Raw genomic sequence first — 136,969 nt, 5'->3', positions numbered from 1 at the left:
TACTAGTGATGTAGATGCTCTAATGAAATATTAGTCCTTAGATACAGTTGAAAACTGAAGTTGAGTTTGTTTGTATGAACTTCGGTAACAAGTATTTAACAAAGAACAGAGAACAAGTATCTCTTGTTACTTGCGAAAACAGACTGTCCAGAATTTTATTTGAGAATGAGAAATGATAACTAAGAGGTGCATAGTCAAATTATTAATATGGGAAAAAGTTTTTGAAAAATAATAATATAATCTTAAGTGAAGTCACATGCAACTGACATAAACCAGAGTTTGTTGTTCTCAAAGCATAAGCTCGATCGATCACAAGAAGCAGATTAAGGCCCTGTTCGGCATGTTACTGTTCACGTGGGAAAAAAAATTCAGTATGAAGAGCGCAAAATTTTCAATTCCTGTTCCTATTCCTATTCCCAACAAGGACGCCGAACAGACCCTAATTGCTATCTTGCTGAGGAGCGCAAAGTATTAAAACACCGCCGAGCTGCAATGTCCGAATCCCCTGAAGTAACACAAATATTGAGTTTGCATCTGCCCCATCGATTAAAAATTTGGGTCAATTCAGCTCGTAGAATGCACAGAGCCCCTTTAATATTTGTGCCAAAGCAGATCAAACTGTCCGGATTCAAACTTAAATTTTGGGTTATTTTAGGGCATTTGAATTCAAGTTGTAATAGGATCGGAATCAGAGCGGTTTGATGGACATCAGATCAAATTCAGATTGATTTATGCAGATTGAATGGCTCCAACCAGATATCGGACCAATTTAACCTGATATCCATCAACCTGCCCTCCTTGTTGGATCAAAGAATCTAACATTGAGCTAATATGTATTATAATAATAAATTATATATTGTCATATAATTGACCAATTTAAGTGATCAATTTAGAATTTTAGATTAAGAACTATTTGAAATTACATGTATTTATTAGGATATGGTCTGTAAACATGTAGATTAAAAATATGCAACCTCTAATATTGATGGACTAATCATGGAAGCTGCAATTATAAAAAATATGACAATTTTCAGCAATTCAATATTGGTTCAGCTAATAATGTCATATCCAATATTAGATCGACTGTCACATCTTATTTAAAGACAGATTGGTTCCCAAGACCTGTGTTTCAATCAAAATCGGATTCAATTTTTTTTGTCTTCTTTCTTATTTCTCCATCTAAGAGAGAGAGAGTGTGTGTGTTTTTGAGAAAACACTCTCAAATTCTCAATTGGCAACTCTAGAGTTTTGGAAGACGTACTCCCGCGCACATCAAGGAAGAAATCGTGCCATTAAAGTCATATCCCAAGCTCACGGGGATGTTGGAGGTTTTCTTAGAATTAAAAATATTTTATCATAGTAACATCCATAAATTAAGGTATATTTCGCAATGAAAGATTTATGTTTTGAATTTAATGAGTCAGTTTTAGTCAACCAAATCAGAGCAGCTAAAATTAAGACGGACAATTTTCAAGTGTTGTGAAAAATACGATTTGCAAAGTTGATTTGATGTGCATTAGCATGATGAGAATTTCTTAATTATTTTTTATTTTTTAACTTTGACAAAGACTGTCAAGCAAGATAGTTAAATAATTAGAGTGAGTCTATGGTACTATGCATATTACGATTTGGCACCGTGCTACGACTCTATATTCGAGTTTTCAAATCCTAACGGTCGATCCGAACCGTTCATCTTGTTCTCCATATTAATATGTGTTTGGAGACCAAATTTTACATTTTTAAAAAAAAATTTACTATTTTTTTAGATATTTAGAAAATCACTTGATCTGAAAATTCTGGACCATCCAAAAACAGTGATTTTCAATAAATTTAAAAAAATAGTAAAAAAATTTCAAAAAATGTAAAATTTGGTCTCCAAACACATATTATTATGGAGAACAAGATGAACGGTTCGGATCGACCGTTAGGAATTGAAAACTCGAATATAGAGCCGTAGCACGGTGCCAAATCGTAATATGCATAGTACCATAGACTCACTCAAATAATTATATTTTGAGGGAACTTTCTTGGTCCTTTCACACACACACACACACACAAAACTAAGAACATGTCAATGAAATTTGAAAGACTCAAAGACTGCATTGTGTCCTTTATGAATTCTTAAAAACCAGCAAATTTTATCTAATAAATTTGTCGCCTTAATGAAATAATTAGACATTATTATGTAAATAAGACCTAACATAAAAGCTTGCAAATTTTGTTGAGATGAAGCAGGTTTTACAATATATGTTTTTCATTCGACAGGTTATATATATAGAACATCTCCTAGTTCAAAGACATTGAACTAAATATAATGAAATCTTTTTCACTAATAAATCGTTGACATAATATTATAATTTTAGGCTTGATTTTTATAGTGGTAGCTATCATTGATTTTTTTTTTTTTTTTTTTTTAAAGATCAGAAAATAAACTTCTAAAGCCATTCTGTCAGATGGGCTTAGATGCCATATTTTACAACAATAAAAGCCCAAATCGTAATACTCTTTTTTTTAAATCTAATAAAAAAAGCCCACCAAAACTAAATACCTTTTAAAACAAGCACCACTAAACACATTTCGTAGTTTGGAATTGGGACCTCCTAACAACCAGAATTCACATCCTCTGAGATATCTCATATGTTGCGTGACTTTTTGGAAAATCTCAACCGTTAAATACGCTATGCACGAATCGCAATACATAAAAATACTGCTCCTACGCTATCCCCGAATAGGAACCGGACACGTCGGTCACGCAAAATATGAGATATCTCAGAGGATACGCACTAACAACCAGGAGTCCTTCTATTTGATCGCTATTAAAAGTTACACCTCTTAATGAATTCATTTCATCTGCGGTAACAGAAATTTTGAGTTTGCATTAGGACCATCCAAATCTGAACCGGATTGGTCAAAATTATGATCGAACGGTCCAGATCAAAACTCAAATATTCTGTTACCTCAGAGAATGCAGACTCCCTCTTGATTGCATAACTAAATTAGTTATACCAAGATCTCTTTTCAGAGCAAATAAATGAACTAATCATTAAATTATTTTCTTTTACTTTACCGAGTTTAATTTTATTATTTAGGGGTTTTTTTCACTGGAATCTGAAAACAAACTTCTTTATTTATTTATATTATTTTATGTTAAGCATAGGCCAGACAAACTAACACGGAACCTTCCCCTTCCATTGCAAAGCATCTCCAATCAAAACCTCAACTAGAACTTACTTCTTCTCTAACATAGCCGTTGAGATTCGAGTCGATCTTCAAATCGTGCTACCCACGCGCATCTTCTTTCGATCCGATGGGATTTCTCCGCAAGCTAACCGGGCTTTTGGGCATAGGTCGTGACGACGCTGCCGCCGCTACGCACGGCGACGATCTCGCCGGAGATGGTGTCTCAGATGGCGGTTCCACGGCGGAGAAGTTAGCTTCGGCGACGCCACCTCTAGGGACTAGGAGAGGGTTCAGTGTGCAAGTGCCTGTACCTGTACCTGTGGATCGGGCCGTGGTGGGACCTGTGCTTGCGCCTTGTAGCATCGACGAAGGAACTGTTCAGGTAATTGCAAAATTGTTCTAATTAATTTGATTAAAGGTTTTCGATGTGGAGATGTCACCTCAAACGGAGCATAATTTTGGTGGAATTGGTTGATTTTTGGGTTATGCAGTAGAAGATTTGTCGCAAACTATTGGTAATTTTGCTAGAACGTCTACCAAAGTATCATGTCCTTTTGTAACTATCTACTAGTGCTTCCTATTAACTCATTTTTTTTTCTTTTGAGGGGGGTTTATTGAGAGTTTCTCTTAGTACTTTGTAGAGTTGGTTTTTTTAAAAGATAATAAAATTACCGCAATTTGTTTCACAATAGGATAGTACATTGTAGTGTTGGTTGGGATGTATACGTTTCTGTTTTTATAAATAGAAACTGGTGACTTAAAGTTGCTCCTCGCATCTTAGATTGTACTGAATTGAGGCGGGGATTCGTCCATGCACAAAAAAAACAAGATCATGTTTTTTAAATTATTGGCAATATTTGTAAATTTGTTTCTCTTATTGGTTGACTGCAGTTTTGTCTTGTGGGTATTGGTTTAAAAATTGGGTACTGAAGCTTTTCTCTTTTAGAATCTTAAAATTAGGTCTAGCTTTATTTTAAGGTTTTGAACCCTGAGATATTTTTAGATACTTTTGGAAAACTATAATTTGACTGCTGTTCATTAAGCAACAAATTGGTGATTCATATCGATCTAAGGGATAACCTGAAAAGTTGTCCTTCAATGTTTCCCAAATATTTATGGATAAGAATAACTGGTAAAGCAAAAGGACATTTTGTACAAGATATTAGTGTGTTATGCAAAATACACCTTTTGCTTATTGGTTAACAAATCCGTAAATATAATGGTGTTTTAATTCGATCAAACAGTGACAATTTTATCTAACATTTCATCTATTTGAACCACACTTTGCTTATAATAAGTTCATATTATAGAAGTTCACCATCTTAGTTTTCTTGGCGGGGATCTCTTTCAATTTGGCCTTACAGAATGAACCAATATTAGATTTATTATTGGTATTTAATTGAAAATGGTCGTTCACTTGATATTACCCTAGTAGCTGAAATAGATTTTCCATTATACTGTATGTCATGTGAGCCTTTTTACTTCTAAAAGTCAACCTGTTGTTCTCGACTTGGTTGACAATTCTTAATTTGCTTGGGCCTATCCTATGACCCAACACGTCACCATTCCTTCTGGGCTGGCTTGGGTTTCAATTACAACTTGACTTGGGATGCATGAAGATTATAATTACTACTATAATTTATATCTGTGTTCGATCAAATTTAGTTCAGAGTGTGTGTGTTTACATAACCTATTTAACCTGAATGATCTAAATCAGCAAAAAAAAATCCAGGCAAATCTAAAATCAATTTTACCTGAATCAGTCCACATCATTAATTCCTGATTCTTAGTCAACATCATTAATTCCTTCTATTTTGTGAGTTTTATATTTCAAGTCATGCATAATTGTACTTGGAAGATATCAATAAGCTATATAAAGTTGGTAGTTCTTGATGACAATGATATATCTAGAAGGTTATGAAATTTTGTAAACCAAATTCAACAAATAATATTTGGGTAATTGTTTCAGGAAGTCTGTCTCAGACCTATTAGTACTCTATGTGGGTGCATATAGTTATATTGTGTTCCTAAATAAACAACACTGGAATTCAGATCAATTCGATCTAATTCCCTGTGTTTGGCTCAATTGCTATTTTTCAAGTTCTTAGGGTATAATAGAAAAGTGTAAAAGAGAGTCAGAAAGACAGAACAGATGATTTTCTTTGTATATTCGATAGTTTGTACATTGTCTTCGTAGCTAATTATAGCCTTTGCAAAGAGTTCACAGTGAATCAAGAATTACTAACTATACAATGAATGAAAATTAATCTGTTCAGAATCTGTTCTTCACTGTTATGTCTTTTCCCCATTTCACTCCTCTCCATTACTTTTCTTCTTTTTCTATTCGGTTGGGCTGTGTCTTGTTACTGGAGAGCGTCCCCGATCTGTTAAATTTGCTGGTCCTCTTCTTGCCTTCTTTACTTTACCGGCCCAACATCAGCCTGTAATTGCCTTCTCTCTCGGTCTCTCCCTCCTCGCTTGTTGTCTTTTCAAACTTCGCTTCAATGTCTCCTCCCAAATCCGTGCACGCCATCACTGACATGTTCCCTCTCTTTTCGTTCATTGCTATAAACCTTTATGATTAGGTCAAGGAGTTAATCTTATCTACCAAAAGAATTGCTAGCTACTTATTATCCAGCCTGTATCATCTCATTCAATTAATTAGATGATTTTTCATTTTATGAGACTATCTGGATTAATTTAGTCTTTGGTCTTGTGTGCTTTTGGTATGTGTGATATCAGTATACATGAAATATGGTGCATGCTATATATAAAAAAAAACCGGTGAAAGAATAAAATAGCAGCATATGCTGTCAATTATGCTATGGTTTTCACTGTTTGGGTCTAATTTTGGTACAAAAGGCAAACCATGCAACTTGTCATTCTTTTATTTTTTTTGCCCTTTATTTTAAATCTGACATATTTCTTACTGCGTGTCTGTTGCTCTCAAAATAGGGTTTCCGCTGGTACACTAGGCGTCTACGAATTGATGAAGATGGTGATGTGGCTGATGAGTTCCTAGAAGAGGTGACAGTGGCTAATGAACAATTTGCCAATCCACCCCAATTTCAGACAAAATACAACACAAGACCTACTGCTCTTTCCATGAGAAGACAGACTGTTATAAGAGATGGTAACATTTTACAAAGCCTTGATTATGGAAATGAGCTTAAGTGGGTATGACATGTGGGGCCTAGGTGTAGAATTGTTTATTTTTTGTGATGGGCATGACATGATCGGATTTTGGGACAATGTTTGGGATTGATATTAGCCTAATCTTGCCTGTATAGCAGAAACATGTTATTTCATGGCAGGCTGTGATCTTCATGCCCCTTTTTTTTGTGATGATGCTACCTTGTAACTACTTAATTATCCAGATTTAGTAGATATATTTTGTTTTGTTAAAAATATATATTTGTGTTGTATTGTTAATCCCTTGTACATTGTTATCCTACGTAAGAATTCCACTTGAAAGCATGTCTGTTTGACCATTTATGATGTAATGTAATATTTTGGGCAGTTCTGTTTAGTTCTATCATTCGGTCGATTTTGGTATAAATTTATGTCCTCTCATTCTAAGAAGAGGGTTCAAATGCCTTTTTGTGCCTCCATCTTTCTCCATTATTTTCAAAGTTCAAACAATCGATCCGAACCGCTCAACCTAACCTCCATACTAAAATATGTTTGGAGACCAAATTTTATATTTTTAGGAATTTTTTTACTATTTTTTTAAATAGGTACAAAAATATTGTTTTTAAATGGTTCAGATTTACTGATTTTGTACCTATCTAAAAAAATAGTAAAAAAATTTCTAAAAATATAAAATTTGGTCTCCAAACATATTTTAGTATAGAGGTTAGGTTGAGCGGTTCGGATCGACTGTTTGAACTTTGAAAATAATGGAGAGAGATGGAGGCATGATGGAGGCACAAAAACATGACGGCATTTGAACCCTCCTCAAGAAGAAACAGTAAAATGCATTTATGGGCTTCTAATTAGGGTTTGGCTGTAAGTTTGGATATAGTTTTGGTTGGTAAAAGTATGTTGTTACTGCCCTCTAATTTCATTACAGGCTAAAATGAATACATGAGCAATTAGAGTGGGGAAAATGGCACAGTAAAGCCGGCTCTGTCACGGAACGGCACGACACGTGTGTCAATTACATGTTGTGACTCGTGTGTTCCGTGCCGTAACCATCTTTTGAAACTTTGGCATGTGAAAAATCTAGTCACAGCATGTATAAGCTTAGACTGAGTTAAACAGTTATAGATGAAGTATAATTTCAAGTTTTTAAGAGGAGCAAAACTAGTATAAGCTTAGACTTATCAAAAGATTGTGAGTTTAACTTACAAAAGTAAGATCGGTTTGAAATGATAAAGTTTAACAGTTGATTTTGATCCACTTAAACGAGGCAAATGTTTACATTCCAATTTTTTAATTTTACGAATTTGTCTTGTATAAAATCAAGCGGTTGAAAATAATTGAACAATGAAATGCTCCACAATATATACTTCTTTATTTAACTTCTTGAACATAAATCTAACTTAAAAACAAATGAAATATTCTTTGCTCATCAAATGAATCAAGATCAACCTTAGAATTTATTTTTGAAACCGATTAAACTCACAAATTCTTGACGAGCTTTGACATTAGTTTTTCCTCTTTTAAAAGAATATAAATAGAGACAGAAACCTGAAAATTGTACAGCACATGCAGTTTACGTAGGTATTACATAGACAGTAAGACAGACAACTGAGACAAGCATGAGACACTTCTCCTTTTGCCATTCGCTTTAGCACTCAGCCACTCACGCGTGAATTCAATAGCAGCTTTTACTTTTCACACATTATGGGCAAATGTCTAAAGAAAGAAAAAATTAGGGATGGTTCAATTTTAGTAATTCTCAGCATAACAAGGAACAATTACCATGATGCAACTAAACAAAACGGATAAAGATATTGACAGAGCTAGTTGGACTTCAAGCAGCACACAACTAATTCAGACAGTCTATAAATAATGCGCTGCATAAAGCCAAAATAGCTCTGTCAATATTTTTACCCAAGCAAAACACAATGCAAAACCCCCTTGCATCTAGTATATATAGGCTCTTGACTCTTGCAATTGCTACCAGAAAAGATACATAAAAAATAGTACATTACTATCATGATGACCTCTCCTCTAATTTTTACCCTTCTCTTCGTTGCCACTTCCTCATTTTTCGTATCAGCCACGACATCACCACCGGCCTCACTTGCCATGTTAGAACCAACAAAACTATTCTTCCTCCCTCCACCAGGGAACATTGTTCCGAAAATTGAGAAATGTTGGCCGTCAATCGTGAAGGTGGAAGGATGTGCGGCCGATCTCCTCTCGTCTTTTGCAAATTTTCATGTCAACATTACCAGTGACTGTTGTGATGCTGTTGTTTCCTTTGGAGATGAGTGCTTTATTGCTGTCTTTACAAACTTTCCATTTAATCCTTTGTTTCCACCTCTCCTAAAGGCTTTTTGTAATGCAATATTTGCTGGTGGAAGGAACTGTAATAAGATCAGTCCCCCTCCTCCTGTTGCTTAAAATTAACTAGATCCAGTGAGCTTGTAGGTTAGTTTATTTTGTCTGATTCTGATCATATGTTTCTTCAATTTGTTGTGTGCATCTAGTGGTAGTTTTGGTAAGTGTAAGTGGATTGAGTGTTTTAATTTTTTAAGATGATTAAGAAATAAGCATAGTTATGACAATCTTGGCATGATAAAGTAAATATTTGCAATTTAGAATGGAAAATTTTAATAAAATGACCTACTTGTTAAAACTTAAAACACAGAAAAAGATACCCTCTTTAATATTTATTAACAAACAAGATGTTCTTGTGAGATCCAAATTTCCCCCTCCATTATCCTCCCTCTCATTTAATCCCAATCAAAGAAATGTTTTGTACTTGTATCAACAATTTTTATATCAGAATACCAACGAGGCATTATAAGAGAATTCCATTTCATGGGTCACTTAGTTGAAGTGATAACATGTAATGATTAAAACGTATGTATATATTCTGAGAGGCGAATCCAAGATTTTTGTCAGAGAGGGACAACAAAATAACGAATCGTATTTGAATAGTTAATCGGATTTAAATCCACTAGCTAATTGGATACTAGATAAAAGAAATGATGTTCTAATTTCTAATTACCAACGATCTGATTTTTAATTTCCAATACTCTACTTCTAATCCTAATTACCAATTAGAATTCAAAAAATTTATTATAATTTTAATCCCTAAATTTAACATTAATTACAAACCAAAATCTAGAGGGGACAAAGTCGATCCAAACTTATAAATTTATATAAAATTTCAAAATCCTGGGAGGGGAAGTTGACCCCTTGCATTTTAACAAAATTGGATTTCAATCAGCATGTTTCCTTTGAGAGTGTGTTAAGAAACAGTCCAAAGCGTTCATGTTTGACAGTGTGTTACAGAAAGCAGATTAAACCCTGTATTCAATAACTGCAGATAATCAATAACAAGTAGAAACATAAACCAAGCAGTTTCAGATGAAAAAAAAAAAAAAAAATCCATGCCTTCTCCCCCTCTATAAAAGCAAGACATTCCTGCCATCTCCTTTTCACCCTCAGTGAAATCAACATCAAAACAGTAAAAAAAAAAAAAAAACCCCATTAATTCCCCAAAAGAAAAGAAAACAAAAGCTACAAATGGCAATCTCAAACTCAATTCAATCTCTTTCCACTATGTTCTTCCTTCTTGTCGCCACAGCGACAATCATCACGGTCTCAGCATCTGCACCAGCGCAATCACCGACCCCTTCAGACAATGTTCAAACGAATGACGAGAATTTCTCCAACAGGATTCTTCCATTCATAATGGATCCAAATTTGATCAAGGATTGCCTACATGCAATAACAAAGGCCGAAGGTTGCGCGACCGAGCTTCTTTTTTCCTTTGCCACATTGGATTTCCACATTAGCAAAGATTGCTGTGACAGTATCAGTGCCAGTGGAGAGAAGTGCTTCGCCGCAATCTTCCCGAAATTTCCGTATGGCCGGCCTCAGTTCCCTCCGGTCCTGAAGGCCTACTGCAGATTATCTGTTGGCCCTGCCCTGACACGTGCTGCTTAAGATGTCAGAGGATCCGTGTTTGCTGATGTGTACAGGCTGATTGAATAACAATAAAGCTATAAACCAAATTTTGTCTAAGTGTCATACTGTCATGGACTGGAATATGGAAAGTAATTAGTAATCAATACAATGGAGTTTGATTAATTTATGCGGATTTGTGTTTGCAGATATAATTTTGCTTATTGAAGACATGTAGGCCCACTTGTCAGCGCAACGAACTCGACATTATTGTGGTTCAGATTCGTAAGGTCAAAGAGACATTTCTTAATTAATTAAGGGGCCGTTGGATTTATTAAAATTGATATAAGTGTTTTTTTTTATATATGAGGTAATGAAATCATAATATTAAATATATATTGGATTTTACATTTGCAACCTTCTATACAATAAATAATATTTTAGTCAACTATACCATTTTTTGCAATCAATTTTTCAATTAATTGACGGATCACCTTATTTTGTAGAGAACTTTAATAGCAAACAAAGTTAGTGAAGAACAATCGATTTTTAGTTTTAGTCTAGTGATAAAAGGTAACACTTTCTGTGTGAGAAATCGTGAGTTGAAAATTTAGATGAACTGTTCTTAATGGATATTGAACTTTAGAATGCTAGAATTCTATTTTTCTTTCTCTATAAAATGAAGTCTGTAAAAACATTTAATAATAGTCGGCCAAAAAGTAATACTCTATTTAAAGCAATGGAAAACATATTTTTCTTATAGATTAATTATGTATCAATTTGATAAAAATTTCAATATCATTAAATGTCAGATAAAAAAAACCATTAAATATAGAACGTTACAAGTTTCATGTCATTTTTTATGTATACGATATGTATAAAGTATAAAAATATTTTATTCGGCAAATTTAAATTTTTAATTATTTTGGATGATTGTCAACAATGTCAAGGTGGAAAAATTATGTCAGATCTGAGAGACACGTAGATGTAAATAGATAATTTTGTGGTTGTAATAAAAGTAGCAAAAAATATATAATTAAATTATAAAACAAAAGTGCTGCAGAAATTGGAAATTAAATAATTTGACCTTGAGCAAAAAAAGTTGCCAAAACAAGAACCAAAATAAGAAATAAAAATAAAAGGGAAGAAATTGCAAGACATTATAATACCTTAATTTTCAATGCAGAGTGACATCAGCGATGAACAGTGCTACACCTCTGTTTTGCCGTCTGATCATTGAAGAGTGGCCCTGATTGATTCAATCCTACCTCATCCAACGTCATTTACTATACACTGGATATCTCCAGTTGTCCGCCTCGCTTTCTATTCAATTCTAGCATTTAATCGGTTCGCATATTGGGTGGAATTTTCGGCCCAAAACCGACCTATTAGCCTGCCCTGCCGATTTCTGGAATAAAATATGAATGGCTGAGACTAATTCTTACATAATTTAATTGGTTTGATCTGGACCCTTCATATTTTACGTTCGGGGATTTCTGTCCCGACTCTAGTACCCGATTTTTCTCCAAAAAAGAAAAAAATTCCCAAATCGCTGCCTTCGCATCTCTCCATTTCGCAATTGGCCTCCATCTGTTCGCTTTTGATATCTCGCGCGTGCCACGTTGTTAGGTCTCTGCAACGTGGTGCCTCACCGCTCTCACTGCCTTTGCCTCTTCTGTGTTCGTCGGTGTTGCTTCTCGTCAGATTCCCGACCTCAAACTTTCATTCCATTTTCTGCTTCGGACCTGCTTGCTGCTGCCTGGCGCTCAGTCTTGTACTCCACTACTCTTGACGGAGGCCAGGCTTCTGACTGCCATCGATCCTTCCGCCCTCCTAATCAATTTCAGGTGTGTTCATTTCATTCTTTTCCTCAAAGATTTTGCTCTAAAGGTCTCCAATTTAGAATTTTCCTAGGTTTTCATTAATTTTAAGATTCATTTCCAAAAGTACACTCACTAACCTCACATCCAATTAAGGTCGGGACAAGAAAATTCAAAGGCAGGCTCATAAACATTTTGTAGAGTACAATCAGCCGCCAGGCCAGTATCATTACAATTTTCTGCTATACCACTTATACAACTAGCATAAAGAGTTGGACTCACCCAACTGTTCTTCAGTGCTGTCTATTTCCCCAGAATTGCATTTTATACACTAATTTCACTCTCTGGAAAAATTTCCACTACATGAAGTGTGCAAGATGCATAATGGCCGACACAGGAAACATCACCTAAGCATCCAATAGTAAATCTCTAGGCAAGGTGAAATTTTTACTAAATTGCATTTCCACTGTTTTTACTATTTCACTTGTACATTAATTATGTTTGCACATTTCCAAATATTAACAATGGAAGGATATACTAATATGATACCCAGGTGAAACAGACAATACTTGGAATATTTACCATCCATCTTTACTGGTACATGTTAATTGTTTAGACTTTTAGAGGGAATCTTTTACTAGTACATGTTAATTGTTCATACTTTTTTTTTTTCAATTGGGACAATGATCTTGAGGATCACATGGTAGTATGTATAATTAATCTATAAAATATCATTATTGCATCATCTTATGCTTTATGCTTTCCATCACTCTTACTTTCTTTTTATCTCTTTTTATTCCCTTCTCTTTACCCTTGATGATAACAACATGGTTCTCTGTATTTATTAGAATTGAGATGGTCATTTTTTTCAGGAAGCAGTTGCTCTAGAGGTTAAATTCGGTGTCACTGTTATTGACTATGTAATTTTTCCTTCATCACTCTCTCTCTCTCTCTCTCGATACATGTATACAATATACAATATATTGGTTAGGTATAATAAATTTTTTGGTAAACTTGCAATTTTTATATTGTAACACCAAAATATGAAGTGCAAAGTTACAGATTTCAAATCTACAAAATTGGTCTGATTTTCGGTGTGCTCGGTACAAGTCATCAGGTAGATAATTGTGTCGAAACTGTCATTTGATTAACTTAATCTCTCATAGCAATGCATATGACCTTTGCTGAAAGTTTATAGTAAGTTTTTTTGTAAACTTGAAATTTCTATATTGTAGCACCAAAATAGTAAGTGCAAAATTAACCTAATCTCTCATAGCAATGCATACAACTTTTGTTGATAGCTATTTCAAAATCTATATGGTATAATCATGCATGAAAAAATAACAGATAACAAAAAAGAAAAAGGAAAACGTCAGTTCATTGTACTATGCATAGTGCAGTTTGGTTTGTCATATATATCATTTTTTTCCCTCTTTTTGAAGTTCAAATGTTTGATGTGAACTATTAAACAAAAATTCATATGGCAATGCATCTGCAATCTAAAATCTACCTTTCATATAATAATTTTTTTCCCATACCTCTTTCCTTTTTATTTCTTCCCTGATAACAATATGGATTTATGTGTTTTACAGGGTATAGATGGCCATCTTCTTACAGAATCAGCTGCTGTAAAGGGTATATTCGGTGCAATTGCTATTGACAGTGTAATTTTTTTCCTCTTCTTCATCTTTCTCCCTTTATTTACATGTATATAATATATAGGTCAGGTATAATACCTTTTTTTTCAACCGTGCAATATTTATATTTCTTGCTAAAAATGCTAAGTCCGAAATGGAAGCTTTAAATACTTAAAAATTGGCCTGTTTTCGGGGTTGCCAGGTGTCAGTGATGAAGTGTCCAATTGTGTTGCAACTATCACTTGATTAAACTGACTTCTCATAGCAATGCATATAACCTATGCGGACCGCCTCCAATACCTAGAAAATATGAATGCCCTCCTTTGTACTACCCATCTCCATCTGTTACAGCTGCCTAAGCCCAATGAGACTTCTTCATCAGCAAACAGTGTGCAACCCGCAGCCCATGCAGCCGAAGAAAGAACTGGTCCCCCCTGCCAACTCGAGCCAATCTTACTGAGCTTTGAAATGTGAATGGTGTGCCTATCCTCCTATATAAATACTCACTGAAACTAACCAGCCCTAGCACTGTACTTACCCACTACTTTTGTTCCACTCTTTTGTAATCACAACTGCTATCCAGTGGGAAATCAATAAAAAAACCAGTTTCTACTACCTTACTGCCTTATCTTTCCATCTCATCCCTTTCTTTTTCATGTTTTCATTAGATTAAGTAGCTGACATAACTCTCTGATTCAAGAACAAAAATGAAATTTAATTGCAACTCAATTATTAAATAATTTAATTCATTCTGTAATTTAAATTATACAGCCATAACAAATCAGATGCCAAAAAAAGGATTTGATTATTCGATCTTTTAATACTTTCTTTCAACCTTTGATAATTTACATCATAGAAAACCCTTTTTAATTGAATAAAATAAAGGTTAGGGTACACAGAAAAAAACAATTTCATAATAATATAGAATTGTAAAATCGAAAATGGTGACTGTTATTAGTTTGGATTTGTAAAATTTTACTGGCAAATGTTTCAAAGATTGTGCTAACACCATGAATTTCAACCTTAATAAGTTGACAGGGGAAACGTATTAGAACACAACCAAATCAGGGTTGCGGCAACGCCGCAACAGATGCACCCAGTGCATCTCTAAACAAAAATAAAAGGGCCGAAGCCCAATTAAGAAAATAAATTAATAGAAGATAAAATGGAATTAGGTCCAAGCCCAACTAACAAAATATATCAATGGAAGATAAAATGGAAAAGGCCCAAGCAAACACCACCCGCACCACCACCTCTAGGTATAAGCCATACCTCTATATCTCTCTCTCACTCACACACACTCGCTTTTTAATTGGATGATAGATTGGGACGTTCACTAGTGTGTTCTTGGATTTTAATTTCAACTTCCAATTCCTCGCGTTAAAGCCCCAATTAATATGTACCTGTAGCATACTGACATGGTATCAACATTCTATACTGTGTTTCCCAATTGAACTATCAAAAGAATCATGTGGTTCCTTTATTGGTTCCTGTTGTTCAATTGACCTATACATTCTGGTTCACACTGGACCACGACTGGTACACATGCATCTTGTGGTACCGAGATGCACTGGTTGGTTAATCCTGGTACCTATAATTTTTTATATTTTTTTAATATGAGGCTACTAAGCCTGTTTCATTGAAGAAACATAGTTAAATTACATGTTTCTCTCAAGCAAATGTATGTTGCTTGAATAAGATCGTTCTCCTGGTAACCTTGTTACCTAAGGTAAGCAAATTAAAGATCCACCACCAACTATTGCATCCAAAACATAGAAACAAGTTCAACATAGTATGCCAAAAGCAATTAGACTACTGAATCCTATTCTCCTGGTACCAATATTCTATGGATATGTCTATTATGCCCATTCTTACCAGTTGGTATTGTGCAGTATCAGGCTATCAGCAATTGAGGTTGAGTATCTCTGGCACTGAGTATTGCAGCTTACTTTGGTACGGGTCAGTACTGATTCCTGCCAACTCTAATATAGTCATATTTAATGTAAACATTTATTTAGTTTTTCCTACTTTTTGTGTTTTCGTTTAACTGGTTGTTAGGTATGAAGCAACCTCTGGAGATGGAACTCACAAGTCCCTCTGATAAAACGAAGAAACTGCAAAAGAAATCTGTAAGCTGAATATTTGCATCAGTGCTCTTCTTTTTAGAATTTTGCAGATATATCGCTTTGGGAAGATGAAAATAATTTGTCTGTGAACCCAAAGATGTAATCTCCGTCTAAATCTTATATGTGATCTTTTTATGTATAAGAATATGATGCCATATTTTTCTTTGTTTTCTTTATTTTTATCAATTTATCTTTTTTGTTTTCAGGTTTCAACTGAATGTGTACCCAAAATTGCAAAAATCCAGCTCGTAAGCAGTCATCCAGAAGTGTATGGACCATGTGACGATTCATTTCTCCTAGTTGATGCACTCTTGGCCGACCGGTTAAATCTCATTAACCAAAACCCTAAATTTTGTCTAGAGATTGGCTGTGGCTCGGGGTATGTGATAACGTCCCTAGCCTTAATTCTTAGCCAATATAACTCCTCGACTCAATTCTTTGCAACTGACATAAACCTGCATGCAGCTCAAACCACACTCCAGACCTCAGCCAACCATGGTATACATTGTGAAGTTGTGGTGACTGATATTGCCTCGTGCCTCCAAAAACGTCTTCGGAAAAGCATTGATGTGCTGCTGGTCAATCCGCCTTACGTACCAACACCTGAGGATGAAGTTGGTGCAGTTGGTATTGTCTCGTCTTGGGCTGGTGGATTTAATGGCCGAAAGGTCATAGATAGAATCTTAGATGTTGTAGATGAGTTACTATCGACTAATGGGCTAATTTACATGGTCGCGTTGAGTGAAAATGACCCATCTGAGATTTGCCAGGTCATGAGAGAGAAAGGATTTGGGTCAAGGATTGCTTTGCAAAGATCAACCGAGGAAGAGAGGTTATGTGTGATCAAGTTTTGGAGAGAGAAAGAGACTAATGAGGTGGACGGGGAGATAACTGATAATGGGTCGAATTTGAACGGTTGGTTAGGTAGAGTCCCTTTTGTTAATTCGTTGTGGAAGAAGGGTAATGAAGCTAGTAATAGTTAGCATTTTTATTGGTTTTACATAGAGCTGAAGGTCTAGGTTTCATTTATAAAATTCATGAAACATTGCAATTTACTTTTGTACCGTCCAAAATGGTGAACTAAACAAATATTTTTGCAGGGCCTTAAAAACACGTTTCTAATTATTTTCATTTCTTTAAACCCAACTCGGTCGAGTGAGCCACATGCATGTTAGCCAGAGATTTACACAAGCAGTCAGGCAGAAACCTACCTGTGCTAGACACTCTACTGAGAGTCACCGCTATGTGAAGTGAAGTCTCTGTACAGGTAAGGCATAGTGTAGTAAAATTTAATATCCTCGCATAAAAAAAAAATGTAATGTTGCATGAGGGGGTGGCGTGGGGCTGAAATGGCTAATGTCGGAACAGCTAGAACCTACTGAGTACAAGCCTTAGCCACTCAATTTCCCAAGCGTACCAAACAATCGGTAGCCGCAAAAAAAATTCATATGGTATATTTGATACCCTTCAGTTCAGGACCCCCCAATTTGAGCCTTATTGTGCACCACTTATCATTCCTGACCTGCTCTCTACAGCGTGTGCTTCACTTCTGCTGGTACTAGATGCAAATAGGATTGAGGAACACATGCTCTGAAACAATAGTTGAACTTGAACATGCTTTCTGACATCATTATAGGAAATTCAGCTAGTTGTAGTTGCAACAACCTTGTACTTCAATAGGTATGATTAAAGACTGTATTCTCTTTTACAATGCCTTGTGATTGGTACCTTCTTTATAGGTGCTTTGCTTTTTTTGTTACGGGTGTTATAAAAGCAACGGCAACCTCTATAAGTTCGGCATAATGGGCTTAAAAAGTTTGTCTTGCTTCGATCAAAATTTAGGAAAGCAAAAGTGCAAACCTTGTGGATTTTACACATAGGTTTGCAAATTATTTTTTTTAGCATGTCAGTTTTCTAACAAAATTGTCAGGTTATTTCAACAAATGTCGTTCGTTAATTGTGGCAGAACCTTTATATATATATATAAAGAATTCATTGCAGGACCCCTCTGTGTAGAGAGTTTGTATCCTCTACAGTATTGCTTTCGGTCCAATAAGCTGAGAGCATGAGATTAACTTCTAGCCGAGCGATTGGAATTCGGTGCCTATTTAGACACGGTTTGTTTTTCAGATTTGTGTCACAAATTAAAGAACTATATGGTTTTATAATTGTACGTGTGGTATCGAGAGTGATCGAAATTTCTATGTAGAAGGTCACATGTCCGAAACTCAGATAGGAAATTATTTATGGATATTAAATTTGTTGGTGGTTTGACTCCCAACTTAAAATAAAAAAATTGAGATCTCAAATTATGTTATTGTATAGATATTTAGATTAGGGAAAATTTCCGGTATACCCATTCAAATTTTCAAAATAGCCAATATCTCCATTAATACATCATAATATCCAATATACCCATACAAACTTAATTTCCTTGCTCCTATCCCCTTTCATTTATTTTATTTTTTATTTCATTATTTTAAAAATTAAATTGACAATTATATCCCTTTCATTTCAATCCCCCTCTTCTATTTAGCTATTGTACATTCTTCGTTCAGGATGTCAAGCTTCTTCAAGAATCGATTTCCAAGCACCAAAATTTAACAAAAGGAATTTTAAAAAAAAACTAAAACTGATAAGCATACATACCACTTACCTTACAGAAGAATGACATATGGTGTCTCAGATGTTGCTAGAAGATATATAGGTCTTTTTGAATGCAAGAATAAGTTACTTGATCAAGGAATTTCATCAAACAAGTTGTGGGCAATGCAATTATTACTAAAATATATTTGTCCAATGGATCAGAGAAGGTTTGAGTAACAGGGAGAGGATCTTGTTTGGTTGGAGATTAAAGAATGGAGCAGTTACAGTTAGCGGCAGTGGTAAAAATTGCATACATGTTACACAATTTTATTTCAAAAGTGGGAGAAAGACAAGCAGTAATTAAAGCCCGGTGAATAGAAGAACAAAGACTCTTAAAATTAAAGAAGAGCACCAAATTGAATCAAATCGAACACCTTCTGTAAGGTAAGTGGTATATATGCTTATTAGTTTTAGTTTTGTTTAACGAAGAAATAGAAGAGGGGAGGATTGAAATAGAAGGGGCATAATTGTCAATTTATTTTTTAAAATAATGAAATAAAAAATAAAATAAATGAAAGGGGATAGAAGTAAGGAAATTAAGTTTGTATGGATATATTGGATATTATGATGTATTAATGGGGATATTGGCTATTTTAAAATTGTGAATGGGTACAATGGAAATTTTCCGGAAGATCTAATATTGTTCTTTGAAATTCCTCTTAGTTATGGTCGTGGTTTCTGTCTCAAAGCAAGTGATTTTGCTGGATTTAATATCTAAATTTTTGAATACGGATCGAATACGAATCGAATATTATCCATATCGATTTCACCCCTTGAAACACGTGAAGAAAAAATAAAATAAAAGGTGGAATCCCACATTCCCTTAATAAATGTCTGAAAATCAGGTTTGGTGCACCAATGTTATCACAATCGAATCTGACAGCGATCCCGTCAAGATTCGAGTTTGGTTCAATGATTAAATCGTTGAATCAATCGGTATAATTTTAATAGGATAAATATATAGTGAATATACTTTGGATGTATATAATATATATGAATTATAAGCATGTTTAAGTTTTTTTTTTTAAATTACATTGAAAATGAAGAGGAATTTACAAAAATACGGCAACGTGCTATATTATTAATTGCCTATCAGTTTATTAGCATATATAAAAAATTACAAGCAAATATTTTCTTTTATTTTGTTTTCACTTATAGCGGTTATGATTTCCTTTTCAATATTTGTCTATATTGACACTTTATTTATATAATCTGAAACTACACAAGGAAACAAGAAAGATCAATCCAGTATAAAATTATAGTTTATATAACAATAAAAAGCAGTGGGTTTTTATAGATAATTAAATAAAAGTTGGTAGGTTAGACTTTCATTTTTTTATATAAAAAAACATAACAACAAAAAACGGATGTTTATGTTAAACCAATCTGCCAGTTTATTTAAAAACTGGCTGGGACTGCTGGTCCGATATTTTTCCGGTCCAACCACTGATCCAGTCCAGTTCGAATTTAATAACACTCGTCAGTACTCATTTGTTAATTTTGAGTTTCACCAAGAAGGTGCTTGTATATTTATTTTTAGCAATTAATTATTTTATTTTATTGAGGAAAAATAAGGATCAAACCTTCATTTGATTGAATTGATACAATTACATGAGATTTGTATCTCGATTTTAAATAAAATACAAATAGCTCGGTACAGCTGAGCCTATGAAAGAAAATAAAATCTAAGTAGGAAAGAGAAGAGGTAAAGAAATAAGGAAAATGCTAATGCGTAGCATAGAGGTCCTCCGTGCAATGGCTCAATATTTGAGTTTTCAAAATTATAACGGTCGATCTGAACGGTTCAACATCATCTTAAATTTTACATTTTTTTAGATTTTTTTTTTTACTATTTTTTTAGATAGGTAGAAAATCACTTGATTTGAAAATTTTGTACCATTCAGATCAAGTGATTTTCTACCTATCTAAAAAAGTACTAAAAAAATTCTAAAAAATGTAAAATTTGGTTTGCACTTAATTATATTGAACGGTTCGGATCGATCATTAAAATTTTGAAAACTTAAATATTGAGTCATTGCACGGAGGCCCTCTATGCTACACGTAGCATATTAGCATTTTCCAAGAAATAAACAGAACAAGTAGAAAATGATACAAAAGGTGCATCAGTAAATTATTCTAAATAGATAGGATTTTTAACAATGTTTACTGTAAAGACAGATTGACTGTGAGTAGTTTACCTGGTTTCATTTTTTCCCCAATCTACTTTGACTAATCTTTACTTCCATTTTGAAAATTTAATCCTACTAATTTACAATTATAACATTTCTGTTATACTTGGGTACTTCTAGAAGACCAAAACCTTGATCGGTTATCCTTAAAAGCCCATTATTCATTATTCTCTTTTCATTTTTAAAACATAGTCGGCCCAAAAAAGCCCTCAAATGATTTACACAATGAGACTAATCTATAAGCGGGCAATTAAGTTTGCTAAATTAATTTGCAATACAGCTTGAAATAGTAACCAAGTAAATTAAATTATTTCCCAATAGATAAAGATCAAAGGGCTCCTCCTATGTCATCCATGGTTTAGAGGGAGCCAATCGATTGGTTCGGAGTCTCGAGATCTTGTTTTCGGACCATAAAAGATATGGCGATATAGTGTACTATAGCCAGGGGCGGACTCAGGATTTTCATTAGGGGGGGCAAAAAAAATATCGAATTGGGTTTAAATAGCTTATCGGATTTAAACCCATTAACTAATTGGGTACTCGATAAAAAAACAATGTTTTGACTTATATTTTCCAATATCCTGACTTATAATTTATGATCCTATAACTTATAATTAATATTACCAAGGGAAAATTAGTTCTATGCCACCCCAAAATGCTTAAATTAGAAAAATGCCACCTCAAACTTTCTCTTTTGCTAAATGCCACCCCAAATCACATTTATTAAGAAAAATGCCACAAATACTATATTAATCTATAATTTTAACTTAACAATTTACAGTATACATGAACAGACGGAAATAGCCTTGATCTTCATCTCTTCTAACGCGAGGTATTTGCTGAATTTCCTCTGTTTTTTTTTCTAAACACTAATGAAACCTGGTTCATTATTCTCCATCTTCCCGTCTCCCACTTTTCTTTCTCGCACCAAAAACAAAGGAGAAACTCACCTTCGCATGGTCACGGTCCACTGGCGGTGCTCTCCTCTTCACTTTATCCCTGCTCGATCCCACCAGTGGTTCTCTCCTCGTGCCTACTCCGAGACACCCCTTCAAATCTCCTCTCTTAGCATTGCCTTCTCCACCGACACCCACTCCTCTCCTTCTCCAGCGACAATCGCCAAGACTAGTGATTCGGTAAGCCCTTAGAAGTTGTTCTCTCTAATTTTCTTAGAATTCGTACCAAAAACTTCTAATTTTGGAGTGGTTTGGTAAATTTTTTTTTAAATTGGTTTGATATTTAATCTTACGTTTCTGGTGGTTGGTGGTTGGTGGTGCTCAATTTAGACTAGTGTTCAATTTTTACTGATGTTGAATATTTCTTCTTTTCATATTGCTGATTAGACCATATTATTTAGCTAACTTTTTTGTTGATTCAAATTAAAATTGTCATTAATTTAACCTAATGATGTATTAACTATTCTCAAGAACAAGTTTTGTAACTAACAAGCAACTCTCCATTCTTCCGTTTTCTCAATTTTCACCAAATTCCAGATTCTTTGATCTCCAATCAACTCAATTTGAGTTCGATTGGCTGCTGGAATCTAAGATCATAGCATATACACAGACTCAAAGATTATTGGACAGATTCAAAGTTTATTCAAGAGGGAAGATATATGAGTGAAAGTCAGTGGGATTCAAAGTTTATTCAAATATAAGAGGGCAGATATAATGGCCAAATGGATCATTCAGGAAGCCAAGCTATGGAACAAGTACTGTAGGGGTAATGGTACCGGCCGAGTTGTCACTGCTACAGCGACTGGTACCAACGGAGTTGTCACTGGTACAGTGACTGGTACATGAATAACATGTGCTATCTTGTTGGAAGTTTTATTTCCTGTTTTTTGAGGGGTCTAAGGTGATATGAGGTGTTTCTTGTAAACGGTTGTAATTAGACCCGTTAAGCTTTTGACATAGTCCTGGCAGTGAAGACGAAGAGAGGAGACAGTATGGCGGAGACGAAGAGAGGAGACGAACAGAATTCCCCAAATGTATATAATCGGATCCACTAAGGTTTAGGTTGAGGGTATTTTTGGAATATACGAAAATACTACTCAAAATACAACATATTTTGTTTATTTTTTATTACAAATGTATAATAATTTGTGTATTGTAGCATTTTTCTTAATAAATGTGATTTGGGTGGCATTTAGCAAAAAATAAAATTTGGGGTGGCATTTTTCTAATTTAAGCATTTTGGGGTGGCATGGAACCAATTTCCCCTATTACCAATCATAATTCAAGAAATTTATTTTGATTTTAATACTAAATTTAATCCGAATTACAAATCAAACATCCAGGTGGGGCAAAAAAATTTCCAGAGAGGGGCAAAGTCGATCGGTACCAATAGATCACCACTAAAACTCGAAATCCAGGGGGGCGGCTGCCCCCCTGTGCTACAATAGATCTGCCCCTGACTATAGCGGTACAATATGAAAATAGTGTCAATTTTTTAGTCGTTCCGCAATAACGTGATAAACACTATTTAAACATTTGATATTAACTGTTCTGTTTTTAGAGCTTTTAAAAAAAAATTGATTTGTGTTCAAAATTTATTTGATCGTAATATTTTTTATATTTTTTTGTAAAACTTTAATTTATTTTAAAATAATTTTTTATTTTTTTCGGAGCGTACTCAGAGTGACAATTCTAGTATAAAGTAGAGGGCGTTGTCAATTCCCCTACTCAAGAAAAATATATTAATATGCTTATTGTGCCAGTATTCGGCAAAATTACAAAGATATATTTATAATTAAATAACTATAAAATCATGTTTCCTATAATTTTTTTCTCTATATAATAATTTTCCGGTTGAAAATGCTTTTTTTTTTTTTTAAAACGAACAGAGCCTTTTTTTTTTCAAGTATTTAATCTTCACTGTTTATAAGAACCTTGTCCTGGCGGTTGGATTTAGTTTGCACGGTTCAGATATTGAATAGCACGGCCCAGTAACTGTAGAACGAAATAGATGGGTAAAGATATTGACAAAGTAGATATTACTCTATGCAGTGCAACAGTCATTTGCAGCTCTGATTTGGCTCTACTTATTGCGCTTCTTAAAGTAAAAACTACGCTGTCAATAGATTTACCCAAATAGAGACGAAAGAGATGATATTTTTTTTCTCCCAGTTTTCACCGAGTCCGGATCTCCTAAAGTAACAGTTTAGATCTGGACCGTCAGACTCGAATCGTGCCGTCACATTAAAGAGGCCCTGTGTGCTCCACCTCAGATCGGATTGGGCCGGATTCGAATCGGACGGTCTGGATCTAAACTCAAAAACTGTGTTACTTTAGGGGATCCGGACCCGTTTTCACTTCTAGTGGGTTTACTGCTGACCACACCAAAACCTAGATCTCTTAAAAGTTAAAACAAACATCAGAAAAGAAGAGAGATCAAAACCCTTGTTAAACCTCGTATTTCTGTTTTAGATGGCATCAATGGTGTTTTCTCCTTCCGTAAAGTCTCCTAATCTCTCTCGTCCAGGATTCTCTAGCTTGCGACGCCTCAGTACAATCTCTCGTGCTCCTCTCGATGTGGTAAGAGGATTGATTCATTTGATAATTTTTTTTTTTACCTGGAATGAGGTCTCTAGTTGGTTCCATTCAACATTTTCAATTCTTGTTAAAATAAATTTCTTACTGCTTTTAGAATTGCAGTATTTAACTTGGACCTGTTGCCAACTAGTCGAACCACTAAGGTGTGATAATCGATCTCCACAAAAGAAATTTCATCAATAGTACAAATATATATTAGATTTTCTTCATTTTGGAAAGTTACACGACTTACAATAATATGAATTTGCAGAGGTGCCGATTGGTTGAGCCTCTTAGGTCTGACAATGGAGCCCTGCCTAATGCACCAATCCTTTTGAATGGAGCATTGTCTGGTGCATTTTCTCTGCCAAGCGCGCAAGATTTGCCTGCTCGGTCTGACATGAGGCTCCGTATTTTCTCTGGCACGGCCAATCGTGATCTCTCCCAGGTAAATTTACAATATGAACTGAAGTTCTTTGTAATGAGAGGACAAGATTGGAGTTGCTTTATTATCAATATGGAAGTTAAAAAACCTTTTATATTGAGAAATATTTTAAGTTTTGATTCTTTCATTTTCCTGATAAATAACATCTTAATTCTTATATGGAAATGTGTGCCACTTAATATAAGTCAAAACAATGAATTATATGTTGATTAGGATAAGAGCCCTCTGTTGCCTCTTGCTTTAAAAAGAACCAAACTAGCCCTGAACATATATCTAAGGAAAATTTGGGCAACTCCTGAGGAAACTGGTGTACCAAAGTGTATAATTTGAATGTTTTGTACTTTTGTCAGGATACTTATATGTTTTATATTGTGTAGTTGCATGCATGGTGATTTCTATTGTTACATATGTATACGTTACAATTTTAATGTTTTGGTGGAGTAAACACAAAATCTTTAAACAGTAATGTGTATAAACTCTTATCTCGCCATAGGAAATAGCAAGCTACCTGGGGCTGGAACTGGGGAAGATAAAGATAAAGAGATTTGCCGATGGGGAAATATATGTGCAGTTACAAGAGAGTGTTAGAGGTTGTGATGTGTTTTTGGTGCAGCCGACCTGTCCACCGGCAAACGAGAATTTAATGGAGCTTCTGATCATGATTGATGCGTGCCGTAGGGCCTCGGCAAAGAATATCACAGCTGTTATTCCCTATTTTGGGTATGCTAGAGCTGATAGAAAAGTATGTTTTTCTCTTGTTATGTCGAATAGTGGTTATCTACATTCAGATAAAAATATGCTTCCGTAACATCCACATACATGCTACCCCACCTTCCATAACAAACGGTTTCAAATTTACTTATAATGCACATACATCCTGGTTTTAAAGAAGCTACAATTTTTAATTAGTAACGCTATCATGTATGGGCCGATGAGGCATTTTTTAATCATTTGTCCTTTTTTGTTTGGAAGTTCTTTTGTGGAGTCATTCTCCGAACATGTTTCAACAAACAAACTGCTAAGATGTAAAAGTTGTATATCAAAGGCATCTTTTATGGATGTGAGACCATAAAAGTTGCGGTTTCTTTTGTATTATATTTTAATTTCTTGTTCAGACTCAAGGGCGTGAATCCATAGCGGCCAAGCTTGTAGCGAACATGATCACAGAAGCTGGTGCAAATCGTGTTCTTGCATGTGATCTTCATTCGGGCCAGTCTATGGGCTATTTTGACATCCCAGTTGACCATGTCTATGGTCAGGTATTTTTATTAGCCATGCATCTATCTTGAATATACTAAATCATGACACGGGTATTGATACGTTGCCTGTCACAACTTGTACTTACATTACTAATATCGACTTGGCAATACTGTACCCAATCTGGTTGGTAGAAAAACTGGATCTAGTGTTTTACTTCTCACATATTGACACGTAAGCGTCAATTTCAAGTGGAAAATTGAATATCAAGCCTAATTCCATTTAAGCAATTATGCCTGAACAACCTTCCCTCTAAATGAAAATTATAATAATATAAAACAAAAATAAACTAATAATAATAGTCGTAATATAAGCAGTAGTAATTATAATAGTAAGTAATAATATTATCATTATTGTTAACGGTAATAAAGGAAAAAGTTGGAAAAAATGTTAGAAATTGCATATAATAATGAAAAATGGGACTTCAACTTCTGATAACTATATTTAAATAGTGAGTTGAGATGTTTTCTTCATACATTACTTTACTCAGAAAGGAACCTGACAATATTAAATCTGACTAATAAGTCTGTAAATTTTTTGTTGGGCTTGATAAAGCCTGTGATACTTGATTACTTGGCAAGCAAGACAATATGCTCCAATGACTTAGTAGTGGTATCTCCTGATGTGGGAGGTGTTGCTCGAGCACGTGCCTTTGCTAAAAAGCTATCTGATGCACCTCTTGCAATTGTCGATAAGAGACGTCATGGCCACAATGTTGCTGAGGTGTGCCCTATTCTTTAAAATTTCATTTAAGGGTGAGGCTCTAGTACACCCAAAATATATGGACGGCCATTATTGATTTGATTGGGTGATTGTTATTTGATGAAAAATGTGGTGTACTGGAGCAAATCTCTTATTTTAATTCATGAACTCAATATAATTTTTTTTTATTAGGTGATGAACTTAATAGGTGATGTTAAGGGAAAAGTGGCGGTGATGGTAGATGACATGATTGATACAGCTGGTGAGTAACATTAGTTGAACCTGTCTTGTTTCTTCTTTCTTTCCTTTTATGTATTCAGTACTTTTGTTGATTAGGTTTTCTTTTTTTGTGTTCCCTTTTTACCCTTTACTTAGGGACTATTGTAAAAGGTGCAGAGCTGTTGCATCAGGAAGGTGCAAGGGAGGTGTATGCTTGCGCCACTCATGCCGTTTTCAGGTATTTATATTCATACTAATTTGCCGAACTTTTTATTCTACCCATATTCTAATCAAATGTTATTGTATCACTCAGAATATACTGATAGCATTGTACATATAGATCAACTCACAATCAGTTATGCCATGAGGCATCTAAAAGATGAGATTTAGTAACAAAAATGAAGGATATATTGTGTTCAAGTGACATGCATTTGATTCGTGCTGCGCTTACCAGAGAGTTGCAATGTAACCAGTGCATAATGTTGCTGGATATAATTAAAATAATATATATTGGCCATATTACCTGTTTCCTCTTAGTTATTTTTTTTGATGTTATGCGGCTAGAGTTTGCTAACATAGTTTAATTAAGTTTAAGCTGAAGTTTTGTTGTAGTCTTTTGCAAGTATGCCTAGATAATATAATCTTGTTACCAAAAATTCAAGAACCAACATTATAATATTTTTTAGTTTATCCAAAACAATACTCAGTTCTTTGAGTCGTCTGATAGGAAAAAATAATTCTAGTGAATATGACAACTGTAGCTTATTGAAATTGAAGTTTGTGTGAATTTGAATAGAAGACAGGCAACTGTATCCATTTCATGCTTGGTTTGACCCTAACTTTGTTACAAGTTGAATGTCATTGGTGTGTGAATCAGTTTAAATCAAATTTCTGGTATCTAATGCCAAAAAAAAAAAATTCTTAGTGTTATTCAGATGTACATGCACATATAGCCTGAATTCAGCTATACCATTTGAGTTATGAGTTGGAAAAAATCAAACATCATCCCCGTCTGATAATGCAAGTATTAGATGAGGTGGTTGGGATAGGGGACATAAGTTATTTAAATTTTAGAAAAGTTAAAATGAAGACTGGATAGATTTTTGGCAGACAATATAAAACAAGAGAAGAGTTCAAATGCCTTCATTTTTTGTGCCTCCATCATGCCTCTATTTTCTAATAACAATAATAATAAAAACTATATGTCAAAATAAAACTGTTAGGTGTGATCTGTGTTATTCTCTATATGCACATAAAAAAATTTCACTTTTCGGTTTTGTTTTTATATGAATCAATAAGTTGAAAAATCGATGTCTGGAAATTATCAACATTAGTGTATTTTGCAAGCTCTTAATAACAATCAAAACAAAGTTGAATGTAATAATCTTTTACATGTGCATAGAGAAGATGGCGTAGATCATTTCTAACAGTTTTATTTTGACATTTATTTAAGTTTTAAATTTTGAGTTATTAAAATTTTAAAAATGGAGGCATTTGAACCCTCATAAAACATCATAAAACAACTTGGAAATAGAAATCAGTCCAAGGAAATCTGACTTTATATTTCTCTTTTTCTCTGATCAACAGCCCACCAGCAATTGAGAGGCTGTCAAGCGGGCTGTTTCAGGAGGTGATAATAACAAATACTCTACCAGTACTGGATAAGAAGAGCTTCCCACAGTTAACTGTTCTCTCTGTTGCTAATCTCCTTGGCGAGACCATCTGGCGTGTTTATGACGACTGCTCTGTATGCTCCTTCCACTTTTCCTTCTTGATAAGTTTACTTATTATTAGCAGAGTGAGGCTATTACTATGCATAGCCCGGATTGGCCCGTACTATGGATTAATATATTTGCTTTCAAAGTTCAAATAGTTGATCCGAACCATTCAACGTGATCTCCGATATGAAATTGTATTTGCAGACTAAATTTTTTTACATTTTTTTAGATAGATAGAAAATCACTAGTTTTGAATGGTCTAGAATTTTTAGATCAAGTGATTTTCTACCTATCTAAAAAAAAGTTAAAAATGTATATTTTGATCTACAAGTATATTTTCATATGGAGATCATGTTGAATGGTGTAGATCGATTGTTTGGACTTTATAAATGGAGATATTGATCCAATAGTACGGACCAATCCACGCTATGCATAGTACCATAGCCTCACTCTTATTAATGCACCAATTGCAGCCTGTACCAGCATATACTGTAGCAACTGTACTTGACAGTACAGCCTCTGTGGCTTAGGTTCGTAAACTTTGACTAAATATTTTCACATCTTTTGAACTTTTGAGCACTTTGAAATTTGTTGTTATTTTTATATTTGCAAAGGGAAAAAGTAATTTAGGGGGTCTAACTAACTCTTGGAAAATTTATACATCCAAGTAGGATTGCTAATTCTGAATTCTCTTTGTTTAAATAAAAATTCAAACAGAAAGTTTGAACTTTTGGTGTACTGTTTTTACTTAAATACCTGTTTCGACACAGAATGCCTAATTTTTTATCTCGTAGTTGTAATCTCTCAAACAACATAAGTTAACGGATGGACCTTTTTTTAAATTCTTTTTGTAATGAGAATAAACCCTGATTCCCTGTATGATAAATTACAATCAAACAGTAAATGTTTCAGTAGATATTTGCCCATCAACGAGTTACCTTTTTAAGTCCAATGGTAATTCAATGCGACAATGGCATCTTTTCCATCCAATAAATTTAGAGAGGAAGTACATCTTTTGTAAAAAGGTGCAGTCAGATATGTATTATTTTATAGATTGAAGACTTCTTTAAAAGAAAACTTCAAATTCAGGTCTTATACCAAGTTACCAACTAGAATCACAATCGTGTAAAATTAAACCATAATTCTGAAATATATGCTGTTGCTATCTAACATTTCTTTTTCCCAACTTACAGGTTGGCCATGAGCCATATTCTACCTTGGATATCGACTGATACTTGAAGAGTATATATATTGTTGATTCAAAGTTGGTTATATGCATAAGCTTAAATATAATAAGCTAAGCATGTAAGCTTTTGGGTTCAAACTGAAAGTGGGCTTGCATATCTTATGCTTGTACAGTGATTTTTTAGTACCTTGGGAGATGTCAAATGTTGGTGCGATATGCTGAGAAATGGTGGAGCTTATGTAGAAAAAAAATTGAGCTTCTCTCTGTATTGGTTGGCAGCATAAATTTTTGTTAAAGACCTATCTTTGAATTAGTTATTGTCTTAGTTACATATCTTTTGCTTGATTGCAGCTTCTTGTCAAATATTGCACTGTGATTGTAGTTTGCTGCAGTTGCATCCTCAAGTTATCGAAGAATAGCACCAGATGTGGCAGTAACTAAAATTTGAATAGAACTAGGGTGTTCTCAAGCTCATCAAGCCCTTGGTGAGCTCAAGTTCAAAACCTAAGTAATAAATCCATCCCATTCAAATCGATATTTTTATAAAATTTTGGACTATTTTAGTATGAAGTCAGCAATAATAAAAAATAATGAAAAATTAACACATTAAAATTAATTTATATGTTTTTTCTTTTTTTACATTTTGACTTTATACTAAATTAAATAAAAAGATCATAAAAATTATGCATCACTCATAAAATAAATTGGTTTTAATGATTTGAATTCGTCATTTGAAATCAATCTAATAAATTTTGAAGTTATGCTCATCCAGCTCTTGATGAGCTCAAGAGCACCCTAATACTACTAAAATTTATAAAATATTCTGATACATTACTGCATTATGCAACTTTAATTGAGCTAACATATCTTCGACCTAGAATATATGACCTAACATGACGTAATACGTTTCAGATAATTCTCTGATTGATTTTGAAGGACATTAACAGGCCAACTCGGCAAAATATTTATCCTCTTGTGTGTAGTCATCAAATAATCACTACTGTAATTAATGGTTTCTTTCTATGAATAAATCTACAACCATATAATTAGTAAGCAGTACACAACAACAAAACAAAGCTTAAAACTAATTAATGTAACGGCAATTATGCCTAACTTCTCCTTCCACTGTAAGCACTCCAATGTTTCCCATCTTTATCATCGAATTCACGAAGTGCTCGAAGAACAGTCTCTGATCAAATGCATACTGCCACACCAAGTTCGACACGATGTACTCGACAGTATCTTCAGTTACCAACTGGCTGTCACTAGTCAACAATGAGTGTCCTCGAAGGAGGTTAACATAATACAGATTATCGAACCTTCTCGGAGTTTTAATGTCGAGCGGCACTAGATCATTGTCATGTCCCTCTTCGGGGCATATAGACCGCAATAGTTGGAAGTATTCGTGTTGCCGCACATCCCATACTTCTTCAAATGGTTGAGGATTGTACAAGCGTTGCTTGAAGCTTGTGCACCTTGATCTACCTATAGTGTGTGCCCCTGATTGAAATGATATATTGCAATAGTGAGAACCAAATATTATACTAAAGGTTTGGTTGGCACGAGAAAATGAGGGTAAAGATTTTAACAGAGCAATTTTGATTTTATGCAGCGCACGAATCATATGCAATGTTGTTTTAATTTTATGGTCTGTACACTGTATGAAGCCAAAACTGCCATGTTAAAATCTGTACACTGGTTTGGATACGACGATTAATTAGATGTTCAATTTTAATATACACCATAATTTAAATTACAAATACGACTTTGATCTTTCAAAACTAATATAAAACTAAGTCAAAAATAAGAAGAAGAAAACACCTAAGAAGTACGACATGAACTGTAACATATAATAAGGTTCGTTTTCTAATTTTGCTATCAGAAATTCCTAACCAACTTTTACTTTGCTACATGATAAAAGAATACCACTTGTATATATATATATCACTTTATTATCTACATGCATGATGTTATAATTTGAGAATTTTTCTCTCTATTATTTTTTATCTTTTGGCGTACCTGTTTTTTTTTTTTGAAAAACTGATAGAAGCAATCATCTTTTGGCGTACCTGAAAGGCTAACCAAGTCAACAATTTCAAGGCCATGGTCCTCAAAATTGGCAATGAGAATCTCAAGTGTAGAATTTGGGGCAGGGATCCTTTTGTTGGCTTCATAAAAACTTGCTTTCAGAGAATCTTTTCTTCCTAGGAATACTTCCCAACTGGGGCCTCCTCTCTTTTACAAAGACAATATTATTTGAACAAAAAGAAATGAGTTTAGGGTTTAGGGTACAAAAAGAAATATTATCATTTGCAAAACTTATGTAATAAAATATTTCACAATACTTGTTCTACTACACTGCATAAGTTGAAGCTATCTTGAATTAAATCACTTACCGAGACAACAGCATCTCTGGCAGCAATGGCAATAATATCGGCACAAGAAACAATACCGGGGCATGCTATCTCTAACGCATACTTCATCCGATCTATCACCTCGAAGCCTCTCAGTGAATTCAAATTTGGGCCAGCATTTTTCTCGCTTTCTATCCCCTCGAAATCATCTAAGAGAATCGAAGCATCACACCCCTACAAAAAAAAAATGTAAACAATTAATGGCATTTGAAATTTCTGAATCAGCCATTTCATTCAAGTGCTGTAAGCTGGATTTAACTATATACAAAAAACAACTGTATGTAGGTACCATCACAAAGCAATCATGGAAATGCAAACGAAGCAGTTGTGCTGCTACGTTCGGGTCCTGGTACACTTCCGTCTCGACATGTTGCCTGATGATCTCCTCAGCAATAGGGCATAATTCCTGGTAATAGTATGTAGAAAGAATCCCATCTGCTTTTGCTTTCTGTACACATGCTGAAGTGAAAAGCAGGAGGAAGAACAATACAGAAAACCTTTCCATTAATTAAGAGATGATTGCTTTAGTGTAGTTACTAGCCAATTAATTAAAAGGATTGGTTACTCTGACAAGTAGAGAAGTAGAGGTGTTTAGAGAATGATGCTTCCACTATTTATAGTTAAGGAACTTAATTCGTAATTGGGTCCACAAAAATTCCATGTTGTGTCTCTACTCTCCAGGGAATAATGCTAAGGGTACATGGGATATTTACCCAGTTGAAATATTATTTTGAACTTAATTGTGTCATTAGGGCTTTGGACTTATTACATATTGGTTTTGATCTTAATTTCTTACCGGTTCCCACATTGACAATATATTATATTATTACTTTCTATTATTTTTATGGTTTTCTAAGCATCACACATATTGTGCTTTACAGTTTTACAAATAAAATTGGTTATGCGGTAACTACTAAAGAAATGTCATATTACATTGTATTTGAGAAGGCAATTTCTATTGCTTGTGTTTGACTAAGAATAATAGAAAAATAATATCTCATAATAACTTATTGTGCATATGTTACCAATAATTTGATGGCAAAAATACTACATAAGTTGGCCCAAAAAATAGGGAGAATTTCATGTATATCCTTCAAAAATAAGTTTTTCCCCTCTAAAATTCATAAGATCATATTTACCCTTTTAACTTCCAAAAACTCACAATTTACTCAATTTATTGACTTTTTATGTTAAAACTCATTTTTAATTTATAAAGTACTAACTTTATAATTTATTGAAAAAATATGTAGTATGTGTAAGAAAAATATTTTGTCTTTTAATTGGTCAGTTTCTGAGGACAAATTGTTTATTTCTACTTGTGACACATATATACACAGTGACGCTTGTATGTATGTCACAAGTAGAGAAATTAATCATTTATCCTCGAAAATCAACATGTTAGAACACGAAACATTTTTCTTACGCAAACAACATATTTTATTTGTTAGCAACGGATTCTATAAATTTTAAATGAGTTTTAATGAGAAAGTCAATAAATTTGTTCATTTTGTGAGTTCTTGAAATTTCGATGGATAGATATGATTTTATGAATTTAAAGGAAAAATACATAATTTCAAGATTTTTTAGGGGTACATGAAATCCTCCCCCCTCCCAACAAAAAAATAAAATAAAATAAAATAAAATAATAATAATAATAATAATAATAATAATAATAATAATAATAATAATAATAATAATAATAATAATAATAATAATAATAATAATAAATAAGCATTTTGAGTGTCCTTAATATAATAGAAGAATGATTAAACTTCAAAGTAAATTTTCAAAATACGCTACCTTAAACTAAATTCTTATTGGCAATTGCATACTAATAATTGTAATGTGTGTCAATTAAACGGGTACTCGAAGAAAAATTCTTTCCATAACAACTCTTACCACCTATGGTTTGGTTAAAGAGGATAAACCAACTTCAACCTATCATACCCTTTTTCAGCCCATTGTTCTTTGTTTGCTAGTATATACATTTTATTCTTTTATGGTCAACGAAATTCATTATCTATTTAATTTTGAGACCGGGATATGTCTTGTCTGCTAACACAGCTTTCTTTTTCTTATTAAGAAAAACCCACAAATTTTTTTTTCAAAATTCAAAATAGTCGATCTAAATTATTCAACATAACCTCCATATACAAATACACTTGTAGATCAATTTAATAATTTTTAGAATTATTTTATTATGTTTTAGATAAGTAGTAGATCACTACTTTTGAATGGTAGTGATTATCTGTCTATCTAAAAAAAAAGTAAAAACAATTCTAAAAATGTTAAATTTGATCTACTAGTACATTTTTATATGAAAATTTATAGACCGTAGGCCTCATACATGAATCACTTAATTGTTAATAAAATATTAATTTATAGTACGGATCAATATATACTATATATGTATATGTATAGTATTACATAGTATCATAGACTAACTCAATATATAAATTAAAATATAAAAACAAAAAAACTACAACTTGAAGCACCTTTATTTTTATTTTTATTTTTATTTTTATTGCTATGGTCAAAACTAACTGTAAAGTATATATGTCCGTGCCCAACTGTAGACAACTAAAAATTCTCTTTTTGACTGGGATTTGTTTGGTTGCCTCCTTTAAGATCCGGGGCATGAAAGCAGCAGTGCTGCTAGGTGAGAAAAACTGGTTAAGGTGCAAAGGTGTGAGAAGCGATTTTTAAACGAGAATTCGGCAAAAACAAGGAGAAATGTTTAAACGAGTGGTTTTAGTTACAAACAGAGGTTTTTGCCTTCTTCCTCTTTCATCTTTCGCTCTTTGTTTTTTTTCTTTACCGCTACATGCACCTCTAATTTTAATTAAAAATAAGGGTTTTTACCGAGTATGGCTAATATAACGTCAGTGTCATTTCAGTCTATATAACACCAACTCCAAAATTTATCAAATCGAGTTCAAATGGTGAATTCAAACTGTTCAAACCAATTTACTTTATGAGTGATGCATTTATATGCAAAATTTTTATATTTTCAATTTATTTTAATATCAAATCAAGCAGTAAAAAAATTGAAAAATGAATGTATTAAAATTAACTTAAAAACTCAAACATTTGACCACTTAACTTGATATCAAATAAACTCAAAAACTTATAAATTTTACATGTAAACGCACAACTAATGAAGTAGATCGGTTTGAACGGTTTGGATTCACCATTTGAACTCGATTTGATAGGTTTTGAAGTTTGTGTTATATAGACTGAAATGACACTGATGTTATATTAGCCATACTCGTTTTTACCTTACCAACCGAGAGCTTATTGTAAAATCGTACGTATAACTTTATTTTTTAACTGTGTATACTCAATGTTTTTGTAGTAATGAATATAATACAATTTTCATGATTACTATGATATATATATATATAGGAGGAATCGGATGACACCGTGCATTTTCAAAGTCCAAATAGTCGATCCAAACCGTTCAACTTAATGGATATGTTAAAATGTGCTTGCTGATCAAATTTTACATTTTTCTGATTTTTTTTACTATTTATTAAGATGGGTACAAAATTTCAACGGTCTGAATATAGCGATTTTGTTAAATACTTAATAAATAGTAAAAGAAATTCAAAAAATGTAAAATTTGATCTACAAGCACATTTTAACATATCTATCATGTTGAACGGTTTGGATCGACTGTTTGAACTTTGAAAACTTTGAAAATGCACGATGTTATCCGATGTCATCAAAAAATAGTGTCATCCGATCCCTCCTCATATATATAATACTTGATTTAATTTATATTAATGCTAAGATTCGGTTTCAAAATACGAACTACGTCAACGCATCGGATGTTCTCATTATTGTGGAATATTATTTGAATTTTCCCTTTTGTAGTAAATGATAGATTTGAAAAAAAAAATCCAAAAATTATTTTGCATTGAAAGAGATTAGAACCCATGATATTTAGAATATGATAAAAATATACAATACTAGGTTAAACAATTCTTATAATATAAGTTAATTTTATTTATCTATATTCCTTTAATATTGCATAGTAAAATCTCATGTATATTTCCGCATATTATGTAGTGGCTTTCTACATGTATGAACAAAACCGTAATTTAAAAGACTGGATCAAGCAGGCATTAACTTAAAGTTTATCAAAAAAGTTGGTCTAATTTAATTTTTTTAAAAAATACATTGAGAAGTAATGTATGAATTGACTAATTGAATACATTTTTTGTTGTTATAAGCTCCTAAATGATGATTCTTATATTATTTTTCTAGAAGATGCATCCAAAGTCCCAACAATAATTTGCATGTAAAATTTTCAATCTTAATTTCCTATTTATCCTCTTTTTTTATAAATGTATATATTTACTTCAATTCCGCCAAAATTTCGATTCTTAACTAAAATTTCCTCAAGTTAAAAAAAAAAAAAAAAAAAGGATAGCATTGTGTTATTCCGGAAAAACCCCACAATTCTACATCTCAATAATTTTTTCCTTTTCACAACCTGAGTACATAAGCTCAAATAACAAACTACAGTAGTATTCCCTGATGATGAAAAATGATATCCAAAATGAAGGGAGAATTTCATATATACCCTTCAAAACCATCGAAATTACGTTTTCCCTTTCTAAAATTCATAATGCCATGCTTACCTTTTTAAATTTTAAAAACTTACAATATTACCCAACTCATTTTAAATTTATAGAATTCTCATTTTACCCTTTATTGAAAAAATAAAAAAGATGTAGCTACGTAAGAAATGTTCAATCTTTTATTATTAATTGTCTGATTTGTGAGAATAAATAATTCATTTTTCTACCTTGTAACACACAGACAAGCATATACATGATGTCAATGCGTCAGAAATAGAAAAATAAATTATTTGTTTCCACAAAATGACTAATTAATTGTTTTACACATACTACACATATTTTTTTTTAATGAAGAGTAAAATGAGAACTTTATAACGAGTTTTATTAAAAAAGCAATAAATTGAATAAATTTGGTGAGTTTTTAAAATTTAAAAGAATAAATACGATATTATTAATTTTGGAAGAGAAAATAAGTAATTTTAAGATTTTTGAAAGGTGTACAAATGCATGAAACTCCCCCCAAAATTGAAATGCACCTCATACATAATTTAATGATGATCATGATGATGGCCTCTAGCCTGATGCAATCGGAGCATTGACCCTTTGGTTCTATCGGTAGTTTCCTCGGCCTCTGACATATGGGTCACCTCCGCCTCTTTGAGAAGAACCCCGTAAGATAGGCTGCACGGGTTCGCTTCTTTTGCCACACCGTTACACCCGCCGATTCGCTTGTCACGACGCCTACTATCGAGCTCAAGCAATGCAAGAAAGCTACCCACATCAGATGAGATCTTCTCCAGCCTGTCAAGAGAACCCGTCAACCTGTCCACGTCATAGTCATGCCAGAACAGATCGGTGGCGGCCCGCACAGCCTTTTGAAATGCCTCCCAGAGAGAAGAGAGGAAGAAACCACGGTGACCGACTGTTTGCAGAGGGTCTTCTTGGTACCGCAATTTGAAGATGAGAAGCAAATCGTCTCCCTCTCTAGCTGCATCTTGTAACTCAATCAGCCATCGGCAGAGAGAGAGGTTGCCGATTGGCATGACAGCCTCTGCCGCCTCGATCACACTGTGGATCTTGAACAGGAGCAACCTTACCCTCTTAACTTTGTCGGTTACAGTTGACTGCCGGTCTAGGTAGAAGCTCGTTACAAAGGTTGTTGTCCGGTTGACGAATTCACCCACCAGAGCAGGTCCCAGGTGGCGACTTAATGTGTTCCTGACAACCGTCGTCACCTCGACATTGCTCATGGTAGAGAAGGGAGAACTAGAGATTGTTGTAAGGATGTGGTGATAGAGGAGAGAAGATGGATTTCACAAAGTCAATTAGAGGATCAGATCATGAGCTAGGGTTTTCTGTGGGGAAGAGCCCCCTTGGATTTTGCCTGATGCCATGATTTGTTAAAATATGTGCTTTTATAGTGGTGCACTGGAGCTGAGGGGTAAATATATTAACAGAGCAGTTTTTACTTCATGCAGCGCAATAACCATATCCAGTGCTGTTTTGATTCTATAGTCCGTGCGCTGTCTTAAGCTAAAACTACTCTGTTAAAATATTTACCCGGGCTGAGGTGGCATCAAAGACGACAATTGGTTAGAGATATTCATCTGAATATGAAATCTGTTACTCCACCAAAGATCAGCTGCGTTGAGATTCGGTGAGTTAACTGATGGACGGTTATTGATGTATTGTTAGTTATCAGGTGTGATTGTGGCGTTTGCAGAGGAATTTTGCCAAGTACAGCTTTGGAAGGCCCACCAAGCAATGTTCCTTTTGTCGATCAATGTCAGACGTTGGATCGAAAACTTTGACCTTTGACTTAGTCAACACATTGGATGCGCCTGGAGCAGGTACTATAACCATAGGTCAGATACACTGCACATTGGGACCCAAAAGTTGACCCAATCAAGCTCAAATTGCCTACGAGCTTCAACAATAATGATAATTAAAAAAAAATCAAACTCAAATTACTAGCCATAATTCCGCAATTTGGTATATAATTTATAAACTAGCCTATGGGCTCAATGTCGAATAAATAAATAAATAAATAAAAACAATAAAATAAAATGAAAATCCGCCTTTTCTGTTTCTTCTATTGCCTTTAGAAAATAACTAGCCTATGAGTCTATGACACTGTTCATGGAAACTGTAAAGTTACAATTAAGTCCATGATGCATTTAAAAAATACATCTCTGGGTTAATTTGCATTTGTTAGGTTGTAATTTATTTAGTTTTAACATTAATAGATCGACAAAAGAATAAAATCTTGATTAAAAATCTTCTTTTTTTTAAAGTTGTAGTCAAGCCATCTATTTAATATTCACAAGAATTTTCTGTTTAGATTTCAAACCGTCGCTACTTTTTTCACAGAGGACATTATTTTTTTGGTGCTCATTTAAAAGTCATTTTGATAAAAAAAAAAAATTAACAAATTTAAATTCAAGAATCCAAAATTTTTAATGACTATTTATCTTCAGAAATCAAACCATACCTTTTTGCACTTTTAATGTATTAAAAGAAATAATTAAATTACAGGATTTTTTTTTCCTAAAAGTTGATACTTTCTGGATTGCATTTTTGAATGTATTAAAATAAATAATTGCAGGTGATCTTTTTGCAAAAGTTACTTTATTTTAAAGGTTGTCGAGATTAATCTATCAAAGTCAGAAACTGCTTGAGAAAGGCAAATTGAACAGCATTAAAAAATAGAAAATTAGGAAGGGGCTTGATTTTTTTCCTTTTTTTTATTGGGTTCTTTTCCGTTTTTATTTTAATTGTAGTTTGCTATTCCACAAAGGAATGGACATATCTATGAGTATTATGGATAACTATTGAAAGAAAAAAAATATCTTAGATTATAAAAATCTACAATCAATTTTCAGAAATTTTTTTTTTTAACAAGTCCGTTTGATAACACTTCCAATTGTAATCATAATACCTTTGGCTAGGTCATTTTTTTTTTTTTTAGTTTCTTTTGTGATACAAAATAGGTAAAAAAAAAAAAAAAACTTTCTTTGATTTGCTTCCAGAAAAATTCATTTGATTTATTCTCTTTTTCCATTTTATATTTTATCTCTGTATAATTAAATCAATAATTCAACTGGATATTGTGAAGTTATCACAAGTCATTTTTAGAATTATCTTAGTTGTGGTTTCAAATCTTGCATAATAGACACTGACGGGACTTAAATAGAACTAATTAGGTGATTATAATATAAACCGTGTTTCCAAATCCACAAAAAAAAATATATATATAACAAAAGGGTAATTTCTTTGATAGTCATGCTATTGAAACTTAAATTCGAAAAATTTAAGAAACAATATTCTTCTTGTGGAAGGTATTTCTTTTCTCAAGACTCAAAAAGAGTATTTAAAAAATGAGAACTTTGAAATAGCTACAAAGTTCTTCTTGGATTATATATATTTGTTCTATTTTTTTTTTTCTAATCGGAAGTATCCTTCAAGGCCTATTGGATTAGTTATAATAAGTATCTGAATATCTGATTTCCTTAGATTCCGTTTAAAATAATTTAAATAAATTAACCGTTAGAAAAGGACTACAAGTATCTATCTTTCATTCTTAATTACGTTGTTGTTATTCTAATTAAATAAAACAGTCATTAAATATTATATGTTACAGATGTTACTTTAAAAAATTAATAATAAATGTTTTGAAATAATAATGGAGAATTTACTGATAGAAATTTCAATAAAAAAATAAATAAACAATGTTTTAAAAAAAATTAAGCAAAAGGTCTTATTAGGCCAGTCATTACTCATCTTAATTTATTACCGTTGAGGGGAACTTCTTGTTGAAGATTTTACAATGAACATTATTTTCATTTTTAATGATAATATGGCCGGAACTATTTTAATTTATATCGGATTTTTAAAGTTAACACTAATATTTTTGTTTCAAAATTTACAACACTGTGTCCAATTCTTGAATGCATGAAATTATACATGAAAATATTCCGATTTTCTTATAGTTAGCATTTTTTTAAAAATTGAAATTCAAAGGTAGTATGTCTTTTTTAAAATCTCAAATGCTAGCAGACATGCTAAAACATAACACGCAAACTAGATGCGTGCTTCAAAAGAGATGCGTAGGCATAATCTGCATGTCTGCTTTGATGACACACATTTTTTTTTTTTTTTTGAAAAAATGGATAACCATCTGTTCCATTAGAAACATATATAGTTATTCATACAAAGAGAGAGATACAAATCCATAGAGATTATAAAAAAAAAAAAAGCTAAAACATAATAGAAAGTAAGGGGCATAACTAATACAAAATATGTCTAACTACAAAAACTAAGAAAGATAGTAAGCAATAGACTAAATAGGAGCAACAGAACTATCAATAGAGGAAAAAATAGTGGCAATAGTAGGTGACTCAGTAGTATAGTGACAAGATATTCGAATTATACCCGTTTAATTCTTTTTTGGGGTGATGCCGAACAGAACACCGAATTATTCGGTTGACCAAACTTTGACCGAATTAAACCCGAATAATTCCCGAATTTTACGAACTTTTCCCGAATTTTACGAATTATTCGCGAATTATTCACGAATTTTTCCTGAATTTTTCCAAGAACAATTATTTTTTTGCTCCCTTGCAGGACTGAGATTTCTGATTCGGATAATTCCGAATCATTCCCGAATTATACCCGAATCACGAATTTTTGATCTCGCCGAACCGAACCCGGATAATTCATTTGTCACTATATGCTCAGTAGAAAAAGAGAGAGGAACAAGAACATTCTGATTGCCTATAGTTAGAAAAAAAAACATCAATATTATCAATTTTAGCTCGGACATAGATATTTTGACAAATCATACCATTCTAAATCATGACCAGGATTTGTCTCATCTGAATTCAACAGGTTGCTCGGAGTTTCTAAATCTGAGCTGATTATCAAGGGGTCTACCTGATGCAAAGAGGAAACATCCATAAGTAAAATTAATGTAAATTTTTTTTTTTTTTAAAAGTATCATCTAATTTAACCTTGCATAAAAAAGAAGTTATAGCAATAATACGAAGATCTAAAGAAGAACTAGAAGGAATAGCAGTATTCTAAAAACAAGCTTTGCTTCTTGCTAACCAAATAATCCAAATAGTAGCTGCTCTAATCATTTCAATAAGTACCTTATCCTTTAATGAAATTGAAGCATCTAATTGCCATAGGTTAGAAATGGAGGTACAATTAAAAGTAAAAGAATTATATTGAGCAATTTAAGACCATATTGAACTAGCTAATGGACAAGTCACAAATAGATAATCACTGTTATTTTAATTTATCTAACTCAACACTTGTATTTTACCAATAGTTATATATTCTAGTAGAAAATAATAACTAGTGTAGTGGTTATTGACAAAGTTGAGAACTATAGTTCTTGAATTTGAGTCTCATTTGTAGCAATAATTAATTTAGGACATTTGTATTGAAGATCTTATTTGAAAAAAATAATAATAATAAAATAGTTATACTCAAGTTCAAACCAGGGACCTCTTCTTATGAGGCGAAGGTTCCATAATTACTTGTTCTGTTTGAAGATTTATAAAATAAAAATATAATGTAAATTATCCTGGAACATCAGAATTCTCGGCAGTTTGGGAATTTTTAAAAATTTCAAAAAACATAAGCATTTGTATAATTTTCTATTTAATGTTAGATATTAATAAAAAATCGGCTAATTTGTGCATCTTATAATTTAAAGTTCGCATATTTAGTTTGCATGTACTCTCGAGAGACAGATTAGATTATACGTATATGCTATTATTCAAGATTTTAGAAAACAACAAACTACCTTCAAATTTTGTATTATTTTAAGTGGAAGGTTCAAGTGATTTTATTTTTTGTACTTCTATTATGTCTTTATTTTTAAAACTTTAATAACTCAAATTTTTAAATTTAGACATTAAAATAAAACTATTACATTTGATTAATTTTATTTTCTCTATAACACAAAAAAAATATTACTTTTTAATTTTATTTTTATGTGAATCAATAAGTTAAAAAATCAATGTTTAAAAATTATTCATATTAGTGTATTTTTACACATTCTTGATAACAAAAAAAGTAAAGTTGAAATGTAATCTTTTACATATACATAGATAAAATGATGTATATCATATCTTACAGTTTATTTTGACATTTTCATTTTTAAATTTTAAGTTCTTTTAGTTTTAGAAAATAGAGATATGACTGGTCTCTATCGCCATTTCGAATAGAAAACTGTTTTTGAGATAATATGAAGCTGTAAAGTAGTGGATTCCACCGTTCAGTAATTAAGAGGATACTTGTATGATTGGTTGAATGTGGATATCATGAATCCAGTGGGCTAGAAAAATATCGGTTTTCTTTTTTTATGAGAAAAAAAGAAAAATTAAAAGAAAAATATCATTTTAATGGATAAAAAAAGAATAAATTTCGTTGGAGGTCACTCAACTTTGCTCTTTGTCACGAATTGGTCATTCAACTTTGATTTGTCCCTTAAAAGTTATTGAATTTTGTTTTTGTTCCAATTAGATCATTCCGTCACTTTTTCTATCCAAAAACTTAACGGATCTGACGTGGACATCCAACTCATCATTTTTAAAATTATTAAATCATTTTGACTTATTTGAGTACAATTTGGAGATACCATTCTATTACCATACTTTTCCTCTTTTTCTTTCTCTCCCAGACTCTTCATATTCAATTTCTCCTTCGTACTCTTCTTTCGTAGCTCTATTAGAATTGATAATTTCTTTCCTCTTCTTTTACTTTTTTTTCTTACCTTATTTCCTCTGTGCTCTTCTCCATTTGAACTTTTTAATTAATTTAATGTAATGTAAATTCATGGTGTTCCTACTTACTGGTTTGTGTACCAGTACATAATGGATAGGGCACACTAATGAACAAGGACTAAATTGTAAAAAAAAAATTATATCTAGTACCATGTCAGAACTGAGATTAGAGAGTGGAGGGCACACAGTTGATATAGAGAAGAGTAGCTTCGACACTGTTTGGAGCAAAACGAAAGAGTTACAGTGATGTTTGCGTTTAATTTTTTCTATAAAGTATATGTAATTATTCTATTTAGGTATACAATGAGATGGCGGGTGAAACATTGATAAAAGTAATTTCTCTATTTTATTGATATGTATTTTTATATTACAATGTACATAACCTAGCTATTTTTACACATTAGGCTTGTAGTTGTTGGAACAAAAAAGGGAAAAGAATCATAATTAATTAAGAGAATTAATGGCCATACAACTATTTGTCATTTGTTGGAACAAATCCTGAGATACAGAGAAGGAAGACAATATCGCTGAGATCAAGAAAGTTTATTGTGTAAATTTTCTTCCTGCCTTTGATACGTGTCTCCAAAACAAGTATCTCCCAGATGTATATTTTCAAAAGTGGGTAAGACTTGTACAACGTGTAGAGCATAAGCAAAACTAGAGAGGAGAAAGGAAGGTAAATGTTAAAAAATTGGGTGAAAAATAGTTCACGTCCTCAAAATAACTTACACAATTGATTATAAATGGCAAGTTGGATGTCCATGTCAGATCCGTTAATTTTTTGGATGGAAAAAGTGATGGAGTGACTTAATCGGAACAAATATAAAATTTAGTGGCTACCGAGAAACAAATCAAACTTGAGTGACTAATTCGTGACAAAGGATAAAGTTGAGTGATCTCGGACGAAATTTACCCATAAAAAAATATAATGAAACGAATAAAACAAGAAGCAGTGATCTCTACTTGGTTTATATTTTTGGACTAATTAGCCTGAAGGACCAACAATTAAAGACCAGAATATATTTGAAGAACCATTTTGGAAACGACCATATATACCATACCTTAAATTTTTATTTTTTCCGAAACACATGTGGTTATCTTGCAGTATCTAATCCTTTCATTTCGTAGATGAACATATTATATTTTAATCTATAAATCATGACCCATTTAAACACAAGAAAAATAATACGAGCATGTTATTTCAAAATTGAAAAGATGATCTATTTTTCATTTTTTTTACCACAGTAATTTTAGCGATTATACTTGAGTATTGGTAATTGTTTTATTATTTAATTTATTACAAATTAAGGGCGTGTTCGGATGTCACGGGATTACGGAATGGGAATGAGAATGGGAATAGAAATTCACTTTTGAAAAAGTGAAAACCCACGGGTACGGAATGCACGGGATTAATTATGGAAATATGAGAAAATGAGTGTTCGTTTGTATTATGAGATTAATCGTGGTAAATCTTTATTTATTTTAAAATATGTATATTTATTTAATTGTTTTTGTTTAGTTTAGTTATAAATGATTTTTTTTATTTAATTATTGTTTTTAAATAATATAGCATTCTGTCATGTATTAATAAAATCATATAGTACAATTAAATGAAATAGATTAATAATAACATTAAATAGATGAAACATTACCTCAAAATAATATTATTAAAATAGATACAATACAATAACAATTTTTTTTATGAATAAATATAAAACAATATGAAAACAACAATTAAAAATATTTACAAAAAAATGATCATATACCAAAAAAAAAATATATATATGAAATGCATGCATTCAACTTTTCTAATACAAAATATTTTTGTAATTTTTCAAGTCCGTGAATAATTGTACATATTTTTTCGTATGCATTCAATTATTTCTATATAGCCAAGGCCAAGGCCAACTAGTACACATTACCTATTTATAAAAAAAAAATAAAGGTCCAGATCTAAACTTTTGATTAGTCCCACATTAGAAATTATTCGTATTAATAAAATTATGATAATGTAATTAAATAAAATATATTAAATAATAACATTATATGTAGATGAAACATTTCTAAAAAGATATTACTGAAATGTTTATATTTTGTAGATGAAACATTTTTAAAATTTTTGAAATGTATGCATTTAAATTTTTTTATACAAATGTTTATATTTTGTAATTCTTAAATCCGATGGATGAATATATATATTTATTTAACATTTTGAAAGCGTGCATCTAAATTTTCAACATAATTTTATTATTGTTTGAATTCAATTGAGAAATTTCTTATAAAAATTAGAAGGTTTGATTTTCATTTTTATTTAGAAAAATTAAAAGTTAGCATGAAAAATAGTAGATGGGTATATCTACGGACATAACAAAAGAAAAATAAAATAATTGGATTATTTACATCTAGATGTCAAGGCCCACCAACAGCCACAAGTTATAATTATTAAAATAAGTGAAAAACGAAGTCCGGATATGAACAATTTCATTAGTCCCACGTTTGAAAAGAATAAGTATTTTGATTCTTTATATATAGGAGGAGGAATAAATGCTTGATTAGAAAAAAAAAAGTTAGAGATAGTGCACAGTTGGAGGCCACGTGTAAAAGAGATAGAAGTTGCACAGTTTTCGAAATGGACCAAAAGGAGGAGAGAGGTGATTGGGAACTGAAAAATTCAGTCTGAGCTTACTGTTGATTGGAAATAACTCATCCGGTTTTTGATCCCGCAAAATTACACTGAAATACTGTTGATTGGGAATAACTCATCCGGTTTTTGATCCCGCAAAATTACACTGAAATACTGTTAATTGGGAATAACTCATGAGATGTAGGAGGAGAAAATACTGGACTGCCGAACGGGTGCACGGGATTGTAAGTGGGTTTTGCCCAATCCCATCAAATTCCCACTGGAATTTTGCATGCCGAACAGGCCCTAAATGGCCATTATTAACCATCAGATCCTATGGACAGACTCATATTTCTTCTAATTAAGGGAAAATTCATATTTGGTCCTCAATTTTTTTCCAAAATAATCAAGTTGGTCCTTAAACTTTTAATGAAGAACTAAATTTGTCATGTTTAGTCACTCACTTGACTAAGTTAGTCCTTTCATCAATTATTTTGATGATTTTGATTAATTTATTTGGCGTGTGGATTTTAATTTGCCACTTGGATTTGAAACAAGTGCACATAACTATTAGATCAAATTACTTTTTTCAAGCAACCTAAATTATGTCATAAGTATTAATATGCTTATTTATTATTACATTTTTAGCTCTCTTCATTTTTTAAGTATAAAACATATTGCAATAACATTGAATAATTTCTTTTTGCAACTTTATAGAGGAATATGTTATATGTTGCTTACTATTTGTTCTCAAATATCAACCCATGTCAGCAAAACGAGACAGATAAAAGACTAGTTTAAATATTTTAAAATAAAAGGACTAATTTGAGCACAAAGTTAATGCAAATGAAAGTTCAAAACACAAACTTTAATTATTTTGTAAAAGATTGAGGACTAAAACTGAATTTTCCCTTAATTAATTATAAAGGAAACATTATTGGCAATCTCTCGTCTCTTCCGATCATTAATCAAATCCACCTTCTATTCTTCCACCTTACCTTTGAGAAACCAATCAATCAGTAAGGTTCAAAATCTGAATGAAGATTCAATCAACCAATTAGAAGGAAGAATCAGCGTAACTCGTCGGACGGCGAATCGGTGGGTGGTTCACCTCCGCACGAATTCAAGCGGTTTGGCCACTCCATCCTCAGTGATTTGGTACCAATTAGGTTAGTGTACAGATTTTTACATGTATTTGGAATTTGAAAGATTTCCCTTTGATTGGATTGTATCTTCGGTTGCCAATAGAATTTCCAAATTATGGTAGCAACAAAGACAATTGCTTGCTATGATAGCTGGTTCTAATTTTAAGTATTGTACTTAACAAATGAAAATATTAAGGGGCAATTTAAGAGCTACAAGTTAATAGTAATCAGAGCATTTTTCAGTAGGTTTTTAATGCTTATAAAAACTTCACTGATTGAAGAGCCACAGATAAAATTTTTTTAGAGTCAACAAATTGGGTTTTGAATTAAATTATGCTTTATAATAACCAGCTTGTTTTTTTCTTTAAATTTTGTTCCTCTAATTAATTTGGGAAATTTTATGAGATTTGGGGCTTGGGATAAAATGTAGTGTATGTTTGTTGTTCTTTTGGGCTTTGGCTATTTTGAAGGTTCATTATTTAATCTGTAATTGTGTTCCAGGGTCAATAAAGTACCAAATAAAACTAATCCATTGAGGTTGGTTTACAAACTTTGGTGCTTGGTTTGTGCCTAGAGAAAGGGCCTTGAACAAATCAGGGCATAAATGAGTATTTAAACAGCACAAAAAATAAAAATTTAGTTTTCTTCGAGGTTTAGTATGGTTTATCAGAAAGTTTTTTCGCTTGTAATATGTGTTTATAATAAGATCTTTTTTGCACTGCAGTTTGACTACATATCATTCATTGAATTAAGAGGGAAATTAAAAAAAAAAAAAATGGCACAGTTATCGAGGAGCATGGTAGCATGCATGCATAGTGCACAGCTCGCTCTTCTTGCAATTTTAGTATCAGGCGGGATTGTACTTCAAATCTTGGTTAGTGTATTTACCAAAATAAGTTGTTTATTATGTTAAAGCCCTCAGAAATTTTCGTATTAAAGTTTCATCCATCTGAAAGAACAGGGCAGATCACATTGTACCAGGGGGGCAGCTGCCCCCACCCCCCGCTCCCAACCAACTTTGCCCCCACCCCCCAAAAAAAAAAAATATATATATATATTTTGACAGAGGATGTTTGATTTGTAATTCGGGTTAAATTTTAAAATTAAAATATATTTCTTGAATTATGATTGGTAATTAGAATTATAAGCTAGAGCATTAGAAATTACAAGTCAGAGTATTGAAAAGTATAAGTTAAAGCATTGTTTTTTTATCGAGTACCCAATTAGATATTTAAACCAGATTCGATCGATATTTTTTCGATCCGCCCCCTGTGAAAGGACCATTGTTCTGTCTTTTGGTATAGTTGACCATTTTTTTTATGGTTTTCTTCGTTACTTATTTGAATACCTGAGGGGTCAATTGAGGTGGCCTTAGTGAAGCACAAGGTTTAAGGAGACATAATTGCTTTTATAGGTTGGTTACTTTAATGGTAATAGAGTGTACCAATGACAATCCTAATAAAGCAGTAAAATGTGAACTAATGCCCTACTATATGAGAGTAATTTATACTAATCTAACTATGTGAACTTCGCATTGACTAATATGAGTAATGCCATAGATATACTTACTACCTCCTTTAACCTTTAACCTCTTAAGTAACAAATGACTGATTTAACCCCTTTTTTTGTTTACTTCCTAATCATAAAGGTTTCCATTAGTTTTCCTACCTTTGTTTAATTTTATCCAAAGAAAAACCCCAAATGAGGAAGAAAAAATAACCATTTTCTTAATAAACTACAAAGAATTAAGGGGTTATTTTCAATAAGTTATTTTGTGAGGTGGTTCTGCTATTACTTCTTTTGTGAACCCTCGCATGTAAACTAGTGCTCTTTTTTATTGATTAATATTGTCTATTTTCCAGGCTTGTGCACTTTATGGTAATTGGTGGCCTATGCTAACAGGTGAGAGAGAAATGTTATTATTGTCATTTAGGTAAAAATATTTTGTCACCTGTGGTCACGGGTGGTGTTAAACTAGATGTAAATTTGAATTGTTTACTGTTTTTTTTTTTTTTGCAGTTGTGATGTATGTGCTTCTTCCCATGCCTTTATTGTTCTTTGCTGGTAATGATAGCTCCTCTGTCATGTCTGACGGCACCAATGCGTGAGCATTTATTCTTATTTCTTTTCTTTTTGGAACTTTTACTTCAATTATTCACTATAAAAATGAGTAACAAAACAAGAATTTACATATCCCAATAACAATTCTAATAAAGCAGGAAAATGGAAACATAATGCCCTACTATAAGAGAGGAGTGAGGCTATGGTACTATGCATAGTGCACATTGGTCCGTGTACTATGGATCAATATCCATATGAAAATGTACTTGTAGATCAAATTTTACATTTTCTATAATTTTTTACTATTTTGTTAGATTGGTAGAAAATCACTTGATCTCTAGACCTTTCAAAAGTAGTGATTTTCTACCTATCTAAAAAATAGTAAAAAAATTCAAAAATGTAAAATACACTCTGCATGTACATTTTCATACGGAGATTATGTTGAATGTTGAATGGTTCAGATCGATTGTTTGAACTTTATAAACCATAGTATGGACCAATATGTGCTATGCATAGTAATTTATACTCAACTACCTAAACTCAATTTTTTTATCTGGGTTAACTAATAATTACAACTGCCACAGATGGGCGAATTTTACAAAGTTTCTTACGGGTGCGTCAATCGTGGGGAGCATAGCAATTCCATCAATTTTGAAGCATGCGGGAATAATTGGATGGGGTGCCCTTGCCATGGAGTTATCTTCCTTTGCCATCTTTGCTGTGGCTATTTTGTGGTGTCTCCAAATGAGCAATGAACATGAATACTCTGCATTCTAATTTTGTTGCTAAATTCCTTTTGCAAGGTTTGAAATTATTTGGTTGTATCAGTGGCTGGCGTTTTATATGTGCTCTTGTATATATACAATTTTATTCTGATTGTGCAACGTTGATATAAAAATTTAATGTGTTTTTTGTATATCATGGGTAACTAGGATTGTACCTAACGTTTAGTTGCAGGGATAAGGTTAGTGCAGTAATTGGTTTTGTGGCTTTGTTTGTGTGATGGTCGTTAGACCAAATTCAGCCTATGTCCGGTTGAAGTCGTTCTATTCACATCAAGATTTGTGTGGATAGCATCAAGATTTGTGCGGATCAAGTGTGTATGAATCTTGACGTGGATCGAACGGCTTCAATCGGACATCAGACCACCCCTCACTCCCTAAATAAGTTACTGGGTAACAAATTGTGATTAATACCTCGAATCAACAATACACCAGTTATTTGTTTACAATATTTATATTAATATTTTGATTTCATGCAATTTGATGAGCGAAATGAATAAGAACCTATCATGTATTCAATTTGCATTATATTTATCATTCTGTAAGATAATTACATTATGTATTAAGAATTGAAGAGTTCTAACAGTACTTCTGATTTAAATTTTACTGTATATTATTATCAAAATTTCATATTTCAATATAAATCGTTATATGGGATGGCTTTCGCTGTAACCGCTGCATCTGTTATAGGCTTCTTCTTTTTTTATGATCTCACCTTGACAAATCATAAATCGCTATTTAAAATCTTAATTGGTTTCCGACATGCTCTTTTTGTATAAAATTTCTAGGATGATAAACTTTTTTACACCTTGTCTTGAATGGATTATTTCCTATTTTATCATGGTTTTATAGAATAACAACAATATCTTTCTTTTGGAATAGTAAAGTGGAGTTTGTTTGAAATTCGAACGCAAAATTTTGAATGTCTATCCAATGCTCTGAATGCATGAATTCAGATCAAAAGCATACCCATGTATGAACACAGTAAGAACACCTTCATCCTTGAACTAAAATCTATTCTCTTTAAACTTCTCAAGTAACCATTACCTTAATTCTTTAACCTCCAAACAGAAAGAAAAATAAAACTTGCGCATGGAAATTGATATGAGCTGGCAATGCTATATTTAGTCTCAACAAAAGCTATAAAACTATTTATAATACGCAAAAAATCAAAACCAAAACCTGATCGTTCATTATATATCATATCAAAAAAGAAAAAGAAAAATAAAAAACCAAGAAGGGAAAATGGCTAACACCAATGTAATAACCATTGCTGTCTTTCTCATTGCCATTCTTGCTGTGTCAAAAGATATTGTGACCGTTAGTGGCTACGGTTGCTACGACGACTGCTTCAACACCTGCACAAATGGCAACAGCAATTCCCAAATTGCTCCTACTTGTAAGCTCATGTGCGCTGAGACTTGTACCAGGAAGGGTGCCGATGATTGATCAGTTGCTTCGGCAGATCATATCGCCTCGTAATTTGGGTCAGAGTCAGAAAATAGTATAGGGTGAGGTAAAATTTCCAGAGTATGACATAATTGTATAATTATTTTAAACATTAATATATTCTTGTTTATTTTTCTTAAAAAAATGACAATATTTTGGAAAAATAAATTGGACCTGAGATGGCAAGTGCCTCTCTCGGACCCTACTGGCTCCGCCTCTGCTTGTAAGCTATGCACAGGCTGTTGTTGTGAAACGATTCCAGATTTACGACATGCGGAAGGAAGGTTAAATTGATGTATCAATGTAAATTTAATTAGCTGAAAGATAATTCTCATGCAATGATTCTGCTATTTGCTGCTACTGCTGCTCTGTATGCTATGAAAATTCCTCAAGGTTTCAAATATTTTTATAAAAGAAAACAAAGGAACAATCAAGTGAAACACATATGTTGCCAGCTTGGAAAGTTAAGACAACATTAGTGTTTAAAAATCAAATTAAAAGACTATCTTTCTGAAATATCTTCTGACTGAAAACAATACTGTCTACATAATACATAAATAAATTTATATTACAGCATTCGCTTACATCCAATCAGAAGAAAGATATCACATTGCTAAACTAAGTGAAATTAAGAGGGAACGAAACCTAACGAGTTAGAAACTACAAATCCCCCCCCCCCCTCTTCCATCTCAGCATATGAGCTAGAAATTTGTTTGAACAAAGCGAAGCTTGCGCACCGTACAATGTGTTCCGTCAATTATTACTTGCACAACAACTTGTTAATTCAATATTTTTAGAATTTACTGCAGCTAAATCCAGCTTCACTTTAAAATTTAATAATGTCCTAAAAACAAAACTCAGTTATTCCCAAATGCTTATCAAAATTACAAGAGATCAAAAGGACCAGCCATGTCTATATATTGCAGTGTTGCAAACTTGCAATCTCCTTGCAAGTGGCCAGTTTTCTTGCTATTTAAATAAAATAATAATAATAAAGATACAGCATGACAAATAAAAATCACAGTTGGTGCTCTCATTATTGCGGCCATGCTCACTCTAGCTGTTCTTCCTGCTGTCATGGCAGATGGCTGCTATGGACCTATGGTGACTGTTACAATACCAGCAACAATGGAAAACATGATGAATTTACCGTATATCAAGCATTATGTTCACAGGCCTGTGCAATTGAGATCCCTCTCCTTCATAATGGGAACAAGGATTCTAATTCCTTCTCGCGTGACAAACCTGGCACAGATAAAGACTCTTTCTCCTTCTCTAGTAACAAACCTGCTAATGGCAAGAATTGAATATCATTCATCTCTGCTCCTGTTCCAGCATAACTATATATATAGAGAGAGAGATAAGATATTAATCCATATCCCCTCAGGTAACGGACTATATTACTCCTAGCCGGCCAAATGTAATACGATGTCTATTTAGATATAGGAAATCTGTTTTGAGATTCGTGTCAGATTAAAACTGACGACTCATATTTATTGTACTCGGTCAGGTATTGCGCTGGATCTAAATTCACATAATGATGGATGTTGCTGTTCATTTGCATTTCAAGGAATGGATTTTGAACTAACGAAATATCGTCATATATTACTGCTTGATTTGTTATAATTGATGCAGTTGTGTGTTACTTAATATACTGGAATTTTGAATATGGTTTGTGTCCCAATGGATTTTCCTTGTCAGCCCATGAAGTTGATTTTCTCTACTAAAAATTGTTTACTTTTCTATTAGGACTTTCAAGGTATGGAAATCAATTATATAAATTTTTCATACTGTGTATGAGATTGAACTTTACATTATACATAGTATTTACTCTAAATTATATATAAAAAAGAAAAAAATTATCTACAATTTATTTAAAAATGAATGGGGTCAAATTGACCGCAGAGATTTAATGTGCATCCTCCTCAGCTTGCCTAATGTTATAGGGGAATATATTACTATAAAACCAGTTTGCTATTTGCCTAAATTTTAACATTCTTTTTCTATAATTTTCCTTCTCACCTTTCTTTCTTTCTGGGATATTCTGTTGTGATATAAGAAATTGTACATTACCTAGTTAACGCAGGAAATGCATTTGGAAAAAAAATATATCCAGAAATACACTCACGAAGAGCATTTACCAAATACAACTGATAATATTTTTTTTATATTAATTACTTTGTCCTCTCTTCCAGCAGTAAAGTTCACTTCTCGCTTAATTCATGGGTAATTCCAACCTAGAGAAATCAATCTTCGAATCCAATTTTGAGAATGAAAACATCATGGCGAAGTAAAAGCACTTCGATAGAAAAAAAAAAAAAAAAAAAATTCAAAACTTTGCACATCAACCATGTTCAAAGAGTTCAGCATTTGGAACTACAACTTACAATGTACAAAATTTGCATCTTTTTATCCAACAGAGTTCTCTCGAGTCTTGAATTACACAAAAAGGTTAAGGCTTACCCTGTAATTGACCTAATTTTCTTAAAACATGAGATAACAAAAAACAAAATATATAATTCATTTATTCAGGATGAAGAATGGTAAAAGGGTAAAATCCTTGATAAAAAGTAGTGCCTCTTCAGTTGTCTAATCTTCTCAAAAACCAAAAGACAAATGAAAAAAAAAAAAAAAAAAAGAATGGCCAAATTTCTAAAACTAATTAGTGGGCCCCTTGGTGGGGCTCTGCAGAGAGAAACCACTTCCATGTGATACATCGGTTCCCTCAGATATATATGATTCTGGAATAGCATCTAAAGGTGTCTCCTCTGTAATTTCTTTTTGGTGGGTTTTGCGGTTGTGGCGGGGCCCGCCCTGGTTGGAAACACTTAGTTGCTTGTATATTGCTAAGGCCTGAGCAATCATGGCTGATGGGTTTCCAGCAGCACTAGGGAGTAACATTGTAGTTCCCTGAAATTAGGAAGAAAAAAAAAAAAAATTTCGTTATTAGAAAACTAAGAAAAGCCCAAAATGAGAAACAACATGTACAATTTGGGAAGATAATTTTTAGCCAATAAGTTGATCTTTATGTTTCTTTTTAAAAGCTGAAACAGAGATAAATTGAGGTTGTAGCAGTACTTTCAGGGAAAACCAAGTAGAATTTATGTTTCTTTTATGAGGTTTATAACAAAGTTCATTACCTCCTTGGCTATTGAACCGAATGCATGGATGTATTGCTCTGCAATTCTCAGGCTTGCAGCCTGAAAAATATGAATCAAGTTAATTACTCCACATTAAAGAGAGACTAAATTAAGAAACAAAAAAAGAAAGTTTCATTTGGACCTGTGTAGCCCAAAAAAAAAAAGTAAAAGGAAATTCAAAAGATAGCTCTCAAACATTCATGGAAAAGAGTTTGGATAACTTCTACTTCTAGTTTTTTAAAATGAAGAAGAGGATCTATGGGGCTCATTTTTTCTGGGGTATGAATGATGAGGGTTCAAATGCCCTCCATTAGCCTTCATTTTTAGAACTAAAAAAATTTAAAACTTAAATGTCAAAATAAAACCGTTAGATATGATCTATATCATTTCTCTATGCACACGTAAAAGATCATGACATTTCGATTTTATTTTGATTAGTATCAAGAGCTTGCAAAAATACACCGATTTGGATCAATTATGAATGTTAATTTTTCAACTTATTGATTCATATAAAATCAAAATAAAAAAGCAATAATTTTTAATGTGCATGTAGAGAAAATAATATAAATCACATCTAACTGTTTTGTTTTGACATATAAATTTTAGAATTTTTGATAGTGGAAAACTAAAAAGTGGAGGCATGATGGAGGCACAACAAATGGAGGCATTTGAACCCTCCTCATTTAAGATATTTCCCTGAATCTGACATGCAAATATTAAAAAAAAAAAAAAAAAATTGACCAGCATGCTTTCCCCTTCATATGAACTTTTTATAACCAGGTGAAAGGAAAAGTAATGAACTAAAAATGCTATGTCCTCCGATGAAAGCAATATACCTCACTGCCACCCTCTGCTTTCATGGACTCTGATAGAAGCCTAAGACCATCTGCTGTGGCCCTTGATCTTGCAAGTATTGCTTCAGCTTCTCCTGTTAGAGTTTTTTTTTTTTTTACCACACAAAAAATGCTGAGTGTATTTGTCTTGCAAAATATGGCATGGCCATTGAATTTTACCACACATTCATATTCAGATTGAATAAACTAAAGGTTGAGCATCTCATAATGTCATTCATAGCAATAAAAAGGGGAATCTTTCTGGATTTATCTTATGTTGCAAATGAGCATTTAGAGTCTTAGACATTGAATTTTATAACGATAGCTCCAGTGTATACAGTACATATAGGCAAAAGTAGCGTGTACCTTTCGCTCTATTGACCTGGTCCATCATAGCAGCCTCAGATGCTAATATTACGGAACTCTTTTTACCATCGGCAATGTTGATGTGTGCTTGCCTCTCTCCTGCTCACACCAAAATAATCAAGCACTCATCCATGACAGAACTAACACAACATGAACGCAGATCATTCTATTCTAAAATGTTAAAGGAGGCCTAAGTTGGTTATTCCCATTTAGGCTGGCCTAAATTATTCATGCTCGGTTGAGATCTAAATTTATGTCACAGTTTAAGCTATTTCTTGTTTGGTTAAATTTGTGTGGCTTAATACATATATGCATTTGTATTTATCTTCAAAATTAATTGTTTAATATACCAAATGTATCAAATACCTTCAAATTAAAATTATGTGTAATACAATATCAGACCAGCAAACACCCACACTAACAATTGATTTCTAACCAAGACAAGAATTGGTATTTGTACGGTTGTACCAATTAAGTACACTAAGAAAAAAAACCTAAAGCCCCTTTGACAAGAGATAATATGATAATTACATAATAGACCCTCTAATGTGAAAAGTCTTGCAATGAAATCCATAGTTTAGGCCCAACAAAACTAGACACCTTGGGAGGTGGTTTAGTTTAGGCCAGCCTATTAAACGCTCATTTGGTGGAATAACTGAGGCTTAAAACCCTCATTTTAGGCCTCAACCAAACACGATGTTAACAAAAAGATAGATAATACCTTCGGATTCAAGAATTTGGGCACGTTTTCTTCTCTCAGCTTCAGCTTGCATCTCCATAGCCGCCTTCACCCCAGGTGGGGGCGATATATCCCCTTCAGAGCAGTAAAAAAGAATAGTCAGGTATAAGTTTACAGAAAATAAAACTATAAAAGACTAAAGAAACAAATAAAAGATAACTTTTAAGCTTACTTATTTCATAACGCAAGCACTTGAGGCCCCAGTCTGTGGCTGCCTCATTTATTGACCTCTGTTCAACAATCAATCAAAGTTTTATCAACCTTCACATAGAAAAAGCAAGTATCGCAAAGTGCTGGTGTCAGTATGATATCACTAATGACTGACAGGTACAAACAAACAACTGTAGTTCCAGGGTAATCTGAAACATCATCAATTTGGTACTTCATATCATTTTCCAATGAAAAACCAAAATTCAAGTCAGCCTGATATACGATCAAGTTATTTCAATAAATTAAGATAAAAAATGCACTGTACCATTGAATGACTAGAATTTCCCACCTTTGATAAAAGGTATGAGCGAAACTAGTAAAGTTGGAACATCTAGAAATGAGTAGTACTCATCTGTTGAGTACTCTTTTGAACTAGTGAGCTTTTAAAATATTTTTATATGACAAACAGGAAATGAGTAGTACTCATCAGAACCATTTGTATAATTGGATACTGCATTGCTCCTGACCAGTTAAAAATAAAAATGGGTATCTCATATCTGCAAGCAAGTAAAACCTCAACAGAACCTGTAACTGTTGGGTACAGTATTATTTTTCGTATGGATCCAGCAGGCATGTAAATCATATAATAAAGTACAAGTGTTGATGCAGAGATGGATACAAACCACAATTTTTTCATTGAGCATGTCTCTCTCCTCAAAGGTTTTATCAAGCGTGATTTTACCAAGTTCACTTCTCATCGTTGTTTGCGCAAGCTGTATTACTGCAAATATCGGATTCTCTACTCCATATGATGCAAGGATTGGATCAACTATCTGAAATTATGAATTCTTGTCAGAGGGAATTTGATTTTGGGGTAGGGACCATAGAGGAAATGTTCAGGGCAGATTTCAAAATAGCACTCGGTATGAAATTAGAGCCAAAATATAAATGATACCTTCTCCTTCACTAAATGGTCTACATAACCAACATTTCAAATTTCATGGTAGGCCTAACTAAATGTCCTAACCAAATATCAAAAGACTCCAGGTACACAATTTAAGTAATAAAGAAATTCATTTGCAACTTAACCTAATTCAGGGAACCAATTCTGTCGTCGTCAAAATTCTATACACCAGCAGTAAGTCTTTCAAACTTATTTTAGGACAGACATTGTGTGTGTGTGTGTGTGTGTGTGTGTGTGTGTGTGTGAGAGAGAGAGAGAGAGAGAGAGACCTTGACATAGAGCACGCCATCTATCAAAATGCTGACATTATCTTTTGTAATAGCGGATTGATCAGGTATAGGTATTGCCTCCTCTTTCAGGGAGTGTACATATGCAATCCGGTCAACAAGCGGTACCAGAAGGTGTATACCGGAGTCCAGGGTTTTTAGGTACTTGCCAAACCGCTCTATCACAAATGCCTTCTTTTCTGGTACAATTCTAACTCCCCAGTTTGTGGGATTTGATGTCTGCTCAAACCTGTTACAGAGAGAAATCATACCAGTCGTGATTGGTACCACACAATTCAGTCTACTAGTGATAGAAAAACTAATACATTGCTGGTATTGGTACAATTAACTTCATTACACACTGGTACTGTCAGGTGACCTTGAATGTCTAAGCTTGAAAAAGAACAAACTAATATAACAAAAGAATATAGAAGTTAGAATTAGAAGGCAAGGAGCAAACCGAGGTGAGGGGAAATCGTCACGGGAGCGGGGGACGCGGTAATGGCGGAGGGGAAGGAGAGAGGAGGAGAGAACAGCGGCGCGGAGAGTGTCCGAAGATTTGAGAAAGAGTCTGGATCGAGACAGCGCCATTAGTTGCAAATCTCAATCCTTTTTGCCAAGGAGGAGTCTAAAAAGGAGAGAAGGATTCAAGGAACAAACTTGAGACCGTAAACCCTTGCCTTGGTGAAGGGGACGAAGCCAGAGTCCGGATCCTCTGCATTACCTCACCGTTTGAGTTTAAATCTGGGCCGTCTGATTATAATTCGGACCAATTGGGTATGGGTGTTCATTGGATCAAGTTTATCCTTTTAAATTTTAAACTTTTAGAAAAAGTAAACAAAAATTACAAGACGTGTTTTACTGTTGTATATCAGTTTATTCATCAAACAGTAGCGCTGATCGAGCAGTATAAACACTGGATCTTTCATATCTCGCTTGAATAAAAGGCACAAACATTTATTGATCATTTAAGTTCGTATACTCACTAGTCACGAATCAATAGGTTACAATAGATTCCGGATCAGCTCCAAAGAAACGATTTGATCCGCTGACTGATCCGGTATGGGGAATTCACATCCTCTCCATTACCTGATAAGAGAATCTTTTACAATTACTAGATTTGGACCGTTCTTTTTAACTTGGCACGAATCTCAAAGCCCAATTACTAGTAGGGGAAGCATAGTTGATTCAGCAAATTTTTCATGTGTTGTTATGCTAAGTGTCACCATTGATGCATCTCCCACTGTGCTTTATGTATCTTCAAGAGATGCAATCATACATTTGTTTTGTCCAATTAAACAAATCCATTGACTCATTATTATGCTTTGTTGGAAGAAGATTTCTTCTTTGTATATATATTTTTTTCCCTTGAACAGACTTAATTTGAATAAGAAGAATAGTCAAACAGAGAAAAGGAAGAAAAGAGTTATAAAACAAAATGTCTCTCAACATTATTTAACAAATTATGATGAAATCGAATCGTATGGTACATAAATGCTTTGAAGAGAAATTCAATCCAAAGTCATTCAGACGTGTTCCCATTCCCCAGTTTAATTTGAGCGGGCTGGGCTTGTCCATAGACTATTGGGCCCAAATACATTCAAGGGAATTGTAGGATTGATGACTCTGCCTAAATTCACACAAATCTTGATGTGAATATTGAATTGAATTCAATCTGATACTAATTTGACAACAACTGAATTCTAACGTCTGCTTTGAAAGAAACATGAACCTAAACTAAAATCTTCTCAAAAAGAAAAAGAAAAAAGGAAAGCAAAATCCAGACACGCACGCACTCAGGTTGTCATAAAAAGAGCAATATGTTAAGCCTCTCGTAAGATTTTCGGCATCAGAACCACCGAAAATACATTTGCATTTTTCGATCATTTGTCTGCAATTATGCTTGAGGAATTCCAAAATGTAATTGTGAAGTTGAATTCTCTGTAAATATTGTTATTAAATCTTAAAAACTAAATAATTACATCTTATTTAAAGATCAAATAATTACATCTCATTTTAGGAATCAAACACTTGCATTCTGAAAAAAGAGAAACAGTTACTCATCTTAACCTATGAACCGTTATATGTCAAAGTCTAACACATAAAACATAATTTTAAGTGTGGAATACAATACCTAATTCCACAATGTTGGCCATGGAATCCTCAATTACGAAGAGCAGTTACCGTGTATACGAGACAAGTCTTTAATGACAAGAAGTCTCTTTTCGCCAGTACGTCGTGTAGTCACGGATTAGGCCTACCAAGACATCAAGATATGGCTTTCAAGAAATTCTTTCCAATTTTCTTATGGATCTCTCATTTCTTTTCTTTGATGGTGGAACTTAGATTCTGACAAAATAACTGTTGTTCATAAAAATGAGTTGTGTGTTGTATCTTGTGCCTTGGGGACTCATCCTTATATAAGGTAACACATCTGGCACCACGCGTGCGGCCACATCAAAATCCGTGTGGTCGCACAAACGGACAGACATGTCTATAAAATTGCCTTTCTTGAATTAATAGTGTTTTGTGCAGCCCGCACAAAACTTTGGTTATCATCCAACTCAGTCTGTATTTCACATATTTACTCAGGTTATTTTGTGCGGCCCGCACAAACCTCTGGATAGTGGTTATTTTTATTTGCAAATCTCATAATCAGTCCATCAATAATTTAATCTTTGCTTAAATTTTCTACACATTTATAGATCGCACTCTATTGAATACATAGATTGTCAAATACCTCAATTCTATATTAGATCACTTAATTTAAGACAATCCTATATGATAGTATACAATTCATAATTATATTATCGTTTGATTATAATCTAACAGAAAAAAAAATGAAAGTGAGATGACAAGGATAGATAAAGAAGTCATCTCACTTACTAGCGGATCTAAAGAGGCTCAGGAGTAGATAAGTTTCTAATTCTAAATTTTGAAAAAAAAAAAAAAAAAAGAAGTAGGTCCAATAGTATTTTATACTTGTGATACTAAGATCTACCATTTAATTTATGGTGCAGTAGAAGAAAATCGTACGAAAAAGAACACCAGCTCAGACTAATTCACAAAAAAAAAAAAAAAAGATGTGGTCCGGTCCGCTATTTGTTTCGAAAAAATCATTAATTCATCAGAAAAAAAAATTATACTCTTCTACATTTTGAACCTATCTCTGATCGAAATCCTGAATCTACCTCTACCTCTACTGCACTCCAATACTCAAATTATACAGCGATTGCACTTTCGCTGTGTCCCCCTTCGTCCACTTCTCTTTCAATTTTATTTTTGTGGAGCGAATAACTGAGTGCAATCAGATCCATCTCCCCTCCACTTCCTTTTCTTTACCTCGTGTCCCCCCATTCAAGAGCAGATTCTATCTATTCTAAAAGACAAGTGGTCATACACGTCTCTGAGTTGAAACCACTAGCTGTATATGTGCAGCTTTATTTAAAAGATGGACAAGAGGCTGCCTAAATTATCTAATTATTTTATAGTCCACACCAATTTTGAATTAATCGGTCGATTAGTTATTATTGGTGATCAAACCGTTATATATTTTTCCGACTAATCGGCCAATTATTTCCGATTATAGCTGATTATTTCTGATTATTCCCGATTAATTATTTGATAATACTTTGTTCGTCTGACGAGCGCATACTGACACTGGTCCAGACTATAAGACATGATGTGTTAATTTTATTTGGCGTAAATAAATTTATTGACGATGAACTTATGAACTATTATGGGAATTGACAATGGTTATTAAGATAAACAAAAAATTGTTAGATTTTTTTATTGTTATATAGATTGTGTACAAATTTTGACGTTAATTATTCACTCCTCAAATAATTAAAAAAAACAATTGTTAAGTTTTATTAATACTCGATTGGTTATATATATTTTCAAATTTTATCAAATTTAATTAAATGCCCAACTTTAAACTATAAAGAACACGCCTAAATTGTATAAAATTTTATATACACATCTAATTAATCCTCTTTTTGCAGTATAGGCAGCCGGCCAGGTGTTAATATACAAAAATGTTCACCTCAAAAAAAATATATATAAAAAAATGTCGATTCTTAATATGAGGCGGTATTCCTCCCAAACAAACAGAAAAGAAAAAGAGTGAGTCTATGGTAATATGCATAGCACGATTTGATTAATAATTCGGATTAATATTTTCATTTTAAAAATTCTAACGGTTGAATCAAACCGTTTAATATGATGTTTATATGAATATGTACTTGCAGATCGAAATTTATATTTTTTTTAGAATTTTTTATTGTTTTTAAAGATAGGTAGAAAATCACTGTTTTGGATGGTTCAGAATGTTTAGATCAAGTGATTTTCTACTTATCTTAAAAAATAGTAAAAAAATTCTAAAAAAATATAAAATTCGATCTACAAATACATATTCATATGAGGATCATACTGAACGGTTCGAATCAACCGTTAGAATTTTAAAAATGAAAATATTGATTCGTATTACGGACCAATCCGTGATGTACATAGTACTATAGACTCGCTCACAAAAAAAAATAAGAAGAAGAAAAACGGGATGTAAAAATTAGATATGCAAATCATGTTGGATATGTCTACAAACTTACAAAGTGTTTCGATATAATGAAAAGAAAGAGACGTGTGCCTAAAATTGCCTTTGTTATTGGTGGAGTGGTGTATGATTGATGATTCTTTTTGAGTGAGTTTATGGTACTATGCATATCACGGGTTCTTACCGTGCTACGGCTTTAAATTTTTTTACTATTTTTTTAGATATTTAGAAAATCACTTGATCTGAAAATTCTAGACCATCCAAAAACAGTGATTTTCAATAAATCTAAAAAAATAGTAAAAAAATTTCAAAAAATGCAAAATTTGGTCTCGAAACACATATTAATATGGAGAACAAGATGAATGGTTCGGATCGACCGTTAAGATTTAAAAACTCGAATATAGAGCCGTAGCACGGTAACAAATCGTAATATGCATAGTATCATAGACTCATTCTTTTTTCTTATTGATTCAGTGCCTAAAATGAAATCGGAGAACAGACTATTGAAATTAGAATAAAATTAATTTAAGTTAATTTAAATTTAATGCAATTAATTTGATTGCTTTTAGTATTAAGAAATTAATTTCTGAAATGTATCAGTAAATATCAATTAATATTTTTGCCACGTGTCGGTTTGAAAGCAATTTTATATAATTTTTTTTTTATAAAATTATCATATATCTCTGAAATTACAATGAAATTGTGACGTAAATTTTAAAATTGAAATGCAATTACCAATGTTAGTATCATATTAGTGTGTTAGTAGGGGTGAAAATAGTGTGAAAAATTAAATATGGATATCTTATATTTAAATATTTGTGTGGATATGTATACTGATATGATTCGACGTTTCAATTATTTGTATCCGAATAGTAGATATATTTAGCGTAATTCGGATCAGCAATGGACCCTACTATAGACTGTTTTGTTTTCTGAACAGATTGATACACTTTCGTATTTTGAGCATAACATTCAAAGTAACGTGAAAATATGTAGCGCAACTTTCATGTTTTACCCGCGATCATTTTACTGATAAATGACAAGAAACATAACAGTCAGCTTTTGGGTATTCTTCGTTTCTTTGGCGCAACTTTATTCGCAAACGCCCGACTTTGGCACCTTGAACTGGATTTACTATAACCTTCAATCCAATTTATTATTATAATTATATTCGATCAAGTATGACTATTTTTAATGTGATTGAATCTTGGCGGTGTTATCAAGCATTTCCAGAAGAAAGAAAAAAGAACAGGATCACAACTACATAAAACACTATTAAATTACCTACTATAGCACACAAAATTACATGCTAGCAGAGTGGTTCTTTCTACAGAAACCAACCTTAAAAACACACTAAATCTACTACATCCCCGACTACACCTAATTTCTCTTGACTCCTACACTGGTTCAACATGTCTCATTAGTCATTACATTAATACTATGTACAGACATTAAACCAAATGAGATATTATACTATTTACCAGTTTATGCTTCCTGCGGATTTACTCCATATGCCAAAACAGACGGATACAAGGATTATGCACAGAGCAAATCGGGTACTGTACCAGATCGTACCAGTCCATACGCCTCCTTTGGGTTGAGGATCTCCTTTCTGGTACAACTTATCCCGTGACATCACCTCAGCTTTAGTTTTATCTGTTGGTGCACCATCTGGCCCTTGAATATTAAAGAGCACGCACATTAAACGCTTACTTTAATTAGTATCGAGCTATGTAAACCAAAACCTGACTGGTAAATTACCAAACATAGTTTTTAGTGAAAGTTTCATTCATGTTATAAGAGACATGTACTAGCCCATCTGGTACTAGCTTTATAACAGTTAGTATTATATCTTCAAGAAGAGTTTGCATTTAATATCAGCACCTCACGGGATTTGAAAACATAGTCAAGAAAAAATTGGAATAACTCGGGTTTCTTATATAAGGTTCCAAATCCATTACCGCTAATTGGAAGATCCTCGTGCTCATTTGCAAGAGAAGCATCACCACCGGTGGGTTGTAGTACCTGCATAGCACATACCATGAATTAATTCATCCAACTACAATACAAAAATAAATTTCAACCCCCAGTAGTTTCCACTATTTGCAAAATAAGATAATTCATAGTTTAAACTTCCAAGTATTGCATCATGTTGTCTCGAGAGTACAGGGCATGACTACTAAAAGATAATACATGATATAAATGACTTTGTTTGAAATTGTCTTCCTTTGGTCAGGGAAAAAAGTGATGCATACAAAAATAAACTATGAACCAGATTTTGCATTAACACGAGGGAGGCCCTAGATGAAAGGGTGTATAGAAATTGAAATTAAAAAAAAAAAAATGGTGCAAACTAGATGAAGTACTGACCTTGTCTTTTTTTCCATCAGTTATTGTGCAACTACCGCCCCACCATTCATTTATTAGAAGATAAAGTCTCCTCTTAGCAGTGCCTTGTAGTGTTTGCGGCAGGAATTGAAGGTTTTCATCTGTTGGCCGCTTCACACCACGGCCCAAAATAGTAATTCCAGTATCTTCTGTTAGAGCTCTGCTCTTTGTTATGTCATTAATTTCATCATTGGTATAGTCAACATCTTCACTTCCTAGCTGTTCATAAGGCCAATACATATCCTCGTTGACAGCACTATCCTGTAGGAAATTTAAAACAACAAATTTAGATTGTTAATATATTAATATGCAATAAAAAGAGTAAAGAATGAGGCAATGGTACTATGCATAGCGTGGATTAGTCCGTACTATGGATCAATATCTGTATATTTACAGTCCAAATAGTCGATCTGAACAGTTCAACATGATTTCCATATGAAAATGTACTTGTAGATTAAAACTTTACATTTTTTTTTTACTATTATTTTAGATAGGTAGAAAATCAATTGAATATCTAAAAATTCTAGACCATTCAAAATTAATGATATTCTACCTATCTAAAAAAAAATAGTACAAAAATTCTAAAAAATGTAAAATTTAGCCGGAAAGTACACTTTTATATGGAGATTATGTTGAATGGTTCAGATCAATTATTTGAACTTTGAAAACAATGATATTGGTCTATAGTACAGACCAATCCGCGCTATGCATAGTTCCATAGCCTCACTCAAATAAAAAAGTCATTGTAAGTTTCTTTACAACCATATGCTAATATGAAAAATGTAACAAAACCAAAAACTTGGATCTAAACATAATAATACACAAAATGTACCATGGGCAATCCTGGATCAACAAAAACACACAAACTCTGACCTGTTGATTTGTAGTTGAGTAGTTGGGTGGATTAGGAAGCTCTGAGTCCAACAAATTATCCACCAATTCAGGATTTGAGCAACTATCAAAATTAAGGAGCTTCATATAATCTTCTTGGTTTAGGTTGTTAGGAAATGGATGATCCGTGTATGGCCGCAATGGAGATGTCATACTGGGAAAACCATCCACCTCATCTAGCGGTATGTTTTGTAATTGCATAATCGCATCTTCTCGTGTGTCCTGGAAAGAAAATGCTTCTATTGGTTACAATAACATAAGGGGGAATTTCATGTGTGCTCTTCGAAGACCTGGAAATTACATATTTCCCTCTCTAAAATTCAATAATATCATATTTACCCCTCTAAATTCCAAAAACTCACAAATTTACTCAATTTATTGTCTTTTCTATTAAACTTAATTTAAAATTTATAAAGTACCATTTACCATTTATTAAAAAAATTTAAAATATGTAAGCATGTTTAAGAGAAATGATCAGTCTTCTAATTGGCTGGTTGTGAGGGCAAATGGTTCATTTTTTATATAAAGAAGAATATTTAAAAAATAAAAATTATCGCTTCACCTTTGATCCTTGATCAACAGCGCTAGGAGTTACCGTAGAAGATGTAACTGAATTGTTCGCCAAATCAGCGAGACATTCATCTGGGTGAGAAGGTTGTAATGTACTGCTAGTAAATTCAGACAAAGTTGGAGGTCCTTCTTGCAAATTTGGGACTGGTTGTACCTCATTTTGCCTCTCACTAACTGGAGAAGATATGATTTCATCGGTTTCATTTTCATCTTTCACGGGCGTTCTCTCTTCTTCTTTGTTGAATAGGCGGTAAAGGACATACCCACCCTGTATTAAAAAAAAAATTACATGTTTTGGAAAGTAACAAAATTTAGCAAACTACAGCTAAATTTTCTAAAATTTTCGATTAATTAAGCATCTCACATGTTATTCCACTAGTTACCTTCCAAACTGCTTCAGAGTGGTACCGACTATACCCTGTGATCATTGTCTGGTACATGGGAAAAGTAAAAATAGAAATTATAGGTAAAGATAGTACCTGATTGCCAGATTCATACTCAGGTTCAGTGGTACGGTACTCATGCATAATCCAACCGGTACGAATGCCACGGGGAGCCCGGCCCCTGTGAAAAACCAGAGTTTTCTTGATGCCTATAATGGTGGGTCTATTTTTCTCCCTGGACCTGGAGTGGATGATCCGGTCCTTGCCAGTTGCCTTCCAGTACCCTGCCCCAGTAGCCCGGTTTGACCGATGCCCATTTGGATACTTTCGGTCTCTGGCGCCAAAGAAGAACCATTCCTGATCGTCGGATTTTATTAGGGATTTACCTGTTTATAAAATATAAATTCAAAATGTGTTTAGAATGCACCAAAATAAGAAAATAATTTCCAACACAGTCAACTCTGCATCCAACAATTACCACTTTCACATAATTTCAATAAGCACCAACTATTGGATTATTGGTGAGTGTATGGATATATTTCATTGAACAATGATGTATATAATATTCCCACGGCTTTAATAAAATTTGGACGTATCTTTTCTGTTCTTCTTCCCAAGGTCGTATCAAACAAAACCGAGAAAAACAAATTTTAATTTCAAGTCCACATCAACTTGTTTTGGACACAATTAATTAAGTTTATCTTCCCAAGTTTAAGGACAGTTTAGTCATAATCATTTCTTAAAATAACCTTGTTCCAATGCTTGTCAATTGTTTGCAATACTGAGAAAGTGGTGGGCCAAACATAAAATGATTAGGAGTAACCATTTGGAATCAGAATCTGGGCATTCCAATTTCAATTCTTCTTTTGGACTAAATAAGGTGACAAAAAACAATTTACTAGCGTCTGGCGTCACCTCACACCATAGAGGATTTAGATTTGAAAATTGATTATTCTGATTCTATCAAGCAGGGCAACTGCAACTTTGATATGATTCCCACTGAAAAGAATCATTTTTGTCATAGCTGAAATGGAGACAGAATCAGTCTTTTAAACTTGTAAAAGAATATGTACAAAACTTTTGTAGTCAACATAAGCTTACTAAAAAATTGAACTAGAGTACAACCGTGATTTGATTCCAACTCCCACACCTTTTCAACAATAACAAAAAGGATGAACCTGATTTATTTTTTTCATTTCATTGAAAACTATGGCAAGCTGTTCAACTCCAACCCCCATATAATTATCAAACAGTATAACAAAAAACTGGTTCCAAGAAAAAATAAACTAATAAATAACAGCACGACAGCAGTGGTCAACACAATTGGACGGCTAGACCAGTCCAAAAATTGAAACAACTACCTTAGTCTATAGTACAGAAAAAAAAATAATAATACTCGTATGAAAGAACAAAGGAAATACTTGCCGGAATTATTAGAGATAGAAATTAGAAATTTTAACTAGATTCTGAGTGAACAAGTGGCAGGGAGCTAAAGTGGGTAGAATCAGAATCAGATCCGGTATCATATCAATCTTTCTGATTCGAAAATTTTGACATCAGAAAATAAAAATGAAGTGAAATGAGGGGAAGTTGGTACCTGGGAGATCCCAGGGCTCACATTTGGACAAGTCGACCTCGGGGATGACGTGGACATCAGGAGAACCGTTGCCGGTGATCTTGCTCTTCAGGTAGTGATTAACAAGCTCCTCATCTGTGGGTCTGAATCGGAACCCTAGCGGCAACGATTCCATCTCAACCACAGTCATCGTCTCTGTCGGAGAAAAGGGAGTGAAGTGGGGAAATAGAGAATAATAATTGAATAAAAAAGTTAAGGGGTTTGATTGCAAGCAAGAGGTTTAATCGATCGTCCTTCTCGTTCCATTGGTAAAGTAAAAACTAAAAAAGGTATTTTGGTCTACTCAACTGACCAGACTAAAAAGGTGTATTTATATATAAAGAGTTTGCTTTAAGATTCGTACCTGATTAAAATGGACAGTTCAGATTTCATTTGACACTGTCAGGTATTGCACTGGTAGCCAAGTGCCAACAGAAGTACATGTCAATTCAATTCATATTCGTATAATCGTATACTCTGCACTCAAAAGGGAATCTTTTGAGTTATGCATCTCTACCATCCGATCTGTTTCATGATTCGTATAAACTAGATCTGCACTAATTTTAAAAAATTAGTTCTATTTAAAATCAGACGGTTGAGATTATTAACTTAAAAGATTCCCTTTTGAGTTAATGCAGAGGATATCCGATTGCTTTGTGGATTTGATGTATCCTACAAGGCAAAGGAAGCGTGACCGTCCCATGATGTTAGATGTTAGATGTTAGATCCTCAGCAGCCCAGCCCAGCAGAGTTGAATTAGTTTTCTTATGAACTGTGTCACCTCATGTCGTGTCCATAGAAAGCGTATTATCTGTGGAGTCATTTTGTACGGAGCTTTTAATCTGGTCCGTTCATTTTGGATTGGGCGGACCTGATTAAAAGCTCCGCAAATTTTAAGAATTTTTTTTTTTCAATTCGGGCAAGATCTGATATGTTTCGTCTGATCCGAAACGAACGAATTAGATTAAAAGCTCCGCACAGAACAACTCCGCAGAAGATACTATTTTGTGCTCGTGCTCGTGCTCGTGCCCGCATGATGTATTTGGTACACGTGACGTGCCAACACAATAAAGAGTCCAGTTACGTCAAAACGTGTGGAATTTGGATTTTTTTTTTTATTAAAGGACTCCGACTCCGATACATCTTTAATATTTTTAAATGTTATTCTCAAGAATTGAATCTATATGAGATGAAATTTGTGTCAATGTACTGAGAAATTAATTTTCACTTAGATCATTAAATATGAAATAGTTAGACTGATCTAAATTATAGATAAATTAACTTTAGGTCAGTCTGGGTTAACTTAACTCAGACATTCTTAATTTTAAATATCCACCAAACAAAAATTATTCAAATCAATGTAATTTCAGATAACCAACTTACCTCTCTTTTTAATTTAAAGCTTCACCTAAAAATCTCCTTAATTGCATTTTAAAAAAAATAAGCACTGCGCTTTCAAAAAAAGTTGGGTTATCTCCGTATGACCCAACTTTTGTTGAATTCGTATCCTCTGTGATATCTCAAACTTTGCGTGACTTTATGGAAAATCTCAATCGTTTAAATACGTTCTTCACGAATCTCAAAGCACACATAATACTGATCCCTACATCACCCCGAATAGGCACTGGACACGTCGGTCACGCAAAAGTTGAGATATCTCAGAGGATTCGCACTCACTTTTGTTTCCGTCCAACATGAACAGTCAGTAGCTTGTGATATGTTTTTTTTTTTTTTTAAAGTCATTTGATTGGCAAAAGTAGTGATGGAAGGGGAGTCAGTTACGTAACTAGTTGTCTTTTTAAGACCGAGATTTTTATTAATACCTCAAAAAATAAAATAAAATTATCAAATATGTCCTCACATTGAAATTATTTTTAAAAATGCCATGACCATCCAAACATGAGGCGGTCAACTTAAACCGTCCCACATTTGAGCAGTCAGCCTTTTTTATTTTGACCAAACTTCCCAGTGACACGGTCAACTACAGTAACTTTTTTTATAGATATTTTCATATGTTTACCAAAGATTATAAGACAAAGTTAACATGAGTTTCCATTATGCTCAAAGTCCAAACAGTCAAAATTTTATAGTGATTGTATGAATTATTATTTTTCAATTTTATTATTATATAAATTAATAAGCTAAAAATCAATGTTCAAAATTTATTTATTCAATATATTTTTGAAAATTCTTGATACCGATCAAAATAAAATCGAAATGTTGTAATTTTTTAAAGTGAATGCTGATGCGCTTAGGATATAAGTTATGAACAATATATCATCGATGATCACATGTTCTGTTGTTTTTATCACAAAGCTAACCAGAGGACAGAAATTAGAACTGTCACTGGTAAAGGCAAATTAAAAAATCACACTTAATTGAATACAGCTCATGAGCAGTACAAATTTCTAAAAGTAATTATAACATAATTTTGCACAATTAACGGGGGTCCAATAGCATTAATTACACAAGATTTTTTATAATTAAGGTCCTCTCCGAAAGCGTCGGATACTCGGATTACATGGAAATATATTTGTGGCTTTTTTATCCAGTGAATAAAGTTTCTCAAACACTGTTCAGAAATATTTTTATTCTAGCGCTGTTGATTTGTATTCTTCCATCAAACCTCATCTTACACAAAATTAGTTCTGTTCCCATTAATTGGTTCGTCTCTCCCTTTATTTTAAAAAAATTGAGCAAAATGAAAACTCATGTTAACTCTGTCTTATAATCTTGATAAACATATGAAAATATTAAGATCTGTAAAAAGATAATAATAGTAATGTAGCTGACCGTCTTCCCGCTGGGCAATTTGATAAAAAAAAATAAAAAAAAATAAAAAAAATAAGAAGAAGCTGACCGCCCAAACGCGGTCAGGGCATTTTTAAAAATAATTTCAATGCGAGGGCATATTTGATGATTTTGTTATTTTTTAGGGTATTAATAAAAATCTCGGCTTTAAAGACTTGCTTCGCAACATTTTTATTAAAGAAAAAACAAGAAGAAGAGAGAGAAGGGAGAGCCTGACTGCACCTGGCTAATGCCAGTTGCTTCAAAATCAATTTTTTTTAGAGAGAATGTAGGAGAGCGGAAGTAAGTTGCATGTGTAAATTTATGAGACCGAATCGTCTGCTCCCAGAGTCACTGCGGATGAGCTCAAATTTAAAAATAGTAACAATAATTAAATCCTTTAACAGTAATCGGTCCTACTCCGCAGTGACACTGGGGGCAGAAATTTCCTGCACCTCGCGGCAGGATGTTCGGTCTCTAAACTTAGAGATATCCGACATTTTTATTTTTACCCAAATTTTAAAACATTTTAATAAAAATAACCAGCTTTTTGAAAAAATTTTAAAAATACCCAAAGTGCGGAAAAATTCCGCACCCCAGAATAAAAATTCGGGAGTGCGGAAAAATTCCGCACCCGGGAATAAAAATTCGGGAGTGCGGAAAAATTCCGCACCCCGGAATAAAAATTCGGGAGTGCGGAAAAATTCCGCACCCGGGAATAAAAAATCGGGAGTGCGGAAAAATTCCGCACCCCGGAATAAAAATTCGGGAGTGCGGAAAAATTCCGCAACCCGGAATAAAAATTCGGGAGTGCGGAAAAATTCCGCACCCCGGAATAAAAATTCGGGAGTGCGGAAAAATTTCGCACCCCGGAATAAAATTGTTTAGACCTTTGGATTAAATTCAGCACGGATCTTAAAGCACCCAATTATTCCCCTGAATAAATCCAGCATGGATCTGGAGTGCAGCAAAATTTGAATGGTGGAGATTTTCCAAAGAATCAAGTGATTCATTGATTGATATATATATGGTGCGAATTGCACCTGACGGGAAGCAAACAGTAAATTTTTTTAATTAACATTGTTATAAATTTTTCTTCTATATATGAGTTTCAAAGTTTAATATTTCATATCATGTAATTATTCACAAATCATTCTTCAATTCAGAACTCGAATCGAGGCTTCGTAAAATTTCCATAATGTTGTATGAATATTTTCAAGTATTTATAATTTGATTTTAGAATCCGAAAAATTCGATATCAATTAGTATGTATGTATATACATACATACATATATATATATATATATATATATATAGAGTACGGCTAACGCGCTTCCTCTAGCATATGGGCCGAAATGCTTACGGTAGAAATTTGAAATTTCAAAATCCAAAAAGTCGATCTGAACCGTTCATCTCCTTCTCCGTATTAATATCTGCTTGGAGACCAAATTTTACATTTTTCTGAAATTTTTTACTATTTATTAAGCCACTTTGAAAATCGCTGATCCAATGGTTTTACTGTTTTGTTAAGCCACCGTTGGATCAGCGATTTTCAAAGTGGCTTAATAAATAGTAAAAAATTTCAGAAAAATGTAAAATTTGGTCTCCAAGCAGATATTAATATGGAGAAGGAGATGAACGGTTCAGATCGACTTTTTGGATTTTGAAATTTCAAATTTCCACCGGAAGCATTTCGGCCCATATGCTAGAGAAAGCGCGTTAGCCATACTCTATATATATATATATATATATATATAGAGTTAGGCTGGGGTGCTATGGATAGCATAGTGGCCTCTATGCTACGGCTCAATATTCGAGTTTTCAAAATCCAAACGGTCGATCCGAACCGTTCATCTTATTCTCCATATTAATATCTGCTTGGAGACCAAATTTTATAATTTTCTGAATTTTTTTACTATTTATTAAGCCACTTTGAAAATCGCTAATCCAACGGTTTTACTGTTTTGTGCAGCCACCGTTGGATCAACAATTTTGTAAAATACTTAATAAATAGTAAAAAAATTCAGAAAAATGTAAAATTTGGTCTACAAGCAGATATTAATATGGAGAATAAGATGAACGGTTCGGATCGACCGTTTGGATTTTGAAAACTCGAATATTGAGCCGTAGCATAGAGGCCACTATGCTATCCATAGCACCCCAGCCTAACTCTATATATATATATATATAAAGTCAAATATCTATAATTCATAAATGAACGAAATTTGTAACTTTTATATAATCTTATTCGTATGAGAATTTTGTATATTTATTCTCCTAATTAGAACTCTTATTTATTTATTTCTCTACACGAATTATTTAATTTTCTATTCTAAATTTTACGAACTTGTAACGAATTTTCGATTTATGAATCTCATGGATAATTATAAATTATTATAGGTACTATACTTTATTTTTTTTTAAATCTCAAATTTTAATATACATAATTTCATAATTTATTGATATTTCGAAATTTTTAGATTCATTTAAATTGATAATAAAATTTCTAAACGATCATTTGGTTTAATTAGTAAAATTTTAAATTAGCACGATTAATATTTATTTAAAATTTTGGGATATAACAATAACTCAAAATTTTCACGGAAAAATCACGGACAGGGAGGGAGAGGAGAGAAAGAGAGAAGGGAGAGAGGATTAATTGGGTGCTTCAAGATCCGTGCTGGATTTAATCCGAAGGTCTAAACAATTTTATTCCGGGGTGCGAAATTTTTGCGCACTCCCGAATTTTTATTCCGGGGTGCGGAATTTTTGCGCACTCCCGAATTTTTATTCCGGGGTGCGGAATTTTTCCGCACTCCCGAATTTTTATTCCCGGGTGCGGAATTTTTCCGCACTCCCGAATTTTTATTCCGGAGTGCGGAATTTTTCCGCACTTTGGGTATTTTTAATTTTTTTTTAAAAAGCTGGTTATTTTTATTAAAATGTTTTAAAATTTGGGTAAAAATAAAAATGTCGGTAGAGATATCGCGGCTGTTCACCTTCAGTTTTGAATATAAAGGATGTGAACTTTTTTCTCTCTCCTCTCTTGTCTTCACGTTCCTTTTTGTCGCTTAGCTGTCTGTGAAGCGCAGTCTATGAAAGATTTAGTTCGATACTTTCATTATAAGTAGGAAACAGTGCAATAAAAAGGTAATGACTAAATTTTTTTTTGATTGATTGTTCATTTTATTCCATTGCATAAGATTAAGCGCAACAAGTAATTATATTGTTAAGATTTTTGTACAAAAGAATTATTACTATAATAGTTAGCTTAAGTGCTAAGGCAAGAGAGGCAAAGGTGCATCAAGGGCAGCCTAGGTTTGGCGTAGACTGTGACTTGAGCTTCCTTTACTTGTGTCGAGTTCTCTAAACCTACTATGTAATAATGCTGCATTTTCTTCGCCTCTTGTAAACGAATTACAAAGTTGATATGAGTTAATTTTTAGAGTGAGTCTATGGTACTATGCATATCACGGGTTGCTACCGTGCTACGGCTCTATATTTGAGTTTTTAAATTCTAACGGTCGATCCGAACCGTTCATCTTGTTCTCCATATTAATGTGTTTGGAGACCAAATTTTACATTTTTTTAATTTTTTTTACTATTTTTTTAGATATTTAGAAAATCACTTGATCTGAAAATTCTGAACCATCCAAAAACAGTGATTTCCAGTAAATCTAAAAAAATAGTAAAAAAAATTTTAAAAATGTAAAATTTGGTCTCCAAACACATATTAATATGGAGAACAAGATGAACGGTTCGGATCGACCGTTAGAATTTGAAAACTCGAATATAAAGCCGTAGCACGGTGCCAAATCGTAATATGCATAGTACCATAGACTCACTCTAATTTTTATGTGTGCGGAGAAAATAATATATATCATATTTAGCCATTTTATTATTTACTTATTAATTTTTTATTTTAAATAATTGAAAGATATTTAAATTATGAAAATCTTTCTATAGTACATTTCGCTATTGGTAAGCTCCTAGGCTCCCAACCAAATTGTTTGTGAGAAATTATTGTTTTTAAATTATAATCAGGGATTTTACTTCTTGTAATTTCTACTTGTAGAGGGCAATTATTTGAGTTCACTATTGATGCTTTTCAACTAATTGCGTAGTTTATGGAAAAAAAGAGAGGGAAAAACTAGTTTAAAGGCAAGGTGATATACGCTATGGACTAGTTTTAAAAAAGTACAAGGTCAATAAGAAACTGTAACATTATCTTCATTTTTCTTCTTCTTCAAAAAAAAAAAAATACCAGTCTGTAGACATAGTCACATACACATCTCACTCACACACTTTCAAATTTATGTTCCAATTCACTGAGACTAAAATTTTATCAAGTAAAAAAATATTGAATAGCCTCTCAAATAAGAAAAGAAACACATAACATTCACATAATAACAAGATGGCATCAAAATGCATAAGCACCTTTAGTTACTTATCCAACTTGTTATCAAAGGTAACAAATATCCAAACACATTGTGATGTGACATGATCTTACCATATTACAAGATGGTTATATTATTATTCTTTGAATCAAACCACAAAAAAAGAGTTAAAGCAAAAATCAGGCAAAAAACGAAGCAGTGAAGGCCTGTAAATGTACAAACACCAAAAGGAAATCTAATATCCCTGATTTTTCATGGCCTAAACTAATCCCAAAAAGAAATTAATTATCCATTACATTGTTCACATTTTATTGCACCCCCCTCCTAAAAAACCTTATGGTTGCATCATCCATTGGGCTATATCTTTACGGAAAACGCCCTCAGTAAGCCCTTTCCTCTCCGCACCCAACCTAGAGACACTAGCATGCGGTGACACAGAGAGGTGCCTAAACGGGTTACAATTTGTACCACTTAATCTCCCTTGCCTCATGATATGAGTAATGGGCACACTAGACAAAAAATTTGACCTAATATTCAAAGGTGCAAACAGAACCTTCCCATTGGACGATGAGTCGGGCGGAACTTTGGAAATCGTGCTGGGTTTTTGCACCTTGAGATGAGATGAGACGGGTTTAGAGGATGGTGGGAGTTGATGATGTGGCCTTATCTGAGCCGACGGTTTCATCCGGTCAAGCCATCGAAGGATGATGCTGCCCAGGTTGCGACCGGCCTCAAGATCTCTCTCTTGTATTTTTTTGTGCACTGATACTGCCACATTAAACACATCCCGTGTGCGCCTGCAGGGTACAAGTAGCATTTTCTAAATATAAGTAATATGATATAAGCATATAATTCTTCTTTAGATAACTTAGAAATAACTTGCTAGTTACTACAGATTAATAAGCTGGAAAGAATTATATGCAAACTGGTTTTGTACAATTAATATTATTATGGCCCTTGCGCCTGCTATTGCTGCAGCAAAATATTTAGATACCACTATATTTGATACGACATAGATGCCAGATATGCTTGGGTAGGACATAGAACATTCAATTCTTGTCCCGACATATCATCTCCAAGATTGAAGTTAATTGAAAGGAAATAAAGAATGAGGCTATGGTAATATGCATATTACACAACTGCCGCACTATGGACTTGTATCTCCGTTTTTAAAGTCCAAACAGTCGATTTGAACCATTCAACATGATCTTCATATGAAAATGTACTTGTAGACCAAATTATACATTGTTTAGAACTTTTTTACTATTTTTTTAGATAGGTAGAAAATTACTTCATTTGAAAATTCTGGACCATCCAAAAGCAGTAATATTCTACCTATCTAAAAAAATAGTAAAAAAATTCTAAAAAAATGTAAAATTTGGTCTGCAGGTACATTTTCTTATGGAGATCATGTTTAAAGGTTCGGATAGACTGTTTGAACTTTGAAAATAGAAACATGGATCCATAGCACGGGTTGATCCCTAATATGCATATTATCATAGCCTCCCTCATAAAACATTTTTCCAGAAATAACCTTGACAAGGAAGAAATATTAACACCACAGAAAATGAACAACATCCCTGTAATACTTCTAATTTGTCATAATTTATGCTCTCCTTACGAAAAAGTATGTACAGATATCAATTATTTTCTACAGTACAGATATATATGCATCCAACTGCCTTACTGCCTGGCCTCCAACAAACCCAAGAGAAACTACCAGTTTTTGATAAAATATAAAAAAAAAAAAAAAAAAAAAAAACTAGTAAACCTTAAACGAGCCTCAAATGACATTGTTCACTAAATGGTGACTCACTACTGGTACACAGCCAGTGCTGATATTGATGAGGCAGTACAGCAATCCCTTGCTTCTGAAATTAGTTTTTTAACTTATTCACCCATCCGAGCTCTCAAATTAATTTATTAACTTACTCAATGTACCAGAATCAACTCTCTGGTGAGTTAGTCCAGTAGTTTCCATACATTAAACTTGAGTATACTAATCTAATGGAAACCAACTAAATCAAGAAAATATTATAGTAGAGATTAACATAGAACATGACCAGAGATAAACCTCTCTTGAATAAGCTCTTGTAGAAACCAATACACAAATCCATGTCTTGAACAGTAGGGAGACTTGTTAGTAGGGATTATGGTGACAATTGAAGTTTTCTGGTTTTTACAAAAGTAATCCCTAAAAAATAAGAAGGGCCTAATTACAAAAAAAACAAAGAAACCTTGCACTAAATAACACAATTTATAGCTAAATCCTCCAAGTTGACAAGCACAGATCCAAATTACACGGATCTTTTACATTAAATCACAAATGAAAGAACAATTAACAAATACAGCAATTTAATTATTGACCATTACAATCTATTTTTCAATAAATTGACAATGAAGGATACATACAATGTCAATTCCACAAAACAAAAAACTGAAATCTCTTACAATTCAACAATAAGCGACAGATTATCATACCTATATACAAAATCGCGAATCCTGGGATGGTTGGGTCCGATAAGGCGGCGCTGGATCCTAAGCGCTAGCTTATATGTACGCTTCAGCCCCAGGAAATACGCTGTTATCGCTGTCATTTCCCATAGCACCATCTCTATCTCTAGTAGCCTCTCCCTCTCGGTTTCTCTCTCTCTCTCTCTCTGGTAAAAGGAAAAAAAAATTGAGGAGCTCGAGGAAGAGAGAGGGTTTAAACGAGGAATTCATATCACCTAAGGTACCTCAATTTTTAAAATTGAATCCAGTCCGTTCGTTATTTACCAACATGAATATTGAAGGTGGTCCATGCATTATAGGTTTGGTCGGATTGGCCCAGATTCTGATCGGACGGTTCGTATTGAAACTTTAATGGTACATTACCCCAGGGGATCGGGAGTGTTAAAACGAGAGAATACTTGTAGTATCGACTAAAAAGATGCGATGCTTGGAGAAGGGTTCCGGATCTTATTTTCTGGTAGACGAATAAAACTTGGATCCGAATACATTTATCGGGCTTTGACTTTTAAAGGCTAGTGGACTTGTCGTAGAAGAAAGTAAACTTCTGTGCACCAATTTCAAAGGCGAGATTAGAATATCTTAGGCCTACGGGCTTCTCTTCAAAAAAAAAAGAGAGGGAGAGAGATAGAATATCTTTATAGAGCAATGCTTTTGTACACCATAGTTACTAACGAATAGTTTGATTTTAATATTCAATTTATTGGAGTAAAAAATTCGTAACTCGTGACCGGAGGATCTTACTTTCGCGTCTTACGGCCTGAAATGGGAGTTTAAAGCATGGGCCCTAGGTATAAAATGGGGTTGGACTTGTCACTAGTATAATTCGGATATAATTCGAAAATAATTCGGTGCAATAAAAAAAAAAACAAAAAATCTCAAAAAAAAATTTATAAAAAAAAAAAGAAAATTTGCATTTTTTCTGGATTTTTCTTGCGAATAATTTATAAAATATATTATACGTTTTTTTTTTTTGCGTTTTATTCAGAGTTTGGTTCAAAAATATCAAAAAAACAAATAAAACGCGAATTATTCGTGTATATAGTTACTATGTTGTACACCACGTTTTACAATAAATTTTTTTTTATATAACAATGAAATTAAAGTATCTTTAATAGAGCAATGCTTCTATACTCCACATTTTATGAGATAAATCAATAATTAAATATTATCCAATCAGCAAATTAACAAATTATTAAGAATATTTTTTTTCTAAATATAAAAAGGAAACGTTGTCATCTTACGCATTTAAATTTTAGCATTAAATCTACACCCAAGTAGAATATATATATATATTTTTTTAAATTGGATGTACGTTAAAACCACCTCGTTTATAAATAGAAAAAGGTAGCGATTCAATTTACAATTACCATCAATTTGAGATATGTTGTAGCTGTACTCCGCTAATTTTTAAGACCAGAGTTTGAACTAAGAATTCAAATTTGATCCGTTTGTAATATTTGACTTCACTCAAAAATCTAAACTCGTATTAGCCTCGCCTACTATTAGGCGAGCTAGCGTCAGTGCGTACGTAACCTATTGAAATAAAAAAAAAATTAAAATTTAAAAAAAAAAACATGATTTGCAATAATTGCCTAATGACATTTTCTAAAAAACTTTTTCTACGTACCTTTATTCCAAGAAGTATAGTTTTCTTTTCAGGGGTGCAAACGAATTGGATATTATACGTCTGTATTTAGATCCGATTCGATAATTAGATATGGATATTTGATATTCGAATATTCATACAGATATGAATATAGTTTTGAATTTCATTTATATATTTACAGATATTTGATCCGTATCCATATTTGTACGTATCCGTCTAATATCTGATCAGTATCTATATCCGAAAAATAAAAAAAGCAGATACGAATATAATTTTACCACTATCCGATCCATTTGCACCCTTATTTCTTTGTGTCATTTCAAACTATTTGTATATTTTAACTAGGTTATTCGTATTTGGTAAACCAAAACCTAAAATAAAACAATTGGATTGGATAATAGCGTTTAGTATAGTAATTAAGAAATTTCTTTTTAATATGGAATATGGCATGTTTAAAATTTACGTACACATTTTTTTTTTTGCCAAGAACAAATTAAGTAAAAATGGTTAAAATTTAAAAGGCTTCATATTTACTTGCTCTCTAGGTGTCATTAGAGACAACAAATTAGTCTTTAGTCTAATGATAAAGAGTTAAAGACAATGTACTCTGTATAGAAAGTCGTATGTTCGAAATTCAGAAGAAACAATTATTTATGAATATTAAATAATTTGATTGCTTAACCTCCAACTTTAACTTAAAAAATACATAGTGATTACATAATGCACATATAATATTTGCATCATGAATATTTGATACACGGTTGTCTATTTAATTATTTTTTTTAGAAATTTGTTTAGAGATGAAGATTTGAGATGCAAGTGTACTCCTAATAAATATTACAGGGCAACAAATTTCTTGTCCAAATAATTTTAGAATTACTTTTGGGACATAAAAGAAAATTACATCTTTTTGGACTAACATTAGTTCTCGAGAAATTTAGATATATGTCCATAATAACTTCTTAATTTACATATTTGCCCATCAAAACTTCAAAATTAATTATTTTTCCATCTAAATTCACTTATATTATTAGTTCTTAAGATAATCACTTAAAAATAAAGATTAATGTTAATAAAAAATTAAAAGACAGTTTTACCCTTACTACATTAACTCTCCTGTGAATATTGAAAGAGGAGTAGAACTAGGGTGCTCTTAAGCTCACCAAAGTTTTGGTGAGCTTAACTCTAAAACTCATCAAATCGATTTCAAATGACGAATCCGAACCGTTGAAATCCGCCTACCCCTAAAGTTTGTAAGCTGATGAGTGTAGTGCCCACTGCTGCGTTGATTGGATGAAGAAATTTTGGTCTCAATATATAAAACAAAGGTGTTATGAACTTTGAAAATTAAAATATAAAGACATTGGAACCCTCTTATGTTAATATATGCAAGTTCAAATAATAATTTCTTCAGTAAATTTGAATGGCCCGTGAAAGACAAAGAACTGCATGGAGATGAAACTATGTGAAATTGGAACATAAATTCTATCTTCTTCTTTTTATTTTAAATACAAAGAAAATTTACCTCTGCTTGGATCTGAGATAGATCATTCGTGTGTATTCAAGGAAAGCTTTGCCAGAGAAGTTTCATTTCTTCTTTTATCATAGTTATGAGAATAAGAAAAGTGAGATGGGTAAAAAGAGAAAGGAAAAATATTTTGTACCTATGAATTATGATGCCATGGTCATGTAACTAACTTGTCCCCATTATTTTTCAATGGATTTTTGAACTGAATTCTCCCTCTTTTTCAACTACAGTTCCTGTTTCTCAAGTCAACGAATGATTCCAAGTAGCACAGCATCAAGCACGAGGGACCTCAGTAAAAATGTCAGATGGTTCAAGTCCATTATATACAGGTAATCAGTAATAATTTCACCTCGATTTGTCTTTACAAAATGACAAAAATATCAAAATGGTGAGGAATCACCTCACAGTTTCTCCTACATCTAAGTCTTTACAAAATAAAAAAATATCAAAATGGTGAGGAATCACCTCACAGTTTCTCCTACATCTAATTTTAGCACCTTCTCTGAGCAATTTGTACCGCGTACCTACCAAAATTACCACACAAAAACACTGCACTTTCCACCCATCCATCCAAAACAATGTTCCGCATTTTTCATCCAAATATTTTTCCAACCAGCAATAAACTCAACAGTTCATGTCAAAGTGAAACTTAATTTAAGTTTGGATGGCTAAGTGAAAAACATCAGCTTTTAGACAATTCTTTGGGTACAATTTGCCCAATATCTAATTTTTTTTTTTAGAAAAAAGGCAAAATCACAAATTGCCCAATTTGCTCATATTGATCATATCATACTCTTAACTCATCATAAACCTGCCAGTTCAAGACAAGATAAAAGTATGATATGAAATAATACTCTCTGTTTGCACTCTTAAATTATCTTTCCCCTATTAATGAGAACAATCTACTAGAAAAAACACGTGCCAGGTCAGCAATCTCCAATTCAATATGGGTGTTGTTTGTGCGGGGACTACCTCTGCCCATTCGAGGAATCCTATTGGCTATGTCGATTATCAGACTTGCACATGATTTCCTGGTTAGCACTTCAAGTGTAGTCTTAGAATAATTTGACGCAAATCGATTCAACAGAATCAATGCTTCCCTCATCACCAAGTTCCTAGAGAGGGAGAGAAACAGTTAAGTTAGGTCGTAATGTCATATTGAACATTATTTCATAGTTTTACTTCCACCCACCTGTACCTCCTACCCTTCAATTTAAATTATCATCATTAACATTTGGGTGGTAAATCACCAAAATTTTACCCTCAAACTTATATAATTTATTATTGACTATTTTATTTTTCCTAAATTTGAAAGCAAAAAAATTTCAAAATTGAAGGCAAATTATAGATTATTTTCAAATAAAAAAAATAAGTGACAAATGTACAATATAGATATTAAAAAAAATTTAGAGTTTCTAACTGATAAAATAACTACAATAAATACTGCATTGCAGGAATATTTTCGTTATTTATCAACACAACTTAATCATGTTAATTGAATTTAACAGTCCTGGGGTGGGGGCTAGTTGTCATAAATTGAAGGCTTGGGAGATAATTGCCAAAATTAAAAGATTAGAGGGGTGATTGTCAGAACTAGAACGTTTGGGATGATGTGGTAGCACTACCCTTTAGGAAAATAACTGAGGCTCAATTGGGAAAATTTTTGTTAATAAGAAAATTCGGTAGCCATTACTGTACCGTACCAGCACCATATAAGTCAGTAGATGATCGATACCAAGTACGAGGTAAACTTTTTCAGTTGAATTAAGGCTCCCATTATTTTTTTGACCAAAATTCAGTAGTAAAATAAACTAAAATAATAAAACGAGAAGAGTGAGGCTATTGTACTATGCATTGTGCGGATTGGTCAGTACTATGGATCATATCTCCGTTTTTGAAGTCCAAATAGTCGATGTGAACCGTTCAACGTGATCTCCATATGAAAATGTACTTGGTTATCAAATTTTGCAATTTTTTACTATTTTTTTAGATAGGTAGAAAATCAATTAATCTAAAAATTCTAGACCATTCAAATGTAGTGATTTTCTACCTTTTTACCTACCTAAAAAATGTAAAATTTAGTAAGCAAATACATTCTCATATATAGATCATGTCGATAGGTTTATAAATGAAGATATTGATCCAAAGTACCGACCAATCGTGCTATGCATAGTACCATAATCTTACTCAAAAGAGAAAATTAACAACAAGTGTTTCCCTAATGTCCCTATGGACTAGCAGTTGCAAAAATCAAAGCAATTCTTTTGGTACCACTACAGATCAATAGATACAACAGAAACAGAAACCCCTATATCATATGTTACCTTTCTTTGCTATTTTCTAAATCCATCTGAGCAGAAAGAACTTGCACTATCAGCTCCAATAAGTTGAGTTCAGTGGGCCCAACTGGGCCCAATAGAAATTTGAATCCTGATAGCCCATATGATGCAATATATGCCAAAAGAATGATCACTTGTCTGACAAGCTTCAAGTCCTAAACAAAATAATTGCAAAAAAAAATACTGAAAGAATAAAAAACAAAGAACAATAGAACTAGAGAACTAGAGTAATAACAAGGACACTGATTAGAACCTGATCTAAATGTCATTTCCATAATGCACAAAATGATTTACCCCATTGCAAATAAAGAATACGGACATGCTTAATATGAAGCTAACAAGTTGAGTTTATTTATCTAAATTTCTAAGAAAATATAAAAATTAAGAAAATTACTGTACCATAGATCCACTTAATGGACAAGATAAGCACTCTCCCAGATCCACCAAAAGTAAGCCAATTTGGCGCTGCAAGACATCTCCGCTCAACTCCTCCGCCTTTTCTGAAATGACATCCACGCCCTCCCTGCCTCCACTACAGAACAGCGCTAATGTTTCCGGGCCTACAATCATATAATGGAATATTATTAGAAGAATCACAGTGTTGACCAAGTCAACATGAGCAAACAAGATTTGACCAAGTCAAACTGGAGCAAGCAAGATAGATCAGGACTCGTAACAGTAGTTAGTTAGATTAGTTAGTTTGTTATAGGATTCTTATACTTGTAAACCATGGCTATAAATGCATGATGTATATGTACTAGAGATGAAATCAATGAAATACAATTCCATTCTCTCTTTCCTAAATCCTTTAAATATTCATCTATATTGACCTCTATCTAAAAAAACAAAAATTGCCTAGAAAATTGGACTCCGCATTATAGTCATATTTTTATTTGAGTAAAGCTAATATACACTTAAGTGTACCGTACACTTAACTTTATGGCCATCAGATTTCTTTGAAAGTCGTGTAGATTTTTTAAAAGTCGTGGTAGCACGACTTTTAAAGAAATCTGATGGTCCTAAGGTTAAGTGTACGGTACACTTGGTACACTTAAGTGTATATTAGCTTTACTCTTTTTATTTTCTCTCTTCTCTTTTTTGGTACCAAATTATACAGGAAAGCAAGTACAGAACATTATTCCCTACTGGTTATTTCACAGAGAGTATAACCACCCAGTACAGTTAGGTACAGTGGGGATAATCCCCGTGATTTTAATTAATACCCTCCAACAAAAAAAAATAACAAATATGCCCTCTTGAATGAAAAAATTTCAAAAATACCCTAACCGCCCAGCGTTTCAGCGGTCAGCTACAGTAACTTTTTTTCTTTATTTAGAGATCTTAATATTTTCAGATGTTTACCAAGGTACAAACTAGTTTATACTAGCAAATAGCAAATATATACTAGTTTTAAAACGATTGTGATTTTTTTTTTACATATGTTTACCAAACAGTAATTTTTTTTTTTTAAAGAGATTTTAATATTTTCATCTAAAATGTATATTATATGACACCTATCCTAGATGAGTAGATTGTAATTATAGAGAGATTTTGTGTTGTTATATCAATCAGATAGTTGGATTAGATTGCAAATACTTGAACAACCGCCAGGCACCCATTGGAGACGTAAAATTGACAAATGCATATCCAAAGTTGCCAAAAAAACAAAGGAAAGAGCCTCCAAACTTAAGTTGAAGTTTCCGATTAAGTTTTACACTTTTATTTTTCAGACATGTAGAATACCAATTTTTATAGCAAACATTCATTCTATACACACTAAACATCTCTAAAAAAAATTATAGCAAATCAACTAAACATTTTTTTAAAGATGTTTAGTGTGTATAGAATGAATGTTTGCTATAAAAATTGGACGCTAAAATGAATCTTTTGATATTTTTTTTAGTGTCTTTCAAGTTAGATTTATTACCCAAAGGTTTCGCAGTGCGGAGGTATTGCCTTGACATTTCTCATTTTTAGCACTGAGTTGAACATTAAGAAAAATATCAAAATGAATGTTTGCTATAAACTTGAACATTTTTCATTTCCCATTTTTAGACGAAAATATTAAGATCTCTAAAAAAAAAAAAAAAAATTGTAGCTGACTGCCCAAACACTGGGCGGTTTCGTAAAAACAAAAAACAAAAAAAAATAACTGACCCCCCAAACGCTGGGCGGTTAGGGCGTTTTTGAAAAATTTTCGACCCAGAGGGACATATTTGCTAATTTTTTTTGTTGGAGGGTATTAATAAAAATCACGGGGAGAATCCATTGTGACACAATATAACAAAAGTGAAAAAAGGCCAAAACCTGAAAATGATAAATAGGGTTCCAATGAAAATTGCTCTACTAGAGATTGTATGATACTCACAGTTAAGTATCAAGAAAAGAAGATACACGGCTTGTTTTTTCACAAAGGGCCCTGTGTCCTTGTTTAATAGGAGATGAACACATTCTAAAACTGGTGCTAATCGAAATCTGCAACAACCTTGAACTTGTTAGTATAAATTAATATTTTGCAAGAAAAAAGGTGGTGGAATAGGTTATTCTCCATCGGTAGTACAATAGTAAACTGTCTATTAGTTGAAAGTAATTAAGCAAAAGAAATTACAAAGCTATCAACCTATCTATGCAGAACCTATTAATAACCCAAAACTATACGAAAATCAAATACAAAGGACTTTACAGATTGAAGACTGCTATCATACAAAATTCTTTTGTTGTTGCTATGAATCACTTGTATTTTTAGGTGATCAAACCGATACTGATTTAATAAAAAAAAAATACAAGCTTACTTTTCACGATCAGTATTGGCATCACTTCTCATCACCGTAAGTATCATAATAAACAATGCGTCATGGACATAACTCTCCTTCGGATTTTTTTTTATAGTTTCTCGTGCAGCATCAAAAATTGCAACCCACCAAATTGAAGGAAGATCGATCATTTTATTGCAATTTGCATCTTCATTCAACAAGCACAAGTCCATTACATGACTAATTTCATTTTTGCTTCTCTTTCCTTGTTTGTTGTCAGTAGGAGATGCCCCAGCTGATACATTTTCCCTGAAGCCACACTGAGAAAAATTATATTGAATCCATAAGCTAACCAACTTACAAAAATGTACCCAAGGATTTCCTAATTACAACACCAATGTGTGTGTGTGTGTGTGGGGGGTGTTGGTTACATGCGTTCCATTTGGATTTTAATTTATAGCTGATTGAAGTTTACCTTTGATTAAGAAAGGTTCCGGAGCTTATTAGGTGATGTAGGATAGTGCGCAATATCTTCAGAGATCTAGCTATAAGAGAAACCTGAAGTTCAAAAATTTTAACAGATAAGAATCACCAGTAATGCTATACAATTATGTTAACCATACATTACTGTTGTAAAAGAAAAGAATAAAGGGCATCAGTCTTACTTTACAATAAAATTATGTGTACTTTCGGTGACATTCATTTATTGTAAGGGGTGATATAAAAAGGAACGACAACATTTCAATAAATAATCATAGAAAGAGGGAGTCAATCCTAACATTTTTTACCCTACAAAGGTTTAGTAATTCTTCGACAACATGGTGTAGTTCTGCCGTCTGATTCCGCACCTGAAATAAAGAGGATCAGAGGCAGAGGGATGATAAGCAAAGGGGTGTAAAGCAGCCCCTATGAATTAAAATATTTTGTTCCTTTAAATTTCTATTTTTTACAAAAAAAAAAATATATATATATATATATTATTAGCCCCCTCATAAAATAAGTTACATGACACTTATTCACCCCCCCACCAATCTCAATTATTTGGTTCCACCCCTGAAGAGGATGAGCTCCAACGAAGATGACCAAGCAAACAACCAGAACAAAACAATTCAAACTGTGCTTGGCACAAATACAAGACTGATACAGTACATGCCAATTAGTATGTACCAGTTGGCCAGTAATGAATGTACCAGATAAAGGTAGGAAAGGTGATGAAGTACCTTCGGTACTAGTGCCTGGAGACGAGAAACAGCATTACTACTGGTCAACCCAATATCGGAACAATTCATGTCACTAGTACCAGCTTCTGACATTTCCCTGTCATCAAAGGGTGCAAAAATATCATCTGAACAAGAAGCGAAAATGCTCGATATGAGTTCCCTTCTTGCTATCCTGTTAGAAGATTTGATACCCCAAATTGCCCTTAGATTGCTGCAGATCTGTTCTCCGTACAAGCTATTTGAAGTTGTACTACAATCATTGTTAATGTTCCCATCTTGGACACATGCTGTCTTGATTCCAGTTGATTTAGAGGTGCTCAATGCTAGAATCAGAGAAATAAAAGAAATAAACAAGGGACACAGTATATTTATATAAAAATAAAATTAAATCTGCTAAGTATATGTTAATGCCTTACCAATGTCATTCATGGTATGGTGACTCGACTCCAACAATTTTGGGATAGGTGCCATCATTGGATCTTCTCTATTAGAAGGCAGGTGTGCTAATTTTCTTTCTTTCGATCCTCCATTAGAAATCACAGTTGCAGGTGGTGGCTTCCGTACTGGCACAGGGGTATGTTCACTACCAGTACAACTAAAACATATAAATATAATTGTAAAATTAACTCGAATAGTATGAAGGTTGTACCAGTACAGATACAACTTTGCCTAACTTAAGCTAAAATTAAAAATTTATTGCACCAGAATTCTCAAGAGTTTCAAAAAAATTGCATAAAGCTTCAATTGTAATTTTTTTTTACGAATCATCACCAAGGGCACTGGTGCATCTATGAGCAATAAAAAATGTAAGTAGACTTACACATTAGCTCTTTTCAAATTGCGAATTTCAGTATCTCTAGCTTCAATTTGTTGATGGGCATGCTTGAGCTGTTCGTATTTCTTTGCGTTGTCCTTTTTAAGTTCTGAGCACTCACTATCCTATTTAAAAATTAGGGGCTTCAATTGTCATTTAACTAAGAGATAATTAAATGAAAACCTCAGTAGAGATTTGTGTACCCTGTGTTTTAGTAGCCCTGATAAGCGCGAGACATCCCGCTGCAATATAGCACAATAAGGTAAGAATTGTGTCTTATTGTACAACTGTATGATATAATTGCATACTTATAATGGATTAAAATTTTGCAATTTTTTTGCCTTTCATTTGAATATTTCCTTTCACTTTTCTCTTGTCTAAGAGATTCTACAGAGACCAGACACCAATTGAATATAAAAATTTCATAGAAAAAAACCAGTAAATTTCCAATCAACTAAACCTTTATAACGCAAAAAAGAAAGCTAAATAATACATCACCTTCAACTTTTCCATCTCTTTATTGTTCTTAGTTACGGAGTCAGTATTACCAAAATTACCACCCCACGAATCTACCACTTCAAAATCATCCCCAATTCCCTGCCTCTCGATTCTGTGCATTTGCGACAGCTCACGCGGCGGCGAGAACTGAACTTCTGTAATCACCGATGCCGCGTCAGAAACTCCATCAAACTTCAAGGGGTTCGCCACATGAGGGAGAGGGGGAGGCGAGGGCCGTAGAGTCGGAGGTTGAGGCGCACGTGCGGGGCACGTGGCTGGTGTGGGGAGGTTGCGAGAGGCGAGTGCTTCGTCCACGAGGCGGAGAAAGGACTCGTCCCATTCGTCCATGCCTAAGCTCATTGTAGAGAGAGAGAGGGAGGGGCGCGGAGGGGGGGGAGAGAATTTGTGCTTTGAATCGTCGGAAGCACGTGAGAATCACGTGCAGGGGTGTTCAACAGTTCAAGTGGATTTTTGTCGTTTTGAGAAAGGGGTGCAAACGGATCGGACAGTGGTAAAACTATATTTATATTCGCTTTTATTTTTTACGATCGGATATAAATGAATACGGATACGATACGGATCGAATATCCGCTTTTTATAACAGTTAACAATATAATTTTACCGAGTTAGGCTAATATGATGCTAGTGTTATATCAAACTAAATAACACCACATCTTAAATTTTTAGATCTGCTTTAAGATTCGTACTATCCGCTTTTACTGTTAAAACAGATCTAAGAGTTTAAGATGTGGTGTTATTTAGTTTGATATAACACTAGTGTCATATTAGCCTAACTCGATTTTACCAGGTGTACTGTTGTAGGATTTTACAATCCGTAAAGGGGTACTAGAACTTTCATGTTAATATCAATATAATTCATCCACATACACGTTTTCGTATCCGTATCCCGTATCCGTTTAATACGAAAGCCGTGTAGGATTTTACAAGAACTGAGAATTTGACATGAGATCCTTTCTACCAGATCAACAATTAGAGATTGATTCGAATTTATTTGAATCAAAGTTATGGCTGTGTACCACGGAGAATTCCCTAAACAGAAAAAAAAAAATGTGAAATGGGGAAATTTTGAGCTCAAAAAATAAAATAGGAAAGTGCTATTTCTACTATTCAGTGCCGAGAGAAAATTTTACATCTTAATACTCAATTTGTTCTTTCTTAATTAAGAAAGCAATATATATTTATAGTCCAGCTAATATTTTTTAGTAGCATTTTGACTGAAATACTTACGGTTCAAATTTCAAAATTTTCAATATGAAACATCAAATTTAGTATCTTAATAGATTGGTTATATATTAAGTTTGTAGAATACTCATTTTTACCAGTTTTAGAATTTTTTTTTTATTTTTTCTGTTTTTTTGAAAAATGGTCTTTTTTAACATACCAACAATGCATCGATATATACACAAATTTTCATATTTTGACCACTTGATTGGATACTAAATAAATTAAAAATAAAAAAATTGTATGTAAATAAAACTCTCTAGAAGAAGATCAGTTTGAACAGTTTAAAGTATATTTTGTATTTTAAAGCTGATTTGATAGATTTTAAATTAGAAACATATGAGTTGAAACGTTACTAAAATCATATCAGCCAGATTTTCTCTCTCTCTATTGTAATTGGAGACAATTCACTGCAATTAAAGCACAACTTATAAGAAAAGGTTCAGAAATAAAAATATTGCAACCAATAGGCAGTCGTATCATTAGACTGATTGACTGAATGGTTTAGTGCATCACACCTAACTGTTTTTTCAAAGAAAATTCAGGTACACATTTTGACAAAGCATTTTTTAATTCAAGCATAGCACAAATTATATATAGGTATACCTTGTACTATGTGTGAATTAAAAACTGTCCTGCCAAAATGAATATCCGAAATTTATCGTTCTTTTAAAACAAAAAATCGCAACAAGCTCTGGTATATCTTTTTTTATTTTTATGTTCTCATTGGATTTGAGTATTTTTTTTTTCCTCGGTGCACATAAAAATGCGAATTTATTGGATTATATAAATCACTAAAAAATATTGTGAACTAGAATAATCAAGACTACATATGCTAGATAATCAAAATATAATCTTTATAATCATTGACTTATTATTGTATGAGTATAATCATTGACCTATTATTGTATGAGTATATTCTGAAATTTTAACAATTATGTTTTTAATCAGAATTAGGTGAACTAGATTTAGTACTTTTTAGAGTAATATTTTATTGTTGGAAAATTTTGAGGTGCTAATTATATTTTTATTGCTTGATGGAGTTTAAGATAGTATGAAACTTACAAAATTAGAAAATAGTTTCCATGAGATAAAATCTTTCTATTAATGTCAGAAGGTACTTTATAACATACCATACTTTACCTTTTTAATTTTTTTAAACATTACACTGATGCACAACAACACAAGACTTATCAATAGGGGTGTCAATGGTACCTTTTTAGCTGTTTACCCGATCCGTATCGTATTCGATAAGGCGGGTATGGGTAAGATTTTTTTTTCGTTAGCTTATTGGGTATGGGTAAAAAAAAAAATTTCGTTAATCAAATGGATAAGGGTATGGATAATGACTATTTCGTACCCGTTACCCTATAGGGTAACTATAAAATTTACATATATATACAATTCAATTTTCAACCCACTTAAATATATATATTCGTGTTTTTGAATTTTCTTTATTTATAAAAAATAATTTAGTTGGAACTGATTGCACATTCATTTTTATTTTTTTTATTAAAAATACAATTACATATTGTGAAATGAATGAGTTTTTGATATTTCATTTGTAAAATATAATAAAACTAATTATTATATTAGTATTATCCGTTATCACCCGCTACCGTTTCATTACCCAATAATATTAACGGGTAAGGGTAGGGTAGGGTAGGGTAAGGTAAAATTTTAATAGGTTTGGGTAGGATACGGGTAAAATCAATTTTAATGGGTATGGATATGAAAATGCCTCCACCCGATCCGTGCCGTACCCATTGACACCCCTACTTATCAAACTAGAAAGATATTAATTAAAGATAAATTTGATTTTAAAAACATAAAAAATATTTGGAATTGACCATTCAACTCTCAAAATAGCAGGGCCACAAAAGAAAATGACAATAAATCAAGTAATTTTTTCATTCTTTTTCAAACAACAGTTAATAAAGTTCTTTCACGTACTTGATACAAATTTAACTAAGTTTCTACTTTAATTAAAATATTATAAATATAAGAGTAAATTGAATACGAAATGAGAATTTGTTTTCTCTGCGCTCAATAACACAATTATTGCTCTCAAAATAACACCTTTCTTTTACTCTCTCTTTTTTAAGGTAGATTTGGCTGCATTTATAGTTAACTTGTTTATTAGAAATGTTACTAAATTTAAAGCAAACAAAAGAAAGTGTTTATTAAGTTAAATTATTGCCACTGAATAACTAAATTAGTGCGCTTAAAATACTCTCCTTGTTTTATCAATTTGTCCGAAAATATCACGCGAACCCCTGAATAATCTGAATTTGGAAATATATCCGGGCCGAGTTCTCCTCACAAGTCACTCAAGCGATGTTGTCTGAAATTTTGACACCGTCAGATCTCGATCTGATGGTTTTAATCAACAAATGGATGTCTACGTAGATCTGTTAAACTGGACAGAAACAAGATGAGTTCAGTCACTTAATTGACCCAGTCCTTATCTCCGAAGTAACTTAACATTTCATTTTATATTGGAACCGTTCGATCAGAATCCAAAACTTAAACATTCGTGCTGAAGCAGATCGGACGGTCTAGATCTAACCTCAAAATTCGATTTACTCTAGGTGATATGAATTATTGACCTGCTTGGTATAGATTGCTGACATAATGAGGTGTCTTGCTCCAACTAACTTATAGGATCCGATAAATAGAGAAAGGAAGATACCCTGAGAGTATCCAATCTCTTCCCTCTCTAGATTTTTAGATTTGTTTTCTTTTTCCTTTACTCTGAAGTAATACCATTGTTCAAGCAAGGTCGAACTCTGATCTAAAGTTTCCGATTTATTTCACCTCTTTGCCGAGAGAGAGACAGAGAGAGATGGGTCAGGCCTTACGCAAGCTGTTCGATTCCTTCTTTGGCGTCAAAGAGATGAGGGTGAGCATTTACTCGGTTCCTTTATTTCTGAATTTAGATTTGATCTGTTATAATTTGCTCTGAAACTTGAATTCATACGGTTGAATTACAGATTAACTAACTGATTTCATGTTTCTCTGGCCTGATATGGTGGAATTGATTGAATTTTTTTTTTTATTGAAGGGTGGAATTGTATTTCAAATTGTTAGATATCTTTTGCTTACTTCTTAAGACCTTGCTTGAGAGTTGAGACTATTAAATCATGTATTCTTTATATACTTGAGATGAATTGAGTATTCACCTTTTATACACTATTTCTTTATTTTTATTTTCTGTAGGTGGTGATGCTTGGATTGGATTCTGCTGGAAAGACAACAATCTTGTACCGGATGCATCTTGGTGAAGTGCTATCCACTGTACCAACTGTTGGTAGGTACACCAACAATTCCCAAAATAACCCTCAACAAATTTCAGAAACCAATTGATAATATTTAACTAAACAAATTGTCCTGTCTTTTTGTTTATTTATTAATTATTAAGTTCAATGACAACTTGACAAGTACTTGTACTCTTGTTGTTATGTACAGGATTTAATGTAGAAAAAGTGCAATACAAGAATGTGGCTTTTACAGTATGGGATGTAGGAGGCCAAGAGAAATTAAGGCCTCTTTGGAGGATGTACTTTAGCAATACAGATGCTCTGGTAATAATCCACAAATAAATTTTCCATCTTTAGAATTTGAGTAGCTTTTACCTGGTACAAGGTGAGTTATCTTTGATGGATATATTTATTTTTTTATTTTTTGCATTTTGTATGTTTTCAGGTATATGTAGTTGATTCGTTGGATAGAGAGAGAATAGGAGATGCTCAGCATGAATTCCAGGTCTGACCTTGTGTCGATTAATGCTTTTTAAGTAATTTAGTTAAATTTTCCAAGTTTCCGATCTGCTATTATAATTATATAATTATAGATTTATTAATTTCTTGATTAGGGAATTATCATGGATCCATTGATGGCAAACTGTGTTATATTGGTGTTTGCTAACAAGCAGGATTTGGTAAGTTCAGATCTTTGGTTTTGAAAAGTAGCAAAGGGATTGTTTCCTGTTAATTACTGTATTGCCAATCAGATCACATACCAGCTTGATTTCAGATCAATTTTCTCTTTCCGTGTTCAGTATTTGACTGTAAATTGATGAGAGATCATGGACCAATTATTGATTGAGACTTAGCTTATCCGGTTCCCAGAAAATTGAAAATTGTCCGAAAAGATCCTAATTATGCTGCTTCTGCTTAGGGTGTTTAAATGATATGTTCGGTTAAAATTGAATCAAAATAGTCAAATCAAAATTTTATTTGAGTTTCAAAAATCTAACCGAACCAACCGAATTAAACTTATCAACTGGATAACTGCCGAACCAAAAGAACCAAAATAAATTTCGGTTTGCTTGATTGAACTAAAATAAGAGAGTAAATATCAAAAGGTCAAAACTCAATACATACACAGATACATTTAATAATCATAGAAATAAATATCAAGTATAAATCAGTCGAGCCGAAGCGAACAAAATATAAAAAACCAAAGTAATTCAAGTAAATATCAATTATATATTGGTTTGTTTGGTTGAACCGAAATAAGAAAGATTAAACCGAACCAAATATGAACAACCGAGTAATTCAAAAATCCAACCGAACCGAAAAACCAAACCATCTAATCCAAAATTTGTCAGTTCGGTTGAAAACCAATAAACCAAATCCAATGAACACCCCTAGTTACAGTCACTACTATATTTGTACAATATAATATGATCAAAATTCCTACTGAAAATTCAAAACAAGTCAAATATATGATCTTTTCGATGCAGAAAGGTGCGATGAGTGCAGAGGAGGTGTGCAGAGGGTTAGGCATGTATGAACTAAAAAACAGAACATGGCACATACAGGGCACATGTGCCTTGAAAGGAGAGGGTATATATGACGGGTTAGACTGGCTTGCATCTACACTCAAACGGTTACAAGCGGAGGGTCAACAAACCTCAGTTGCGGGCGGTTCCTCTTCTGAATAAAGTAAGGTTTGTACGATATGATAAGTTGAGTGTATTTGACATTGTGTTATCAGTACTGGTCATTTAGGTTATTGAAAGTAGCACAAGTGTTAAGAGGAAAGCAGGGTCAAATGATCCTTTAATTTTGTTTTGTGTTTTCAGAAGCAAGAGCCTTGTGCTGTTTTTTCATTGGATTTTCTTAGTTTTCTCTAAACTGTCCCACTAAACTTTAAAATGCTATCTCAAACCATGGTTGTTTAGTAGTTTTACCAGTACACAAAGCTATTTTTCATTTTTCTCTCTTATGGTTTTTTTATTTTTTATTTTTATTAATACCCTTTTTAATTGTTGCACCAGAAAGAACCCTCTCTTGGAACTTGTTGTATACATAACCTTAAAAGCAATTTGCTATTTTGGGAGAATATTTTATTTATAGAAATTATTATCAAATAATATAGGGAAATAGATTGAGTTGTTGGGAATTTCGAAACAGAGACGGATTTGGCAAAAAAAAATTCGGCTCTAAATGGCAGCAAAAAATAAAAAACACTTTGGATCCAAAATAAAAAACACTTTGGATCCAAAAAAAAATGGGCTCCAAACTGATCCATCTATGCCATCAAAAACCACAGCTACTGATTCTATTTTCCTATATTATTTAATAATAATATCTATAAAAAAATACTCCTATTTTGGGCTTACTAGGACAAAAGGAGACATGGGATGTTTACATAGATTGTAGTTTCTCTAAGGCTCGTAGTAGAATTTATGTACGAGGTCTGGATTTGGTGCATTTGCCAGGGTTATGCTTTCTGGTAATGAATATTAATGCTGTAGAGTGCCTGAAAAAAAAAAAAAACTGTGCAGATAGAGCACCTGAAAGAAATAGCAAAATACTTTTCTATATTGCTTAATTTGACTATTTGCTTGTTACCTACTGTACATTTTACCTGACTTGTGTTGTTACATTTCACTAGTGTTAATTACCTTTTTAATTGAGGTGCTTCTCATTTCTGCACATCACACTCATGCATTGTACACAATTGTTGTTGCAGTGAAATCACATTAGACTGCTACCTCTCTGCCACTTGGGGCCCGCAATCTGCTATTCACAATTGCACCTGGGATAACTTCAGAAGAAAGCATGTCTCGGTCTTATCTGGTACCTTCATGGTAGCGTCTTTCTTTCTTAATTAGTTGCAGTTTTTGTTGTATGTAAATTAGGAATAACTGGAGCCCTTTGTACAGTCCGTGATTTTGAAAAGTGTAGCAACATTTTTTTCTGATGAAATTCTCTATGTTATGTTTAAATTAGATAAATCGGTTGCACTTGGTTATTTTACATAATACAATGGGTTGTGTCACCTCACATAATGAGCATTTCATTGTTTTTAGGGTTGTATAAGCAACATGCCCAATCCGACCAACCTGGCCTGAAAAATAACGAATTTAAATTTTATTTAGTTAGGTACATTTTGAATTTTAATGAACCCGTCAAATTAATATTGGTTATGAATTTTAGAAAATATATTGGTTATAACCGGAACCGATCAGGGGCAAAGGCAGAAAATATTCTAAGTTATGTTTTGAATCAACTTGAAACTTGAAAATGAATTACGCTTATGCATCATTGTATATGTTTATCTTTTATTTTGCTGAAAACAGTTCGTTTATTTATTATAATGATAATTTTATTGTAAATTTTGGTAGATTATATAAAACATGAATATTGTTATGTTTAGATTTATAGTAAGAGCTTCATTTATGTTATTATTTATTGGATTTATATTTTTAATTTATTAGTAATAATTAGTTATGTTGTATTATATATAATAATATTTATCAATAAAACCTGTCAAATTCACAAAAACCATCTGCCTTATAAATAATACGGGTTCAATGAATTTTAAATTATGATGGTTGATTATGAATTGAAATGTTTTATTTTGGTTTTCAGATTTAAGTACCTGTGTTTGACAGAAACATAGCTAAAATAAAGACATGAATTTATTTATAACCGTTTAAAACCTGATATTTGCATATACACCAACTAAAATATTTTTTGTTTTCAGAAACACCATTTCGCTGTTAACATATCGGAAGTTTGCCCAAATGAACTGTTTTCCACCTAAAATATTCTTTGAGATCCGCACTAATGTTAAAGGGCCCCGTGCGTCATAGGCGGGGGTTGGATTGGCTCCGTTCCTGATCAGACAACTAACATGCATTAAACTCAAAAGATTATTTTTTGAGTTAATGCAAAGGATTCCAAAATTGCCAAGGAGATGGATACAGTCACAGTGGATCGACATCACAAAACATAAGTTTGTAATTCTAAAAATATAAATATATATCATCTTCTCTTGCTTGATGTTACTTGCGTTTTCCGACCGAGAGTGACTTCGGATCAGCTGCTCGTAGGTCTTGTCTGTATTTCTTTCTCTATAGTCTGGGGATGTTGCCACTCCACAAGGTGATACAGATTGTTAGCCTTAATTAGGTACCTAGGTGGAGCATTCTGAGGTCTGTTTTGTTTGAAGTAATTTTTATAATGAATTGGGGGATTATCTGAGAAGTAGTCACCTGAACGTTTAAATTTTGCATTATAAAGGACATTAGTTTAGATTTTGGCTGTGCTCCATGTATAAAACTTTTTTTATGTCCAGACGACTTTAAATTGACTTTTAAGACTCATTCAGCTTTGAATGTGTTGGGGTTGTGGATAGCGTCAACACCTAATGGGGACTTAAACATACACATAGTAATCGAAGGAAGTCCGGAAGCAATGTAAGATAAAAAATAAAACGACGCCTGAGAGATTCGAACTCTCGCGGGGAAACCCCATGTACTTAGCAGGCACACGCCTTAACCACTCGGCCAAAGCGTCGTTATTGTGTTCGATTTAATTCAGTTTATCTAAATTAACTAATACAATAAGCAATGTAAAATAAAACGACACCTGAGAGATTCGAACTCTCGCGGGGAAACCCCATGTACTTAGCAGGCACACGCCTTAACCACTCGGCCAAAGTGTCATTGTTGTACTTTATAAGTTTCTAATATTATATGTTACTTGTAAATTTAACAAAGAATAATAGGAGAAGAAACTCATTCAATTTCTTCCTTCCTAGGTGGGCAAGCCTGTCAACTCTTGTATGATTCCCTTAGAACTACATTAGAATAAACTAGGATGAGACACTCTAATTTCAACCTTGATACATACGAAAAAAATTGCAGTGTTTTGATTTGATTCGGCATCATGAACTTGTATACAGTTCTTATTAAAATTAAAAAAATAAAGCATAATGAGGTACATAAAAAAAACGATTGAAGTAGTCTCGCAATTATACGAGGGAAATGTTAGATTTATGTCATAAATCGAAGTGTTCATATAGAATTAGACATTATAATCATAATAACGAGCTGATTTTTACTAAAGTTTCTTGTTAATTTTGTTCTGTTCAAAATAATGTAAATATTATTTATGTTCTATCATTTGAAATAATGCTAATTCAAAAAAAAATTGTCCACTACTTTTATAAAATATTGCTAATTCAACATTAACCTGCAACATGAAGGTCATGAGAGATTATTGATATTATCAGAAAACCTTCTTCAGGAACCCATTCACCAAAGTACCCTCACTAGCTAATAATCTCATGCAGATGCAGCAAGGGTTGATATGTCAGTACAACAGGAAATAAATCTGTTGTTATTCCAAAGAGATTACAGGACCTGTTAATCCTGCCCCAACAAAAGTTAACAGCTGGGATCGGAATAACAGGGTCCTGTTATCCCTTTGGAATAACAACAGATTTGTTTCCCAGTACAAGAAGCTAGACAAAATTGTCAATGGGATTTCGTTGGTTGATGGTAAGTAACAAATGTCTAACCCTGGAATGGATAATCATAATCTCATCAAAAGGTGATGAGCACTGCCAAACATGTGTTATTTATGTAGAGCTGGGGGCCTGGAGCAGAATCAGTTCACCATTTATTTAGTCAATGTTTCTATACACATCAGGTCTCAGGTGTTGTTGCAAAGCTAGCAGTTCATGACAAGGTCATACTCAAATCAGAGCACAAGGATGTAATTAAGACAAATTCAAACATCAATTCACTTTGTTGTATGACGAGAAAGATGCAAGAGAATTTTACAGAATAATAAAAAACGACACGACTCTTATTGATGGAATTCAGAAATGAGATTGCTAGCTGGTTTGCTGGCAGGACATGAATAAAATTTATGTCCTGTTTTTTAAAATTTTTATTTTTTAATTCCAAAGAATGGAACTTGAAAGAGTAATTTACCAGTCATTATTAGTTCATTAATTTTGTTTGGTAAACGAACTAATTACAATTAAATTTCTTTTTGCCAATCTTTTTTGCTTTGACATATGCGTTCTCAGTTTACAGAATAACAAAAAATACTTGGTAAATATAAAAAGGTGAAAAGTCATACTTTGTTGAAATTGCTTTCATTCTCATTATCGTGTACAATTTTATTGCACTGGTCAAATTCAATTTTTAGTATAACTGGTCGGTAATTGCTCAACTTTATACTCAACAAATTTAAAAATTAACAAATTGTAATGTAAAAACATTACTAGCGAATTAATTTTAAAAATTAACAAATTTGTCATGTGAAAATATTACTAGTGAATTAAATTTGTTTAAACTATTTATATCTTGAATGTCTATTTGTCATTATATTATTTCAAATATCGATTATTGAGATTTAAACAACCCTTTGAGCTATTAAATTCGATGACTTATTGAAATCTCAAAGAAAATCAAAATCTGGAATTTTAAGAAACTTTTACTTTCTTAATAGAAAGAAGAGCATTATTAAATTTTAAAAAGTTGACACCATCTAATAGTAATAGTTTTGGAATAAGTTGAAGCAGGTATGTAGAACCGTTCCTTCTTCAATCTGAATAAAAAACTTAGAAGGGGACAGGTTGCGACGGTTCAGAGTCGGAAAACCTTTGAAAAAAAAAATTAAAAACGACACCTGAGAGATTCGAACTCTCGCGGGGAAACCCCATGTACTTAGCAGGCACACGCCTTAACCACTCGGCCAAAGTGTCGTTGTTGTACAGTTTTTACTGATCAATTATTTAACTCATTTTTACATCAATTTCAAGCTCCAATCTCTTGTAACCGAGAAGAGAGGTTCCTTTGGACTAAGCAAAAATTATTTCCTTTTAGTAAAATACTAAAATTTGTTTGACGATTCGGTTAAATTACTTGGAGAATCGTTCTGAAACTGAACAAACACAGCACCGTCTTAAGACCAAATTGATCTCTTTCGTACAGTATATCTTTGCCATGATCTGTTTTCAGGAATTTCATGACACTCATTTCTTAGTCTCCTCTAGTGCGATTTCTAGAAAAAACATATTTACTTGAATTCTTCAATTCGCCATACAATATTTTATTAAACATGAATATTGTTAGGTATTTCTACACGTCTAGACCTGGCTGATTCTAATATATATAATCAAGCTTGGCTAATTAAGGTTTTGTCTAAATTTGACAATGTACCCTTGTAGAAACCTGCTACCTTCAATGATCATAAGCATTGTTCAATTAACATGCGTTTAATTACCGGACCAATAAAGTTTTGACTAAGGTTAATTTAGCAAAAAAGAGCTTGTTAGGTGATGTAGACAAGGGTGGAACAAGAAAATTGAGATGGGGGGCTAGAAAATAAAATGTAGTGTGATTTTATTTTATAGAGGGGGCTGAAAGTATTAATGTAGGAATTTCGGGTAGGTTAAAGTCCAACAATTCGATTCAGTTCATCAATTTGTTCACTACTCGAAAATCAGAATTCATGTATAAAATTAATTCCAAGATTAATATAGAGTTTACCATTAGACGCACAACGAAAATCTTCATCTAGTTGCTCCAGCGGTTGTCCTCTTCTTCCCTTTATCGCGTCAGATATACGCACCAGCACAACAGTTGCGTCTCTATCAGTATCCACATGAACAGGTTGACAAACTACTGTAATTCGGTATGCTAGTACCGAAATGACAACCCCCTCTTTCTCTCTGCCTCTCTTTTGATTTCTGAATTTTAAGTGAAAAGAATGGCTAGCCAAAATTGAACAGGTCACTGCATATTTATAAAACATATGCACCAATTCAGATGCACCTATTCATTTGCACCATTTCAGAGAGACTTATCCAGAGTTTGGCAGATTACTAGGCCTAGAATGTATCCAGCCCAATATCTTAATATATTAATTCAGCCTAGATTATTTGGCCTGTAAAACATTTCTTACAATTAATGCATATAAAAATTATAAAATTCAATGGACAAAATTACAAATTTTTAATTCATAGGAGTGACTTAGCACCCTTTTGATTGTATTACCTTCCGCCCCTAGATGTGGACAGTCCCTTATGTGGTCTCCCTGATTCTACTGAACATCTCTTTGTTTCATGCTCTTTATTTCCCAAATTTGGTGTTGGATTGCAAGATTTAACAATTTTCATTTTAATTGTTGTACAATTGAGGATTTATGGATCATAGATGCTTCTATTCTTTTAAAAAAACAGGTTGCTTATTGAATTTCTTATTTTAAAAATACTGACAGGAAAAATATTAGAGCTATTGCCTCATAAATTATTTCTTTAGCAATTGTTTTGTGATACAAATGACTTTCAGTTTCAAATTCAGAATGGAGTTGAAAAGGAGGAAGGGAAGAGGTGACAGAGATTCCACCCTAGTGGTTTGACAAAATCCAGCTAGGGCAGTCTGTGTTCAGTCCGTCCGTGCCCGAGTTTGGGTATAGACGGATAAATGGATACACGGGTAAGAGTATTAAATGGGCCGGATCCGATTTTTCGGTAAAATATCTGGGCATATCCGGACCGTAGTACCCGTGAGCCCGTGTACCCGTTAATTTTGAATTTCAAAAATTTTCAAATCCACCCCCCTCCCGCTGGTTCAAATCAAACCTAGCCAGATCCAACCGTCAGTTGGGAATACAACTCATCCTGTTCAGAACTACTGATATAACTTCCGGACAATTAAGCAATATTGCTGATACAACAGTCTTAGTCAAAGCTGCTCAAAATTAGTTGTGTAGATTATTTTTCCCACCTAATTTTTTTCATATATTTTATCAACAAGAAAATCCTGTATTACTTACTGCATAGTGCTAGAAATATTATTACGGATAATTACGCATAAATAATTTTTTACTTCAAAAATCTTGAGAGTTGAGGTAATATTTTTTATTTAATATATGTTTGAATAAAACAAATGATATTATAAATATTTAAAGTTGATCGACTTGACCAGTCAATTCTATCTTTATCTAAAAAAATGTTAATTTATGGTGAATATTTTTCCTAAGCTGTATATACTTTAGATTCTTTAAAATGAAATATACGCCTCAATTTTTCTTTTCCTAGAATATAGATTTTTGAGTTGTTGAGAACTTGAAACGATCACTGTAATTTCACTGTACACTATTCCAACTGTTGGGATTAGGGGTGGCAACGAACCGAATCAAACCGAACTTACCTTAGGTTAGAGTTTGGTTTGAATTAATTTCGAACCGAACCTGGTTTGATTCGTTTCAAACCGAACCCATTTCTAATCGAATTAATTGCGAACTACACATTTTTCAAATCTAACCCGAATCGAATCACGAACTAAAATATTTTTTAGCACTCCTAGTTATACCGGTAGTTTATACATTAATTTTTTCTCGCGAGACAATTCACATGGCTTCCTTTTACCGGTATGAACTATGAAATGAGTGTTTTTAAGTTGAAAAATTATTCATGAAAAAATACATCAGAGACGGCTTTCCTGGTACGAACTATGAGAGACGACCGAAGAGAGAGGAGAGACAATCATCTAGGCCGGAGAGAGGAGTGACAGCCGGAGAGACAGCCAGTCGCCGAGAGCGTCGGCTATATTTTAGAGCTAGAGGGAGAGTGAGTTAGGGAGAGGTGGAGAGAGAACTAGGTTATTGAGATTTGAGAGCGAGGGAGTGTCGACTAAGTTAAATTATGACTCTCTATCTTGGATTTTAATTTCATCAGGTAAATGGATGGCCGATGTTATTATGAGATTCGAACCATAAAAATGATCGAACTAGGCTAGGTTTGGATTTGGTTTGAATTAATTCCGAACCGAACCTAGTTTGGTTCGTTTCAATTCGAACCCATTTCGAATCGAATTAAACTCGAATCAAACCCGAATCAAACCTGAATCGAATCACGAACCTCGAATTTTTTTGCCAGCCCTAGTTGGGATGAAATCGTTCATTTTTTTAAGACATGCTACTTGTCGTAAAAAAATGAAAGTTATATTTAAAATGAAAGTTTGGAGTCCATTGGCTCAAACCATAATCAGATATTTTCATGTCACAGACATTTGTATTTATTAGTTTAAAATGTTTGCTAACTGGAAAAATCATACAAATTAAGTGTGAATCAAGTATCAATTATTTATATAGCGGTGAATTTTATATTAATTTAAATTTGTTTAATTTATTTTTACATGTTACACACTAATTTTCCATTTTATTGGGACTTGTCTTGAGGCTTTGATTGAAATATCAGGATTTTCTCTCAATAGCAAAAAAATAATATCTATTTTACAATAAATAAAATTTATAAGTGATAATTTCTATATATAAATTTTGAGCATTAATAAATAAGTTTTCTAAAACTAAGAATCTGGATAATATAAAACAACACGATTAATCACATAAAATTCCTACAAAGAAATACAAATATTTGTTCTATTTTAAAAGAGGAGAGAGAATGAAAAAAAGCGTTCGGATTATAATAAATAAGAGGAGAGATAATATAATCAGATAAATAAAGATGTTAATAATTTGACATAGATAAAGATCTTGAAGCTAAACTCTATTTATGTCATAACCATCACGTCTTTACATAATAAATAATCTATCTATACTCTAATTATAAATAGATATGACTAAGAATATCTAAATCAGAGAAATCAGAAAGAAATCAGCTGTCAAGCATTAACAAAATAAAATCCATCCTGCAATCAACAAGTAATAAAAACCATACAATTTAACCAAATAAATGAGTATGCTTAAATATCAAAGTTAGAAAACACACAAGTCTAAACAAACTTACATTGAACAGCTTAAACATTAGAAGTTCCAATTAAAGAGCATTGCTAATTAATTTGTTATCAATCCACGACAAAACACATAAGTCTAAACAAAAAAACAAAATACTAAAACATCAATCACACTCCAGTGACTCCACAGATCTGCTCTCCTTTTCTTCAAAATTATTATAATCCGCACTTATGTCATTATACCCCTAATTTCTAGGAATTTCACCTTTGATATACTAGCAAACTGTTGGCAAGAAATAATCTTACGTTGAAATAGTGAGTGCTCACTTTAAGATTCGTACAAACTTACATTGAACAGCTCGGATCTAACACGATTATGTCAGGTTATCAATTTAAAATGTAAACTAAAAATTTCGAGATATAAATAAATTATGAAACTATATAATTAGAATGAGAATTTGAAAATAAAATAAAATGACTCGTGTAAAGAAATAAATAAATACATTTGTACTTAGCCGAATAAATATACAAATTTTCCCATGAATAATTTTTATATATAAGTTACAAATTTTTATTTATTTATATACACTATTTGATATTGAACTATTCATATTTTAAAAGTCGAATTATAAACACGTAATAATATTCGTACGACAACGACACTGTAAAAATAAAAAAAAACCGGACCGGACCGCCCTGCCCTCGAGGGTACAACAGGCACAGGTATTAAACGGGCAGGGCAGGGTTTTTGAAAAAAAAACCCGTGATGCCCGGCCTGTGGTACCCATATACCCGCCATGCCCGTGCTCGGGTATGCCCAGACCGCCCGTGAGCAAAACACTATTCCACCCCCTCTTCTTTGTGTATTGTACTGCTTTATTTTTGGAAGAATTATATTTCAGATTTTCAGTGTGGCAGGATGTGTTTTGAGGTATGCTTGTGTAAGCTGCCGATAGTTTGTTTCGCTTATTGCAGATGTAATGACTCTTTCGCAGAGGTTTGGTACCATTTCAGTAGGATCCATATCCTCCCAGGTACCTAGACTCAACACAATTGAAACGGACAGCTCAGATTTACTCTCAACCGGTCGGGATTCAAGATGACAAAGGGGGCAGGATTATTTGTGCTTTGAGATGTGTGCCAATCTATTTTCGGACCGTTCGATTCAATTCTACTCAGTCAGGTAACCTGAGGGGATACAAATTCATTTCAGTACCGGCCTATGTGAGCAACATCTTCTAGAAAAAAAAAAAAAAAAGACTAATAAAACGAGAAAAGAGCACGTGCACATCATAATATCTAACCTTTTCTGCAAGTGTGCTATACACTTTCATTTTAAGAACCAACAAACCTCTACTGTGAGAACTGATTAATCTAATCTATTGACAGCACCGATTTACTTTCTCACAAGTTCTGTTCTGACATACAAATGCAGGTCTAAAATATGCAACAGACAGTTGGATCTAAATTCATGAAAGTGCACTCTCAATGCATTTTGTAATCGAATATACCATCAAGAGAAAAAATATATATAAAAATATATCAGTAGCTACACGTTACACATTTTTTCATACAAGTTGACAGGTTTGATTGACTGCTTCCATTTCAGACACAATCAGGTTGGCAACAAGACCATGTCTCCAATTTCCGTAAATTAGAAATTAAAAGAATAACAACAAAAACTGACAATAATTGGTTCAAAACAGTTGAAAAGCATCCAGAATACAGTTCAGCTGTTCCCCGTTTGACGTCTTCCGTAGTCTTTTTCTTTCTTTTAGGTTTCCGCTTCAATACCAGTTTCTTGAGGCGCTTCGGCTACTGGAGGGATCGCATCCACTTTGTATTTCAGACTCTGTCAGAGAACAACAAAATAGAAGACTGCCTTCAATGCATTCTTTACTCAGAATTTAAGCGCACAGTGAGAATAAAAAATTAAGAAGCAAGAAAACAAGTTTACAGTTTGGGGTGTTCATTGGATCCAGTTTCTTTAGTTTTCAACCGAACTGACAAATTTTGGAATAAATGGTTCACTTTTCTGGGTAAAATGGTTCGGTTTGGTTGAATTAGTACTTTGATATTTGGTTCGGGTTTAATCTTTCTTATTTTGGTTCAACTAAACAAACCAAAAGTCACTTGATGTTTACTTCAATTACTTAGGTTTTTTATATTTGGTTCGATTTAATCTCTCTTATTTTGGTTCGACTAATATATATCTTGATATTTATTTCAATGATTATTAAATGTTTTTGTGCATGTATTGAGTTTTTCACCTTTTAAAATCTAATATCTCTTATTTCGATTCAACCAAACAAACCGAAATTTACTTCGATTAAACCGAATAAAATTTTGGTTTGACTATTTTAATTTGGTTTTAACTGAACCGACCGTTTGAAAACCCCCATTTACAGTTAGAGAAGAGAGGTTTTACCTTCTTGAAGAATGATGAGTAAGAATTGTCCCAAACAAGTTTGTATGATCCAGCTAATACTGTGCAGAAATTACCCTTTTTTTAACACCCCCGACAAAAGCAAGTCAGTAAGAGGATTGAATTAAACAGATCTAAGAAGGAAACTCTATAATATAAACAAAGTAAAAAAAAAAGGCGTAGCAAACTAACCTGATCGGATTCGTATCGCCGGTAAGGTAAAATTTGCTGTCAAGTTTAAAAAATAAAAATAAAACCATGAATTTTCTGGAGAGAAAAAGATCCCAGAAATATTATGAACTGAAATTTTAAGGTGAAATCTATCAGGTAGAAATATTCTTACAGTTTTCTCCCCAGAGGGACTGATATACTCCAAATGAAAACCAACGTCCTGTCCATATTGAGATAAATAACAAAAAAAAAAGAGTTAAAATGGCAAGATGACAAGTGCTAACAGAACCATAATCAAAATCAGAATCAGAATTGAAAAGTGCTAATGGAACCAAAACTGAGACTTGAGCTGACAACTATAGAACATTAAAGGCATAGAGGGTTAAATAAGATACAAAATTATCCACAATGATGATTAATGTTTATGCAAATGCTGTTAATTTGTGTATTGGACACTTCAAGATGATCATATCGATGTGCAGTTAGGTACCTATGGTTATCCCTTGACAATCTCGTAACTTGGCTATTTGATTATTTTCCAAATTGAGTCGAGAGAATCTCAAAGCTTAAAAACATATTTTTGGATACATAAAATAGCTTGCTTACTAAATTTTACACAGCAGCCAATACAAACAGGCCATTGAGAACTTCAAATTATTCAGTGCGAGGGATGAAAACAGATCTGATATTATTCGTCTATATCTAGACTGTTGTGGAGAAGGATATGCATTATCTGAATATTTGCTAAAACGGATAAGGATATGGATATAGTTTTATGTGGATATCAAATTAGCAAGACATATTTTGTAACTAACAACTTGTTATGAAAAAGAGTTATATTCTTCAACATTATTATTGGATGCATGATCTGAATGTTAGTTTATTTGTAATATTTAAAACCATGAAAATTACTTCAAATATAGTTAAATGCATTGTATCAGATTTGAGCAAGTTTTGTTTTAATATCCATATCCATTTAATATCGAATTTGTATCCATAAGTGTTTAATATACCATCCGTACCCATGGCCTATCCGTGTCATATAGAAAAAATAAAAACAAACCATTATCCGATCTGTTTTCATGCCTATTCGGTGCAAGGTAAACAAGCATTGTGCTCATGATTTTTATATTCATGAATTGCATGTTTGATGTATCACATCAAAAATGTCAAATGTCATTTTTGACTCGCAATATTGACAGTTCACAACAATTGTCACATTACTATGCTGTAGCTAACCCTATATAACAGGTACTTTTGAGCCCTTGGTTTGTTTGGTTCAGTATATATGTTTCCATCCCAGATCAAAACCAAACAAAGAAAAATGACCAACTTCTATCTAATATAATTGACTCGGTGAGAAGAAAAAACAATAAATTAGGAGGCTCTTACAAGGCTTATAGTGCTTTGTATCAAAGTGAAGTCCCAAGCAATGTAAGAATTTACAGCTTCAACTGTTAACACAACCTGAAAAAGAAAAATATCAGATTAACAAAGTTATACAGAAAAACCACATGCTTAATGCTTCTTCTCTATTCTCTTTCATTTCAGATGAAGAACAAAAGGGGCAACCTGTTGTCTTGTATTAATCATAATTTTTTTTTATATCATTAGCATCAAAAGTGGTGTACACCAGAAAAAATTGGCATTAAAATTGCAATCCTCAGATTATAATTTTCACCAACAAGCTAAATTGCACAAATGGTCATGAAATCGTGACCTAATAGAAATTGGGAGGGGGGGTAAGTGTGGGTCCCACAGAGACTAGAGAGGTATGTAGTTCTGGTTAATTCTAGTAATTGTTTTTTTGTTCAAATTCTCTGAATTTTAGTTTCTTACTAACCAAGATGTCTTACTGTAATTTCAGGGAGTGAAGGTGACGTGAATGATAACTGAGGTGCAATTTGTAAAATTCATTATTACTGAATTTACTACCAATGTTACTCATTGAAAAATAATGATGATGGTGCTGAAGCAGTTTAATACAATGGTAACAAACTAACAAGCAGAGATAGAACTCAAAACTCCTAATCAATTCATAAGTAATAATTTTTCTTATTAAATAATGCAACTAAAAATTATGTACCTCATGTGTTTTTCCAGCAGGAATAATTGTTTCTTTAAACTCATCACTTTTGCTGCAAATACATACAGAAGCTGCTTACCAAAGTGCATATTGCATTGAAACACCATTCCATCTCACTTCTTGCTTTCAAATAAAACATATGAGAGGAAATAGAGAGAGAGGGGAAGAGAGTGAAATACCTTGCCTCATCAGCACCAGCATCCTCTGCTGAGATGAAGAATGGAGAATTTATAAAAACCTCCCTGAACAAAATGGAAAATTTATACTGTTATGGAAAGCCAGTGTTAATCAAAATGGAAGGAAACAATTACAGTAAATTCAAGATGCTCTAATGCGATTATGTTCTTACTTTTTTTTTTCATGCTATAACTGGCACTTAAAGGACTCAGTTGGGGCAAAAGACAACCATTGACATTATAATAAGGTAGGTTTTATAAAGTAGTAGCTTCCTCCAGTATAGAGAGACCAAATACAGTTCATCCAATATAAAGTAGTAACACTAATGATTACCTAATAAAATGGAGGAATTTTTCAAACTCTGAGATATAGGTATAGGCAGCTTCCTTTAAAATTGAAACCTGCTCCTTCTCTCTGAAAAAGAATTATAAATAATAAGCCCAATTTAGAAAATCAAATTTAAGTGTGCAAGCATGTGCCTAGAGCAAGCCCACAACACAACAGAGAGAAGAAAGCCCACTACATAGGTTCTCGAAGAGAGAGAAAGAGAGAGAAAAAGATATCTCACAGTTTTTTTCCCTCAGAGCGAGCCCATGACACAAGAATGAACAATCGAATCATAATCACCATCCTAGTAAGTGTGTAAAGGGATGGACCATAACGTAATCTCTGTTCTTCCATTGGCCTAGTTATAAGAAATATTATAAACAAAATTATATAAGATTATAAAAAAAGACTGTAGTAATCTTTAGTAAATTAAATGTTCCAATTAGTTCAATTTGATTAACAAAAATAGCCCAACTCTCAGGAGAAAGTGTCTTACCCATGATCATCATTTATCTGTTTTATGAAATCCAGTAAAACCTACAACAAAAGGTGAACTACACATCTTAGAATATGTCTACTCACAAGGATACTGCAATTATTGAATCAGGCCAAAGATTTCCAAACAAATAACAACATATAAATTACCTGGGGAACACCAACTAAATACTTAACAAGTGTTTTATATACACCAGTAGCAGAACCAAGCTGTGCCAACTGCCTCCTCCTGTTGGATCAAAGTGACAAGTATTATTAAAGTAAATAGAGTACCAACAATTAAAAGAACAATAGGTCTAATGCCCATGCATATATAAAAAATAAGCCTGTACCTCTCCATTTGCTGATTCCACAAGAGAGCATACTTATCTCTGATATTCCCACCAGAATTAATCAAAGCTTCCACCTGGGCTTGCTTGTTCCTCTCTGACCTCTCTCTCTGTTTACTGATTAAGGTGCCCCTAAAATCTTGTGGCAAGTATGTCATCACTGTACATAAAAAATTTATCTTGTCAGGTTTTGTTAGTTAGTACCATACAAATTGCAAGAGATGAAATATGTAACAAACCTATATTAAATACATTGTCAGCATTTTTAACTTGAAATTGCTGTAGATTATTCAACATGTCCTTGAATTTGACTTCTATCTCATCAAGTAGAGAATTTATATCACTATCTTCAGCTGTGTTTTTCTTTTGCATCTGTTATGTCATATAAATATGTCAGATAAATGAGGTTATAAATAAAAAAAGGAACTGAAAGAAATCAAAGGTTATCTTCACCAATTTTGGGCGCCGAGATTCATTAAGTAAAAGAATGATCTCCTCCATCTGTTCTCTATTCTTCCATAAATTCTCATCAATCTTGTACACTGGATCCCCATCTGCTTCACTAAATAGTTCTTGCTCCCCTTCATATTAAAAAATAGCAATTATATTAACAGTTCTAAGAATGGCAATCGCACTTCACTATGCCCATTTGCAGTTATTAGTGAAACAACAGTTTATTAAATCCTCCAGACTTTTTATTATTCTCTATTTAGGCTAGGTTCAAAGTGTGGCAGTGACGTCTCCCTCTTAAATAGACCTCTGTTAGTGACTGTTAGACTGTCTGATGTTAAGGACAGCTACAATTATTTCATTATGATTTTAATTAAGCCTTCTCCTCTCTATTCTCTCTTCCTTGCTAAACCATTGTAAATTTCATTGTTCTCAAGTTAAGGATTATGCATTTCAGGTTAACCGTTGTAACAGTTTGCTCCTGTTACTAGAACTTCAATTCTACCAACAAAGATTGTCTAGCAATAGATAAACTAAATTTCCACTGAAGCGTAATCATTTACGCATACAAGATGTAAATAACTGAAATGGTATATAACGAAAACAGATAAAATCGAGGAATAATTTTTACCTGGTGAGAGAGGCGAGACCTTTGCGAGATCTTCAGAAAGCGATTTCAGTTCACCGATTAATCGGGGCACCTCGTCGGGTAGAGGAGAGAGAGGGTATTTGTCGTAGTATTTTGCCAGGTACGCGCGCGTTATCGGTACCAGCCCGTCTCTGGTCGACGCCATCGCCGGGTCGTACAGAAATCGGACGGTCGGGATGCACTCCGAGGCGGAGATCCGGCGGTGATCAGCTGGGATGCGATCGCAGCAAGGCGCCTGTTATTCAAGTCGGGTTGGTGATTTGTGAAGTAACAGAAAAGCGTGATTGGAGAGAGCTTCCCCACAACACGACAGGTCACAGGAGAGATTAAACAAAGCAACCGAGCGTTGTGTTATGATACTTTACATGATACTGGTGCTTTAGTAGTTTATGGACCTGTGTCACTGACAAATCGAACCTTCTTAGATAGTTTGGTGACCTACTTACGGGTGTATGTAATGGTAGTTCCATTAGGCCGGGGGAATCCACGTGACTTGCACGCTCCGCCGAATTAGGGTACGATGCACCGCGGTTACACTTTATTAGGATGGTTACTGTCCGGACCAAGGCTTAATGGATCCACTTATCCAATGCAACTCCTCAAACCCGATAACACTACAAAATTCTTGCTTAAAGGAGATATTCATGGGTGATCCGGATAACGAATTCTGTAGGATGATCCGACTCGATACGAGGTATTGTGTAGCTTGAAGTAAAGAATCACAGGTGGGTGAGGGATAACGAGGCCCGAGGGGTGCATGCTGAGTAGAGAGGGTAGCGTGGGAATATACCGGGTTCCTTTTTTTCTTTTTCTTTTTTTAATTCCTAATTCCGTTTGGCAGTTCCTGTCGTTGGGTGACTTGGGTCACATTCCCATATCGCATTCTTATTTAAATTTTTCCGAAATTTTAGTTTTCTACAAGATATATATTTTTGCATCTCTGCTGAAATTTTGGGAAGTATCACTTTTAGTGTGAATATGTACGACGCTTTGTCGCTTTATATTTTAAGATGCAAACTGGGTTGAAATTGGCTGACATGTTAATTTCATAAACTAAATTAGTTTATGAAATTAACAAATTATATAAATAAAGCTTGGACTCAGGAGCCTCAAGATATGCATGCTTTTTTTTTTTAAAGAAAAGATGAAAAGTCAAAGATAAACAGAGGCCGAATAAAAATTGAGATTGTGGAGCTGAAAATGTTAATATAGCGTAATTTTATTTTTATAAGAGAAGTTGAAAAGGTATTGATGTATACAAAAATTACAGAAAATTATAGACAAAAGTTACAAAATTTTAATAAAGGCATTGAGTGTCTTTCCCTCTACTAAGATCTGCACAAAAGATGAGAAACTAGTAATTGAATATCGCATTGAAATACAAAGTTGCATACAATTTTTTTCTAGCAATGTGACCACATTAAAACAATCGGTATCTTTTCTAGTAAATTTGAAAGATCAAGTCACTAAATTATTTGCAATATTCACTAGAAATCTTTCGTATGAGTTTCGAACCGGTATTTTTTTTTTTTTGTTATTATAGATTCCAATGCAGAGGTGAAACGCTAAGTGCAATTTTTGTATATATCGTATAATCAAGTAATGAAATAATTTGTTTTTAAGAATATTGAATACACTAAAAAATATTTTTTTAATATAAAAATCTGAATAATTCTAAGAAAAAAAATGCAGTATATATTGTTCTGTTTTAAGATCGTAACACTAATAGAGATAGGGCAATCCGATCGATGGGTGGCACCAAAATGTAAAGATTTTTGTAAAAGCGTTTAAATATCTTTATTTTTTATGTCATCATCATACATTCACTTCTTAGTTTACTAAATTTTCATAAACTATATGTCAAAAATATTAGACGCGGTCTATATTATTTTTTCTGCATGAAATATATTGATTTTGATTTTATTTATAAGTTGAAAATTCAACATTTATAAATCATCCATAACAGTGTATTCTTGTTAATTTTTTATAGGAATCAAAACAAAATTAAAATATCATAATTTTTATATGTATATAAAGAAAGTAATATAGATCATAACTAACAATATGTTAACATCTCTATGTTAAAATTAAGAATCTAGTCCTGATTTGTTTTATTAACCAAAGTAGCTGTACAAGTGAAGTTTAGGTTTTCAACTTAAATCTGTCATAAAAGAAAATTGTAAAAAATCTAAGGGCCTGTTCGGCTGCACAGTGGGAATGGGAATAGGAATAGAAAATTTTTGAATTGAAATTTACTGTTCATGTGAGAAAAAAAAATTTCGGTATGAGTAAATTTAATTTTTCCCACGTAAACAATATTTTGTGAGGAGCAGCCGAACAGACCCTAATAGACATAGATAATGTGAGTCGTCCTAAAACCAAAACAAAAGGAAATCCAAATCTGTGAATAATAGTGTTAAATTTTAAATTAATTATAATTTAAAAATGAAGCACAATATATAGAGACCTAGAAATAAAGATGTTTCAAAACTCCTCATTTTTTAACTATAATTTATGTACGTTACGAGAGTTTTTTAAAATGATCCGGGGAACAGCAACAACACAGGACATTCACATTTTATACAGTTATATGCATGATGCATCCATGAATAATAGGGAGCCCAGAGAAACGGACTACATATATTCGAATTCGCATCCTCTGAGATATCTCAAACTTTGCGTGACTTTATGGAAAATCCCAACCGTTTAAATACGTTCTGAACGAATCTCAAAGCACAAATAATACAGCCCCTGCGCTATCACCGAATAGGCACCGGACACGTCGGTCACGCAAAAATTGAGATATCTCAGAGGATACGCACTCCATATATTCAGACATAGGCAGCAGCAGCACCTGACAAATAACGAGCGTAATAAATAACCTAGCATGCGGTTAGGTGGCACACACTTATGGGTAGCGGGCCCGTTGTGTGGTGTTGTGCCCACTGCCCACTTGAAGTTTTCTTCTTGCAGGCTTACAGCCACAGGCCTGATTTAAGAAAATAAACAAATATTGCCCAAGGGTGCGAGCAACCGAATTCATATTTGGAATGAGATCCGGTGCTCTTCAAATCTCTGTTCTTTCTCTGCTATTCTCTCTATCTCTCTCCTCTTCCCCTCTCTCTCACGTGATTCCCTTTCTCTCTCTACTCTTCTTTGAAGAGAGATATAAAGAGTAAAGAATAGCACGAGGCTGCTTTTCTAATAAGAAAAGCAGCGGATATGGAGGATACCTCATTTTTTGAGTTTGTTATGTACGAGCACAGGTTACGGGTACTTTTTGATCGGACGGTCCAGATCGAAACTCAAATGATTCGGAGTTTCGGACTCCCCTTTGAGAAGAGAGTTCCTGTTCGACAAGTCTACAACATTAAAACTCTGATATTAAATTGAATTTAATATAAGTTTTACTAATAAAAATGGTATAAAAAACTAGACACTTTAATATATATTCATATATTGGTGAATCTTAATATTAAAAGACCTTATCGAGAAACACAAAATTACTATCGTTTTGGAAATACATCTTGACAAATTACAACAATCAGTAGCAGAACCACGTGAAATCAAAGAGAAACACTTATCTATTCCAGTCCAAAATGATTTTCAACATATACTTCTTTTGTCATATGTTTTTAAGAAACTATAAAAATATACTTATGTTTAAATGAATTATATAATTATGTCTTATTCTGAAAATTTTATTCCATCTCATCATATTTTTAGATTTCGTCTGACAGCAATTAATGGTTGCAAAATTTGTAGCAATTTACATACTGGGTTGATTAAAATCTGTTGAGCCCATTACAGCTTTTTGAGCAAATCCTGGCCCAAACTTATGTTTTGCAAATTGTGTATTGTTGTTTAATAGCAGTTGTTCTGAAGCAAGAGAAACCTACTCATGACCGGTTTTTCTTTAATCAGCTAATTCTTGCTCACCTAATCTTTCTTTTGTGTTTGTATTTGTATTGTTGAATTATTCAACTCTCTAGTTTCTCTGATTTGTACATATAGCTCATGAAAAATGTGTTATGAACATGTGACTTTTATTTTTGTGTGTGTAAACACTATTAATATATAGTGTATGCATGTTTTGATCTAAATGCAAGTAGAATTTTAAATTAAATTCTGAGTGTATTATTCTAATTTTACTTGGAAACTTTCATTCATGTTCTAAATGTTTGTAAGTTTTCAAATGAGTTCTTTGTGGTTTTAATACAAATTTGATGCAAAGTACATTTGAATATTTTAATTATAAAATAGAAATACATGTATGAACATATTTTCTACTTAATAGAAACAGTAACTGAATGTATGTGTATTATACTTTATGTCAAGATTGTAAATAATGTTCAGGCATGAACAACTTGAGCATGTTTTTGTCAAGATTGTATCTATCTTTTTTCACTATTTATAAAACAATTTGTAGAGCAAGTATATTTACATATGTCAAGTTTCCATCTTCTTAATTTTTTGGTAATGGCAAAAGATATGGCCACTTTTTTTTATGAAGTATAAACAGTTGGCAAAGGAAGTATAATTAGATTATGTTTGTATCTCTGTAATATTAAAATACAAAGTGTGAATAAATATCATAATGTAGTCTATAATTTTATATAACTTTTAAATGATTATTTGCGCGTTTAATATTTCTTTATAAAAGCAAAATTGAAGTATAAACAGATTCAAGCTTCTAATATTTTATTAATTTTGAAGAACTAGCTTTTGGTCTAGTGGTAAAAGTATATGGTCTCCATATGAGAAGTTATGAATTCGAAATCTGAATAAGAGAAACCATTTGTTGTAATAACAAGAGTATAAAATTTGAAGACTAGACACCTTCATGTTTTTAAAAAGAAAATTATTAATTTTGTTCAGCAGATAAACAATATGTTGAGCAAAAAAAGTACGACAAATATCAGATTTTTAATTTTGATAAAACAAAGTATAATTACTTATACAAATACAATCATGTATAAATGCTTTCCATATCAGTATTAAAACGTATGGACAATTACAACGAGATGTAGGTAGCACGGACTAAGTAAGGTCCGAGATATTTTCAAAAATTATAAGAATCTGAATTTTTTTTTAAGACCAAAATGCCATTTTCACAGATTTCAATAAAAAAATGATGGTAAAACTTGTGAAAATATCTCGGACCGAAATGACATTTCGGTCCTAAAAAAAATTTCGGATCGAAATGACATTTCGGTTTTTATGATTTTTGTAAAAACCAAAGCAATAAAGTTGATTTGATAAAATATTATTTTTTATTTATGGTTTTTAAAAAAAAAAATCGAGAGTAGGCAGTAGCCAATGTCTAGATTTAAAAAAAAAAAAAAACATCCCATGTATTTTTGGATAGCTATGAGTAGGGTTGCACAAAAAAATCGTATTTCGTGATTTGATTCGAGTTTGATTCGAAAAAGTTCGTAAAAAAATTTGATTTGAAATAGTTCGAAATTAATTCAAACAAATTCAAACTGGACCTGGTTCATTCGAAATAGGTTCGTGAATTATTCTAGTTCTAATCTCAAAGTAACGTGAACCGCTGATTTTCATTTAAGACTTATGTTCGCTAATGACTTAAAAGTTAAAACATAAGGCCGCCTAGCCATAAGTCATAACTCGTAAGTTGTAACTCTCGCTCTCAGTTCTAAAACCTTAGATGACTTTCATCTCTCGCTTTCGACAATTACGATCACTTTTCCTTGTCGTAAAAATTTCGTAAAAGATTCAAAATTGAGTTTGTAAAAAATTCGATTCAAAATTAATTCAAACCAAACTTAATTCGAAATTAATTCAAATCAAACTCAAACTGGAATAAGTTCGATTCATTTCAATTCGTTTGCAGCCCTAGCTATGAGCTATCCCTAGTGAGTAGTGAATAGTTTTACTTCTGAATTTTGTAAAAAGAATATAGTTCATGTATTTGTGAACTATTGCATATTCCTGGTGAACAGTTTTGCATCTCTCTGTTGGAGCCTGGAACTTCTTCAACCGAAATCATTTTTTGTTTTCTTTTTCGCAGTACTTTTTCTTTTTCTCACTACAACCTATAATGCATAACTGGAGAAGAAACCGAGAAGGGAGAGTTGCAATGTTGCATAAAGCCATAAAGTGAAGGCGATTTGCGAAAGAAAAAAAAGTGAAACAACGAAGAGACGTGATAGTGGTCCGAACCTCCAGTCAATAATGTTGAAATATATCACTTTTGATGCAGATATAAAATTGCAGTCGTGTGAGAAATTTTTTTTGAGTAAAAATCTGGATCTTGGCCCAGATTTGTTTGTATTAATGTTTCAAAGAGTTTTTCCAACCGCAATAAAGACACAAGGTAGCTCATTGCGAAAGCTAGCACTAGCAGCCTAAATTCCACAAAATGTTAGCATAGTTGTTGTTGTGTGTCTTCTATGCGCCTGCCGCTGTGCTTCTTTTGTTGCTATAGTCCCACTGAGTCAGTACCTGTACGTAGTCGTGTGAGAAATTGAGAATCCTTAAAATCAATTCAAACCGATGACTCAAGTAGCTTTTTTTTTTTTTTTTTTTTTTTGTGATGAACTCAAGTAGCTTTTGAAATGGGCCATAACTCATACGATATTTCCACAAAAAAGGCAAAAAGGTAAGAGAGTCGGAAGAAGAGTTAGGCGTTTGAAGTGGGTTACCACACAACCCTGTCCGTGTCTGTGGAAATATACACGTCACAATAAAGGAAGCAGCACGTTACAATTTTCTGGAGTTTGGAAAGAGTCTCGGTCAGCAGTCAAAACTCGCACTACGAGCAACGACTCCAATGAGTCCACACCGTGTTGTGCTCTAAATCTAATTAATGCTGCCTCCTGAGTCCTGACTGAGTGACCGTGACCTTTCAACTATTCTTGGAAACATTTCTTGATCTAATCTCTTGTTTTTCACGTTTGTTCATTTGTTCATCTATTCCGTGACCAAACAATATACGGATACGGATCGGATATTGTAGATATATACATAAATATTTTCATAATTTATAATAAATTATATGGTATATCTACTTTTTTTTTTTTTTTTTCCGTCAGATTCATTACCTAAAGTTTCTATGTTGGTTTATAAAAAAAAAAAGATTTCCTTTTACTCTATGTTTTTATAAAAAAAATATAAAATTATTCTTATAATTTATAAATATGGCTAAATTACGTCCCATCACAAAATTGATGTATATCTCTGTCATAGTCTAGTTTGTTTTTAGACTTGCGTCCAATTCTAATTTGAGTTAGGATGCCAATTAAATCCATCGTACAATATTAATTGAGGAATCAAGTTTTTAGCTAGCCCCCCCCCCCCCCCCCCCACACACACACACACTGAGAAATCAATAGCACTATCAATTAATTCTCAATGAAAAAAATATAAACACTGTATGAATTTAAATTTATACATAAGATTAACATTTATCAAAAAGAAAAATTGTATGTAATAAACATATGACTTAAATAGATTTTAGTCTACACATGTTTTTTTTCATTTAAATTCACATATGACTAAAAGGGAAGAAGCCATGTGGAGGACAATTGAAAACGAACATGAAGCATGTGATACACAATTAAACATGAAATACACAAGACACTTAAACCAACCTCTTTATATATGATTCATATTTATCAAGATAATATATACATATATATAATTAATCTTTAATTTGTATAGAGTTTGCACATGTGCACCCATATTAGTGAGCATTCTAGATAAAAAAAAAATAGAGAATGACTAAGTTTAAAATGTTTGTTTTAGCCTCCAGAACAAACGACTCGGGTTTTTAATTTTTAAAGTCCAAATAGTTGATTCAAACAATTAGATGTTCAATCTATATTAAAATGTGCTTGGAGACCAAATTTTATATTTTTTGAAATTTTTTTACAATTTATTAAGATGGTTTAAAAATCGTTGTTTTTATTAAAATTCTGCACCATTGCAAAACAACGATTTTCAAACCATTTTAAATAATAAAAAAAAAGTTTTCAAAAAATATAAAATTTGGTCTCCAAGCACATTTTAATGTAGATTGAATATCTAACAGTTTTGATCGACTTTTTGATTTTGAAAATTGAAAAACTGAATCGTTTGTTTTGAGAGTTAGAAAAAAAAAACGTTTTAAGCTTAGCCATTCTCTAAAAAATATACTATTTTTAAGAAAAATAATAGGATGAGAATAATCCGTTAGAACTTAAAAAGGTCATATATCCATTATTTTTTCTTAAAGCCAACTTAGTGTTCTCAAGCAATTAATGGTTTGCATGAGAGGAAATAAATGACAACAATGAGACAATGACACGGCACGCATTTATCTTTTTGTGCGGGGTATAATCAATAACTAGCACCACGCTCAACACAAATTATAATCTCAATAATTGGATTCTTTTCAAATAATACTCATTACTAGAGACAAAACTTGGCAACAGTATAAAAGAAACAGAAAAAGATATGGCTTACTTTGCAACAGTACAATTGAAGCTAAGACTCAGCTCTATAACTAAGCTATGAAAAGAAAGAAAAGGGACTGGAGGTGAAACGCGCTCAGATCGGAGCTGCTTGCGACGTTCACTTGCTTCGGAATTTTTTTATCAGAGAGGAGAGAAAGAGAAACAATATTGTGTCAAGGGAAATTCCACGTACAAAGTTCTGAAATCTATCTCTCCCGATTTGAGATGTAGAGGGATCAGTGAACCAAAATTCTTCGCCTTCTGTCCCTTTCTTCTACTCACATTGTTTCTTAAGCACACCCTAAGTGTGGATGCATTTTTTTTTTTTTAGAAAATAGAAATATCAATTTGCCAGAACAGATTGATTGTTTTTTTTTTCGAAAATTAATAAGAACTGAGTCAAGTTTCGGTCACTTTATATCTGGATTTTTGTATTGTAAACCAATTCACCGCGTGGTGCTGTAAAAGGAGAGAGACCGAACAAAAGTTTCAATCACTCTATGCCTGAACCGAAACTTTGGTTCAATTCTAGTTATTTTTGGAGAAAAAAAATAATCAATATATTTTGTGATAAATTGAGTTTTTATTTCTCAAAAAAGATGGCGCGGAAGAGTCAAAATATTTAATCAGTGGTATTAATTTATTAAGTTTATAATTTTTTTCATAATAAAAATTTATTATAAAATTGTAGGTCCATGTGGCTCTATCAGAATGGACCACATGCGTGTATTTCATTTTTGTTATGCCAAATGCACAGTTATATATTCTTGGATTATCTTTTATTTCAAATTTTAAAACAGTCATATTCTCTAAAATTTTATCCATACATGATTGTAATCAACATTTTTGTACATGCTATAACTGAAACATAACTTAAATATCATAATGATTTTTGTAATCAAACGGAATGAAGATTTTTTTTTTAATCTACACAGCAAAGAAAGAGAGTTTAACGTTTCCATGGTATGCTTTGTATTTCCGAAAAGGATACATAAGAGGAGGAAGGGAAAAGAGAGGAGGGGTGACCGGATCTGACCGATCATGTTTATTTATTTCAGAATATTAAATTTTGATAAGAAAAAGAGATGAACTAGATCTATATACAAATTAAATTTTTAATTGTTAATGAAAAATTTGAATTTGAACAAATTGGAAATTTATTTTGTTTGAATTTTACCACACATGAAGTTCCGTAACATTATGCCTCATTACGTGACATGATATTACTGTGTACATATACGTAATCCCGTGACGTGATGTGTAAAAATTATTTCGCATAACGTATCGTGTATCGTGTTGTATCATTGTGTCAAATTTTTGTCAAAGAGAATAAATTGCGGAAAACGATCGTTCTTCAACAATTTAATCTGAGAATTGGTGATCTAAACATTTCTCTTTGTTTTTTTTTTTTTTTTTAATATATAAATATATGAATAATTGAGGAGTCAATATCAGATATTCCCACCATTCTTTTCGTAATATCACAAAATCTCTCCCCCTTTTCAAGTTCTTCTTCTTGTGTTTTATTTTGATTGATACTTTTCAAGTTCTTCTGCCAAAATGCTTTAGGACAAAGGATATCCACCAATAAAATGTTAACACGTGTCGTATCAAATAGTCAGGCCGACACGAGCATGCCACGTGACATAGTTGGCTGTTGGCTCCCTCTTGATTGGTTGTTTACTAAAAAGTTGGAATCTTTCTTTTTTTGTGTGGGGAAAACATTGGAATCTAGTTTTTTCTACATTGTCACCATGTGAAAATTTAGATTTTACATGATAATTGTTGAAGGAACCCACTTAATTTTGTATGGTGTCAATCAACGAATTTAAATTTGTGTTTGGATCACTCAAGAATAGAGCTATTCTTGGGTTAGCTCCACTATTCTCAAATCTTGGTGATCCAAACACAAATTTGCAAATAGGATTAGCTCAAGAATAGCTCTATTCTACTAATCCAAAGAAATGGTGGGTTAGCAAGAATAGCTCTAGTGGGATTAGTGATATTAATAAAATATTTGATTCCTCTCAATTAAAGTATGTTTAAATATTAAATTAGTACTAAATATAATATAATATAATATTAGATTAGTATTAAATAAAATATTTGTGTAAATATTAAATATAATATAATATCAATTTAAAATATAGATTAGTATTAAATAAATATAATATTAAATAAAATATTAGATTAAATATCATGTCGTAGTCATTTAAATAATAAATATAATATAATATTAGTTTAAATATTATATTAATATTCAATAAATATAATACCATATAAGATTAGTATTAAATAAAATATTAGATTAAATATAATATAATATTAGTTTAAATATTAAATGTAATACAGTATTAATTTAAATGTTAAATGTAATATAATATTAGTTTAAATATTAAATGTAATATAATATTAATTTAAATATTAGATTAATAATTAAATAACTATAATATCAAATTAGATTAATATTAAATAAAATATTAATTTAAATATTATATTAGTATTAAATAAATATAGTATTAGTTTAAATATTAAATGTTAAATGTAATATAATATTAGTTTAAATATTAAATGTCATATAATATTAATTTAAATATTATGTTAGTATTAAATTAATATAATATAATATAATATTTTTTTGAATATTAAATAAATATAATATAATATTTTTTTGAATATTAAATGTAATATAATATTACTTTAAATATTAGATTGGTATTAAACTAAATTTTAAATTAAAAATAAAATAATATTAGTTTAAATATTAGATTAGTATTAAATTTAATATTAAATTAAATATTAAAAATTAAAAATAAAATAATATTAGTTTAAATATTAGATTAGTATTAAATTTAATATTAAATTAAATATTAATTTAAAAATAAAATAATATTAGTTTAAATATTAATATAATATAATATTAATTTAAATATTAGATTGAAGTATTATTGAAAAATATGATGATTTATATATAATTAACAAGTCATTATAAATATAAAAGTTAGTTGAAAAAATAAAAACAAATAAATCATTATTATATTTCTTCCCTCCATTTGCTATTCCTAACATACAATCCAAACAACATTTCTACTAATTCGGAATAGCCAAAGTCAGTGCTATTCTTGAATCCCTTGGGTTAGCACTATTCTCAATCACTAACCCAAAAATCGTTATTCTTGAGTTATTCCTTGCACGATCCAAACGTACCGTTTTGAATTCTTTTCTTCTCTCTAGATGACACTATGTATATAGTACAACCAATGTGCAAGATTCTGACCGGATTCAGAGACGGATCTACAATTTCAATTCGTCATCAGGAGTAATTATTTTGATAGTTTTTAAATTGAGCTTACCAATCTTTTAATGAGTTTAAAAACATTCTAGTTCTACTCTACAAAAATTTATTGGGTTATCCCCATTTACACCCCCCCCCCTCCAAAACCCACACACACATATTCAGTTGTCCTATGAAATCTTCAATGTTTGCGAAATTGTTATTGTTAGCACCTTCAAAAAAAAAAAGAAGATACATATTTATAAAAAATACACATCATATATATTCAATCTTAATATTATAAATTTGCATCTGCATTTACATACATTTGGTCATTTGTACATAATGAGCTATTTTACTTAATTATATATATAGTGTGTCAATCTTTTCTCTCTATTAGTTGCACCAATTTTTCAGACAAGGGAACCAAAATCAAGGTGACTTGTGGAAGCGGCAAATTTGCTGTCCCAGTTTCTAAAACATGGCCAACTTGATAAGAATCAAGAAGGAAGCCAATTTCCAATTTGCTTCCTTTATTTTCTCAATTTCTTGAGCAAAATGATCCCAAAACAGGGCCTTTCATGCTTAATTAATTTCCCAAGTGGGTTGAATATGATTTAGACATCTCTTGAAAAGAAAATAAGATTTGAAATAACAACTTTTAATCAAGAGTGACCTTACAATACTGTGTATAGCACATATAGATATTTACATTTTTAAAGTCCAAATTGTTGATTTGAACTGTCGAATACTATTTTCATATGAAAATTTACTTGGAGACTAGTTTTCTACATTCTTTTTAGAAATTTTTTATTTTTCTTACTTTTGAATGATTCAGAATCTTTAGATTAAGTGATTTTTTATCCATCTAAAAAAATTGTAAATTAATTCTAACGAATATAAAATTTGGTTTCAAACTCATTTTCATATGGAGATCATCTTAAATGATTTCGATTAACTATTTGGGCTTTGAAAATGTTAATATTGTCCATTATATGGATCAATTTGCAGTATGCATAATACAATGGCTTCACTCTTTAATCAATGTACAATTAACACAATAGAATCAACCATTTTTTATGTAAATATTATAACTACTTTTTATAGAAAAAAAAAACCGTCTAGTAATCGCCAACTAATTTTAAGAAAAAAAAGGGTTTGTTGTATGTAAATGTTGTTTAATAACAGTTATATATAATGGGAAAGACTAACAGTATTCTCCATACAATTCCCTATCTGTCTTTCGCGCTTAAAGATAAAAAAAAGTACAATGGGGCACCACTAATTGACGCGCATGTGGTAACTACCGCCAATGAGCAGGGTTAACACGATTTTATTCAACGTCAAAACGTATAGTATTCATACTTACGAATTTAAAATATTCATACTTATTATCTATAATATTCGTCGTATGTAAACACAAACTAGAGGGAACCATTAATATTGGGAACCAGTAATGATCAGGGGGACCGTTGACGATGTCTGGCAGTCTGGATTGGGGACCGCAATCATCTGAAAGCGACATTTGCCAAAATTGGAGACCACTACAACGAATCTATATACTAATTATTAAGTATTCATATATAACAATGAAGTATTCATATATATATATATATGTATTCATATCCAACAACCTAGTATTACATGAAGTATTTACACCTGACACTAACAATATTCATACTAAAAATTATGAAGTATTCATACATGTACGAAATAATTTATATAATTCAAAATCAGACACCTTTTTTGGGACATCTCTTCAATTCACTTAAAAAATCTTTTTTTATAGTAAGTATATATTGTGTTCATATCTAACTAATGAAGTATTCATATCAAACAAATGAAGTATTCATATCAAACTAATGAAGTATTTATAACTAATTAATGTAAATATGAAGCATGTATATCTAACTAACGAAGTATTCATATGTTGCACTTTGACAACCTTCGCTGGGCTAGCATGGAACCCCTCCGATGGTGCACCACGCTCTCCCTGCCGGATCTCGACAGTGCACCACGCCCTCCTCGTCGGATCTCGACGGTGCACCACGCCGAGAAAGAGAAGAGGCGGAGGCTGTGAAGGCCGTGAAGAGAGTGAATTTTGTTTTTTTGTTGATCGGGAGAGAGAGAGAGAGGGGTCAAGACAGTTAGAAAGAATAACTAGAATAAAGGACAATTACCATAGGTAGTTAAGGGCCAGAGAGACTGTTAAGGGACTAGAATAGAAGATGAAATCATTACTCATATATAATTTCTTCTTTCATAACAATTATGTATTATTTCCTATCATAAAGAAATTCTCTCTATCTCTATTTTATTTCTAAAGAAATGATTCAGTTAAAGGAACTAAATTATTAATTAAGTTACTTAAAAAATGCCACTAGTGGAAAAACAAGAATCAGGATCGGTTATATACACATATCAGTATCGGAATCCAACCGATCCTGATGAAGGCGATACTGATACTATCAGGATCGGTTTTATATTTTTCAAGAACCGATCCAAATAGAAACTATTAGGATCGGTTTTTTAATAAAACCGATCTTAATAGTTGTTATCTAGATCGGTTTTTGACTAAGAACCGATCCCGATACGTACTATCAAGATCGGTTTTTATATAAGAACCGATCTTGATAGTATTTTCGAATTTTTTTTTTAAATTACATAACAACCGATCCTGATACGTACTATCAAGATCGGTTTTATATTAAAACTGATCTTGATTGTATTTCAGATCATAATTCCAAAAAAAAAAAAAAAAAACTTTTAGGATCGGTTTTTATTTAAAAACCGATCCAAAAAGTTTTTTTTTTTTTTTTTTTTTTTTTAATTATGATCTGATAAAAAAAAAAACTTTTAGGATCGGTTTTTATTTAAAAACCGATCCTAAAAGTTTTTTTTTTTTTTTAGAATTAGGATCGGTTATTTTAAACAACCGATTCTAATAGTAGTAATCTGGATCAGTTGTTTAAAATAACCGATCATGATGTTTTATTGAAGCTAAAAAAATATTTTTATTTATTTGACCAGCTTCCATATATATTTTGCTGGCCAGCATCCTAAATTTTTTTTTGTTGCACAGTAAGAAGCAATAATCAATTAAATATCATATACACATTCTAAATTAATTATCATACACATCTTAAACTATTACAAAAAATTCATGTACTTCATAAAAAGTTTTGTGAAGCATTACATGTTATAACAAGAAATTTAAATCCAAAAAAAAATTAATTAACAAACATACAATTGACTAATTGGGCTATTTCTTCAATTAACACACATTTATACAATATACACATTTATGCAATTAATGTAAAGCACAACAATAAAAAAAAATCAATAATTACCTCTTTTGCAATCACATCACTTGAGATTAAAAAAGACCCTAAAAACAAAAACAAAGGTAACAATTAGATGGAAAAATATTTTCCAATAAAAAATACAAAAAAATGTGTTTTAAAAGTATAATAATGAGAAAATTAGATAAAGCTAATACCATGATAGTTGATCGGCCGGATGATTAAGTAACTTGAGAGAGATGTCCTCAAAACTGTAAAATAATATACAAACACCATTAATTAATTTTTGAAACAATAAAAAAAATTAAAAACTGGCACAATTGAGCCGGAGGTGCGAGAGGCTCGGATTTGAGAGGAAGAGACGGAGAGAAAGAGAGAGAGAGACACGGAGGAGAGGGAGAGACGGAGACAGAGAGAGAGAGACAGAGTACTGAGGATTTGAGAGGGAGATACGGAAACAGAGACAGAGACGCTAAATTGAAAATGAGAGGCGCGAAATGAAAATAAGAAGAACCCTAGCTAAGCTGGTTATATAGAAAGTTATCATTAGGATCGGTTGTTTATAAAGAACCGATCCTGATACAATTTTTTTTTCAAAATTGGTTCTGCAAAAAAAAAAAAAAAAAAAAAAAAAAAAAAAAAAAAAAAAAATCAGGGTCGGTTTTTTATAAAAAACCGATCCTAATAGTATCAGGATCGGTTTTTTATAAAAAACCGACCCTGATTTTTTTTTTTTTTTTTTTTTTTGGCAGAACCAATTTTGAAAAAAAAAAATTGTATCAGGATCGATTTTATTGCTAAAAACCGATCCTGATAGTATCTGGATCGGTTTTTAGCAATAAAACCGATCCAGATAGTTTTTTTCTTTTATTTGGAAAATCTTTTCATATGGTTATGTTTAAATAAATATAAAAAATTACATATTAGAAATATAAGTTAATTATTTAATAGAAATTTTATTTAATTTTCAAATTCTACTTAAATAATATTAAACAGCAGATAGGTACTATTTGACATTGATATTTCATTAATGTAATTTTGATGAAAATTAATGTAATTTATATTATTAAAATTTATGTGATAATATAATTAATTATTTGACATTGATATTTCATTTTGAAGTCATTTTGACTATTGAATTTTTTTATACAATCATGCATGATGCATCAATGACTTGTGACATATAATAATATACATAGGACTTGAACCCTTGTTGTGTGGGGTTGTGAAGGAACGAATACGAACATTAGCATTTGGTCGATCGGAACCGTTAAAATGAAAGAATGTCATATTAATTTCACCATTATAAAATTTGATACAATTCGGGATTCATTTACTACTTCATCAAAGCAAAACAATATAGAAACATCGCACGGCCGTAAATAGTTTACGTTGGATCTTAATATTATTTAAGTAGAATTTGAAAATTAAATAAAATTTCTATTAAATAATTAACTTATATTTCTAATATGTAATTTTTTATATTTATTTAAACATAACCATATGAAAAGATTTTCCAAATAAAAGAAAAAAACTATCTGGATCGGTTTTATTGCTACAAACCGATCCAGATACTATCAGGATCGGTTTTATTGCTAAAAAATGATCCTGATACAATTTTTTTTTTTCAAAATTGGTTCTGCAAAAAAAAAAAAAAAAAAAAAAAAAATCAGGGTCGGTTTTTTATAAAAAACCGATCCTAATAGTATCAGGATCGGTTTTTTATAAAAAACCGACCCTGATTTTTTTTTTTTTTTTTTTTTTTTGCAGAACCGATTTTGAAAAAAAAAATTGTATCAGGATCGGTTTTTTTATAAAACCGATCCTGATAGTATCAGGATCAGTTGTTATAAAAAACCGATGCTAATAGTATAACTATTAGGATCGGTTGTTTAGAACAACTGATCCTGATACTATCAGGATCGGTTTTTCTAAACAACCAATCCTAATAGTTAAACTATTAGGATCGGTTTTTTAGAAAAACCGATCCTGATAGTTCACAAATTAGGATCGGTTGACTAAAAAACCCGATCTAACTAGTTTTTAGGATCGGTTTTGTTCAGAAAACCGATCCAGATAGGTATTAGTATCGGTTGTTTTATATAACCGATCCAGATAGGCCGATCTTGATTCATGTTTTTCCACTAGTGTGCCCAAAGAAACCCCTACTATGACATCGAAATACCACTACCATCCATCCACTTCTGTGTAATATTAATAATCTCTTACTAATTAATATCTAGAAATCAAACTTTCTGATTACAAAGATTATAATTAGGTCGGTCCTGGTAGATATCCATGACCATTACACACACAAAGCCTCCAAACTAATATCTAACACACATGGGTGTTGTTGAGTCATCCCAAGAAAACCCACCAAGGCGTATCTTTACCAACCCAGACAGCGTATGGATCCTAACAGTTGGACACAACAAAATTTTATTTCCCAGCGCATATCCGCGTGCATGTGAGTCAATTAGAGATGCATTTAGTAACTAAGCACGAGTGTAGGAGTAGGACCACCAAATTTGGTGTTTTAAATGGATTGGGTCTGAGTCTAGTCATACATGCACGTGGTATCCGTAGCTATAAAAAAAATTTAGCATGAAATCAGAATCAAAATCTGTCAGAACATTTGCTTGTTATCTAAATTTGTTTTTTTTGTTTTTTTTTTAACATCAGAAAATGAAATTAATCTCGTGACGTCGAAATCTTCATTTGTTTTTTTTGGCAATGTGTCATGTCTTTATTTTCTGTACCATAAAGCTTGTAAACGACAATTCCTTGGTTTATTATTAACATTATATTTTTTATAATAGTAGAAAATATGAGGTTGCATTTCTATTAACATAAATTATGATGTTTTTTCACTTAAATTTTTAAGAGTTACTCGTCTGTAGCCCTACACTTATTATTATTACAAAAATATCAAATTACAAAATATTCAACCGTTTTAATTTTGATATTCAGTATTTTTTATATTTTAAAACAATGACGAAATTATATTATTTTTTATGTATAAAATGTTCAGTAATTTATGTCATCATGTCAAAAAGTTTACGTCGTGTAGTTAAAATTTCAATATTTTAAATTATAATTTAACAAGACATAAACTTATACTATAATAATTGTAAAAAATAATATTCGGTAAATAATACAGGGTCTTCGGTAAATAAATATGATGTATCTTAAAAACTACAAAGATTTCTGTTTTTACCACGTCATGATTATGCGATTATATTGTATTTATACAAGAAAACCTATATTATTCACTCTGTGTTTAATCATTACAACATTTTTTTTTAAAAGTAGTGGCTGTGCCACTAATTTCATATAGAAATCGCAAAAAGACATCTGCAGATGTCTCCAAAATGAAAACCTACAACAAATGCCACAAGTTTTACATACAATTTCAAACAAAGGACAACATTGATAAGATTTTGGTTCCTATTGATTCGGCCGAGACAGGTCTAGTTCCATTGAAACAGACCTTATTCCTTTCTAACCATACACACCATAAAATAGCACCTCTAATGAGGTCTAACAAAGGTCTATTGAGTAAACTATTCTTACAAGATGTAAACTATTCTTACTTCGTCATGGCATTAAGTGTTCAAAATATATAGGAAGACTATGTTTTGAGTAAAGGTTGGAGGTCAAATCACCAAATTATTTAATATTTACAAAGAATTGTCTTTTTTAGATTTCGAACCTCTGACCTTTTATACAAAAATAATTGCTTTTACAACTAAACCAAAGAATAATTCTTAAATATCTAGAAATACAGTGGAGGGGCAGGCAGCAATCCTATATTTGTTTTTGTTTTCCCGAAAGTTAAATTTGCATTTCTAAATAATACACTAAAAACAATTTCCTTGAGTCCTATAAACAATCCTTTTAAATATGCCTATAATTTCTAGTTTAACTTATATAGTAAATAATTTATCAGTCATGTTGCCAAATTATCAACACATTTATGCACATGTATATTATAATATTATATTGATATTGGCATCATCGTAGATGATTTTATCAGTGTTGTAAATAATGATATGTGTTCGTCGGACGAACAATGTACGCTAATTGAAAATAATTGATTATATTTAAAAATAATTAATCGATTAGCTGAAAACAGTTTGATTGTCACCAACGATTAATCGACCGATTAATCAGTTTTTTACAACACGAGCTAGTATGAGATGTCACCCTCCGACTGATAATTAGCTATCCTCAAATTTAAAATTCCGAATTTATCCCTATGAATATTACGTAGGTTCCTACTAGTGCGCTTTTAAATTTATCCCAAGATGTGTTGTACTAAACAACATAGTTTAATTAATAGCTTGTCATCATCATTATCATTATGTTTATTAAACAAGATACCACTTTTTTAGTGCCGCCAGAAGACTTCAAACCCCATTATTCCTGCACCAAACCATTTTTTACTACCACAAATTGTCAACGTCAGCTGCCACGTGGCACTCTAAGAACCACAGAATCGATCTTTTTTCTAAACCAAAGCAAACGATAAACTAGATTATGTTACGGAACACTATTTGTAATTTTGATTTATGGATGATGCAGTTTGTTGTTCTGAATTTGTATTTTTTTTTTCTTTCGGAAAAAGGGCATGAAAAGGTCCGTTTGATTGAGAAATTTTGGGTAAAGAACAAAATAATTAATACTAAATTATTCTAATTTAGATCCTCCCTTAAGAGCAAACACATTTGAAAATTTTGGCTTTAGTACCAAGATTTTAAATAGCGTCGCTATAGCGTTTTCCGACCATAAAAGCTATGACGCTATCAGTACTATAGCACGCTATTCTGTGCTATAACAGTGCTATTTGGGCATAGCGCTGTCTTTTTAGTCAGTTCGCTATGACGCGATAACGCTTTTTAAACATTTGCTCATTACTCATACATCATCTTCCTTGATAGAACATGTACATTCTTTTTTTCCTAATCAACATTCCCATGAAAATTTCAATATTGTAAAAAAACTAAACATACCACCACATGCAGCAGAGTTTTTAATGTTAAAATATAGATCTCATTATTTAATTAATATAGAAATAGAAATTTACTTATTTACAAATATAGATAGATAACGGTAACATGTACCTTCATTACTAAAATAAAAAATAATACCAATGACTAGTTTTGAGCCTTATAGTTATAAATAGAAAATCTTGTAATAAGAAAAACATCTTTTTTCCTCAATATATTTTTCTCTCTTCATTTTATACTATTTATCTCTAAAATTCAACATCTAATATATTCCTCAAAAATATTCTTGCACCAAAACATATTTAACTTCCTCAATTTCTCACGGACAGCTGCCACGTGGCACTCTAAGAGCCACAAAACATTCATTGCTTCTAACCAAAGCATATATACCATAAACGAGATTAAGATACGGAGCACTATTTGTACTATGCATGAATGCATGATCCAGTTCGTTGTTCTGAATTTCTAATATAAATCCCTAAAACTGTTCATGCACCAAAACATTTTTAACTTCCTGAATTTGTCATGGTCATCTGCCAGGTGGCTTCTCTTAAGAGCTACAAATCATTTCTTGTTTCTAACCAAAGTATAGCCTTATAGGATAAACTAGATTAAGATACGGAGTAGTTCTTAGTTCTGAATTTCTAATATAATCCCCAAAAATTATTCCTGTACCAAGTCATTGACACGGTCAGCTGCCATGTGGCACTCTATGAGCCACAAATTATTCCTCGGTTGTAATGTAATTATGCATGATGCAGTTGGTGGTTTTGAATTTGTGATATTCTTTGACAACAGAATTTGCGATATAATTCCCAAAAAAAAGAAGTTAATATTATTTTGTCCTTTTCTCCGACCATTCGTTCTAAATAAAAACTTTCTACAGATCTTATGCGGCGCTAAGCCATGTAATGAACTATGCAGCACAAGCTCTTACTTCTGAGTTTGCAATATATAGCATGGAAAAATTTAGAGTCATATTATATTTGTGTCCAATATGACATTAATATTTGTCGTAATACATTTTTAATAATCAGTAATGACGTGTCGTTTCATGCCGTATTGTGTCCGGTGTTGGTATTCATATTCATAATGCATATGAACATTATTTCATTATTTTATTAAGATCTTATGGACGAATATAATTTTGTCATTAAAGAAATTAAACTAATTATATAAATGTTGGTAAATTAAAAAAAAAAAATTGAATGTGTGTTAGAGGATTGCTATCATAATATTCATTTGAATTGTGATAGGCTGCTGTCCAATCTAGATGATTTATGGGTTATGAACAAATATAGCCTAGGATATAATAAATCAAGAATTCAAGATAGATGCTTGTAGTGCTCTCTGTCAGGTGTATTCTCCTTTTCCGCCCACCTTACCAATAAAACAAAAAAGGAAATTAAAGTCCGGATATGTCAGTTGGTTTAGACCCACAAGGGTTCTCTTAGCGCGAAACAATTATATATGACGGAGAATTTCCAATGTGGTCGTGTAAACATTTAAAATAGCTAATTTCTCCGGAAAAATACCATAATATTTAATATTTCCATTAGAAATGACTTTTGGTTTAGAACTAGTATTTTACCAGTACTGTTTAGGGGCGGACTCATGTAGTTTTTGGGGACAACATTTTTCTTCTGGATTTTGAGTTTTAGTAATGACTGAGATGTTCCGATTGACTTTGCGTTTCTGAAAAAAAAATTTGCTCCCCCTCTGGATATTTAATTTGTAATTCATATTAAATTTAGGGTTAAAATAAAAATAAATTTATTGAATTATAATTGGTAATTAGAATTATAGGTTAGAGACACAGAAATTACAAATCATATTATTGAGAAGTATAAGTTAAAGCATTATTTTTTATCGAGTACCTAATTAGTTAATGGGATTAAGCTTGATTAGCTATTTAAACCCGATTTGATACTTTTTTGCTCTCCTGACGAAAATCTAGAGTCCGCCCTTGATGAGTAAGACTTTTTCTTATAAGAAGTTGCATATTTTAAATTTTGATAGAGATTTCTTGTAAATATTTGTTCTTACTGCCTCTGTCATTCTATTTATACATTAAATGTTACTTTCGCTTCCATCTGTCTTCCTCCCTCCATTCAAACAATGGTGTGTCATTTTCACAAATAACAGAATTTCAATTAATGTTTGTTGATTGAGAAAAATATGTAAGAGATGATGTTTGTCTTTTATATTAATGAAATTTTAAACTTGGAGAGAGAAACATAATGAATTAGAGTAAATAGATGAATTTATTAAAAAAGAGAGTAAATAGATTAATTGTGATGTTAAATTATTCGGGTCATTTTAAAGTTTGATCCCTAAAGCTTAACTATAAGTAAAATTCAAACTTAACTTTTAGCTGAGTAAATACAAGGAACCTAAATTTTTTAAGGGTGAATATGATTTTTTTTTTTTTTAATCTTTCAAGATAAAAGATAACATGAAGTATTACGAGGGTGGGTGTACTTGAAATTATGCTAAAAAATCAACCACTAAAAATTAGTTGCATCCAAGAAATTGTTAGTTGGTATTTGAATCGGATTTAAATAGCTAATTGGATTTAAACTTTAAATGCTTTAACTAATTAGGTACTCCATTGTAAATATGTTTTTTATCAATGAAATTGTTAGTTGGTATTTAAAGCCAATTCTCTAATTAGGTACTCGCTAAGAAACAATATTTTAACTTATACTTTTCAATACTCTGATTTGTAATTTCTGATTGTATAATCTATAATTATAATTACCAATTATAATTAATTTTTTTTAATTTTAACTCTAAATTTAATACGAATTACAAATTAAAAATTAAGATAAAGACAAAAAAAATTCAGAAATGACAAAGTCAATTAAAATGCCTCGATCTCTACTAAAATGCAAAATTCAGAAGACCTGAGCCATGTGGGTCCCCTGAAAATTAGGTAGATAAGTTGTCATGTAACGCAAGTGCCTCTCGCGTGCAGGGTAGTTCTGAGTTTTGACGGAATCAAGAGGGCATTTTCGTCCAAGTACACTTTTAAAATTTCGTCCAAGTAATAGATATAAATATCAAGAGCAAGCAGCCTATCTAACTTACCTCTACCCTTCCTTCCACAGCTTTCTCAACTCTTTCTTCTTCACTAAAAAGAAAATAATATACAAAATAAATTAAAGAAGAAGAAAACAAGCAAAGATACAATCTATAGTCTCTGATCATCAGATCCTAGCATAGAATGACAAAAGTATACCCAAATCTGAACCAAGATATTATACAGTCTGAGGAGTTCAACTGTGGCAAAGGAGGCGGCGAGGCAGAGGTAGTGTTGACGGTGTGGAGGAAATCGCTGCTGTTTAACGGGCACGGGTTCACAGTTTTTGACCCGAAAGGGAATCTCTTGTTTCGGGTTGACAATTATGCTTCAGAGAGTAGAGGAGAGATTGTATTAATGGATGCCAACGGCAAGCCTCTTCTCACCATCAAGCGAAAGGTTCGATCCATATATAATTCTATTAATCATATTTATATAAACTATTAATATGAATTTTAATCTTTTATGTCTTTAATAATAATGCTATGATAAACATATGTTCAACTAATTTGCTAATTTTAATTTTATCTTTTTATTGTGTATTTTACAGAGGTTGAGTCTAAGTGAACACTGGCTCGTGTACACCGGGGAGTGCACAACCGGGCAACCGCTCTTTTCTGTGAGAAAGAACATAGCACCATTACATAAGAAACATTTACTCGAAATAACCACAGCGGGCCGTGCGTCTCGTCTCCATGTTGAGGGATCCTACACACGCCGGTGTTGTTCTGTATTAGACGACACGTGTCGAGAAGTAGCCGCAGTCAAGTGCAAGGAGTTACCCTCTGGCAGTGGGGCCGCCTTTGGCCGTGATGTTTTCAGGTTGGTGGTCGAGCCGGGATTCGATTCAGCACGTGCCATGGCCATAGTTATCCTCTTAGATCAGATTTTCAAAAGATGAAAATTTTATTAGAAAAGGAAACACTATTTGAGAGTAGAGAGAGTTTCTTGCACAGTTCGATCAAATGGCGTGCGTCTGAAATGTATATATCCTCTTCCAGTTTCACCCCTAAGAGTTTTTTATTTGCTGGATGAGTTAGGGATTTTTTTGGAGGTTTCTTTCTAGAAGAACCTGTTGATCCCTGATTTTGGCTTGCTTGTCTGGATTTTTTTGGAGGTTTTTATTTGCTTGCATGAATTATTGTTAATTGAGTAGTAGAAAAAGATGGAAGAAATTGCAATTGATGTGATTTTTCCGTATAACAATCATTATATGGATTCACTTTATTTGAATTACAAAGTAAAGCTTTGAAATGATGTAATGTAGATTAAGTAGTAAATGTCGAAGAGAAACATGCTTCAATTAAATGCCAATGGAAGTTTGAGGAGAAGTACAAACATGCTTCAATTGAATGTAGAAGAGACCATTAATTCTTTTGGCTTGAAGTAGAATATGATCTAATTGGTGTGGGGTTCTTGAATATAAAAAGAGGAAGAGAATTCATATTTAAATTAAGAGTTATCATGTGATAATTTAGAAAGACTAATAAGATTTTTTGAGAACTGAAGAACATGTAGAATGTGTTGAAGATTAATAGATTGATTTGAGAGAAGAAAAGAAGATAAACCGATGTTTTTAATTGGGAAATTCGCACCATTATCAATTTGAAGATGATCGGTACCATCATAGACATAGAATGAGGAGAGATTATTGAGATCACTTGTTCCGTAATTAGTTACGTTCGAGTCCCAGATCCAATCGGAGAAGACATGCAATCTATAAATTTGGTAATATTATATTATAGTCATTTATGTTCGGAAGAATTAACGATTTCCTTATAACGAAATTTGTTTGAGATAATTTTTGGTTGATTAATAGATTTAGAGTAACAGATTCAATTGGATTGTGTAGATCGGACTGGGATTGAGATGTGAAAATTGATTGGGTAGTAGAATAATTTTTCATGTGAGCTCTGATACCATAACAAAAAAATAATATGAACTAGAAATGTCTCATGAAAAATTTTGTAGTGAATCTTGAATAAACAATCTCAGGATTCAATGTCTTACATAAACCATTACAAAATATTATAATAACCTCGCTTGGGAAAAACTAACAGAAAACCAAACTTATACAAGGTGCTCTTGCATAAATGAAATGAAATACTTAGGGTGTACTCCAGAAGAGGGGAGAGGAGAGGGGGGAGGGGAGAGAAGGGGTGACCGGATTGCCCGAAGGGTGTTTACTTGCTGGAGAGAAGGGGAAACAAGACACAAAATCTAAGGGTCTGTTTGGCAGCTTAATAGGGAATAGAAATTGGTATAGGAATTGAAAATTTTGAACTGGATTTTACTGTTCACGTGAGAAAAAAAAATTCAGTCGGAGTGAATTTTTTTTCCCACGTGAACAATACTTTCGGAATTACTGTCGAACATGGCCTAATAGAGTTTCCCTCCAATCTCTACCCCCCAATTTGGAGGGTAGCTCCCTCTCTTACTTCTTTCATCCCCTCTCTCCCCTTCCCTTCTATCTGGAATTTGTGGAGCACACTCTTAATATAGTGGGAAATATTTCATATACACATGCACAAGATAAGATTATTTTTTGAGGCATTAATTTTTTT

The 136,969-nt window shown here is 32.6% G+C and overlaps 14 protein-coding genes and 3 non-coding genes across 26 annotated transcripts; 7 read left to right on the top strand and 10 right to left on the bottom strand.

Annotated features, from left to right (window-relative positions):
- Positions 1 to 3,169: 3,169 nt before the first annotated feature.
- On the top strand, positions 3,170 to 6,669 carry LOC144572685 (uncharacterized). Its single transcript, XM_078322346.1, has 2 exons — positions 3,170 to 3,562; positions 6,136 to 6,669. The coding sequence occupies exons 1-2, from the start codon at positions 3,308 to 3,310 to the stop codon at positions 6,361 to 6,363; spliced, it is 483 nt and encodes a 160-aa protein (XP_078178472.1). The 5' UTR covers positions 3,170 to 3,307; the 3' UTR covers positions 6,364 to 6,669.
- A 1,674-nt stretch (positions 6,670 to 8,343) lies between these two features.
- LOC144572832 (uncharacterized) lies at positions 8,344 to 8,806 on the top strand. Its single transcript, XM_078322508.1, has one exon. The coding sequence runs from the start codon at positions 8,344 to 8,346 to the stop codon at positions 8,752 to 8,754; it is 411 nt and encodes a 136-aa protein (XP_078178634.1). The 3' UTR covers positions 8,755 to 8,806.
- Positions 8,807 to 11,820: 3,014 nt separating this feature from the next.
- Positions 11,821 to 16,970, top strand: LOC144572596 (uncharacterized). 7 transcript variants are annotated; one of them, XM_078322233.1, is made up of 6 exons: positions 11,822 to 12,524; positions 12,966 to 13,006; positions 13,679 to 13,750; positions 15,616 to 15,682; positions 15,782 to 15,852; positions 16,056 to 16,970. In XM_078322233.1, the coding sequence occupies exons 5-6, from the start codon at positions 15,784 to 15,786 to the stop codon at positions 16,830 to 16,832; spliced, it is 846 nt and encodes a 281-aa protein (XP_078178359.1). In that variant the 5' UTR covers positions 11,822 to 12,524; positions 12,966 to 13,006; positions 13,679 to 13,750; positions 15,616 to 15,682; positions 15,782 to 15,783; the 3' UTR covers positions 16,833 to 16,970. The 7 variants fall into 7 exon arrangements, with proteins under 7 accessions (XP_078178361.1, XP_078178359.1, XP_078178360.1 ...); XM_078322234.1 differs by having other exon boundaries at positions 12,959 to 13,006; positions 13,679 to 13,748; XM_078322232.1 differs by having other exon boundaries at positions 12,959 to 13,006; positions 15,616 to 15,676.
- A 7,020-nt stretch (positions 16,971 to 23,990) lies between these two features.
- Positions 23,991 to 30,075, top strand: LOC144572595 (ribose-phosphate pyrophosphokinase 1-like). Its single transcript, XM_078322230.1, has 9 exons — positions 23,991 to 24,220; positions 24,489 to 24,665; positions 25,156 to 25,404; positions 25,778 to 25,921; positions 26,475 to 26,642; positions 26,814 to 26,883; positions 26,997 to 27,078; positions 28,428 to 28,587; positions 29,752 to 30,075. Exons 1-9 carry the CDS (start codon positions 24,113 to 24,115, stop codon positions 29,788 to 29,790), a joined length of 1,197 nt encoding a protein of 398 aa, XP_078178356.1. The 5' UTR covers positions 23,991 to 24,112; the 3' UTR covers positions 29,791 to 30,075.
- A 593-nt stretch (positions 30,076 to 30,668) lies between these two features.
- LOC144572491 (Peroxidase superfamily protein) lies at positions 30,669 to 32,700 on the bottom strand. Its single transcript, XM_078322083.1, has 4 exons — positions 32,448 to 32,700; positions 32,141 to 32,332; positions 31,814 to 31,979; positions 30,669 to 31,244 (listed from the first exon to the last, which is right to left on the bottom strand). The coding sequence occupies exons 1-4, from the start codon at positions 32,661 to 32,663 to the stop codon at positions 30,829 to 30,831; spliced, it is 990 nt and encodes a 329-aa protein (XP_078178209.1). The 5' UTR covers positions 32,664 to 32,700; the 3' UTR covers positions 30,669 to 30,828.
- Positions 32,701 to 37,270: 4,570 nt separating this feature from the next.
- LOC144572831 (uncharacterized) lies at positions 37,271 to 37,994 on the bottom strand. The gene has a single exon (XM_078322507.1). It carries the CDS (start codon positions 37,992 to 37,994, stop codon positions 37,293 to 37,295), a length of 702 nt encoding a protein of 233 aa, XP_078178633.1. The 3' UTR covers positions 37,271 to 37,292.
- A 9,120-nt stretch (positions 37,995 to 47,114) lies between these two features.
- Positions 47,115 to 50,283, top strand: LOC144572754 (Vacuolar protein sorting 55 (VPS55) family protein). Its single transcript, XM_078322428.1, has 5 exons — positions 47,115 to 47,330; positions 48,031 to 48,180; positions 49,169 to 49,208; positions 49,326 to 49,410; positions 49,952 to 50,283. Exons 2-5 carry the CDS (start codon positions 48,082 to 48,084, stop codon positions 50,142 to 50,144), a joined length of 417 nt encoding a protein of 138 aa, XP_078178554.1. The 5' UTR covers positions 47,115 to 47,330; positions 48,031 to 48,081; the 3' UTR covers positions 50,145 to 50,283.
- Positions 50,284 to 53,981: 3,698 nt separating this feature from the next.
- LOC144572593 (uncharacterized) lies at positions 53,982 to 58,800 on the bottom strand. Its single transcript, XM_078322227.1, has 9 exons — positions 58,517 to 58,800; positions 58,060 to 58,306; positions 57,510 to 57,659; positions 56,849 to 56,906; positions 56,659 to 56,751; positions 55,938 to 56,036; positions 55,575 to 55,666; positions 54,739 to 54,798; positions 53,982 to 54,508 (listed from the first exon to the last, which is right to left on the bottom strand). The coding sequence occupies exons 1-9, from the start codon at positions 58,645 to 58,647 to the stop codon at positions 54,257 to 54,259; spliced, it is 1,182 nt and encodes a 393-aa protein (XP_078178353.1). The 5' UTR covers positions 58,648 to 58,800; the 3' UTR covers positions 53,982 to 54,256.
- Positions 58,801 to 63,869: 5,069 nt separating this feature from the next.
- On the bottom strand, positions 63,870 to 68,747 carry LOC144572591 (uncharacterized). 2 transcript variants are annotated; one of them, XM_078322223.1, is made up of 7 exons: positions 68,438 to 68,747; positions 66,937 to 67,226; positions 66,450 to 66,725; positions 65,870 to 66,109; positions 64,979 to 65,257; positions 64,570 to 64,633; positions 63,870 to 64,285 (listed from the first exon to the last, which is right to left on the bottom strand). In XM_078322223.1, the coding sequence occupies exons 1-7, from the start codon at positions 68,604 to 68,606 to the stop codon at positions 64,086 to 64,088; spliced, it is 1,518 nt and encodes a 505-aa protein (XP_078178349.1). In that variant the 5' UTR covers positions 68,607 to 68,747; the 3' UTR covers positions 63,870 to 64,085. The 2 variants fall into 2 exon arrangements, with proteins under 2 accessions (XP_078178349.1, XP_078178351.1); XM_078322225.1 differs by having other exon boundaries at positions 63,870 to 64,279.
- A 6,989-nt stretch (positions 68,748 to 75,736) lies between these two features.
- LOC144572755 (uncharacterized) lies at positions 75,737 to 78,336 on the bottom strand. The gene is made up of 2 exons (XM_078322429.1): positions 78,124 to 78,336; positions 75,737 to 76,439 (listed from the first exon to the last, which is right to left on the bottom strand). Exons 1-2 carry the CDS (start codon positions 78,252 to 78,254, stop codon positions 75,977 to 75,979), a joined length of 594 nt encoding a protein of 197 aa, XP_078178555.1. The 5' UTR covers positions 78,255 to 78,336; the 3' UTR covers positions 75,737 to 75,976.
- A 3,619-nt stretch (positions 78,337 to 81,955) lies between these two features.
- Positions 81,956 to 89,284, bottom strand: SUV2 (protein dimerization). 2 transcript variants are annotated; one of them, XM_078322303.1, is made up of 12 exons: positions 88,915 to 89,284; positions 88,620 to 88,658; positions 88,423 to 88,541; positions 88,019 to 88,185; positions 87,603 to 87,925; positions 87,162 to 87,230; positions 86,858 to 86,940; positions 86,422 to 86,691; positions 85,998 to 86,104; positions 84,029 to 84,189; positions 83,615 to 83,784; positions 81,956 to 82,405 (listed from the first exon to the last, which is right to left on the bottom strand). In XM_078322303.1, exons 1-12 carry the CDS (start codon positions 89,272 to 89,274, stop codon positions 82,165 to 82,167), a joined length of 2,109 nt encoding a protein of 702 aa, XP_078178429.1. In that variant the 5' UTR covers positions 89,275 to 89,284; the 3' UTR covers positions 81,956 to 82,164. The 2 variants fall into 2 exon arrangements, with proteins under 2 accessions (XP_078178429.1, XP_078178428.1); XM_078322302.1 differs by having other exon boundaries at positions 88,019 to 88,197; positions 88,915 to 89,277.
- A 3,523-nt stretch (positions 89,285 to 92,807) lies between these two features.
- LOC144572594 (uncharacterized) lies at positions 92,808 to 96,406 on the top strand. Of its 2 annotated transcripts, none has more exons than XM_078322228.1 (7): positions 92,808 to 93,058; positions 93,376 to 93,466; positions 93,625 to 93,740; positions 93,862 to 93,921; positions 94,031 to 94,096; positions 94,904 to 95,105; positions 96,139 to 96,406. In XM_078322228.1, exons 1-6 carry the CDS (start codon positions 93,002 to 93,004, stop codon positions 95,102 to 95,104), a joined length of 591 nt encoding a protein of 196 aa, XP_078178354.1. In that variant the 5' UTR covers positions 92,808 to 93,001; the 3' UTR covers position 95,105; positions 96,139 to 96,406. The 2 variants fall into 2 exon arrangements, with proteins under 2 accessions (XP_078178354.1, XP_078178355.1); XM_078322229.1 differs by having other exon boundaries at positions 92,817 to 93,058; positions 94,904 to 95,110.
- Positions 96,407 to 97,888: 1,482 nt separating this feature from the next.
- On the bottom strand, positions 97,889 to 97,970 carry TRNAS-GCU (transfer RNA serine (anticodon GCU)). Its single transcript has one exon. It is a non-coding gene; the product is annotated as a tRNA-Ser (tRNA).
- A 66-nt stretch (positions 97,971 to 98,036) lies between these two features.
- Positions 98,037 to 98,118, bottom strand: TRNAS-GCU (transfer RNA serine (anticodon GCU)). The gene has a single exon. It is a non-coding gene; the product is annotated as a tRNA-Ser (tRNA).
- Positions 98,119 to 100,091: 1,973 nt separating this feature from the next.
- Positions 100,092 to 100,173, bottom strand: TRNAS-GCU (transfer RNA serine (anticodon GCU)). Its single transcript has one exon. It is a non-coding gene; the product is annotated as a tRNA-Ser (tRNA).
- Positions 100,174 to 105,678: 5,505 nt separating this feature from the next.
- LOC144572592 (retinal-binding protein) lies at positions 105,679 to 111,611 on the bottom strand. The gene is made up of 15 exons (XM_078322226.1): positions 111,262 to 111,611; positions 110,634 to 110,761; positions 110,420 to 110,552; positions 110,184 to 110,340; positions 110,002 to 110,080; positions 109,853 to 109,893; positions 109,598 to 109,714; positions 109,363 to 109,443; positions 109,032 to 109,094; positions 108,853 to 108,904; positions 108,159 to 108,233; positions 106,939 to 106,986; positions 106,788 to 106,823; positions 106,599 to 106,673; positions 105,679 to 106,022 (listed from the first exon to the last, which is right to left on the bottom strand). Exons 1-15 carry the CDS (start codon positions 111,422 to 111,424, stop codon positions 105,945 to 105,947), a joined length of 1,326 nt encoding a protein of 441 aa, XP_078178352.1. The 5' UTR covers positions 111,425 to 111,611; the 3' UTR covers positions 105,679 to 105,944.
- A 22,800-nt stretch (positions 111,612 to 134,411) lies between these two features.
- Positions 134,412 to 135,312, top strand: LOC144572424 (protein LURP-one-related 8-like). Its single transcript, XM_078322009.1, has 2 exons — positions 134,412 to 134,804; positions 134,956 to 135,312. Exons 1-2 carry the CDS (start codon positions 134,550 to 134,552, stop codon positions 135,304 to 135,306), a joined length of 606 nt encoding a protein of 201 aa, XP_078178135.1. The 5' UTR covers positions 134,412 to 134,549; the 3' UTR covers positions 135,307 to 135,312.
- Positions 135,313 to 136,969: the final 1,657 nt, after the last annotated feature.

The sequence above is a fragment of the Carex rostrata genome, chromosome 20 (assembly GCF_964058835.1).
Source record: "Carex rostrata chromosome 20, lpCarRost1.2, whole genome shotgun sequence".
Lineage (NCBI taxonomy): Eukaryota > Viridiplantae > Streptophyta > Magnoliopsida > Poales > Cyperaceae > Carex > Carex rostrata.
Note: the sequence above shows the minus strand (reverse complement) of the source record. Positions and strands in the feature narration are given on the sequence as shown.

Bases quoted from the DNA above. Each gene is read 5' to 3' on its own strand.
- LOC144572685 (XM_078322346.1), top strand. From the start codon at position 3,308: ATGGGATTTCTCCGCAAGCTAACCGGGCTTTTGGGCATAGGTCGTGAC. The intron at 3,563-6,135 runs GTAATTGCAAAA...CTCTCAAAATAG, and splicing joins TCGACGAAGGAACTGTTCAG to GGTTTCCGCTGGTACACTAG.
- LOC144572832 (XM_078322508.1), top strand. From the start codon at position 8,344: ATGATGACCTCTCCTCTAATTTTTACCCTTCTCTTCGTTGCCACTTCC.
- LOC144572596 (XM_078322231.1), top strand. From the start codon at position 14,889: ATGGAATTAGGTCCAAGCCCAACTAACAAAATATATCAATGGAAGATA. The intron at 14,983-15,781 runs GTATAAGCCATA...ACTGGTTGTTAG, and splicing joins ACCCGCACCACCACCTCTAG to GTATGAAGCAACCTCTGGAG. The intron at 15,853-16,055 runs GTAAGCTGAATA...TTTTGTTTTCAG, and splicing joins AGAAACTGCAAAAGAAATCT to GTTTCAACTGAATGTGTACC.
- LOC144572595 (XM_078322230.1), top strand. From the start codon at position 24,113: ATGGCATCAATGGTGTTTTCTCCTTCCGTAAAGTCTCCTAATCTCTCT. The intron at 24,221-24,488 runs GTAAGAGGATTG...ATGAATTTGCAG, and splicing joins CTCGTGCTCCTCTCGATGTG to AGGTGCCGATTGGTTGAGCC. The intron at 26,643-26,813 runs GTGTGCCCTATT...TTTTTTTATTAG, and splicing joins ATGGCCACAATGTTGCTGAG to GTGATGAACTTAATAGGTGA.
- LOC144572491 (XM_078322083.1), bottom strand. From the start codon at position 32,663: ATGGAAAGGTTTTCTGTATTGTTCTTCCTCCTGCTTTTCACTTCAGCA. The intron at 32,333-32,447 runs GTACCTACATAC...TTTTTTTTGTAG, and splicing joins TCCATGATTGCTTTGTGATG to GGGTGTGATGCTTCGATTCT. The intron at 31,245-31,813 runs GTACGCCAAAAG...CATTTCAATCAG, and splicing joins TGACTTGGTTAGCCTTTCAG to GGGCACACACTATAGGTAGA.
- LOC144572831 (XM_078322507.1), bottom strand. From the start codon at position 37,994: ATGAGCAATGTCGAGGTGACGACGGTTGTCAGGAACACATTAAGTCGC.
- LOC144572754 (XM_078322428.1), top strand. From the start codon at position 48,082: ATGGCACAGTTATCGAGGAGCATGGTAGCATGCATGCATAGTGCACAG. The intron at 48,181-49,168 runs GTTAGTGTATTT...TCTATTTTCCAG, and splicing joins GGATTGTACTTCAAATCTTG to GCTTGTGCACTTTATGGTAA. The intron at 49,209-49,325 runs GTGAGAGAGAAA...TTTTTTTTGCAG, and splicing joins TTGGTGGCCTATGCTAACAG to TTGTGATGTATGTGCTTCTT.
- LOC144572593 (XM_078322227.1), bottom strand. From the start codon at position 58,647: ATGGCGCTGTCTCGATCCAGACTCTTTCTCAAATCTTCGGACACTCTC. The intron at 57,660-58,059 runs GTCTCTCTCTCT...TCATAATTTCAG, and splicing joins ATGGCGTGCTCTATGTCAAG to ATAGTTGATCCAATCCTTGC. The intron at 56,907-57,509 runs GTTTGTATCCAT...ATTGTTGAACAG, and splicing joins TGCTCAATGAAAAAATTGTG to AGGTCAATAAATGAGGCAGC.
- LOC144572591 (XM_078322223.1), bottom strand. From the start codon at position 68,606: ATGACTGTGGTTGAGATGGAATCGTTGCCGCTAGGGTTCCGATTCAGA. The intron at 64,634-64,978 runs GTCAGTACTTCA...TGTGCTATGCAG, and splicing joins CTGATGGAAAAAAAGACAAG to GTACTACAACCCACCGGTGG. The intron at 64,286-64,569 runs GTAATGGATTTG...TTAATATTCAAG, and splicing joins CGAGGATCTTCCAATTAGCG to GGCCAGATGGTGCACCAACA.
- LOC144572755 (XM_078322429.1), bottom strand. From the start codon at position 78,254: ATGGTGCTATGGGAAATGACAGCGATAACAGCGTATTTCCTGGGGCTG. The intron at 76,440-78,123 runs GTATGATAATCT...TGTACCCTGCAG, and splicing joins ATTCGCGATTTTGTATATAG to GCGCACACGGGATGTGTTTA.
- SUV2 (XM_078322302.1), bottom strand. From the start codon at position 89,274: ATGAGCTTAGGCATGGACGAATGGGACGAGTCCTTTCTCCGCCTCGTG. The intron at 88,542-88,619 runs GTACACAAATCT...ATTTTTAAATAG, and splicing joins CAGGGCTACTAAAACACAGG to GATAGTGAGTGCTCAGAACT. The intron at 84,190-85,997 runs GTGAGTATCATA...ATATGATTGTAG, and splicing joins TCTTTTCTTGATACTTAACT to GCCCGGAAACATTAGCGCTG.
- LOC144572594 (XM_078322228.1), top strand. From the start codon at position 93,002: ATGGGTCAGGCCTTACGCAAGCTGTTCGATTCCTTCTTTGGCGTCAAA. The intron at 93,467-93,624 runs GTAGGTACACCA...TGTTATGTACAG, and splicing joins ATCCACTGTACCAACTGTTG to GATTTAATGTAGAAAAAGTG. The intron at 93,741-93,861 runs GTAATAATCCAC...GTATGTTTTCAG, and splicing joins TTAGCAATACAGATGCTCTG to GTATATGTAGTTGATTCGTT.
- LOC144572592 (XM_078322226.1), bottom strand. From the start codon at position 111,424: ATGGCGTCGACCAGAGACGGGCTGGTACCGATAACGCGCGCGTACCTG. The intron at 109,444-109,597 runs GTGAGATATCTT...ATTCTTTTTCAG, and splicing joins CGCTCTGAGGGAAAAAAACT to AGAGAAGGAGCAGGTTTCAA. The intron at 108,905-109,031 runs GTATTTCACTCT...ATGTATTTGCAG, and splicing joins GCTGGTGCTGATGAGGCAAG to CAAAAGTGATGAGTTTAAAG.
- LOC144572424 (XM_078322009.1), top strand. From the start codon at position 134,550: ATGACAAAAGTATACCCAAATCTGAACCAAGATATTATACAGTCTGAG. The intron at 134,805-134,955 runs GTTCGATCCATA...TGTATTTTACAG, and splicing joins TTCTCACCATCAAGCGAAAG to AGGTTGAGTCTAAGTGAACA.